The following is a 144,179-nucleotide window of genomic DNA, read 5'->3' on the forward strand; positions in this document are numbered from 1 at the left end:
TATCGGAGGAAATCAGAGCACCCAGAGGAAACCCACGCAGACACAGGGAGAATATGCAAACTCCACACAGACAGTGACCCAAGCCGGGAATTGAACCTGGGGCCCTGGTGCTGTGAGGTAGCAGTGCTAGCCACTGTGCCACTGTGCTAACCCCACAGTATCTTTTTGTTGAAGGAAAAACGTGGAAGAGGGTATGTCTGGGGTGCATGGGGTCCTTGGTTATGCAGAAAGCTTTACTGAGGCAGAGGAAAGTGTTGGCTTAGGTGCAAGAGCACTCAAATTCTTTGGATCACTTCGCTGGCCTGATTAGTCATACAATGCAAGCACAGATTTGGATAGGCGTAGGGAGTGTATGAATGAAGGAAATGTGAACATTTCATATTGGAGAAACTTGAAGGGAATTGGATAATTACAGGGAAGTTTCGAAACAGTGAGACAACAACTCCTGCAGCCGGACACCTCCACATGATCATCTCACGCAGCATCCTTCCAACTCAGCAACCATCAAACGGTGGTGGGAGCACTGCACTTCACTAATAATTAGCAGACTCCGAACTTCCTTTCCTTCAGATTTAACTGTTGGTCCTTAACTCTCCCCTCTTATTGCCTTCAACAAAGACTGTCAGTGGGTTGCAATGCCTTTTCAGTCTTTCAAAGGCTTTAAGACATTGTGTCTCCCTTTTTTGCCACTTCTCTGTAATTATCAGATTCTCTTTAAGTATCACAGAGTGGGTGTGAGGGTAGACTGAGCCGACAGGACACATCCTTCATACAGGCAGGTCTGCCTGGCATTCTTTCACTGGTCTCCATCTTCCAACTGGAAACAGCTCACACATAATGGCATTTGCACTGGGGACTCATTGGCAGTTTTCTAGCCCAAAGGCACAAAAATTAACTGTCGCACCCTCACCAGTGCACTGTTAATTGTACCACACTCACGAGTGTCCTGGTTGAAATTAAATGGTCAGAAACATGTAGCGTGTATGACCTATTGAGTCAGCAGTTTAATCTCGGGGTTCAGGTCACATTGCAAAACACTCCAGCTTCACTCTCACAGGTTATGGTATAATCTAAACTTTGTCCTTGCTGAAATTACACTGTAATAACTCCCTTCCAGCCATTGGTACTGCTATTTTTAACACAACTAAGTGTTTCAGATGACAGCTTTTTAACTGGTAAACAAAAGCTGTGCAAAACAGAAATCAAAAAATAAAGTCATGCATTCTCATGAACGTTATTCAGAGCCTTGCTCGGTTCTCAAATTCCCAGATATTTTTGATAGAGGGAAATGATGTGAGCTTTAGTATTTGGGTCCTAATAATTTTCTGGCAAGTGAAGTTTTAAACACTGGCTGCGGGGTTACTGGAAGTCAGTGCAGGAACTGACAGAAGCCATTACACTGCAGCTACCACTCACTGAAACAGCTCTTACAAAAGTGGCAAATAGCAGCAGCCTCCCACCCATTGACTCTGTCTACACTTCCAGCCGCATTGGAAAAGCAGCCAGCATAATCGAGGATCCCACGCACCCCGGACATACTCTCTTCCAGCTTCTTCTGTCGGCAAAACATACAGAAGTCTGAGGTCATGTACCAACTGACTGAAGAAGGGCTTCTGCCCTGCTGCCATCAGGCTTTTGAATGGACCTACCTAGCACTAGGCTGATCTTCCTCTACATCCTAGCTATGATTACAACACTATATTCTGCACTTCCTCCTTTCCTTCTCTATGAATGGTATGCTTTATATAGCGTGCAAGAAATAATACTTTTCGCTGTATACCAACACATGTTACAATAATAAATCAAATCTATTGTTTAAAGTTTATTTATTAGTATCACAAGTAGGCTTACATCAACACAGCAATGAAGTTACTGTGAAGATTCTCTAGCCGCCACATTCTAGCCGCCACATTCAGACACACTGAGGGAGAATTTAGCATGGCCAATGTGCCTAACCAGCATGTCTTTCGGAATTTGGGAGGAAAACTGAGCACCTGGAGGAAACCCATGCAGACATGGGGAGAATGTGCAGAATCTGCACAGACAGTGACCCAAGCTGGGGATCAAACCTGGGTCCCAGGCACTGTGAGACAGCAGTGCTAACCACTGTGCCACCATGTGACTAGGTCTATGGTCCATTCATCCTCCAAATTTTGTAAACTTTGATATGGTTGACCACACGATCCTCTTCCTTATCTCTGTAATCTCCTCCAGCCTGACAATTTCCCAGGAATGCTAAATCCTGCAATCTGGATTCATATCCCTCCATCTGACCATTGGTAATCGTGGCTTCAGCTATTTAGGCCCCAAACTCCGAGATTCCTTTCCTGAACCTCAGTCTCTCTCATTCTCTCCTTTGTGAACAGATTTAAAACTTTGCCTTAGCTTTTAATCATCTGTCCCACCCTCTCCTCTCTAGACTGATATTAATCTTTTGTCTGATTCCACTACTGTGGAGCATTTTCGGATGTTTTCCAATGTTATGTAAATGTAAAGGGTTGTTGTAGGAAGTGACTGAGGGTCATTTCTTCACACTACAGAGATTTCGGAATATGGGGTAGGTTTTCTTGGGTTTTCTGTTGACTTGGGTCAATAGGTTTTTACTAGTTGGTGTTTTGTGTCCGTCAGTATGATTTACTGTGAAATGCATTCAAAATTAGCATAGGTGGGAAAACATTGCTGAGTGGGTTACCTCCTCCATGATCACTGTGGGACAGAGTACAATAAGGAGACAGAGAATCTGGTGAAATGGTGCAATGACCATAATCTCCCTCAATGTCAGTAAAATGAAAGAAATAGTCACTGACTTCAGAAAAAGTAGTGGAGGACAAATCCCTATCTACATCAAAGTTTCTACGTGTTCAGATCACCAACAATCGATTCTGGTCCCTCCACACTTGATGCTATATTTAAGAAAGCCCACCTGTGCCTCTACTTTCTCAGGAGGCTAAGGAAATTTGTCATGTCCACAACGACTTTCACCAATTTTTACAGTTGCACCATAGAAAGCATTCTTTCCAGATGCATCACAGGTTGGTATGGCTCTTCCCCTGACCAAGACCACAAGAAACTACAAAGAGTTGTGAATGTAGCCCAGTTAACCATGCAAACTAGCCTCCCATCCATTGACTCCATTTACACTTCCCACTGTCTCGGAAAAGCAGCCAGCATAATCAAGGGTTCCATGCACCTTGGATATATTGCCTTCCACCTTCTTCTGTCGGGAAAATGATACAAAAATCTGAGGTCACGAGCCAACCAACTCAAGAACAGCTTCTTTCCTGCTGCCATCAAACTTTTGAATGGACCTAGCACATATTAAGCTGATTTTGCTCCTTACCTTATTGCTGATTGAAACATTCCATTCTGCAGCCTATTCTTTCTGTGACAATAATAAATCAATCAATCAGTTCAAGTAAAGGTAATTTGAGCTCAATTGGTGATGAGAGGACTTGACAGGGTGAATGCTAAAAGGATGTCTCCCTTTCGGGGAGAGACGAGAACCAGGGCGCACAAATAACGGGTCTCTCAACAATGGTGGCAATAAGGAGAATTCCTTTCCATCAGAGGGTTGTGCATCTGAACTCGTTTCTCATGTGTGGTGGAGGCATTGAATATATTTAAGATGGAGTTAGATAGATGTTCAATTGATAAGGGAGTCAAAGAATGTAGAAAATAGGAAGGAAAGTGGAGTTGAGGCCATAGTTAGATCAGCCATGATCTTTTTGAATGGTAGAGCAGGTTCGAGGGCCAAATGGCCTACTCCTGCTTCTAATTTGTATATTCGTATATGTGTGTTCATTTTTCAAAAATGAAGGCTGGGTAAATGAAAACCCTGGAAAGACTTCTTTTATTCTCTTTTTTTTCTCAGATTTGTCTCCTCCTTGCCTGAAGATCTTGATTCAAAAGCACAGGAGGCTACATTCATATGAAAATTCTTATTCCCCATCTCCCCCTTCCCCCAGACTGATAGAAACTATAGCATCCACCCAATCAGTATCAACCAACTCAGACTGGATATCTAACCATGAACATTCCTGACCCATATGGCTCTGAACCACACCTAGTTGGGCATTACAAGATTTAGATTGTTGAATCTGAGTTCTGTTCTTACTGCAACAACTTTAAGGCCCCAAGTTTACTATAATTTAGCATAATTACTAACAAACTCACTCAGAAAAGCCGTAATAATGGGTGGTTTGGGAAATAGAAATGTTAAATTGCTGCAGTAACAGGAAACACTTATGAAGCTGGGGTTGAATCCAATTTTGCAGAAAGGAGCCTTATTCTACACCTAAGCTGTACTATAGCTGACTTGGGAGTATTTGATGAGGTGGTGCTGTGGGAACATTACTCTTTTTATAATATGTTGATGGGAATCATTTTACCAATAAGTGTAAAGGGATCACATTTATGCTTCTAACCTGTGCTGCTTCTCACAAGTATCCAATCTGTGGCTTACAAGTCCTTGGCAATCCTGTGAGGCTGACACAACACACTTACCTTCGCTGTTTTATTTTCTTGTTTCTTTGGTTTAAACTTCATGAACCTTGATGTTCAGAGAGTGTTGGTGCCTCATTTTTGGCAGCTGGGATGCCTTGTAGCTAATTTGATGGTTTTCAGTGGAACTGTCTGGAAGCATCTTGCTGACACGAAAACAGATTAAAACATGTGATCGCATCATGTGATCTTTTACAAGTTCAAAGCTCTTTTCCAAATAAGGTGGGTGGTTACATTGATTTTTAAAATTAAGTTGTGGGATATGGGCATCGCTGGCTGGCCAGCATTTATTGCCCATCCCTAGTTGCCCTTGTTGAGAACCAACCACATTGCTGTGGCTCTGGAGTCACATGTAAGCCAGACCAGGTAAGGATAGCAGATTTCCTTCCCTCAAAGGCATTAGTGAACCAGATGGGTTTTTACAATAATTGACGATGGTTTCATGGTCATCAGTAGATTCTTAATTCCAGACTTCTTTTATTGAATTCAAATTCCACCATCTGTCGTGGCGGGATTTAAAACCAGGTTTCAGGAACATTAGCTGAGTTTCTGCATTAATAGTCTAGTGATAATATCACCATCATTTCCCCAATATAGATCTGTTATTGTGGGGCTAACACCTTGGCAGCTTGAGGTAACCTGTGACTTGTGTTTGAATAGCCCATTCAATTTGATAATACCCTTTTGGATTAGTTTCAGTAAAGGAAATCAAAGAACAAAGAACAAGGAACAAAGAACAACCCAGCACGGGAAACAGGCCCTTCGGCCCAACGAGCCCGCGCCGCCGCATCACCCTACACCTATTCTACCCTGCATGTCTACGAATGGAACCCTACTCAGTCAGATTCAGGGAAGAAATAGTGTCAATTTGGTAAAAACCGATTAGCCTAAGAGCACATCTTTGGGGTGTGGGAGGAAACCAGAGCGCCCGGAGGAAACCCACGCAACCACAGGGAGAATGCACAAACTCCCACAGACACAGGCCCAAATCCATGTATCTGCACAGCCAGCAGTGCTAGTCACTGAGCTGTTGCGGCGCCCGTCTACCGGTCCAGGATCAAGCACACACACCGACATGAAGTACTAGGCCACTCCTGGAACTTCCAAGAGCAGCCCACGCACGACCCGCCGTGTGCATGCCCCTCGCTTGACACGAGGTGGACCTCCACCTGTGGAATAAAGACAAAAATATTAATCTTACAGCCTGCCCTTCCGGTGTCGATTCAAGATTAATTTGTAATGTTCTTTTTCTTCCCACTAGAGATAGGGGAGTGGTTTCAATCCACAAGTAGTCAGACAAGTGATCCTCAGGCAGTCACATTTTGCAGCCTTTTGGGTTCAGTTTTAAAATTTAAAAATTAATTGGAGGTTCAGAGTATGTCAGGCCTTAACAAGATGCATGCACAACCTAGCATAGTGGCTTTCTGGGGCTTAATCAGACCACCTCCCTCTCCTCCCCCCACCAACCAAAGCACATACTGAGACTCTGGAATTCTCTCCCAAAACCCCCCTGCCCCTTTCCAGATAGTATAGGTCAGTGTTAATCATGAAAGAAATAAATAAATGGTCACAGAAACCCAAACTGTGATAGATTTCATTGTATAAATGTGTTTCTCCCATAGTCTGAAAGATGTTGCTGGTTCGGTGCATTAGCTGTGCTAAATTCTCCCTCAGTGCTTCCAGAGTGTGGCGACTAGGGGATTTTCACAGTAGCTTCATTATAGTGTTAATGTAAGCTTACTTGTGACACTAATAAATAAACTTTAAACTTGATTGTTGTAAAAACCCAACTGATGCACTATCTTCGAAATCATGGAAACCCTACAGTGCAGAAGGAGGCCATTCGGTCCATCGAGTCTGCACTGACAACAATCCCACCTAGGCCCTATTCCTGGAACCCCGCATATTTAACCCACTAATCCCTCTAACCTACACAGCCCAGGACACTAAGGGGCAATTTAGCATGACTCTTGCACCTAACCCGCACATCTTTGAACTGTGGGAAGAAAATGGAGCACCCGGAGGAAACCCACGCAAACACGGGGAGAATGTGCAAGCTCCGCACAGAAAGTCACCGAATATCCTTTAGGGAGGGAAATCTGCCATTCGCACTGGTCTGATCTATTTCAGACCAACAGCAAGGTGGTTGACTCTGAAATGAACTAGCAAGCCACTCAGTTTGAGGGTAGTTGGGAGTGGGCAACAAATGCTGGCTATGCCAGCGATGCCCACATCCCATGAAAGAACCTTAAAAAGGAATTGGAATTATTACTTTCAAAATCACTTGCCTGAGCATTTTAAGTAATTAAATAGGATGCAATCTCCCTCAAAAGAAAACATTGGATTAAAAGATCCTGAGATTGCATGTAATGAAAACAGAATTTGATTCATGATGCAGGAGCTCTAATTATTTTTAATTAAATCAACCCTCACGTAAAGTATATATTATCTCAATAACAGAGCAGACAGAAACAACACGGGGGGGCGGTGGGGAGGGGGGATGATTCATGGAGATTCACCCCCCCCCCACCAAAAAACAAAAAAGGTAGAACAAAAAGGTCACTACAGTGAGGAATGAGTAACACAGAAAGTGAACAAAAGTTGCAAGCAGTGGAAACCTTCCCCCCTCTCGCTCCACCCCGAGTGAGAACAGCTCCCACTTTGACGCATAGGGCTGCTGCCTGAGGCAGTGTATCCAAGTCAGTGAGATAATTGGATACACAGAGAGGCACGTGTCCTCTAATCTGTGATATCAGGCTCTTGACAGCTCCAGCTCTTTCCACCTTTCCCAACTCTTGAAGGAGAACTACCGAGCAAGAAGGGGGACAGAACAGAACAGACAGACAGACAGGAGGATGCGACCCTACACCCCGAAGTTTTACGTTACCCTTCTCATCACTTATTCTTTCGCCCTGGGATCAAGTGGTAAGGAGCAGCCAGACTTTGCAAACTTCAACAGAGAATTCCCTTTTTCTCTTAAAAAAGAGATTATTTCTGTTGCTTGCTTCCTGCTTTCGATAACTTCAGATCTCTGCACGGTTCTTTTCTAGAATTAACTCCCCGGAATGTTCTTTGTCATAGAAAATATTTTACCAGCATTTTCTTCCCCCCCCCACCCTTTATATTTCCACGTATTATTTATTCATCCTATTGAGATGAGATCATTTCTTTAAACTGGTGGAATAACTAAGAAGCTGTTTGAAAAAAAACTCAGCACCTCTGCCAGTTCTGTCTTTTTAAAAAATATTTTGCTATACAGTTATTTCACAAGGAGTTGTGTTCAGTTCCAGGGAGATGTAAATAAACAAGTGGCTCGCTGCAGTGAATTGATCTGATCCCCCGCACCCCCCCGTTGCTAATTCGGATTTACAGGCTATAAAAAGTTAGGGTAAGCCACATGTCAACTGGGAAAGACGATTCCATTCTAGCTCAGCTCAAGTGTTTTCTTTCTGCCGTTTGCTTTGGGGGGGCTTAGGGATGAATCAGGGATTTCTGACTAACACGAACATATGGAATGATTCACTTCCTGGGAAATTATTGCCAGGTCCACTGATTTTTATGTGACTGAAAGAGAGCAAGTCTTGTTTTTGCTTGGAGGGATTTGGGAAATTTTTCCGATGCTTTGAGGGTCACATCGCATTTTTTTTATTATTATTTTCAAATTGAGAAAGCAAATAGCCTTGCCCACTATACACAAAGGGAATTGCTATTTCCGAAAGTGAGGACTCTTGGTTTACAGTGACTGAGTATAAATCACATTCTGTTTCACGTCTGTATGTGTGTTTGCGTGTGTGAATGTGGAACCTTCACTTGGTGTTATAGGGATTGCACTCTGCGAACTGGTGGTCTTGACTCTGTAGCTAAACTGAGCTTCTTGGGTTTAACTGTATTAAGTATTTGAATGGAAAGTGTGAGGGCAGCACGATGGTTAGCACTGCTTCCTCATGGTAAAAAGTCTGACAACACCAGGTTTCAGTCCAACCGATTTATTTGATAGTAAACTCACTAAAAGCTAGTGAGTTTACTAGCCTGAAACCTGGTGTTGTCAGACTTTTTACTGTGTCTACCCCAGTCCAACGCCGGCATATCCACATCATGACTTCCTCATGGTGCCAGGGACCTGGATTCAGTTCCTGGCTTGGGTGACTGTCTGCGAGGAGTCTGCATGTTCTCCCCGTGTCTGTGTGGGTTTCCTTCCACAGTCCAAAAGATGTGCTGATTAGATGCATTGGCCACACTAAAATTCTCCCTCAGTGTACCCGAAGAGTCGCTGGAGTTTTCACAGTAATTTCATTGCAGTGTTAATGTAAGCCTACTTGTGACACTAATAAATAAACTTAAAGATATGCCTGCACAATATACAAGATGAAGGATGACTGAAGGATAGAATTTCTACAATGACTGCTAAAGTATATCTTAATTAAGTGTCATTGGTCCACATAGAACCCCTGCAGTGCAAAAGGAGGCCATTTGGCCCATCAGGTTTGCACTGACCACAATCCCACCCAGACCCTATCCCCATAACCCCATGTATTTACCCTAGCTAGTCCCCCTGACACCGAGGGGCAACTTAGCATGGCCAGTCCACCCAACCTGCACATCTTTGGACTGTGGGAGCACCCAGAGGAAACCCACACAGACATGGGGAGAATGTGCAAACTCCACATAGACAGTGGTCCAAGCTGGAAATTAAACTCGGGTCCCTGGTGCTGTGAGGCAGCAGTGCTGACCACTGTGCCACCCAATTGTTCACTAAAAGTGAAGAGAGGGTGCAAATATTTTCAAAATTAACATTCAACCCAATAGAAATAATGTTGGACGTTTTTATAGCATCTTTCACAACCTCTGGCTGTCCTGAAATACAATGAAATTGTTTAGAAGTGAAATGATTATTGCAATGTAGGAATCATAGCAGCCAATATGCTCACAGCAAGCTCCCACAAACAGCTATGTGATAATGATTGGATATTCTGAGTTAGTGATGTTGATTGAGGGATAAGTATTGGCCAGGACGTTGGGCAGAACTCCCTAGGTCTTCGACATAGTGCCTTGGATCTTTTAGGTTCATCTGAGAGGGCAGACAGGGTCTTGATTTAATGTCTCAACTGAAAGAAGACTCCTCTTGTGGAGCACACCCTCAGCCCTGCATTTGAGTGTTAGCCTCAGTTGTGTTCAGTGAGTCTTGGAATTTCTATTTCAAAGGTAAGAATGTTACTGAGTTATTGCTGACACGGTTCTACGGTAATGAAATCAACAAAGGTTTCTTCTGTCCATTCTAAAGTAACAACGTTTGGAAAGTGGCAGCATGTGAATGTCAACTAGGACAATGTGTTTCCATACAGTATCTTTATTGAAGCAAAACACCCTAAGTGTTTCACAGGGGAAAAGGGATGGGGATGTGCTGCAGAGCTGGTTGCCAGACAGGAGTTGGTTAAACAGTTCCTTCTGGTGAACAAATGGCATCATGGCCCAGATTTTCTATGTCTCCAGACCACCAGATACGGGATGCCCTGACCCATAAGTTTCACATTGAGACCCCTCGGAAATCCCAACGCACTGACTCCATGGTAACAAGGCAACTGACCTATCCCTAATTTCCGCCCTCCCAACCTCACCTGACTAGCTCCCATCTGACAAGCCCTCCTGACCCGACTAACCCTTGACTCACTTACCCACCTGCAACCCTAGCCACCTATCACCCTACTCATTTATCAACTTTCTTCACCTACCTACCATTAACATTCCTAAATTTGAGAAACGTGTGGCGGTCTCCCACCCTGTAGGCCCCCGTCGATTGTTTGGCCCTAACCCAGCCACCCTGGGGCTTCAATGGCCCCCGGTCCACCAGGTGAGGCCATCATGTCAAGTGTGAAGCTCGATCAGCGAGGGGATAAATATAAGTGACCAGACAATAGTGTCTGGGACTCACTAATGACATGTACATGTCATTAATATTGATTTCACCAGCAAAGGAGGGCTGGTAAGATAGGGGGAGATGAGAAACTGGCCGCGAATCTGATCTTATCATCTTGATTCACCAAACGGATGGGACAAGGTCGTAAGATCACACCATATAAAAGTAAATGACTTTAACAAGTTAAATTTGAGCCCCTTATATGTAACTTCGTAGCTGTTCCCTTCCAAAACTTTTGTTTTGGGTCTTTCTTCTGAACTGTAGGACACAGTCAGAATTCAGCATTTTTCATTATCACATCTTTCCCTTTGATTGTCATCTTTGAGATATTAATTTAATACAGCTGTGTGTAAGTGTGAACAGTAAGGATAATATAACACCAAGATCTTCAAAAACAATTTAATGAGAGAAGCTGTTTGGCTACAATGCTGTTGCCAGGGTGTGTGTTTCTTGCCTCTCTCAGAACTATCACCCTCCCCACCCCAAGCTATAATATAATTAGCACAAAAACAAAGACAACAGAATCTACCGCCTCAGTGACGCTCCAGCTCCCATGACGGATGCTGGTTCCTACTCTCTTGATGTCTGGAATTGGGAAAACCAGCCCAGTTGCTCTGGCAACCCCTCTTCTCCTCTGTGCTAGTTAAGAAAACAATTATAGTGTGTGTTCATGGGTCATTTCATAATGCATTGCACAACAGCCTGATGATGGGTTTGTGCCATTCCATGATGTATGGTGTAGCATGCAATCCAGAAAAATCAGACTGCCTTTCAGTTATGCTGTACTAATAGGATAGTGGGTGATGATCAGTTTGCTTCAGAATACACCATGGTATCGTACTGCATTTCCTGACAAAATGGATGTTACCCAAACTCTTAGCTGCTTGAGCACCAACTGTGCAGTTGACATTGGGCGACACGGTGGCATAGTGGTTAGCACTGTTGCCTCACAGCACCAAGGATCCAGGTTCAATTCCAGCCTTGGGTGACTGTGTGAAGTTTTCACATTCTCCCCGTGTCTGCATGTGTTTCCTCCGGGTGCTCTGGTTTCCTCCCATAGCTACCAAGTTACATATAAATATAAACAAGGGGCTCAAATTCAACTTGCTCAAAACACATTTACTTACATAGCATTAAAAATCAGGCCCCTTGAGGATTCTGCCTTACAAAGATGTGCGAGTTAGGTTGATTGGCTTTCTATATTGCCCCAGATGTTGGGGGGATTAGCAGGATAAATACATGGGGTTATGGGGATAGGGCCTGGGTAGGATTGCTGTTGGTGCAGCATTGATGGACTGAGTAGCCTCCTTCTGCATTGCAGGGATTCTATGATTAATGTGACTTGAGATTTGTGTTCTCTCTTTTAAAGGAGAAATTGGTAAAACTACTAGCTGGAGGACAAAACCAAAAACTTGCATTTGGATAATAAATTATCAGGTCTTACAGAACTGTGTAAATGTGCTTACAGTGAATATTTTTGAAATGCAGTCAACATGAAATAGGTTGGCAGATGCAAAGGTCATTTTGCACACTGCAACTAACAGCAACAATGAATGAATGGTTAGTTTGTTTGGTTATTTTGCATAGTCAAGGGGAGGAATGTTGGCTAAGACGCTAGAGAACATCCTCTTCAGAAAATCCCTATGGTGCCATTTGGCCCATTGAGTCTGCACTGACTCTCCAACAGCATGTCTTACCTGGTCCACTCTTAGCCCTGTAACCCCATGCATTTACCCTACAAATCCTCCTAACCTATGCATCTTTGGAGATTAAGGGGCAGTTTAGCATTGACAAGTTTTAAAGTTTTTAGTTTATTTATTAGTGTCACAAGTAGGCTTACATTCATACTGCAATGAAGTTACTTTAAAAGTCCCCCAATCACCATGCTCTGGTGCCTGTTCAGGTACACTGAGGGAGAAATTAGCATGGCCAATGCACCCTAACCAGCATATCTTTTGGACTGTGGGAGGAAACCGGAGCACCCGGAGGAAACCCACACAGACAGGGGGAGAAATTGCAAATTCCAGATAGACAGTGACCGGAGGCCGGAATTGAACCTGGGTCCATGGTGCTGTGAGGCAGCAGTGCTAATCACTGCACCGTGTCGCCCCCCTCTTTTTCACATACTGTTGCCTGGGATCTTGGATGTCCACCAGAATGAACAGAGCCACAGTTTAACCTCTCACTCAAGGGATGGCAGTTCTAGTAGCTCCTCAATGATAGTAATGTGCAATGAGTATTTAGGCGAGGTCATGAATTCCTGTCCTGGAGTGGTGATGGACAAATCATGCAATCCCAGGAGGCCACTTGGCCCATCAAGTTTGCACCAACCACAATCCCACCCAAGCCCTATTCCCATAACTGTCATATTTACCTCGCTAATTCCCCTGACACTAGGGTTAATTTAGCATGGTCAATCAACCTAACCCACACATCTTTGGACTGTAGTTAATGGAATTTTTGGAATGTAGTTAAAAACCCAGAGATAAACATTTCGTGAGTCAAACCTTTTGTCACTTCCAATTTATAAAGTTCACATGGAATGCTTCATGCTGGTGAAGAGCTGGATATGAAAGATTAGCTCATATTATGGGTTGTATAGACTTGCTGAACCTTAGAGGCATTCTCTTTATACAATCATGACCGAAGACTGTCAAAGACAGATGCAGCCTCAGATGCAAGAATTTATTTGGTCACCAGCTAGTTATAATGTCGCATTATCAGCTCTGGACGACAACAGGAGAACTGACATTCTAACCAGTTTATCACTTGGCTCAACTCCCAACTCAGTGTTATTGCAAGAAGCAAAACAAATTAGCATTTTGATTGGAGCTATTTTTCATGTTTCCTTCTCTGTACAGGAGAATGTGTTTTTAGTGACTAGATGGCATCTATCATTTCACGGAAAATAATATTCTGTCTCACGCTGATTTGCAGTTTTCAGAAAGTGAAACCATTGTTGGGTTGGCTGTCAGTCTGTGGTACACCTCTTAGAAAGTCTACTAATAATAATTGGCAACTGAGGGCTGAGTCATGAGTCAAGCTGCTAGAAATCCAAAATGAAATGCTGAAAACGCCCAACTGTTTGGCCACAATCTGAATGAGAAGAAGGAGGTTAGTGTTCTGGGCGATATACTTTATCAAAAATAGAGCATCAGCCTTCTTAAAGGGTGACACGGGGATGCAGTGGTTAGCGCTGATACCTCACAGTGCCAGGGACCCGGATTCAATTCCACCCTTGGGTGACTGTGTGGAGTTTGCACGTTCTCCCCATGTCTACTTGTGTTTCCTCCGGGTACTCTGGTTTCCGCTCACACTCCAAAGATGTGCAGGTTAGGTGCATTGGCCATGTTAAATTTCCCCTTAGTATCAGGGGCATTTGCAAGGTAAATGCGTGGGGTATGGGGTAGTGCCTAGTGGGATCATTGTTCTTGTATGCTCGTTGAGCTGAATAGCCTTCTTCTGCACTGTAGGGATTCTATGATTCTTTTGTTATTATGGCTGTTTGTGTGAGCCAAGACAGTAGTAGACTATTTCAGGAGGCATTTCAGCTAAAGCTCGCCATGTCCTTACCAAACACTTCTAGGCAGAAACTATGACCCCCAAGTGATATGATACAGATGGTATTTCTGTAGATGCGCTCAACTGCAAAAAGGAAGAAAAACATAATCAATAATATGGCCATATTTAAACACATTAATTCTGTAGCTAACGATGGTTTTGGCCAACATGAAAATAACATTTTTGAACAACATCCTTTTGCTGATGCTCAGGAATGTATAATAATCACATTATGTACTTAAAGGAAAAGCAACAAATTACAAGGATGATGTTTCCAAGATATTATCTGGAGTCCAATCTGTACCATAATTACATGAACAGCTTGCTAAAAATGAATTAAACTTTAGAAAATTGCATGGATAAAAATATATGGTGGTGAGTAAATTGATGCAATGTGTTCCTAGCTGTATTTTTGGCTTAATTGCTCTGCAATCCACTTTTCCAGCAAAATCTACAAAAAGAAGACTTGGCTAATCCCTCTCTCTAATTTTCCTCTTCCTAACCCTTTTCCTCTTCCTTTTCCTGATGGTGTTCACAGAGTCTGATTCCAACTGGCCTATGAAAGCTCTGCCACAAACCACTCGAGTCTAGTTTTGCCTTCAGCCAATATTCAGGTGTGCTCTTTGCATCTAGGGTCAGTAATCATCAAACAGGAGAACATGTTCCCTGAATGATGTCACAACAGTTGGGTATAAAATTGTACAGAGCCTACATGGACTTTACAATCAGTGTGCCCAACCAACCAAGATGGAAGAGCCATCAACAAAGGTAATGGAATATTGAAACACGTAGATGTATCAAAAGAAACTGTTAACAAATTGTATAGCGCTCGAGTCAGGCTACACTTGAGTGGCCTGTCTCGCTCTGGTGAATGAAACACAAGATTGAAACATTGCTGTCGAGACAAAGGAGAACCATTTCTGATAACTGGGGATGCGATTTTTACCACCCGTTCACGCCACGCTCCCACTGCAGCGAGCATGGAGAATTTGGTGACAAGCCAAATCCCCATTCACTACAGCGGATGGGAAAATCCTGCTAGCAAGGGAGGTCTTGCTGCGGCTGTATAGGGCATTGGTGAGGCCGCAGCTGGAGTACTGTGTGCAGTTTTGGTCGCTGTACTTACGCAAGGATATTTTGGCCTTGGAGGGAGTGCAGAGGAGGTTTACTAGGCTGATACCGGAGTTGAGGGGGTTGAGCTATGAGGAGAGGCTGAATAAACTAGGCTTGTACTCGTTAGAGTTTAGAAGAATGAGGGGAGATCTCATTGAGACGTATAAGATGATGAATGGGATGGATAGGATAGAGGTGGAGAGACTCTTCCCACTCAGAAAGGATAGTAGGACTAGGGGGCACAGCCTCAAGATAAAGGGGGGGCGGTTTAGAACAGAGTTGAGGAGGAACTTCTTCACTCAAAGGGTGGTGAATCTCTGGAATTCTCTGCCCGTTGAAGTGGTGGAGGCTACCTCGCTAAATATTTTTAAGACGCGGGTGGATGGGTTTTTGATAAGCGAGGGGATTAAGGGTTATGGGGAGAGGGCAGGAATGTGGAACTGAGACACGACAGATCAGCCATGATCTTATTGAATGGCGGGGCAGGCTCGAAGGGCTGGATGGCCTACTCCTGCTCCTATTTCTTATGTTCTTATGTTCTTATGAACATTTGGAAACTTATGGCCTGAATTATATGAGACAAGACTAGAAAAAAAATCATAGTCAAAAGAGAGCATTTAAAGAATTGGTCTTCAAGGTTATGTAAAATTATAAGTGTTATGGAAAGACTCTGGAAAAATTCCAAAATTAAGACAAGGGGGCCACGGATTCACATGATTAGTGAAGTGCAAAGTTAGGACTAATATCAGGAAGCTTTTCTTCCCAGAGGGAGCAGTTAATACAAGGAAATGCTTGTGGATGCAAAACCATTGGAATAAGTGGGGGATTTTAGGATTATCCTGGATGAAAGAATTAAGGTAACTGACTGGTCTTCCTCCACTCTAATCACTTGATCCTACAAATGCTATTGATTTTTTTCTTTTTCCAGGGTCAGTGAGATCAATTGCAGCACTGTGATTCCCTGTAAGAAGTCTCACAATGTCAGGTTAAAGTCCAACACGTTTATTTGGTATCACAAGCTTTCGAGCACTGCTCCTTCATCACGCGAATGGCCACTCACTTGATGAAGGTGCAGCTCTCGGAAAGCTTGTGATATCAGATAAACCTGTTGGACTTTAATCTGGTGTCGTGGGGCTTCTTACTGTGCCCACCTCAATCCAACGCTGGCATTACCACATCATGTGTATTCCCTATAACCGTCTGACCTCCCTAAATGCACTGCCTTACACTTCTCTATGTTAAAATCCATCTGTCACTTTACTGTCCAGTCCACCAATCTATATATTATTTTGGAGATTATAGCTATTTGCAGTATCCACTGCTTGGCCAATCTTTGTGTCATCTGCAAGTTTCCTGATCACTGTACCCACTGTGTTCATGTGCAGATTGTTTATATGTAACACAAACAGCATTCTCCCACCATTGAGCCCTGTGGAACACCACTTGAAACAACTTTTCATTTGCAAGGATATCCATTGACCATTACGCTTGGCTTTCTATTACTCAGCCAACATTTTATCCAATTTGCCACATTAGCCTGTACACTCTGGTTCCTCTTGATCCCATGGGCTTTTACATTTTTGACCAAAGTGCCATGTAGGATCTTGTCAAACACCTTGCTAAAATCCACATACACAACATTCACTGCAATACCTTCATCAACTCTGCTTGACATTTCCACAAAGAATTCAATCAAATCTGTAAGGCAAGACCTTCTTTTAACAGCTCCATGCTGACCATTCCTGACTTTCTATATAACAGTTAATCCTACCTCTCAGGATTGATTCTACTGATTTGCTCACCACCGATGTAAGATTAACTGGCCTACAATTGTTCGGCATTTCCTTTGATCTGTTTGTAAACCTTGCAGTTACGTTTGCATTTCTCCAGTCTCCTGGTACCTCCCCTTTATCGAGTGGGGATTGGAAAATAATCCTCAAAGCATATGCTATGTCCTCCCTGGCCTCCTTTAACAGCCTTGGAAACAGTCCGTCTGGCCTTGGCAACTGATCAATTTTCAAGGGTTCCAACCTTTCAAGTGCTTCCTGTCTCTTTGTGACTATCCCGTCCAATGTCTCAGTGTTCCATATCTACATCATCCTTTTTCCTTTGTAAACAGGGATACAAGACAGTCATTTAAAACCAATCCCACATCCTCTGCATCTACACACAAGTTTCCCCCTTCACTTCTGATAGGTCCAATTTTTTTCCTTAACTGATGTTTTACCATTAACATATTGGTAAAACACATTTGGATTTTCTTGCCTTGATTATATTGAGTGGCAGAACTGTCTTGGCCGACTGTATAGTATTGTTCTGCTTCTATTTTTTATGTTTATGTCCTTAGAACTGGGACTCTGCTGAACTACATCAATCAAAGTCTAGTCTTTTTTTGGTGCTCAGTTTATTTTTGTACACCTATGCAAACTTTATGCAAACATCTTTCTGTGTTGCTATTCTACTATAATGTGTGAAAAACATTGGAATTGTACTGATTGTCCCCGTTCTGTTCTTGAATGAGCTGTGAAGGTGTTAACTTTGCTTGTGACTCTTTCATGAATAGTTGGAAATCCTGTGTACTCCGCTTCCTCCAGTTTCTCCTCATATTTTCTTCTTTGTTCATTAATTCGACACATTTATTTGGAAGCATATTGCTTGTAAGTGAAAACACGGTGGAACAGTGGTTGACACTGCTGCCTCACAGTGGCCTCGGATCACTATCTGTGTGGAGTTTGCACATTCTCCCCATGTCTGCGTGGGTTTCCTCCGGGTGCTTCAGTTTCCTCCCACAGTCCAAAGATGTGTGGGTTAGATGGATTGGCCATGCTAAATTTTTGCAAACATGTTGAGGTGGAGAGATTCTTCCTGCTCAGAAAGGACAACAGGACTAGAGGGCACAGCCTCAAGATAAGGGGGGGGCAGTTTAGGACGGAGTTGAGGAGGAACTTCTTCACTCAAAGGGTGGTGAATATCTGGAATTCTCTGCCCGTTGAAGTGGTGGGGGCTACTTCGCTAAATATATTTAAGACACGGGTAGATAGGTTTTTGATAGACAAAGGGATTAAGGGTTATGGGGAGAAAGCGGGAAAGTGGAACTGAGCCACTTCAGATCAGCCATGATCTTATTGAATGGCGGGGCAGGCTCGAAGGGCTAGATGGCCTACTCCTGCTCCTACTTCTTATGTTCTTAAATTGCCGCTTAGTGTCAGGGGGAACTAGCTGGGATAAATGTATCATGTAATAAGGATAGGGCCTGGGCAAGATTGTGATTGGTGCAGACTCAAAGGGCCGAAAGGCCTCCTTCTCCACTGTAGGATTCTATGAAACCTATGCTGAGGGAAAAATATATGTATTTGTGTCTAGTGCCATGAGAGGCATGTAAGTGTTGGGAACAATCTTTAAGATAGCAGTTCAGGCACTGCCAGCAAACCATTGGGTTAATCTTTGTATAAAATCAAGAGTTGCCACCATGGCACACAGTTGCTGTTTTCCCAACTGGCTGTCGCTTGATACTGAATGTATTGGTGTTTGGAACAAGTCCACCGACCAGCACATTCTGTGTCAATGTTTTACTTCAACCTCTCTGTTTTCAGTGATCTGATCTTCAGAGTACTGAACTAGCAAAAGTTATTTTGGGACTGCCCAACAAGCAGTTCCAGACCATGCAATAATACAAGGAAGGTAAGCTGCCAATGCTGCTTGGGAAGAAATTTGATGGTAACTCCAGAAGACAAATCTTCAGACCACACACATACCCACAACCCATCCGTCTTTACAGAATGCATAGTACCTACATTGTTATCTGCCTTCCTCAACTGTTGAGGATTTTGGTGCATCTTGGATGAATCCGAAAGAGGAAACCTCGAGGGAGAGTTGTTGTGAGTCTTGCATTTATTTCATCCCAGATATTGTGGGGAGAAGTGGAAATACCATGACCTGGAAGTTCACTCCAAGACACTCACTGCCCTGACTTAGGAATATATCGCTGTTCCTTTACTGTCTTTGGGTCAAAATTTTGGAATTCCCTTCCACTGTGGGTGTACCTACACCCCATGGACTGTAGCAGTTCAAGGATGCAGCCTGCCATCACCTTCTTCAAGGGCAATTTGAGATTGGCAATAAAGTTAAGTTTATTTATTAGTGTCACAAGTAGGCTTAGATTAATGCAACAATGAAGTTACTGTGAAAATCCCCTAGTTGCCACATTCCGGCACCTGTTTGGGTACATTGAGGGAGAATTTAACATGGCCAATGCACCTAACCAGGACACCCTTTGGACTATGGGAGGAAACCGGAGCACCCGGAGGAAACACATGCAGACACAAGGCGAATGTGCAGACTCCACATAGACAGTGACCCAAGGCTGGAATCGAACCCGAGACCCTGGCGCCGTGAGGCAGCAGTGCTAACCACTGTGCCACCCTGCTGCCCCTGCTGGCCATGCTAGCAACACCCATATCCTTTGAATGAATAAAAAAAGAGGTATGGATAGCTTCCGAAAAAATGATAGCCACTTCTATGTTACTGCAGAGACTTCAATTTCTTAAAGATAGAAGTTGATGTTGATTTGAACAAAATATGACAATTCATGCAATTTACAGAAGGAAAAAAAATTGCTGGATCAAAATTCTGGAACTTTCTACCTAACAACACCCTCGGTGCACCTTCACTAAACAGAGCGAAATGACTCGAGAATTAAGACGCTCGCCACCCTCTCAAGGGGTGGACAATAAATGTTGGCCATGCCAGTGATGCCCACATCATCACGAATGAATATCTAAATTTAAAAAAATCTCTCGTCATCTTGGATTTAATCTCCAGGCTCTCTAATTCTTTGCAGACCTACATCATACTGCTTTGGAGGAACTGAGCAAGCATGTGGGTAATCGACACCACATTGACTGCAGCAGTTCAAAGCGGCAGCTCACCGCCACCTTCTTAAGGGATGGGCAGTTGTTGCTGGCATGGCTAGCGAAGCCCACATGCTTGGAATGAATTTAACAAAAGACTGAGTCAGTGTCTTGGTATTTTTGCAAACATGTTGTTTCAGACCCAAGCCACTCTTCTTAGTGATGTTTCCAGGGAGTGTGCTGATGTGGTCTGCCTTACCTGAGAAATAAAGATAAAGGGGAGAAACTAGTCACGGGTCATCGAGAATTTCCAAAGATGCTGCCCTGTTAAGCGAACATAACAATGTGCATCAAATACAGTGAATTTTTTCAGCGCCAGATACCATAATAACTTTCAATTTCAAGGACTTTGGAGAATTATTTTGGAGTCCAGGACTGAAAGAATTCACTGTACTTTTGTGTTTTAAAAACTGAAATAAAAGGATGCACTGTTAGTGAAAAAAAAGTTAAACCAAAGTTTTTGTTCCATATGTCACAGGATTTAATTTGAACTTTGTCCAGAGAGTTCACTTATGTTGGGGCAGAATAAGCAACAAATGAATGGACTGGAATCCACAGGCAGATGACCTACAAACATAACAGTTGGAAGCAGGATTTGGCCATTTGCCCTCTTGAACCTGCTGCACATTCAATAAGATAAAGGCTGATCTGATTGCGACCTCAACTCCACATATACCCCAGTAATCTTTCACTCCACCCCACCTCCCCCCTTGCTTGTCAAGAATCTATCTACCTCTGCCTTAAAAATATGCATAAACTCTGCTTTCGCCACCTTTTTAAGGAAAAGAGTTCCAAAGAATCACAATCCCTGAGAGAAAAATTTCTTCTAATCTCTGTCTTAAATGGGCAACCACTTCTCCCACAAGAGTAAAAAGTCTCACAACACCAGGTTAAAGTCCAACTGGTTTATTGCAATCACGAGTTTTCAAAGCGCTGATGAAGGAGCAGCATTCCAAAAGTTCATGATACCAAATAAACCAGTTAGACTTTAACTTGGTATTGTGAGACTTCTTGCTGTGCCCACCCAAGTCCAACACCAACATCTCCTCATCATGCCCACAAGAAGAATCATCCTTTCTGCATCTACTCTGTCAGGACCCTTCAGGACCTTGCATATTTCAATCAAGTCACCTCTTACTCTTCTAAACTCCATGAATTCCAACCAAGCTTGCCAAACGTTTCCTCCTGCCTGCCCATTCGTGTCTGGTAAACCTTATCCGAACTGCTTCCAATGCATTTGCATTCCTCATTTAAAAAAAGACCAGTACTCTACATAGTATACCAAGTGTGGATTCACCATTGCTCTGTATAAATGAAGCATAATCACCCTACTTTTATTAATAATGTTCTATTAGCTTTCTTCACTTGTTTTATCTGTATACTAATCTTTCGAAATTCACACACTATGACTCCCAGGTTCTTCTGCATCTCAAGAGTTCTACAATCTTTAATTATCTGGATAATATGATTTTCTTGTTCTTCCTGCCAAAATAGACAATTTCACATTTTCCCACATTATACTCCATTTGTCGGATCATTGCCCACAAATTTAATCTATATCCCTTTGTAGCCTCCTCGTGTCCCTTCACAACTTACATTCTTACCTATCTTTGACATCATGGGCAAATTTAGCAACTATAACTTGGGTCCCTTCATCCAAATCATTTATATAAATTGCAAAAAGTTGAGCCCCCTGTTACATCTTGCCAACCAGAAAATTACCCATTTATGCTGACTCTTTCTTTTCTCTTTACCAACCAATCTTAAGAACATAAGAACATAAGAAATAGGAGCAGGAGTAGGCCATCTAGCCCTTCGAGCCTGCCCCGCCATTCAATAAGATCATGGCTGATCTGAAGTGGCTCAGTTCCACTTTCCCGCTTTCTCCCCATAACCCTTAATCCCCTTGCCTATCAAAAACCAAAAACCGTGTCTTAAACATATAATCTTCCGGCTATGCCATTATATTACCTCCTCTATCATTTGCTTTTTTATTTTCCACAGTAACATTTGACGTGGCATCTTATCAAATGCCTTCTGGAATTTGGGTACAGTACATCCACTGTTTCCCTTTAATCTATTGCATGTTACTTTTTCAAAGGACATTGATAAATAAATAACAGTGTAGGTATGATGTATTCTGTCATTGTGACAGGAGAATAACAACTTGCTCCAAAGATTTGCCTTTTGGAACAACCATCCGACACCTTCCTGGGGTTTGCCAGGCAGTTTTTTTGGGTTAAATTTCAATGTCCTTTGTCAGTTTTTGGGCTGGGCCCTCATTTCCAGCTACTCTATTGTAAGATCAAGTTACTGTAGATGGTGAGGTTCCACAATATGCAACACCTTATCTTGATCTTTGAAACTATAACAGGATTATAATAGCACACTATCCCTCCCTCCCTCGATGTGAACCTTTTCTCCCCATTATGTACTTATAATGTCATTGCCACATTATATGTTTGTGAAGCTTATTGGGAGATGGACAATACACTTTCAAAAAACAAGGTGGAATAACTCCATAAAATACACTGCTGGGAATCACATGACTTCGTTTGGGGTTACTGGACAGACCAAGATGGACATGTCTGAATATATCCCTGGGAAGTTACTTAAAGTACACATGGCCTTCCAAGGAGCCGATTGACTACCCCTTACCATTTCAGTGGAAGAGGTTTTAAATTATGATGGTTGCTAGATTTGCAGGCCCAGAAGGGGCAACATTTTGGAGGCTAGTCAGAATTGGAATGTTGAAGAGATAGCAAACAACCTCCGTTATATGGCTAGTTACATAGCTGCATGGGCAATGGAAATCATAACTAATAGTATCATATGTCAGAAACTGGCTTGTGATAAATTCCTAATTAATCCACAGGGACAAGCCAGGAGACCCCATCTGCAAAATTAGAGAGAAACCAACTTTTACCGGCCACAAGGGAGGAACCTGTTCCTAAAGTCATGATAGGCAGAGAATTTGGGGCTGTTTGTTTTACCTGCCAGAGTTTAGTTCTTCACTACAGAGGCTGAACCAACTTTGACCGAAAACTCAGAGGCCTGCTGTTGTTTGGGGCAAACTCATTGCCAGAAACCACCCATCCTTGTTTTTCTTCAGAGAATCAAGAGGGGATCTTTCAGGTCTGAAACACTTCAACTACTATCTCGAGGATGATTAGAAGTGATCTTTTTTTAACCCATTGACTAATTTGAGTGCATGCTGCTGCTTTAGAAATCATCGTTTCTTGTTTATCTAAGCGTATGTGAGAAGTGAGCTGTTGTGATTAAGTTTTAGGTGTTGTGAGAAATAAATGCTTGTCCTTTCTTTCGATTTAAGTTGACTTCCAACTTGAAGTCAAAGCACTCAAGAGGTTCATAGAATCCTACAGTGCAGAAGGAGGCCATTCGACCCATTGAGTTTGCACCGACCACAATCCCACTCAGGCCCTATCCCCATAACTCCATGCACTTACCTTAGCTAGTCCTCCTGACACGAAAGGGCAATTTAGCATGAACAATCCACCTTTTTGGAAGGTGGGAGGAAAACCAGAGTACCTGGAGGAAACCCATGCAGACACTGGGAGAATGTGCAGACTCCACACAGACAGTCACCTCAGGCTGGAATTGAACCTGGGTCCCTGGTGCTATGAGGCAGCAGTGCCAACCACTTTGCCACCGTGCCGCCTATTAAAATATTCCTTTAAATACATCTTGTTGTGCAGTCAGCTGAGAGATGGGAAAAGGGTCAGGTTATCCCATATTATCTCTCCCCATATGTAACAATAGTCCTTTGAACAGCTACTGTATTTTTATGTAGAAAAATAATTGCAGCACATTGACCTCCTGCAGAAGTACTTAGTTTAATTCCCCTTGATGGAACCACAGATGTGAATCATCGCTTTCTGCTCAGTAGGCTTGCTCCAAATCCTACTTACACACGCCCAGTGGAATGCCCTGGGGCATGACAAGAACCTCATGCTGCATGAAAATTGGCTTCAGCGGTGTTGCAGTTTTACAGTCCTGGAAATGTAATCAGCGTTTCTGCTTTTTGATTTGTCTTTGCCAATAAATTTATAAACCATTTCACAGACCCACTCCAGCTATGCAAGGTGCAATTGCATTGAGATCCACTTCTTACAAAGTGTTCCAAGGGGCAGTTGTTCATCTGACTTTTTCATTTTGATATTTTATGCATTTGAAAACAAACTGGAGATGCATTAACTGTTACTTTTGTGCTGTGGTGGATTCTTTTTTACATAGCTTAAACTTTCATAATCTCCAGTGGCTCAGTGAGTATCTCACGGTGTGAATATGAGACATGGGGTGAATTTTACTATCCCGTCCACCTTGGGAATTGGGGGGAAGTGGACCATGGAAAGGTCTGTTGTCCTCAGACGTGATTTTTCTGGTTTTGGGGTGACTGTGGCAGGAAATTCCTGTCCATGGAGCCAGATTTTCGCTATCTCCAGTTGGTAAATTTCCCAAATGGCAGACCCACCTTGTTTCAAAGGAGAATTGGTTGGATCCAGTTCTCACTCTGGGGACAGGATGGAGTCGGGTCTGCTGACCCTGGAAGTAAATCCTGGATGGCCACAGGGCGGGTGGCCACCAAGGTGGTCTGGTCAGAAAGCCCATCTCAGTTCTCTGGAACTTTGTCTCAGTTGTTTTAGGAGCTGTTACAGCATCTAGCCTTTACCCCTCATTCTCCCTCACTGTCACTGCCTATCCCTATGGCTGCTACATGCCAACTCAAGTTCAATCACCCACTCCCCATGCTCACTCATACCCCCATGCCATTTACATAGTCACTCACCCAGTATCTACCATGAACAGACCTCAGGAGCAATTTGGAGGTGAGAAAAAAAAACTTCTAACAATTTAATATAGCTCTCATCAGACACACTTAACTCCCATTCAAAGCTTTTAAATATCCTCAAGTAGTTCATCTCTTATAAAAACAAACTTCTACTCAGACCCACAATGATAGCTAATACTTTAATAGCCTCTTAAACTCTGTACTCCGGACCCCTTGTGAGCTGATTATAGTTCTTGAAACTCAGCCAAGCAATCATAATGATCTAATAACAGCTCCTGGGGAAATATCACAAAGAATCCTATTGAAAGTGCATGAACAAATAGTAATTTTCTCTAACCTACCCCAGATGACCTATTAATTAAAAAAGGTTCCTGCTGAGAGATTCTCACTGACAGCTTTGATTTTTTTTCATGTTTAAAAAGCTAGAATTTAAAAGACATGTTGATACTTAAAAAGACCTCATCCAGCCTTCACGAGTCAACTGCGTACATTCATGACACTTGGGGTTGACCCCCTTGCAGCAGCTGAAATGAGATTTGTTTGCACTTTCCACTAAGTTTAAATAACTCTGCTGAGTTCATGGTTTGCTTGTGTGGGAATCATGCCCATCCTCTTCCTCCACTTGCAAATTGGGATTTGTTGGATTTGGGGTGGTGGCAAGACTTCCAGAACTGGTTCTTAAATGTTTGTGGAGACTTCCTGTCTCCATGAAAATCTGGTCCATATAGCAAAACTGCCCACTGTGATCTGAGCTAACTGATCTGAGCACTGGGATCACTTCTCTGGACCGAGCAATGGTCAATGAAGTATCACATTGCTCCTCACTGTCCAGTGACCTCTGCTGGAGACTGTTCATGTGTAGATGTTGGGTGAAGGGAAATATGGAGCTCAAGTCTCAGGTTTTGTGTGGGTTAAGAACTTGTCGCTTCTCATTATTTAGGCTTACACATGGAGAAGAGCCACTCGCGCTGAGATCAATTGGTACATTCCAGACGCAATGACTGACCTTTCTCCTGTCATGGTCAACTCTAAGGTGTTTCCTTTCATTTGCCATGATCATTTATATATGTGTGTGTGTGTGTGTGTGTGTGTCCTTGCTTTTTGAGTTAGTAAATCAATTTTAAGTTATCCAGGAATGAGCCTTTTGAAAAAAAATGTTGGTTTTACACATAGTTGCCTTGGAGGTTACTAAATGAACAATATCTCACTGACTCTTTCACTCACTCGCTCACACACACCAGAACTAGGTTCAGATGATGATAAAAACAGTACTTACAAAAATGTAATGGATCTCAGTCTCTGTTTCCACGCAGGCCTATTATTTAATAGATGCATTTTTGGCTTTGAAATTGCAGAGTTACAAAAGCAAAGAATGGTACAGCGCTGGAACAGGTCCCTCAGCCCACCAAATCTACTCCAATCACGTTGTCCTATCTAGATCAACTGCCTGTAGCCCTCTATTCCCCACCTGTTCATGACACTACCCAGATAAGTCTTAAATGTCACTAACATGTTGGTTTCCTCAGGTAAGCTTGAAGAGGGAACCATCGGAGTCAAGGGGTGGAATTTTCCAGCTCTTCCTACTGGCAGTATTTTCCAGTCCTGCCTAAGGCAACCCCTCTAGTGGCCAGTGTCCCGATGGCAGGAGGAGTGAATCACACAAAACACTATAGACATCGGCAGGACTGGAAGATCAAAGCGCTGTCCAGTGGTGAACAGTCCCTGCTGCTGCAAAACATATCTCATGGGTACCAGAAAGTCCCCCCAAGATTCTTTATTTCCCTTTTGAGGAACTGCGATGTTTTCTTAGCCTGGTTCATTACAGCAGTTCGATGGCTGTGCTTGTTAGTCCCTCTGTCTCTATGTGATGGTTTGTGTTGAATTCCTGTCTCTGAAAAGTAGGTTTCAGCTTGAGTTACATCTTTAGCAAGGAGCCAAAATGACCTCTGTATCATGTGACATGCACAAAGGCTACGTCATGTACCAAAAAAGGCGCTGTGTTGATTTTAATTCATCGTTTGGATTCTTGCTCCAATCAGCCGTTTCTTTTAAGTGCTTCGTTCTTGCCAAGTTGAATTTGCATTCTTACAATGAGTGGTGATGGAGCTCTGGTGTGATAAATATTGTCTGGAATTTTCTGCCTGTTCACACTAGCGGGATCTTCCAGTCCCGTTGATGGTGCGTCCATGCTGTGGGTTTCCCTGTAGCAAAGAGTGCACTCAACGGGAAACCCCATTGACAATGGTGGGACCAGAAGATCCTGCTGCCGGCCAATGGCACACTGCCCCCGCTGCTGTGATACAGATGGCGGAGTCATGGAAAATTCTGCCCATTGAGTAAATATCAAACTAATAATCTTTATCCTCAACAGTCGGATCCACAACCTGTCTGGTAGCTTGGAGCTGTTTTGACATTCAGACTTTTGAAAATCAGTTCAAGGTTTATAAATCCATCTTTCAAAATTAAGAACACTGTTGTGACACTTCTCTTTTTAAGATTGTTTTGTGTCTGTGACTAGATGTGACACTTGATGTTAGACAGCTGGGGTGGAGCTTGTCCATAGAGGTGAGAAACGGGACAGGACCCAGATCACTCCCGAGTGGGAAACTGATTAAGGACAATATTTTCACATGGGTGAGCCCTTAATTGACACGGAGACAGGCTCCACGTTCGACTCAGCATGGCAGGTGAACTCTCAAAGCTGAAGGGTAAATCCAGCTTCAGAGAAGTACCTGGCTGCAGTAACATAGTAACTGAGAGTGCGCGTCAATGAGAAGGTGCCTTCATAGCTGGTCTTTAATGACAAAATACAAATAAAAACAGCCAGGCAAACATCATGATAGTAAGGGAAGAGGGGGGGAAATAGAGGTCGAGCAACTCTGTTGTAACCCCCACAAGGTCCATGGAGAACCATTGATTGATCTCCCTGTGGGAGTACGAGTTCCCGTGGTAACAGGTGATGGCCTGGCCAGCTGGACTCGTTACTTGAGCCTTTTGTAAGGCAGGCCCAAGACTGGCATTTGCATCTCCACCACTAGACACTGGAAATGTAAGTCAGCAACTTGGATTTGTATTACCCGGTAGTTCCTGTCCTGTCAAGTTACCCAAATAGGTCCAATATAAAAGGTTTTGAGTGCTGACTGAAAATAATCCTATGAGATTCAGTGGGCAGCAACTCAATCAAGTTCAAAGCTATTACTGTGTTTTGAGAGAGCGGCCAAAAACATTGTATAAAAAGGAACTGTGTAAAACTGGAATTTGTTTTCAAAGGAAAGTTACGCCAATGAGCCAGTTATAATTACTCAATTGCTATAATCGACAAAGTGAGTGAGTCAGCTTTATTTACCTTCGAGAAAGCTGGGATGGGTGCACGTTCCCTCCAATTAACATGGTCATGAAAATGCTGACACTTCTGTCATTACTACGTTTGTTAAACTGTTGGTGAAATGATTTTTAGACCTGTGCAGTCTTTGAGCTGGGCCCATTGACATAGAGCAGCAATTTATTCTGGAAGAGCTCTCCAGTCAGACACTGAAACCAGCAAAGTGTGAGAATAAAGCTCGAGTTTATATAATTACCTGAGTTTATATAAGTATACTTCTCTTAAATGCCCCATGTACAGTTAATTAGTATGAGGTGCAGGTCACCAAGAAATGGGCCAGGATTTTACAGTCTTCCCCATGCCTGGGTGCAAGAGGGTTAATGTTAATCATAGAATAGAATTCCACAGTGCAGGAGGCCACTCGGCCCATCTGCACATCAAAATCCCACCCAGACTCTATCCCCATAACCCCAAGCATTTACCCTAGCTGGTCTCCCTGACACTAAGGGGCAATTTAGCATGGCTAATCCACGTATCTATGGACTGTGGGAGGAAACCGGTGCACCTGGAGGAAACCCACACAGACACGGGGAGAATGTGCAAACTCCCCACAGACATTCCCCGATGCCGGGAATCGAACACGGATCCCTGGCGCTGTGAGGCAGCAATGCTAACCATTGTGCCACTGTGCCACCCCTAGTATCCTCGAAAGACTGGATGGAGTTGTATGTCTCAAGTATGATATCCTGATCTATGAATCCACTCACATACACCATGACACAGGGTGCAAGCTGTGCTCCGTTGCCGACAGGACGCAGAACTTGCACTCAACAACAAGTGCAAATTCTTGCAACCGACTTCTAAGTCCTTGGGAGTATTGTGGAGTTATCTGGTGTGGGAGCTAATCAACAGAAGACAAAACCAATGAAGAAATTTCAAGCTCCTTGGAACCTTACCTGTGCTTCTGAGATTCATGGATAAGGTGAACCAAGTTGGAAAGTTCCTGCCTAACCTAACTATTGTCAGTGAGCCTCTGTTAGTTGTTCGTACAAGACAATACATGGTACTGGGAGGAAGTACAACACAGGTCTTTTGAGGGAATCAAAGAGATGCTAATATCACTGATGCTTTGGTGTAGTATGACCCAGATCCAGAGTTACCCACTAACATTGCTGCAGATGCATCCTCTACAGGATTGGGAGCTGTAGTTTTTCAAAGACCGATGGATGGAAAGCCTAGGCCAGTTTACTATGCATCCCATTCACTGACCAGGCATATGTAGAAATAAAGAAAGAAGCATTAGCTGTTACATGGGCTTTTGAGATTATGGGCGGAATTTTCTGGCCGTTCCCGTCAGTGGGATCTTTCACTCCCGCTGATGACAGCTCCCTACTACAGGTTCCCCGGGGCAGAGGCTGCGAACATCAGGAAACTCCATTGACAGCAGCGGAACTGGATGATTCACCAATGGCGGGCTGACTCTACTATCACAAAAACGCGGGGAGGGGGAATCCCACCCTTTAGTCTTGGCTGCTATTTCAAGATATAGACCACAAACCATGAGTGAAACTGTAAAGAGTTGGCAAACCTGCCTCCATGAATACAACAATTCAGACTGAGGATGAAGAGACTTGATGCAAAGGCAGGATATATTCTGGGAAAGCAGCAGAAAACTGTGGATATTTAGTCCTGCATCCCGGTAACCAGTACTGAACAAGGTGACGTAGCCCTTGTCGAAGAGGTAGAAATCTTTGCATTGGCAGTCCAAAGATGCCCGGGTTAGGTTGATTGACAATGCTAAATTGCCCATAATGTCCCGAGATGTATAGGTCAGAGGGATCAGCGGGGTAAATGTGTGGGGTTGTGGGATAGGGCCTGGGTGAGATTGTTGTCAACACAGACTTGATGGGCCAAATGGCCTCCTTCTGCACTGTAGGGTTTCTATTATTCTATGAAAACAACTACAACTCTTCCAGCAGCAACTCAGCAGCTAAATGAAATCAGAGAGGGACAGAAATCTGATGAAGAATGTGTTCAGTAAGAGAATACTGCATCAAAGGATGGCCAGCGACATGCTGTACAATCCCATTCACAGATAGTACTGTCAACTGAGAGGATACCTCAGTGTAGTTGGTGATTTACTCACCTATGACAAGAGAGTGGTCATTCTGAGACTTGATATAGCAATTGCACTGAGTACATTTGGGAATCAGAATGTCAAGCTAGAGCAAGATATTCTGTTTGATGGCCAGGTCTCTCAAAGTCATTGAAAAGAGATGGTAACAAACTGCATACCTAATGCTCTTCATCATTAGGAGACAAGGGAACACTGATGTCATCATCTTTTCCATTGTAACCATGGTAACATCTTTGGGTTAACTCCTGTGAATACAGTGATAAAATGTTCTTGATCGTAGTAGATTATTACTCCAGATAGGTAGAAGTCAGCAACTGGAGGAGCACATTTCTGAAACAGTGATTGCATCACTGAAGGAGATAGTTGCAACACAGAATTCCAGAGCTGGTAATCCCAGATAATGGGCCATAATGGGGTGGCACAGTGGTCAGCACTGCTGCCTCACAGTGCCAGGGACCTGGGTTCGTTTCCTGACTTGGGTCACTGTGTGGAGTCTGCACGTTCTCTCTATGTCTGCGTGGATTTCCTCCAGGTGCTCCAATTTCTTCCCACAGTTGGGAAGACATGCTGGTTAGGTATATTGGCCATGCCAAATCCCTCAGTGTAACCCAAAGGTGCTGGAGTGTGGCAACTAGAGAATTTTCACAGTAACTTCTTTGCAGTGTTAATGTAAGCCTGTGACTTATAAACCTTAAAAAAAAGTTTTTTAAAAATTTGCCAGTTCACAACATCATATGGATTTATCAATGCTACTGGTTCACCAGGGTACCCTCCAGCAAATGATGCAGCTAAAAGAGAAATATGCACAGTGAAAGCATTGCTGGCGTTGAACAATGACGTCCAATTTGCACTGCTGGGTTTTCGTTCAACTCCACTTAAACGGTCTAGCACCGTGTGAACTCTTCATGGGAACAAGACTGAGAACTCAACTCCCTACTCTCACACAGACAATCGTGTTGCATAGTGATGACTTTGACAATGTCAGAGAGAAAGAAAAGCTTCGTTCCAGCCAGATGTGGAACTATGAGAAACGTCACAAGGTACGCAAGTTGCCACATCTCCAAACAGGAGAGCCAGTTTGCCTCCGCGACCAGGCTTGCTATGGACAAGTGATTGAACAAACACCACAGCCACAGTTCTACCTTATCCAAACAGAGCACGTTAACGTGAGATGGAGCAGAGGTGCGCTCATTGCCATGTAGAAGCAACCTCTACCCTGTGGAAACAATTACCTAACTGGCCAGATTCTGTATTCATCCATCAATCTAGCTGACAGCTTTACTGGTGAATCTAATTTCCCTCTCCTGCCTGAAGGACCACCTGCAGGATTCAAACACCCAATCACCTCCAAGATAGAAGAGGACCCATTACCATAGACCCATGAAACTGCCACAATAGTTGTCAATGTAAGAGGAATTGAAGAAAGAAGAGAAGAAAACAAGTCTAAGGACTCCAACACAGCACAGTATGAAGTCATGGTTTTATCTTCACAATATAGAAATGTGAATCAGAGACTTGGGGCAGGAGAGAGGTGGGGAGATGTAGTGTAGTGCATTATATTGAGTGGTTAATAGGTTATTTCTAATTGTTTAATATGTTAATCATGCACTGTGTACATTATCACAGGAAGTGATGCTAAATCACATAATTTTGTCTCGCGCATAGCCTCATGGGAGATGTGAGAAAAAAATTAAGGTGTGTTCCAATAAAGCAGCTGTTTCACACAGTTCTAGAGACACTCAGTCTTTTGAATTATTCCAACAGTGTACAAGAATATTGCAGTCTGAACACATTAGAGAAAAAATGTCCCCATTGGTGGCACACTGGTTAGCACTGCTGCCTCACAGCACCAGGGGCCTGGGTTTGATTCCAAGCTTGGGTCACTATCCGTACGGAGTTTGCACGTTCTCCCTGTGTCTGCCTGGGTTTCCTCCAGGTGCTCCAGTTTCCTCCCACAGTCCGTTAGATGTGCAGGTTTAAGTGCATTGACCATGCTAAATTCTCCCTCAGTGTACCTGAACAGGTGCCGGAGTGTGGCGACCAGGGGATTTTCACAGTAACTTCATTGCAGTGTTAATGTAAGCCCACTTGTGACACTAATTAATAAACTTTTAAAATTCAAGAACCCGAGACAGACTTCAAGCAATTGGCAAAAGAATCATAGGTGACATGAGGGAAAATGGTTACGATCTGGAATGCACTTCCTGGTGGAGACAGATTCAATCACTCGAGATTTTAAAATGGAATTGGATAAGCACATGAAGGGGAAAATACAACTGCAGGGCTACAAGGAATGGGAGTAGCTAAATTATTCTTGCAGAGAGCCTGCCTGGGCTCAACAGGCTGAATGGACTCCTCCCTTCTCCAGTGGTGGAATGACATTGTGATTCTTTGAACTGAAGTTTTGATAGCCAAAAGCTAACAGGAAGAAAGGAGGGAGAATCCCACCATTTTTGGGACGCCAGGAAGGAATGCATTTGAATAGAATTAACTATAATTGCAAACTTTACAAGATCGTAAGAATGCTTCCTCAGTTTGAATAGCAATGGGTCTTCAAATAAATGATCTGACCTTGCCCCCGTTGTGCAATTACTTGCAGTGGAAATATGTTGCATATAAATGAAATTGCACCGGAACATAAATTGCACGTCTCCCAGCCATAAACACTAAAACATTCCCAATCTCCGTGAATGAATAGGTGGGGGAATGAACACCTGGAAACTTACCCAGCCCCAGGGAATGATTAACAAATTTGCATCGTGGGTTGACAAATTGCAATTGTTGAGCCCCACGGCTTTGAGTGGACTCTCCTACACTGGTTGGATATCACGGTCAAGACCTGTTCCTGTGGCCACCAACACCTTACTCTATTGAGGCAGAAATACAATCAGGGCAATGAGGATATATCTGCAAGTTAGCCTGTTATTTATTGATGATGTGCCTCATTCAGGACAGGAAGTAAATGATTCAGCTTGTCAATCCTGATGTTCAGGTCACAGAATTCTACTGCGTTTAAGCAATTTAATAGGCTTGAGAAGGATTTCTTTTATTATTATGACAGCAGCTCCCTGAGGGATAAAACAAGTCACTCTTAACTCTTGCATCTTTAAAATTCATTCTATATCCTGAGACTAAACAGACAGTTCCCAGATTGAATTTGGCTATGAATGCCTTTGAAGTAACATTTTCCATCACCACGGAGCCTGCCCTCGACCCCAGGTGGTGAAAGATGTTCCATCTCAGCTACAGGTAGCTGAAGCCACCTGTTTGCACTTGTACTTCAGACATCTGCAGACTCCGTAACAACGCTAAAAACCGCATCAAAGAGGAAAACCCCTTTGCAACATTCCCTTTATTTTGCGTTGGGGCTTTCTGTGGTCTGGCTGGTTAGGGTGATTTATTTTGTCTTATGTGAGTGACCATTCTTCAGTCTCTGTATCTTTTTATTTTCTCTTGTTTTGACAGCATAATTTAGACATCAGTTTGCAGACAGAGGTTCTCATCCCAGACCCTACCGACCTTGTATGGTCAGCCAATCTCTTCAGTCTTTCAATTTTTATTCACTTAGGGGACATGGGCATCGTTGGCTGGTCAGCATTTATTACCCATCCCTAATTGCCCTCCATTTGAGAGTCAACCACATTGCTGTGGATCTGAAGTCATACGTAGGCCTGTCCAGGTAATGATGGCAGATTCTCTTTTTTTTTGATGGTTTTTTAATGACAATTGACAAAGCTTCATGGTAATCATTAGACTTTTTTTTATTGAATTCAGATTTCACCATCTGTAGTGGTGGGATTTGAACTAGGTCCCTGGATCTTGCCCAGGGTTCCTGCATTATTAGTCCAGTGACAATATGCCACTGCCTCCCTTATCTCAGTACATCTACCTGGTGACCCAGGGCTGATTAGCACTGTAGCTTAGGCATTGGTATTTGTCAGTAACTGTGGGGTTATTACCATGCTTGATTGGCAGATGACCTTCACCCTAGACAGGATGGCATGGTGGCACAGTGGTTAACATTGCTGCCTCACAGTGCCATGGACCCGAGTTTGATTCCTGGCTTGGGTCAATGTCTATGTGGAGTTTGCATGATCTCCCCATGTCTGCGTGGGTTTCCTCTGGGTGCTCTGGTTTTTTCCCACAGTCCAAAGATGTGAGGGTTTAAGTGGATTGGCCATGCCATATTGTCCCATAGTGTCAGGGGGATTAGTTAGGGTAAATGTTTGGGGTTATAGGGCTAGGACCAAGATGGGATTGTGATCGGTGCAGACTCGATGGCTGAATGGCCTCTTTCTGCACTGTAGGGATTCTATGATTTAGTGATATGACTTTATTCTTTCATGGGATGTGAGCATCGCTGGTAATGCCAGCATTTGTTGCCCATCCCTAATTGCCCTTGAACTGAGTGCATTGCTGGGCCATTTCAGAGTCAACCGTGTTGCTATGTGTGGAGTCACATGTAAGCCAGACCAAGCAAGGACGGCAGATTTCCTTTCCTAAGGTGAACTAGGTGGGTTTTTACAACAGCTGATGATTGTTTCATGGTCATCTTTACTGAAACTACCTTTCAATTCCAGACTTAATTAATGAAATTTAAATAAAATTAAAATTGATATTATGGGTAACGAAACCAGCAAAAATCTGGTGCTGATGAATTTTGCTTTCCATTAAAATCAATAAATTAATTTTGATGTAACTGAATATTGTAGCCTGTATTTTACAAAGCACCTTTAATGCAATAAAGCACACCTAGGTATTTCACAGGAGCATTGTCAGTTGTTGATGCCTATCCTTACTGATGGTGCTCTGTGGGTTAGGAAGTTGAGGATCCAGCCTGCTTTGACATCAATCCCACCTAGACCCTATCTCCGCAACCCCATGTATTTAGCTCAATAATCCCCCTGATATTAAGGGGCAATTTAGTATGGCCAATTCACCTACCTGCACACCTGTGGATTTGGGAGGAAATCAGAGGAAGCCAATGCAGACACACATTAAAATCCACTTTCATTCCATCAATGAGAGTTAAATGATTTATCAAGAAGTGGTGTTTATGAGTTAGATCTGAAACTTTAGTGGTATCTTTTGAGATGTTTGTAATTTGAAATGTATCCATGCAAGAACTGGAGGTTATATTTGCGTGGGGTGTGTTCTCCAGTTTGGGATAATACATCTAGTAGTGGCACTTAAGATTTATGTTGGCACTCCAGCATATTTGGCACACAATGTTTTAGGCTCTTCTTTGGTGTAGTGCCATGGGATCTTTTGTCAGGGCCTTGATTTTAATATCTCAACCAAAAGACAACATCTCGATCAGTGATCCTCAGTGCTGCACTTGAGTGTAAGTCGTAGTTTTTATAATCAAGTCATGTTGTTGGACCTTAGAATGCAGCATCTTGTGTCGCAGAGGTGGGAATGCTCCTGACTGATCTGTAGCTGAAATCAGCTAATTGCGACAATGGAGGGTCATTGGCGGTTGCTCATTGTGGCTTCATTGTGGAGGCAGCTGCAGGGCTGAGATTTCTCATGTGTGAATACATCATTTATTACGAGCTTAGCACATCAGAGGTGTTACTTGTTAAAGTACGAACTACTCAAATACCTAGCATACTTCACACATTAAAATCCACTTTTATTCCATCAACTGGATGTTTGCGAGACTATCCTTGACTTACTCATCAGAGAATGAACAGCAGTAAAACCCTCGGCGGTCTTGTTATTGTTAAATGTGAAAGGTTTGGAGTCAAATTTGGCAGTAAAACTGTATGATGAAAGTGCATTGTAAGGGTTATTGGTGCATTTGAACAATTTATAAATAATTCTTTATACGTTTAAACCAATTTAAAAATCATGGATGGTGCCATATTTACAAAGAATAGGTTAATAATTTGTCATTCCTGTAAATCTTCATCTTGCTCAGAACCAAGGTATGGAATGAGAGGCTTAATGTTAACTCCTCTTTGAAGTATGGCTATGTGGCACTCCTGACCTTCCAGAACACGCAAGTTGCAATATGGTGGAGGCCATTTGGTCCATTGGGTGGAATTTTAAGTGTCCAGCTAGCAAAGAAATGGGAAGTTGCAGATCAATTTTTTTGGGTGAATCTTTACTCCCAGTGCTATGCATTTAATGCATGAAAAAATGGGTTAGATGTTTCTAGCTACTAGAGGCAGTAGGCGGGGCTAACTCACCAGCTAGCTTGTTCAACTAGCAGAGGGAGCTATTGCGCATGTGCAGACTTCTGTGGTTGCATATGCGCAATTGCAACAGAAGAGGCCTGACAGAGAGAGAGAGAAAGCGAAATCTGTTAGGCTTCTGCTATTGTAGCCAGCCTCAACCCAGCACATTCATGGGGAGCAGGTATTTTCCTTGTTGGAGAGAGCCTCTCCTGGCAAGGCCACTAAGGCAAGTGAACCCAGACAGTTGAGTCCCAGGTTTGCTAAACACATGTAAATCACAATTTGAATAAATTTTAAATAAATTATCTAGCCTCTTGCCAAAAATTGGAGAGAGCCTGACCGCTCTGGAAATCCAGTTCCGGTAAGATTGCAAGAGCCGAGGATTGCTCTTGATTTTACCGGCTCATTCTGCCTATCGATGGGCAGCACAAGCCAGTAAAATCACAGCCATTGTATTTATCTTAGCTTGACTTTGGAGCTATCCAATACCAATTTCAATGATTTTTTTTCCTATGTTCTCCTCCCTCATCTCCCTTTTAAGTATTATAATTGACTTGGTTTCAAAAGCCATTTGAAATTGTTCTCTTAATCCTTTTCTTAAAATAATTCTTCTGCCCTTCCCCCCCACCCCCTTCTTGTACTGATCCCAAGTTATTCTGTGGCAACTGATATTGCATGTGTAAAGTAGTATGCAAGATAGATATTCTGAATTGTTATTAATTTGGTTTATTAGTTCAGTTATGTTAGGGACCAGATCAGAAACTGCAAAGGTTTATGATGAAGTTAGCTTAGACCCCAACTTTTTTTGATTTTGGCATTAGGGCAAGCATAAGATGTTTTGCTCCAAGTATAATTCGATTGACTCACTGGGAAGCTTTTATTAAACAAACTTTATTTAACAACACAGTTAAAATATTACAGATTTTGCATAACCTTTACAAACTGAAATACTTAAACATGACAAGGTATAATTCTTTTCAGCTAACTATCTCCATAGTTCCAACGCAAGCAATATCCCCACAGACATATATTCCTCTTCGGAATCAGCACAAAAAAAGAGCTCACATGGATACTAGATTTCCAGCCTTTTGCTCTATACAGATATAAAAAGCCACCTGAATTCTGACTCCCCTACAGCAGCATCCAGAGAAAGGGATTTATTTTCTAACAGGTCCCAGTCTCTAAATACAGAGAGAAAGAGAGAGACACAGAGAAAGCTACAGATCTCAAGCAGTAACTGACTTGATTTCTCAGTGTGAGCCTATTCCTGCCGACCCACATGATCTTTCCTGCCAACCAAGCAAAACAAGCCCTACTCTGAAAAAAACCCAGGGGAAAACACTTAAATAACAGATCAGCATTAGCTCAAATTAAAACAAACAATTTAACAATTAACATCAATTAAGCTGCTGCAGTAACAACAGAGCTGTTGGTTATAGACAAAGCAGCACCAGTTAATAGAACTGCCTGCTAAAACAAATCCTGCATTAGAAACATGATACCAGTACATTTCTTAAAGGCACAGTAGTGTCACAGTTAGTAGCAATAGAACAGATTCTTTGATTACTTCAATGAGCTTCAATAATCCAAAAGGATTTTTTTGGTTCTTTACTCTCTTATACTCTTAGATTGTGAAGAATCTCATTAGCAATTGCTACTTGAATGCTATGGAAAACATGTTGGAAAGTGAAGGGCTTCCTAATACTATAGTGTGGACCATGATGGTCAGGGTTATCCGAGAAGCTTAAAAGTTCCTTTTTAAGAGGAAACATATTTACTCTCCACTTGGGTGGATTAATTTGGGGAAGCGACATTTACAATCCTTGTTTCCTTTTCCAGAATTAATCGAATTTGTGAACTTTCAGGTCTTGCCTTCTAGCTGAATCAGATTGTGTGATCTGTCCTCGGGTTCCTCCACGTCCCTGGAAAGTTCTGTGGTTGGTTTACAATAGATAACTGGAAGCTTTCCCAGTGCAGTGGACAGAATGAGGTTGTAAAACTGGGATAGTGGCCAGGCAAAGTTCAGAAATGCCATTGTTGACATGTCCAGCTCTGCATAGTACCCACCAATGAAGCATGAACCAAGAGGAAATGACCCAAAAAGGACTGTTTCTAGAAGCGCATGAATCTCTCGCAACATGCACTGTGTTCATTCCCTTGTATAGGGTTTTAAACTAGAAGGTCAAAGATGCCCCAAGTGGGAGTTTAATGGTTCATTTCTACCCAAAGGCTTCTCTGTCCTACTTTTGGCTGTTGTTGCTTTGGAAACTTGCAGCAATTGCCAGGAGCGAGAAGCTGTACCCAATGAAAATAAAGCTGAGCTTGACACCTCGACTGCGCTGAGGTGAACCATTTGATTTTGAGTGAGACCTGAGGCTTGTGCGGATATTTAAAAGCAATATGTTTACTGCCTGGTATTAAGATAATAGAAAATGTGGCCAATGCTGAATACTGATGTTTTGAAATCACTAAACTAACAATAAATGGCAGCTTTGCTTTTATGCTATTGCTATTTACTTTAATAAAAGCCCACCAGCATCATACGATAAGAAATTTGACTTCAGATAAATCAAATATGATTCATTCAAAATGTGTTATGCTTTTGATGTTAATTTAGAGGAGAATCAATTAATAGTTTTGCCATTAAGTTTGGCTCTCACTTTCAACCATTAGTGAACTGGGAGAATCTGTTACATCCATTTTCAGTAATTGTTTCAGAATTTAACAAAAAGAAAGGGCAGCATGGTGGCACAGTGGTTAGCACTATTGCTTCATAATGCCTGAAACCTGGGTTCAATTCCTGGCTTGGGTCACTGCCTGTGTGGAGTTTGCCGTTTCTCTCCATGTCTGCGTGGGTTTCCTCCGGATGCTCTGATTTCCTACCACAGTCCAAAGATGTGCAGGTTAGGTGGATTGGCCGTGCTAAATTCTCCCTCAGTGTACCCAAGTGGAGTGTGGTGACTAGGGGATATTCACAGTAACTTTATTGCAGTGTTAATGTAAGCCGACTTGTGACTAACAAATAAACTTTACAACTTTAGATAGATTGATGTAGATCATGAAGTTTATTCAACTCATCTTACCTCATCTGTTCAGAATGTTTACAGTAACCCCATCACTGTGCACAACCAGCCTTTATTTCACATTTTTCTCCTTGAATACCCTACCCAGAGCACACAGTGTCCTAACATGGGGAGGTGATGACCCAGTGGCATATTCGGTAGTCTATTAACCCAGAAACTCAGCTAATGTTCCAAGAACGTGGGTTCGAATCCCAATGGTGGAATTTGAATTCAATAAAAAATATCTGGAATTAAGAATCTACTGATGACCATGAAACCATTGTCAATTGTTGAAAAAACCCATCATGTTCACTGATGTCCTCTAGGGAAGGAAATCTGCCATCCTTACCCAGCCTGACCCACATTGACTCCAGAGCCACAGTAATGTGATTGACTCTCAACTGCCCTCCAAGGGCAAGGAGGGATGGGCAATCAATGCTGGCCAGCCCATGACACCCCATGTCCCACAAATGAATAAATAAAAATCCTTCACATTTTGTGCTTAAAAATTGCACAAGCTATGGGGAAAATCCCAGGTCATTGGTTCTGGGCCTCTTTCCCAATGATCCATATTTTTAATGGGGGTGGTTTGTTAGTTCTTCTTGTCTTCCTGGTATTCCAATGGGACAACATGGTAAGAGTTCCCTTCCCCTGCTCCCCAAAACAGAAAACCTGTCAATTCTATCTCTTTGGATTCTAATATTAAGCATTCATGCATGGCACAGGAGTACGAGACATACAAAGGTTTAGATGCAGTCCACATGCTGATTGTTTGTTGTTTCCATTAGGAAACTGGAAAACAAGGATTTTTAAAAAAAAAATCATTGGCCTACCACCCAGAAGTGAAGCAAGGTGCCACCCTGACATTCTTAATATCCGTGGGCGGAAGCTATATATGGGATGAGCCATTCTGCTTTATTTAAGTGACTCCAATCCTGAGACTTGGGATGGGAATGTGGGACCATTCAAAGTCACAGTACAGTGCTCTGCCAAGAATTTGAGGGTTGATGAGAATTTCCAGATGTAGGAAACAGAAAAGATGAACAACTCTATTTCTCTGTTCCAGAATGAAACTAATAGAATTTTAGCTATTAGGCTAATAAACCTTCCTCTTTTTGACAGGGACTAACTCATTGTTACATCCCTTCACCATTACCCAACAACTGAAATAAAGATGGCACTGAAGCGAGGCGACTTCTTGTGAGCTGTCTACAGCATACCCCCTAATTGCATATTTTATTCCTGTTCTGCGATTCTGAAGCTATCTTTTACTTCCCCCAACTCGCAATTGCATCACCAAGCACAAAATTCTCCGGCCTCCCAGCCGAGCGCTTCCTGCTGGCGGGAGGTGGCGCATATGTTTGCTAGCGACAGGATTCTGTGGTCCCGCTGCTGTCAGTGGAATTCCCATTGATATCACGCCACATTGATGGGAAATCCGCAGACGGGGTTGCACTGCTTGTGGGACCGGAGAATCCCGCAGGCGTGAACGGCCAGTGAATTCCAGCCTATATCCTGCACCCTATCCTTTACCCTTTTCCCCTATGTAGTTCATGAGGGGTATGTTTCGCCTGTACAGCACACAAGAAACAGTACCTTTCACTGTATCCCAGTACGTGTGACAATAAATCAAATCAATTCAGTTTCCCTTCAGATACACACAGACGTCTGGTTGCATCCTGTGTCAATGGCCTTTATTAATATCTCTTTTGGTAGAGTGGTAGAGTACCTAAATTCCTTACTCCTAACTTTTTTAAAACATTGTGTCCCCTGGTATTTGAATACTTGACCATCAAGGATAATTTCAGCAATTCCTTTTAGAATCTTGGAAAACCTCAATTACAGCAATTTGTAGCATGCTCCTTTCCACAAAAAATAAACCTAGCTTCTGTTAATCTATCATCAGGGCTGATACTTCTGCTATCTTTTTAGTTAATCTTTTTGATTTGATTTATTATTGTCACATGTATTAGCATACAGTGATATATACAGTGAAAAGTATTGTTTCTTGCACAGACAAAGCATACCGTTCATAGAGAAGGAAAGGAGAGAGTGCAAAATGTAGTGTTACAGGCGTAACTAGGCTGTAGAGAAAGATCATGTAGGTCCATTCAACAGTCTGATGGCAGCAGGGAAGAAGCTGTTCTTGAGTCAATTGGCATGTGACCTCAGACGTTTGTACCTTTCCCTCGACGGATGTAGAAGAGAGAATGTCCGGGGAGCATAGGCTCCTTAATTATGCCAGCTACTTTGCCAAGACAGCAGGAAGTATAGAGAGAGTCAATGGATGAGAGGCTGGTTTGCGTGATGGATTGGGCTACATTCACAATGCTTTGTAGTTTCTTGTGGTCTTGGGCAGAACAGGAGCCATGCCAAGCTGTGATACAACTAGAAGAAAGAATGCTTTCTATGGTGCATCTGTAAAGGTTGATGAGAATTGTAGCTGACATGTCAAATTTCCTTAGTTTTCTGAGGAAGTAGAAATCAAAAAGGTGGACTTTCTTAACTGTAGTGTCGACATGGAGGGACCAGGACAGGTTGTTGGTGACCTGGACACCTAAAAATCTGAAGCTCTTGACCATTTCTACTTTGTCCCCATTGACGTAGACAGGGGTCCATTCTCCACTATGCTTCCTGAAATCAATGACAATCTCTTTCGTTTTGTTGACATTGAGGGAGAGATTATTGTCGCCGCACCAGTCCACCAGATTATCTCTTTTGTATTGCCGGAATGACATTTAATATTCACCATGGTTAGATACCAGAACTGTGAGTGATGAATTCTGACCAGCATGGCATAGGCTCTTTTTTTTAATTCAGATTCTAAGCTTCTAAACTGACAGCGTCCTTTGCTTCTGTAAAAACAAGGGAAAAGTAATATTCCCAATTTGTGTCAGATTTATGGGATGAATTGTTTTAACATGAGCCCAATTAATGGAAGCTGATCTTTCTTCCACAGTGCCATCTCTCATCAATTCACCGCAGAGGTGAATTCATACATTCTTTCAAAAGGTAGTTCATGGAATAAATGTTCAGTTTCAGCTTTTGATCTATTGGAGATAAGAAAAGAAATTGCAGGCATGTGGCTTATTGGCTCTGTGGGATCCAAGATAAATTGGGATTAAATACATGTTCTGGCTGGGTTTATTTAGGAGCCTAACTTGAAGTGAACACGCAATTATAATTGGATAATTAAAATCATATATTCTTTGCAAATTCCTGCTTGGGCAGGAATTTGCCTTTCTGCTGTGAAGGGGATTAAATAATGAAAGGCTCAGACCAAATGTTTTATCCCCGAAGAGCAGTCTATAAAACAGTGCTTGTTAGACAGAGAATTAAAGTACAGAACTAAAGATCACAAGTAGAGATTCACAATTTGGTGAAAAAGTTATTTTTCCCAGGAAAAGTGAATGCACAGCATTCTGGAGAAAGAAGTAACTTTAAAAGGGGAGTGATATTCGATGGCAAAAGGGGGGTGAACAACAATGAACAAAAAACAGTACAGCACAGGAATAGACTCTTCAGCCTTCCAAGCCTGCGCTGATCATGTTGTCCTATCTAGGCCAACTGCCTGTATCCCTCTATTCCCGGCCTGTTCATACGTCTATCCAGATAAGTCTTAACTGTTGCTAATGTGTCTGCCTCAACCACCCAACTTGGCAGCGCATTCCAGGCCTCCACCACTCTCTGTGTAAAAAAAAAACTTACCCCACACATCTCTGCTGAACCTTTCCCCTCCCTTATCTTGAACTTGTGCCCCCTTTGTAATTGTCATTTCTGCCCTGGGAAAAGCTTCCAACTGTTCGCCCTATCTAAACCCGTCATACTTTTATAAACTTCTATCAGGTCGCCCCTCAGCCTCCGTCGTTCCAAGGGGAACAATCCCAGTTTATTCAATCTCTCCTCATAGTTAATATCCTCCATACCAGGCAATATCCTGGTAAATCTTTTCTGTACTCTCTCCAAAGCTTGCAAATGGTCCTGGTAGTGTGGTGACCAGAATTAGACACAGTATTCCAAATGTGGCCGAACCAACGTTCTATATAATCGTTAACGTAATTTGCCAACTTTTATACTCGATGCCCCGGCTGATGAAGGCAAGCATGCCATGCATTGAGAATTAATAATGGCACAGAGATGTTTCAGGGGAACTTGTGAAAAGGATTTAGGGCATTTTCCATTTTGGCACGTATTGGGAAATTTCAAAACCCCAGCTGTTACTTTTCTGCCCAGCAAATGAATGGGATGGGAAATCATCACTGAAGTTGTAGAGCTTCTGATTAAGGAAACAAATCTCCTCATCAGCATTTGGGAATTAAGAAGTGGAGGTCGGACTCAATTCATGAAGTGCATTTGTTAATATGTTAATATTGAGGAGGAAATTCAACAATTTAAGAAGATGCATATCATAGAATCAGGTCCCAGCATTATGAGGCACTGCTGCCTCACAGCTCCAGGGACCCAGGGTTCGATTCCCGGCTAGGGACACTGTTTGTGTGGAGTTTGCACATTCTCCCTGTGTCTGCGTGGGTTTCCTCTGGGTGCTCCGGTTTCCTCTCGCAGCCCAAAGATGTGCAGGTTAGGTGCATTGGTCATGCTAAATTGCCCCTTGGAGTCATGGGATGTGAAGGTTAGAGGGATTAGTGGGGTAAATGTATGTCAGGGTTATGGGGGTAGGGCCTGAGATAAGGTTGTTGTTGATGCAGACTCGATGGGCTGAATGGCCTCCTTCTGCACTGTAGGGATTCTATGATTCTAATCCCTACAGAAGGAGGCCATTTGACCCATTACAGTTGCACCGACTCTCTGAAAGATCATTTTGCCCAGGCTCACTCTCGCCCTATCTCTGTAACCCCTCACATTTACCTTGGCTAATCCATCTAACCTACACCTTTTTGAACACCAAGCAGCAATTTAGCATGGCCCATCCCCCTAACCTGAGCATCTTTAGACTGTGGGAAGAAACAGGAGCGCCCAGAGAAAGCCTGCATGAAGACGCTGAGAACGTACAAACTCCATAAGACAGTCACCCAAGGCCGGAATTGAACCTGGGTCCCAGCATTGTGAGGCAACAGTGCTAACCACTGTGCCACCCCCCTATCTCCTGTGGCAAGTGCTAACCATTGAGCCACCCCCATATCTCTGGTGGCATTGCTTAGGTTACTTTGCTTTAACTTTACTGACAGACTTGCAAATCCTCTGGATGTTAGTAAGGTAGAATTTAGACAGTAATGATAAATGGTTTGTACTTTTTATCATTACTGCCTTATTCCTCCCTTATTAACATAGCCGTAACAGTCAGTTAGGTTTATGTGTTATGATTGATTTTCTTCTTAAAGGCATTGGCCAAGCTGAACTCAAACTAATTCAATTGGACAAAGCTGATGTGTTGCCAAATGAATTAGACAATTGAATTTCTTCTAAACGTGTTCATGCAATGGTGATAAATTATAGTTGGCTGTGTTGGGGGGAGAGGTTGGGGCAGGGGGGGAGTCTTGAATACCGTTTAGGAACATGGTGATATGGACTAATCTCATAGGAACCACAGGATCTTGTAAGACACAGCAGAAGATGCTAATTGTGGCTCGGATGGTGCAGTCTGCGGCTTTTGTCGCTTCTTGTTCTACACTAGGGAAAAGTTCCACATTGCTTCTCGGCATCAGTGTAAAAACAGTAACTGATCTGTGCCAATTTTGTGGTTCAGTGAATGAGAGACATTACGGTATGTTTTGATAGCTTGAGACTGATTGCAGGCAAGATAATGTGCATGACATGCTGGAATAATCTGTTCAAGTGCAGTATGTTGTCGGTTAATGAGACTCCTTTCTTTACTTCTTTTTCTGCTTCGTACCGTGAAGGCACTGGCGAGGGTAATGTGGGGGTGGTTTCCTCTTCTCGTAATTAGGAAGGTTTGTGAAGGGGAATAACAGAAAATTCAAGCTGTCGCAACTTTCTGAACTGGGATTTCGATCTCCCTTTCCAGGCAGCATGTGATATGCACAAATGGCAGTGGAAAGACAAAAGCCCCAGTCACAAGTGGATTACCCTCCAGTTGACCCCCCTCCCCACCACTTACACCACTCGCTAAGGCCTGGTTAAGGCCTGGAGATCCTTCAATGGATGCTGGGGGCTTGGAATTGTCTGCTTTCTCTCCAGTGAGCTCCAAACTTAACTATTGAAAGGGCCTTCAATGGGAGTCTCAAATCCAACCGCAATCGCCCCTTTTAAGCTTGATGCCCCTTCAGATGCTGTACTGAGGTTCTCTGTTGCAGCACAGCTAACTTCCTCAGTTGAATTCCCTTTGGTGAGAGGAAGACAGCTGTGAATGAGCCTTGACCTTGGATGGATAAAGAAGGATAAGGAGGGGATGGAGTGGGACAAGGGGAGGAGATCCTGCACTGCTGGAACTCATCTCTGACGAAGAGGATTCCCAGCCCTCCACCTTCCCAATCCATGGACACCAGCATTTTAGACCACGGCCCAAAGTTGAGCCTTTTGGGAATAAACCTGACCATTTATTGGTGCTGCTGGAGAATTTCACAAAGAACTTGAGGGAGGAAGTGTGGCTGTCTGGTTTGAGACTTATTATTGTATCCATTTGAAGGGATAGAAAAGAATCATTTGGAACATGAACTAGCCACATTGATGTTCATGCTCAGACTCCTGCACTGCACAATCATCATGTAAAACATTACAGTGGGTGTGTTAAAGTTTAACATTTCTTCATTATTGTCCACAACCTTTACAACCATGCCCAGGCTCAATCAAAAATTGCACCTTCCAGTAGGAAGTCACTGGGTGACAGCCAGGAACAGGCCCTTCGGCCCTCCAAGCCTGACCGACTGAACTAAAACCCTCTACCCTTCGGGGGACCATATCCCTCTATTCCCATCCTATTTATGTATTTGTCAAGAAAAGAAAATTCAAATACAGACCAGGGAGGGAATCAGTTTCCCTCCTGTTCTGTCTAACCCAATAACTACAGAGTGTCCGTACCTCTGGACCAATGGAGAATGTGCTTAGGAGCACCTGCTAGGTGGAAATAGGGGGCGATAGTAGTCGCCAAACTAGTAATCCTAATAATTTTCTGAGGACACGGATTGAAATCATGTATGGCAGCTGGTGGAATTTAAATTCAGCTAATAAAAAAAAAATGGCACGGTAGTTAGCACTACTTCCTCACAGCTCCAGGGACCCAGGTTCGATTACCAGCTTGGGTGACTGTGTGGAGTCTGCTCATTCCGTGTCTGTGTGTGTTTCCTTCGGGTGCTCCAGTTTCTTCCCACAGTCCAAAGCTGTGCAGGTTACATGGATTGGCCATGCTATATTACCCCTTAGTGTCAGGAAAACGAGCTAGGGTTAATACATGCAGTTATGGGGATAGGGCCTGGGTGGGATTGTGGTTGGTGTAGACGTGATGGGGTGGCCTCCTTCTGCACTGTAGGACTCTATGAAAATCTGGAATTGAAAGCTGGTCTTGGGATTGTCATAAAAACCTATCTGGTTCATAATGTCCTTTGGGGAAGGAAATCTGCCATCCTTACCTGGTCTGGCCTGAGGGAAACTGGTTCCCTCCCTGATTTGTGAACAGAACTCCCACTTATCTGATTGAGGAGCAGCGCTCCGAAAGCTAGTGGCTTTTACTACTAAATAAACCTGTTGGACTTTAACCTGGCATTGTGAGACTTCTTACTGGCTTATCTACAGCAATATGGTTGTCTCTCAATTACGTTCCAAAACGGCCTTGCAAGACAGTTAGGGATGGCATTAAGTGCTGGCCTTGCGTGACACTCCCAGCCTATACCAGTGTTTAGTATGTTTGTCAATCCAAAGACCCAATGTTTTGTTCAGTAGTTTAAATGTTTCTTAACAGATGAGCCAAACAGGAAAGCGGAGGAGACTATAAAAACATACACTTCCAAACTACAAATAAGTAGACTGAGTTTCAGAGTCTCAGCAGCTCTGTGACATGTTTAGATAAGAGTTCACATCATTCTGTGTCGGGAGTCCAAGTCTACACGTAGAATCACAAGTGGGCTTTATTTACACTGTGTGACCTCGAAGAAATGGAAATGCTTGAGTGAACGCTAAAATGAATAATTTAAACATTAGATGTGTACTTAGTGCTCCTCTTGTACTTTCTTCAGGGGATTTACTCCATTAGAAACATTGGCCCTGAAAATCAGCAGGCTGTAACCCTGATGGTCAGCCACTTTTCAGTGTGGATCACCAGTGGAATTACTGGGGCTATTGCAGAGCATTTAACACGTCTGGCTTATCTTGGCTGCAGTGTGTGTGTGTGTGTGTTGCACTGCAATAACTTGTCAAGGCTCCTTCAGCAGTACCCCTCAAACTCTCAACTTCTACCACCTGTAAGGACAAGGGCAGCGGGGTATGAGAACATCACCACCTCCAATCCCTCTTCCAAAAATCACCTATCACCTAATTGTAAATGCACTGCTGTTTGGTGCTGGCAAAAAATCCTGCATTTCCCTCCCTAACAGCCCAGTGGGTTTGCCTACACCACAAGGGTCTGCAATGGTTTGCAGAAGTGGCTCACCACTACCTTCTCAAGGGCAATTAAGGGTTATAAAGGCTAGTCACACCAAAGTTACTTACATTCCATGTACCTGTGTCGCTATGGGCACATCACTGGTACCTATTGCTACTGGGGAAAACCATTGCCATTCCTCACTGGGGATGCTGACTTTCAATACTGACCCAGGTCCTATGTGAGTCAAAGAAGAAGGAACCTTTTCAGCAGTTTCGGCAATGAAAGGGTCACATTCCCAACTCTCTGGAGTTTGCTTCCAAAGCCAACTAAGCATGAATTAATATCACAGCAATTACAAGGTTCCAGTGCAATGGGGCTCATGCCATTTTCCAGTCAGTTTTATTAGAGTATTGTTAAAAATATTGCAAGATTCCACAGAAATTAGGGGCCAATTTGTTCAACAAATGAAAAAAGAAATCAAAAATGCATGCGCAAATTTCCCACTTCGAGCCCTTAGTGCCACTTAATCTCCATCAACCAGAATGTTCAGATTGTGTCCGTTGTCACTGTTGACCGCATTAGCTGACACAAGCTGTACACATGTTAAAGGTGAAAAGTGGGACGCATCATTAAAAATCAATAGAAATATATTGCATAAAATGTATAGAAACATATATGTAAGTGCACATATTGTATATGCAAACATTATTATGGGGAAGTATTATCTCTAGACTATTCATTCAGAAACTCAGCTAAAGTTCTGGGAACCCAGATTTGATTCCCACCAGGGCAGAGAGTGAAATTTGAATTCAATTTCTGGAATTAAGAATCTACTGATGGCCATGAAATCATTGCCGATTGTTGGAAAAACCCATCTGGTTCACTAATGTCTTTTGGGGTAGGAAATCTTTTGTTCTTACTTGGTCTGGCCTACATGTGATTCCAGAGCCACAGCAATGTGGTTGACGCTCAACTGCACTTGGGCAACTCTGGGTGGGCAATAAATGCTGGCCAGCCAGCGACGCCCATGTCCCATGAATGAATAAAACGAAATATTTGTGTATATAGTGCTGTTCATATTACAGATGGTTAGGAAAGATTTGCATAAACATCAAACTGAAAGAAAAAGAATGTTCCGGGATTGTTGTGAAGTGTTAACTAAAAATCATTCACACTGCTGTGAAGTATATCCCTGTTGTGGGAAATTTGAAGATGGCCAATTGTATCTTAATGTATACAATTCAAAACTCGCAAGGCACATATCTCTGTGCAAAGATATAACAAAATTTATTTTACAAATAAAACATAGAACAAACAAATGTATAGCCAACCGGAGACTTCAGAAGGAGTAAATAGCTCTGGGAATAGAACAACAAAATTTCTCTGAAAGATCTGATGTACATAGTCACATACAGATCAATAATCAATAATCCTGCCTTTCATTAGCTTAAAATCAATTTCATTTACCAGTCATTTATCAATACAAATCTCTGTCAAGTACCTCAGCCATATGATACTTGATAGCATGGTGATATCTTATTTGTCCTACTAATCCAGATGTCACCTCCCTTCTTGGCTCTAACTATTTCCTTGTTACCTGATAACGGTAGGCGCTACTGTAAGGTCAAAGTCGACGTTCCCACTGGCTCACTGCCAAGTTGAATAGATATGTGTTCCTGTATCCAGGGGCATATCTATCCTTGTGTCTGGGCAATGAATGCACCTATTAATTAATATTGCAACATATATTCCTTTATAAGAATCTTCCTGATATGACTAGCCAGTTCCCACACCTCTGGGTTTTAAACTATTGACATTTACCACCATGCCTTTTGGTAACATTGCTTGGCTAAAATGAACAATACATTTAAAATATCAGTATAGAAATCATAGAAACCCTACAGTACAGAAAGCATATATGTTTTGAAATCGTAACTACTTGTTTTGATTCTCTTACTTCATTAGCGTATGTGTAAAACTGTTCGTGTTAGCTTGTCTTAAGAATCATTTAACTTATTACTGATCTCCTGTCCTGCAATCTGCCTATCAATCTTATTAACTGCTTAGGAATCTCCTTCCATCCCTGATTGGCATGACCAGAAATCTGTATCGCAATTAAACTGAAGCAAAAGCGTTTGGATAGATTTGCTGCTGCAAATTTCCCCAACCTCAACTTCTGTGGTGTTTCCCAGCCTCGCTCCTCTCTCACTCCACCACCATCAGCCACTATGCACCTGGAATTCTTGCTTTGAACCCTGCCACCTCAAAACAAAATCTCCCGACATTTGTCCCCATCTTCAGCCATGCCTTCATTTGCCTCCACTTGCACCCTTCTGTAACCTCCTCCCATCCTGCAGGATAACTGCGCTAAAATAAAAGCAAAATACTGCGGATGCTGGAAATCGAAAATAAAAACAGAAAATTGTGGATGAACTCAGCTGGTCTGGCAGCATCTGTCGAGAGAAACAAAGTTAATCGGGGGTGATTTTTTTTTCAATCCACGTCAGAGAAAAAGGCGATGCAGGTTGTAAATTCAGAGAGAATTGGAAAACACATTCTCTGAGAGCTTTCGTTCCCTGAATTTTCCCCACCGCTTGCCGCTAACGTTGCAGAATTCAAGCCTACAAAAGGCGAGAATATCATTTTAATGTTTTTGCATAGATTTTAATATAATTATCAGCCCCCGCCCTCATCATATTTCCCCCATCACCGTATTTTCAAACCATCACGTCGGTAAGGTTCACGTGTCCACTCAGACATGAATCTGCCATAGGGGTACCTCCTGGGCTGCCAGGTTGAGTATGCTCCCCCACACCCCCCACTCCCCACCCCCCAGAAGAGAGGGATATGTCTGTGCCCTGCCTGCTGGCTACTGCCCCTGAACATAGGTTGACAGGGCCAGGTTGGCACAATGGTTAAGATGGAAGGGGTAGTTCACTGTCTAAAGTTGTTAGACTCAGTGTTGAGTCCAGAAGGTTGCAATGTCCCTAATCAGAAGAAGAGGTGTTGTCCTTCCAGTTTTCACTGGGCTTCACTGGAGCATTGCAATAGGGAGAGGATAGACATATGGGCAACAAGGATACTGAGTTGATTTGGTGAGCACCTGGAAGGTTACATTCCTCCAATTCTGGCCTTTTGAGTATCACCAATTTCAGTTGTTCCACTGGTGGCCATGCCTTCAGTTTCCAATGCCTTAAGATTTGTAACTCCTTCCCAAAAACCCTCCACCTCTATTTCCTAGGGTTGCCAATGTTCTAGAATTATGCTGTGCGCAATCCTGGTAGAAAAGCATAGGGAGATTTAAAAAAAGGTTTAAAAATCTTTTCTTTGAACATTTCTCTTTACTGAGCATAAACAATAGTGAAAATTGGAGGCGGGGGTTGGCTGACAGTGAATTGAATACTGAGTCTTTTTGCTTTCCATAGGAAGGCAGTATTGTCACAAGGATGGATGTGTTTGTAAATAAATGACTAAGTCATGAGATGAAACTTCCAGGAATAAATTTATTCCATAATTGGCTCTTTAAGTGGTTTGGTTTGTTTCGTAATGTTCCTGTAAAGTGGCTTATAACATTTTATTACATGAAAGGCACCACATAAATACTTGTATTATTGGTATTTCAGTTTAATGTTTATTCAAACCAAATAGAAGCATTGGGAAATCTGGTATAGGATTTGCACGTATGTTTTTGTTCAGGTGGCACAATGGTTAGCACTGCTGCCTGATAACGCCAGGGAGCAGGGTTCCATTCCCGCCTTGGGTCACTGTTTGTATGAAGTCTGCACATTCTCCCCATGTTTGCATGGGTTTCCTCCCACAGTCCAAAAGATGTGCTGGCTAGGTGTACTGGCAATGCTAAGTTCTCCCTTGATGCACCTGAACAGGCGCCGGAGAGTGGCAACGGGGGCATTTTCACAGTAACTTCACTGCAGTGTTACTGTAAGCCTACTTAGGGTGGCACGGTGGCACAGTGGTTATCACTGCTGCCTCACAGTACCAGGGAGCTGGGTTTGATTTCTGGCTGGGTCGCTGTCTGTGTGGAGTCTGCACATTCTCCCCGTGTCTGTGTGGGTTTCCTCCCGCAGTCGAAAAGACATGTTATTAGGTGTATTGCTAGTGCTAAATTCTCCCTCAATGTACCCGAACAGACACCAGAATGTGGCAACTGTGGGATTTTCACAGTAGCTTCATTGTAGTGTTAATGTCAGCCTACTTGTGACACTCATAACTAAACTTTAAACTGAATTTATCTTTACTGGATCTCGGGTACATTCCCCTTTAACAGCTATTTGGATGTTGACTAAAAACAGTGGGGTTCCTTTTCCTCCAGGTCCTGACAGCAAAACTGGTCTAATGGGGTGAGACATTTCCCTATGCCAGGCTGATTTCCTTGGGTTTAGAACATAGAACAAAGAACAGTACAAAACAGTACAGGCCCTTCGGCCCTCAATGTTGTGCCGACCTATGTCCAATCCCAAGATCAAGCTATCCCATTCCCTATAATTCTGGAGTGCTCCATGTGCCTATCCAATAACCGCTTGAAAGTTCCTAAAGTGTCCAACTCCACTATCACAGCAGGCAGTCTATTCCACACCCCGACCACTCTCTGAGTGAAGAATCTGCCTCGGACATCCCTCCTATATCTCCCACTGTGAACCTTATAGTTATGCCCCCTACTAACAGCTACATCCATTCGAGGAAATAGTCTCTGCACGTCCACTCTATCAATCCCTCTCATCATCTTATAAACCTCTATTAAGTCACCTCTCATCCTCCTCTGCTCCAAAGAGAAAAGCTCCAGTTCCCTCAACCTTTCCTCATACCCTCCAAACTAGGCAGCTTCCTGGTAAATCTCCTCTGCATTCTCTCCAATGCTTCCACATCCTTCTTATAGTGAGGTGACCAGAACTGCACACAATATTCCAAATGTCGTCTCACCAAGGCCTGCAGCATAACTTCACGACTCTGAAACTCAAATCCCCTGTTAATAAACGCTAATACACTATAAGCCTTCTTCACAGCTTTATCCACTTGAGTGGCGACCTTCAGAGATCTGTGGATATGAACCTCCCCATTCCTCAGAACCCTGCATTGACCCTGTAATCTGCATTCAAGTTTGTCCTATCAAAATGAATCACCTCGCACTAATCAGGGTTATCTCCGTCTGCCGCTTTTCTGCCTAGCTCTGCATCCTATCAATGTCTCCTTGCAACCTACAAGAGCCGTCCACTACTCCACTAATCTTGGTGTCATCAGCAAATTTACTAACCCACCCTTCAGCCTCCTCTTGCAAGTCATTGATAAAAATCACAAATAGCAGAGGACCCAGCACTGACCCCTGTGGTGCACTGTTGGTAACTGGCCACCAGTTTGAAAATTTTCCCTCCACTACCACCCTCTGTCTTCTATGAGATAGCCAGTTACTTATCCAATCAACCAAATTTAGGAACATTATAAGTAGGCTTCCATCATCGGGGATCAGATCTCAGAGAGAGAGGGGAAATCGGGTGGGCGGGCTTATTTTTAACAAAAACAGAAAATGCTAGAAAAGTTCAAGCATATGTTTAACCTTTTATTTGGAGGTTGGCTAATTCCTTTCAAATCATGCTTTTTTAAATCCCCCCTCCCTTCAACAATTGTATACATCAAGAAAGAATGGTGTTCTTGGTGTCCAGCAATGATCAGAAACCCGGTTGTTTAAGCTAATGCCATGATTTCGATCCCATTATCATTATACAATCACAGACCACTATAGCACAAAGGAAGGCCATTTAGCCCATTGTGCCTTTTGAAAGAGCTAGATAATTAGCCCTTGCACCCTCCTTCTTTGCACTCACCATAGTTGGGCAGCCATGTGGAGGTCTTCTGTCATTATTTCTAGTGGGAAATCTCAGAAATGGTCGTGAGCAGTGAGGAATTGATGGAATGTCTTTCCTTTCCTTCTTCATCCTCTGTGTGCTGGAGTTACGCATTGGTGTATCTCCAGAAGAAAAGCTCTCCTGGTACATATCACGTACCATTTTTCATCAGTCAGATGGCACGCTCCACATGCCATCTCCCAGACAGCAAATTCCAGCTGGTTATAGGGCAAAACAATCTTAAAGACAACATAAAAAACTCAGTCCCTCAATGCTTCAGTGATACTTGCTGATATTTTCCATCTGAAAAGCTGCCTAATCAATTAACAATTAAACCTGAGTGACTCAAGCCTCTTAACAACAATTGTCCTTGTGGCTTTAAAAGGGCAAAGCCATAAAATAATGCATTTGTGTACTGCGTAGTGTAACATTCCTATGAGTATAAGTAATATGCCATCTACATCAGCTTTTCACTCAGCCTTAGGGGAAGTGTAAAGGTATTGTCACTGCACTGGTAATCCAGAGACCTGGGGACAAGAGTCTGAATTGCCCCATGGCATATGGTGACATTTGAACCCAGTAAAATCCGAAATTAAAATCATAGAACCATTGAATCTGTGCAGAAGAGGCCATTCAGCCCATTGAATCTGCACTGACTCTCTAACGGAGTATCTGTTACTCTGTAACAGAGTATAGAACAAGGCCTATCCTTGTTCTATCCATGTAATGCCACTCCTTTCTAATGGCTAATTTATCTAGCCTAAAGGGCAATTTAACATAGACAATCCACCTTACCTGCACATCTTTGGACATATTGATGACCATTAATCGATTGTTGTTAAAACCCATCTGGTTCACTAATGTGAACATTAGTCCTTTAGGGGTACAAGATACAAAGGCTTGAGGCCACGTACCAACCGATTCAAGAACAGCTTCTTCCCTGCTGCTGTCAGACTTTTGAATGGACCTACCTCGCATTAAGTTAATTTTTCTCTACACCTTAGCTATGACTGTAACACTATATTCTGCACTCCCTCATTTCCTTCTCTATGAATGGTATGCTTTGTCTGTATAGTGTGCAAGAAACAATACTTTTCACTGTATGTTAATACATGTGACAATAATAAATCAAATCAAAACAAATCTGCTGCCCTTACCCAGTCTGGCAGACATGTGATTCCAGACCCACAGCAATGTGGTTGACTCTGAAATAGCCTAGCAGCCACTCAGTTCGAGGACAGTTAGAATCATAGAATCCCTACAGTGCAGATGAAGGTCATTTGTCCCATCGAGTCTGCACGAACTACAATCCCACCCAGGTCTGCCCCCATCACACCACGTACCTAACCTCTCAGTCCCCCTGACTCTAGGGGCAATTTAGCATGGCCTGTCCACCTAACCTGCACAACTGTGGGAGGAAACTGGAGCACCCAGAGGAAACCCACACAGACACAGGGAGAACGTGCAAACTCCACACAGACAGTTGGGGATGGGCAACAAATGCTGGTCCAGCCCAGCCAGCAACTCTGACATCCAATGAATAAAAATGAGTATAGTCTTAAAGATTCCTTTATCTCCTATCTTTGAAAGATAATTGAAAGAAGGTTATTCAACCAAATATCTTTTGCCCTTTCTGACAGTCTCCCACCATAACCCTGGTGGGAATGCAGTGAAAGGGCAGCAAACTAGATCATGACCCTCGTGTCCTAGGTGTTGATGATGGCTGGTGATTCAGTTTACGGTGGCTGAAGCCTCCACTCACCCCAAAGGACGGTTGGGGCTGGGACAGGGACTTGAAGACCTGGGTGTTCCCACATCCTTGGTGACCAGTAGGTTCAGAGGAAGGAGGCATATGTGGCCCATATGAAAAGTCAGTTGTGCGACCCACCATGAGCAAGCCAGAACTGAGGCCTGAATACTTTAAGAGAAAGGCAGCAAATTTGTTCAGTTATTACAGCGGACACTGCAAGAAGTAATATTTATTTTTTAGCTGACACCTCTCCCCTCGGGTTGCTGGCATCTTCACTGTGTTGGGTATCAATGCAACCTGGCGATGATGGGCAAATAAAAGGACTACCCCACCCAAAATCTTTAGCAGGCTGAATAGCTCAGATCCTCGGTGTTCACAATCCTGGTGTAACTGCCCATGCATTTCGGAGCCATTAATGCTTCTTGCTGCTCCACAGGTCATCCTTGCCTGCCTGATCCTTGCCAGAATGGAGGAACCTGTCTGGCTGGAGTCTCTTCGGATCCCTATTACTGCATCTGCATGGACGGATTCACCGGAAAAAACTGCACAGAGGTAGAGCAAGGTAAGAACCCCAGGGGATGATCTTGGCTGGCATGACTGATGCTGAGGCTTGAGCTGGTTATTCTCCCACCTTGTGTATCTGTCTCATGGCTGCCACCTAGTCTTTTTTGATTTATTAGCTCAAGACTTTCACACTTCTGTGACTTCACACAGAAGTAAAGGGCGACATGGTAGCACAGTGGTTAGCACTGCTGTTTCACAGCTCCAGAGACTTGTGTTCGATTCCTGGCTCGGGTCACTGTCTGTGTGGAGTTTGCACATTCTCCTCCTGTCTGTGTGGGCTTCCTTCAGGTGCTCCGGTTTCCTCCCACAATCCAAAGGTGTGCAGGTTAGGTTGATTGGCTGTGTTAAAATTGCCCTTAGTGCCCTGAGATGTGTAGGTTAGAGGAATTAGTGGGTAAATATGTAGGGATATGGAGGTAGGGCCTGGGTGGGATTGTAGTTGGTGCAGACTCGATGGGCCGAATGGCCTCTTTTTGTACTGTATAGTTCCTATGATTTTAAAGCAAGTAAGATTGGATTGAAATTAAAGAAATAATTGAAGACAAATAAAATGTCAAATGCACTAACCTAAGATCACTGCTCACTGTCCACAATGTGGCTCCATGCCTAATAGCTTCTGCTCGAGTGGAATTTATTGCAGAAGAATTCAACTGCTATCAGTAGGTCATTGATTACTGAGGCTACGCAGCTGTTTATTGGGGATCTCTGACAGTAAAACCATCTGTTGATCCTTTCAAATTTGGGTCCAATAAACTGCTGATGTGCTGCAATTAAGACAGGAGAGAAAAAGAGATTTTCATTTAATAGTGTCTCTCACAACCACTTGATGTCCCTAAGCACTTTACACTCAATGAAATGCTCCGTGAAGTGTCAGCACCGTAGAGGAACTTGCAATGCTGTTGGACAGTCACAGATTACTAAGAATATCATTCCAAGGCGCTGGCCGTCCCTGTCACAATTGTACACAATGTCAGGTTATATCTAAGCCTGCTAGCAATGTATTTTTAGCCGTGGTGTGAATGAACAAAAAAGATGGTTAAAACAAAATACTTGCATCTTTCTAGCACCTTTTTACAACTTCAGGAGATGCTAAAGTGCTTTACAGTTAATGAAACACTTTAAAAGTGTAGTCACTGTTAAAATTGTCACACCGCATTTGCGCATAGCAAGATCTCACATGATAATGACCAGATCATCTGTTGATTAGATTTTGGCTGTGAGATAAGCATTAGTCAAAATCTGGGGAGAACTTCCTGGCTCACCCTTCAAAATAGTGCCAACAGATTCCATCGAATCCCGACAGTGCAGAAGGAGGCCATTTGGTCCATCGACAACACCGACAACAATCCCGCCTAGGCCCTATCCCCGTAACCCCATGCTTTTGCCCCACTAATTCCTCTAACCTACACATCCTGAGATACTAAGGTGCAATTTAGCATGGCCAATGCACCTAACCCGCACATCTTTGGACTGTGGGAGGAAACCAGATCACCCGAAGGAAACCCACACAGACAAAGGGAGAACGTGCAAACCCCACTCAGACAGTGACCCATGCCGCGTATTGAACCCAGATCCCTGGGGCTGTGGGGCAACAGTGGTAACCACTGTGCCACCCAGAGAGGATTGAGAACCAGTTCTAGTGAGAGGAGTTTCTTAAAATCGGAATAATTTTACTGTCTCGCTTTTGAGTCAGGGCCACGCTGAGCCCAAATTCTCAACTTGCAGCAATTCATTCTTTTGTCTTCTTTGCAAGTCTGCCTTCACTCTAGATTGACAATCCTAAGGTGTGCTGAAATAAGGGTGGCCTGTTTAACCGCAGAAAAGAAAGTTTTTAGGAGGAACTTCTTCACCTACAATGTGGCAGAAGTCGTAAAAACGTTAGACTCATGCAAGAATTAGCTTGATCTTTTTGGTTTGATATTTTGGCACAGTGGTTAGCACTGCTGCCTTACAGCGCTAGAGATCTGGGTTCGATACCCACCTTGGATCACTGTCTATGCAGAGGCTGCACATTCTCGCCATGCCTGCATGGGTTTCCTCCGGATGTTCCAGTTTCCTTCCACAGTCCGAAAGACCTGCTGGTTAAGTGCATTGGCTGTGCTAAATTCTCCCTCAATGTACTCGAACAGGGGCCAGATTGTGGCGACTAGGGGATTTTCACAGTAACTTCCTTGCAGTGTTAATGTAAGGCTACTTATGAATAATAAATAAACTTATTCTGGGGGGAGGGGTGAGTTAAAATTGGCCCAAGAAACCTCTTATTTATATCTTTCTATGGCCTGGGGTAAGAACTTTGCAGTGTTCAGTCACAAATATATACATAATTCAACTCCGATGGATTAGCTTTACATCAAAAGGATCTATTTTGCTTATGTAACTAAGTCCTCCCCTCACTTCACAGTTCTATTCATGAAGTTGTTAATTCAGTGCCTGGACTAACAGAACTCGGGGCTATAATTTATTCAAACAATCTGGAACTAAACAATGTGGCTAAGTGACCTCCTGCTGTGTTGTAAAATACGATGATCTTTGCAAGAAAGATTTAACACTTCTATAGTGTTTGAACTGTGCCTGGGATATTCCAAATTGCTCCGCAACGGAAAAATTGAAGATACTTAAAATGTTACTCGGGTCACTCAGCAAATGTCACAAGTAGTGAATGGCCAGTTAATCTGTGTTGTGATATGAGGTGAGGGAGGAATGTTGGTCAGGACACCAGGAGAACACTTCACTCTTCCATCGTGCTCTGGAAGCATTGTAGCTTTGTGGACATCTGCACAGGGGAACAGAACTACATAAGGTATAGGAGCAGAATTAGGCCATTTGGCCCATCCTGTCTGCCCCACCATTCAATCATGGCTGATATGATTCTCATTCCCTTTCTCCTGCCTTCTTCCCGTAATCCTTGATCCCCTGATTGATCAAGATCCTATCTATCTCTGTGTCTTAAAGACATTGAATGACCGGGCCTCCACAGCCCTCTGTGGCATTGAGTTCCACAGATTCACCACTCTCTGGCTGAAGGAATTCCTCCTCATCTCAGTTTTAAAGCAACACCCCTTCACTCTGACATTGTGCTCTTGAGTTCTAGTCTCTCCTGCTAGTGGAAACATCCTCTTCACGTCCACTCTGTCTGGGCTTCTCAGTGTTCTGTAAGTTTCATTTGGGTCCCCCCTCAACCTTCTAAACTCCATCGACTGTAAACCCAGACTCCTCACCCGCTCCTCATATGACAAACCCTTCATTTCTGGTGTCACTCTTGTGAGCCTGCTCTGGACACCTCCAAGGCCAGCACATCCTTCCTTGGGTATGGGGCCCAAAACTGTTCACAGTACTCCAAATAGGCTCTTACCAGAGCCTTATACAGCCTCAGCAGTACATCCCTGCTCTTCTATTCTGGCTTTCTAGAAAGTATTGGAGCATTGACCAAGATGAATCATATAACCCCTACAGTGCAGAAGAGGCCTTTTGGCCCATCGAATCTGCACCAACCCTTTGAAACAGCACCCTACCTTGGCCCAATCCCTTGCCCTATGCCCGTGACCCTTGTGCATTGATCATGACCAATCCATCTAACCTTCACATTTTTGGATCTACCTTTCATTGAGTTAGCACTTTTCTTTTAAGTTAAACAGTTCCCACATTTTGAGCCTCCATTTCTATCTGTGAGCAAGCCTTAAGGAGCCTGAAGTACTGGAGTGGGGACTCTTATCTTGTGGGAGTTCCTTTGGGCACTGCCATTTTGTTATTTATCTTCAAGTTAGCTCTACCCAGGAAGTTCCTTGACATCACTTCCTGTGGTACACAAATTATGCAACCATGTTTCTTCTCCCTCCCTCTCAGCATACCATTTTATTTTAATAAAATTTATTGATGCAATCAAAACAGGAAGTGGTGCAGAGAAACATACCTGGTACACGCTGGAAGACATAAGGTATAACGATGTCACTAGACACAGCAGACCCTCAGGTAAGCTGCCTGTGATTTCTGACAACAGAAACAATGCTGTTGGACAGAAATGCAAAGCTTGACCATGCTTCAGGTCACAGATCTTCACTAGTCTTGTGCGGGGTTCAAAGCCATTCTCAAACTCTCGCAGAAGGTGCCAAACCCCCTTTTTCTTTTCTCTAAATTAAGTGTTTGGCAATTGTAGTCGCTGCTTTGTGCGTGCGTGCACACTGACCGCTTGGGCTGCTGCACTGACTTTCCATTCTTCGGCCTGTTTGAATGCTAGCTGCCAGTGTGGCGATGATGGGAATTGCTAGGCACATTCCTCAAACTGGCAGGCTGACTCTGATACCTGCTTCCTCGCTCTCCGACACTCTAAAATATGCATCCCAGTGAGACCTTTCAACTACGGAGCTGACTAGTTGAAAGTGAGCTTTGTGCTTCGTGTGCCTGCAGTGCGTGAGTGCGGAGCCGTCCAGGGTGAGGCAGAAAGCTGCGCGTACACCAATAGCTGCCTATGAAACCCGAGGGCCCTTCCTCCAGCTTAGAACCTGCATCATTCCATTTGACAATCATCTGCCGACACCGGCAGATCCTTGTAATCCCATTGCTGCTGTCTTTAAGTTACTGCTTTTGTTGAGAGATCAGAACTGCACTTGAAATATGTCACGATTGTTTGGTAATTAGCCCAAAAGGAAATGTCCTTGCCCGGCAGTTCCCCCCAAATTCTGACTCTTTTGTCCCTCCCCTGCTGAAGGGCGGCACAGTGGTTAGCACTGCTCCCTCACAGTGCCAGGGACCTGGGTCCGATTTCCCAGTTTGGGTTACTGTCTGTGCAGAGTCTGCACCTTCTCCCCGTGTCTGTGTGGGTTTCCTCCGGTTGCTCTGGTTTCCTCCCACAGAACAAAGGTATGCACGTAAGGTGGATTGGCCCAAGGTGTGTAGGTTAGGGGAATTAACAGGATAACTATGTGGGGTTACGAGCATAGGGCAGGGGGAGGTGGGGGGAGGTGTGGGCCTGCATCAGATGCTCTGCTAGAGAGTCCATGAAGACTTGATGGGCTGAATGATCTCCTGAGCTGTCGGGATTCTATTAAAAAAACCTCCACAGAATCTAATCTAAGTGAACATTTCTCAGATGTGATCCTATCAATTGGCCACCTGTCCACATGAGTCAAAGCGACTTGTGTTTTTATTTATTGTCCCTACACATTTCTCAGTTGGAATCACAGAATGGGAGAAGGATAATAAGGGCTTCTCTCCCCCTTCTGACCTGCCCCGATACTAAATGAGTGAAATTCCCATGGGTTCCTCACTGTGAGGCCTCAGACCATTTTAACTCATTGGCCTCCTGCCCAAAACCAGCAGGCAAGTGGCAACAGGAAGGACCCTGAATTTGGGGTGAATGACGGCCACATTCTGCCTCTGGCGTCTGTCTCCCTCTGTTCTCGCGAGTGGTAAGGCCTGGGCTTCCTCTGCCCACAATTCATCCTCCAGATCAAAAAAAGTTAGATTTCTTACCTCAAGACATTGTGCAAATCATGCATTTTTGGCTTAAAAGTAAGGAAACAGATGCGACATTTCTATATTTATCAAACCCTGATTTGCTTTCATTGGGAGATCGCTGTGTCTGGATGTTAAAATTGCTGGGGATGCACTGACACAGTGGAAACCGATTGGCTGCCCTCTTAACCCTTTGTCTGCACAGTTCCTGCTGGGCAGGTAGTATTAAAACCATCACCATTTCCCATCACCAAGCCAGCTCCAGTTTGTTGCCTTATCTCAGGTGGATCTAGCAACCTTCCCCAGTTTGTAGGGGTCGAGATCTCACTGGATGCTGTGTTGAATCAAAGTACTGAAGGAGTAAGTATGTTGGCTGGGAAATTTCTCAGAGGGGTTCATTCTTTGACAGTGCTCCTGTACAACGCCAACTTGTTGCTTTACTAACAAGCAATCAGATTCAGGAAAAATTGCAAATATTTAAAGTAAACTAATCACAAACAAAGTTAACAAGGCGGTGGCAAAGTGGTTAGCCCCGCTGCTTCACTGCAGATCTGTGCGGAGGCTGCACATTCTTCCTGTGTCTGCGTGGGTTTCCTCCAGATGCTCCAGTTTCCTCCCACAGTCCAAAAGGTGTACTGGTTAGATGCATTGGCCATGCTAAGTTCTGCCTCGGTTTACCTGAACAGGTATTGGAGTGTGGCGACTAGCAGATTTTCACAGTCTTAATGTAAGCTTGCTTGTGACTAATAAATAAACTTAACTGCAATAATAAAACCACTGTATTGCAGCACGCTAGCACAGTGGTTAGCACTGCTGCCTCAAAGCTCCAGGGACTCGGGTTTGTTTCCTGGCTGGGGTGATTGTGTGGAGTCAGCTCATTCTCCCTGTGTCTGCATGGGTTTCCTTCGGGTACTCTGGTTTCCTTCCACACTCCGAAAGATGTGTTGGTTAGGTGCATTGGTCATGTTAAATTCTCCCTCATTTTGCCCGAACAGGGGCTAGGGTGTGGTGACTGGGAGCTGTTCACAGTAACTTCATTGCAGTGTTAATGTAAGCCTACTTGTGACACTAATAAATAAACATCGCTGAAACAACACAGAGCAGATTAAACCTTTTGAGCACCAAAAGTCTTTTTGAACTTGCACAGTTATTAATTGTTAAAAATGGGTTTTCTTTTTCATATTTATGCAATAATGTCGCAGTTCTGAAGAAATTGCAGCAGCTCTGAAAAATGTACCAGCTGTTATTTAGAAATTTGGCAGAAATGCCAACCTTTGTATTCTATATACTCCCCTCTAAATGCCCCTTCTTGCCACCTCACCAGAATAAACAATAAGGACAACAACAGCATGCATTTATATAGTGCCTTTTGCCGAGTTAAGCATCCCCCCCATCCCCACTCCCACCATGCTTCACATCACTAGCAAGCAAAATCTGAGATGTTGGAACATGTGATGGTCAAAGAGTAGATTTTAAAAAGCACCTCATAGGGGAAGAAATGAGAAGTGGAGAGGTTTAAGGAGAAATTTCCAGAGCTGATGTTATAATCTAAAGATGAGATCTGATCGATGCGGTTGAATTGAGGGGCTTTGATGGGGCAAGTCGGGAAAACTCTTTCTGCTGTTTTGGTGAATCAGTAACTAGAAGGCAGAGGAGGAACAAGGGGAGAGGATTTCAAAGAGGGTTGTTGGGCCGTGTCTGACTAATGTTGGCAATGGAAATGGAATCTATAATAGCTTCAAAAAGGGAAGAGGATCAATATTTTAAGATGCAAAATTTAAAAGGAATGGGAGAAAGGGGCGGGAGAGTGGGACAATGATTATTTGTAACTTCCAGAGGTGGGATTGAAGATTTTGATCCCAGCCTTTTCCTAAATTCGTTGTCCAAGTTTCCGAGTGTTAAGGTTCAGGCTGGGTAGCTTTCATTGTGTGGAAGACAGCCGACAATTACTCCACTGATAAAGATGTCAACTAGTTAATGGCTTGAATCCTATAACAAAATTCTTGTGGCCTAGATTCTAAACTCTTGGATGTAGCAGCCAACTGACTGGATGGTTAACTCTAGGCTGCCAATTTATGTGAACCTTTCTTCACACGATTATTTCTTTGTCCCATTGCAGGTCCTTGTCACCCCAACCCCTGTCAAAATGGTGGCCTGTGCGAATTGGTATCACGTCGAGGAGATGTCTTCAGTGAATATACCTGCAAATGCCCAGCTGGATTCCAGGGCATTCATTGTCAAACAAGTAAGTGAAAATGATTTTATTTGGGAGTGATTGCCTGTGAAGAATCTGTGGATATCACTGCTGTTAAACTGTGGGTGTTGGTGAATGGGCAATATGGTGACACAGTAGTTAGCAGTGCTGCCTCACAGCGCCAAGGTCCCAGGTTCAATTCTGACCTTGGGTCACTATCTGTGTGGAGTTTGCACATTCTTGCCATATCTGTGTAGTCTGGTTTCCTCCCACAGTCCAAAGATGTGCAGGTTAGGTTGATTGGCCATGCTGAATTGACCCGATGTTTGGGGCATTAGCAGGGTAAATACATGGGTTGTGGAAATAGGGCCTGGGTGGGATTGTGGTCAGTACAGACTTGATGGGCCGAATTGCCTCCTTTTATACTATAGGATTATATGATTCTATAAATCAAGTGTGTTGGCGCCTGAGGTTCACACTGTGGCGGAATAACAGACCCTGAATTGAATAGTACCTCCCTCAATTCCTCATTAAATTCGCAAATATATTAATTGAAATTCAACTAAGTGATCTTGGATTTCAGATGTTGGTTGTAAAATACTGAGCTCTGTTGGTCTTGATTTTCTTTGAACCCATCTGTTAAATTAGTATTCTACAAAATTTTACTTTTGAAGAAGTCTACTCTTAACTTCAGTTGTGAGGATGGATTGGAGAGGTTGGGACTGTTCTCACAGAATCATCATAGAATTACTACAGTGCAGAAGGAGGCCATTCGGCCCACCAAGTCTTCATTGGCTCTCTAACAGAGCATCCCATTCTTGCCCTATCCTGGAATCCCCACATATTTACCCTGCTAATCCCCTTAACTGACACATCTTTGGACTCTAAGGGGCAATTTAGCATGATGTGGAGATGCCGGCGTTGAACTGGGGTAAACACAGTAAGAAGTCTCACAGCAACAGGTTAAAATCCAACAGGTTTATTTGGTAGCAAATGCCAGGTGGCATTTGCTACCAAATAAACCTGTTGGACTCAATTTAGCATGGCTAAACCTGCACCTGCACCTGCAACTAACCTGCACCTTGTTGGACCTTGGATGGAAACCGGAGCACCCGGGGGAAACTCATACAGACACTGGGAGAACGTGCAAACTCCATGCAGACAATTCCTTGGAGAGAATAAGACTAAGAGGAGATTTTATAGATAGGCTCAAAATCATGAAAGGGCTGGAGAGAGTAGATAATAAGAAACATAGAAACGAAAAGCAGGAATAGGCCATTTGCCCTTCGACCAATCTCCGCCATTCATCTTGATCATTGAATTCAATATTCTGATCACCTCTTCCTCCCATATCCTTCGATCCTTTTCGCCCCAAGAGCAACATCTAATTTCTTCTTGAAATCGGACAATATTTCGGCCCCAATTACATTCTTGTGGTAGTGAATTCCACACATTCACCACCCTCTGGGTGAAGAAATTTCTCCTCACCTCAGTTCTAAAAGGTTTACCCCTTATCCCCAAACTGTGAGCCCTAGATCTGGACTCAGCCACCATTGTGAACATTCTTTCTGAATCTACCCTGTCTAACCCTATGAGAATTTTATAAGTTTCTAATGAGATTCCCTTTTACCCTTTTAAACTCCAGTGAATATAATCCTAACCGACTTAGCCTCTCCTCATGTGGAAGGCTGCCATCCCAGAAATCAGTCCGGTAAACCTTCGCTGTACTCCCTCTATAGCAAGGACAGCTCCCACATGTGAAAGAATCGAGAACAAAAGGGCACAAATTTAAAGTGATATGTAAAAGAAGCAAATGTGTCACATAGTGAATGGTTGGGGGCTGGAATGCACTGGTTGGAAGTGTGGTGGAGTCAAGTTTGGTTGAGGTGACCAAGAGAGCATTTGATGATTATTGGAATAGAACCCCCTACAAGTGTATAGGGAAAAGGCACTTAAGGTATTCTGCTCATTTGGAGATATGATGGGCTGAATGGCATCTTTCTGCACTGTAGCAATTCTGCGATCCTGTGAATTGTTATGTGTTTGCTATGTAAGAGATTGAGGTGCTGAATTGATCGTATAGGACTGAAAGTATATCTCAGACTCATGTTCATGTCTAGTGATTGTTCATGATCCTTGAAAGTTTTCCTTATAATCCCTGTTATTATTGAATCATGAGAATCCTTACAATGCAGAAAGAGGCTATTCAGCCATCGAGCCTGCACCGACAACAATCTCACCCCAGCCTCTATGCCTGTAGCCCACATATTAACCCTGCTAATCCCCTGACACCTGAGGGGCAATTTAGCACAGCCAATCTAACCTGCTCATCTTTGGACTGTGGAAGGAAACCGGAACACCTGGAGGAAACCTACGCAGACACAGGGAGAACATGCAGACTCCATATAGACTGTGACCCGAGGCCAGAATCGAACCCAGGTCCCTAGCACTGTGAGATAGCAGTGCTAATCGCTCTGCCAACGTGCCATTATTCTTAATAATATTTCTATAATGTGGGCTCAGAGAGAATCATGGACCACTTATTTGGTTTTAAGGGAAAGAAATTGTGCATCCTACGCTTTAAATTTTGATTTTGAGAACCATGCATTATCTTTGTAAATCTAAAAAACTGTTCTTGATGCTAAAGCCTGTTAGACTCGAACCCGGGACTAGGTTAGAGTGTCTCCTGACAGCCCCCATGATAGCCTGCAAGAAATCTACCAGTAAGAAGCTGTTATCTGTTGGCAGTTGGATCTCATCCCAGAATAGTTTCAGAAGAACCAGACAGCTGACTCATTTCAAAAGAACTTAAAGGGAGATTGTTCTCAAGCTGCTATTTCTGAAATTTCCAGTCATGTTACAAGTTTCTCATGGTCAGACCAGTGCTGACAACTTCCGTGTGCACGCTGGCAGTACCTGGTTTTATCGCTCCACTATCGCCATTAAAATTATAGGGTGGAATTTACCAGCCCTCTTTGCTGGTGGAATCTTCTGGTCCAACCCATGGTGTCCCTGCGTGGCAGGTTCACCAAGGCAGGATGCAGGAACCACGCAAAAACGTTCTTGACATTGGCGAGACTGGAAGTTGTATCACCAGCCGGAAAACACGCCGGGGGGGTCAGAAAATCACACCCATAATTTAGCTATTTGTTCAGGGGGTGTAGGTGTTGCTGGCTGGGCCAGTGTTTATTGCCCTTCCCTGAGGGCCTTTAAGAGTCAACCACATTGCTGTGGATCACATACAGGCCAGACACAGGTAAGGACAGCAACTTTCCTTCCCTAAAGGGACCAGATAGGTTTTTGTAACAGTCAACAATGGCTTTGTGGTCATCATTAGATTTTTAATTCCAGATTTTTATTGAATTCAAATTTCACCAGCTGCTGTGTTGGCATTCGAACCCAGGTCCCTAGAGCATTATCCTGAGTCTCTGAATTACTAGTCCAACGACAATACCAGTCGGCCATTGCCTCCCCCACAGAAGGTCCAACCTATTTGTCCAGGATTTAGGAGGTGCTGTCAAAGAAGCCTTGGCGAGTTGCTGCCATAAATTCTGTAGACAGTATACCCAGTGGCGGTGGCATGTGGGTGGTGGAAGGAATGAATATTTATGGCAGTCAGAAGTGCTATATAATTGTAAGTTGTCTTAATTTATGTATAGTCGTAAAGCGTATAGAAACTTGTAATGTCTGGTTCAGTCGCTCGGACTGTATTGAATTACAGCACTCCCTGCGTACTGAATTGGAGAGTTGGCCGAAATTTGTACTCAAGGGTTGAATTTTACTGGCCCAAAGTGACAGGACAGGAGTGTGGGGGCTGGGGTGGTGGGTGATGTTATGGGGTGGAAAGGGGAGGGCTAAAGTAGTGGGGACCTGCATTTGGATATCTCCCTTTCACTGTCCTGTCACTAGAGAAGTTCTCCAATTATCAGCCCTACTGCCAGCAAATGCAGGTTTTGGATTCCCCTCTCCAGCCTGCCATTGGCATTCCGAAGCCCCCAGTAAAACTTATCCAAGTCTCTGAAGTGTGACTTGAATATCGAGCCCTCTCGATTCAAAGAGGAGAGTGCATCCAACTGAACTGCAACCACAGACATTGTCCAGTTGGGGGTTTTGTGTGAGAGTTGCTCTGTAGCCTCCAGAATTTCCGCTTCACTACATAAATCTTACTGCCGGTGAAATCAAATTCATACTTAATGCACACTTCCCCCCACTAAGGAGCAGGCAGAGGATACTTTGATTTGGCTACTGCAGCAAAGGCTCTTTGCCAACTCAACCACAAGAATTTGGATTAATTGAGTCAATTCACTCTAGTTGGTGGACAGTTGGAAACACGTGAGGGGAAAAGAGCTGATCTTTGACCTCTTCACATCAGGAAGTGATTTGATTTGATTTATTATGGTCATGTGTTGGAATACAGTGAAAAGTATTGTTTCTTGCTCTTTATAAAGACCAAACATATCGCTCATAGAGTACATAGGAAAGGAAAGGATAGGGTGCAGAATATAGTGTTGCAGCCACAGGTAGGGTGTAGAGAAAGATCAGCTTCATAGATGATTGGTCCATTCAAAAGTCTGATGACAGCAGGGAAGAAGCCGTTTTGTGTCTGTTGGTACATATTTTTCCACTTTCATATCCCTTACAGCATTGTAGTGTACACAGGAACTGGGTCATGTGGTGAACGCAGGAAAAATAACTTGTGTAACCTCAGGGATGTAGCTTGAAATCCAGCCTGATTTTTGGGATAAAAGACTTTTCTGTCAATTGTAAATGTCTGATTTAAAATGGGTTTCGGACCCTTTCAATCCAGGTGCTATTGGGTGTCGGACCATAACACAAAGCCACTTTTCAATTGTTGCTTAATTGACAATCTCGCTGAGGCTACAGAATTGTCAATGTGTAAGAGATGAGAAAATGTAGTCTTTACACAGCAGGGGGCACTCTGGAATTTGGGGTTGGGGTGAATTGTCAGGGAAATGTAGAGAGAGTTTCAGAGTGTGTCTTCCTTCCTGCCATAACAAACCTAGCAGCGCTAGGTGTCTGACCTGTGCTGTCCCAGGTCTAAGGGTGTTTGATGGATATAGTTTTGCAGGAGCATGACTTCATGTTAAAACTGTGCTGAAGATGATAAGAGATAGGAGCAGGAGTAGACCATTTGGCTCATCAAACCTGCCTTGGCAAGGTTGATCTGAATTTGGCCTTAATTCCACTCTCCTGCCTATCCTCATAGTAATCAAAAAGGTGTGCTCTGGATTCAGACAATTGAAAGATGGAATTGGTCAACAAAATTAGCGCAAAATGGGCTGATAACAAATTGGCAAGCTGTTTCACGCCAACAGGAATTGTGTAAACTGGGCAAGTGAGTAATGTCGCCTTAGGGAAGACCATGCATGGAATTCTCCATTGAGGAGACTAAGTTAAGGTGAGAGGAAAAGATACAAAAAGGTCCAGAGGGGCAATTTTTTCACAAAGAGGGTGGTGAGTGCCTGGAACAAGCTGCCAGAGATAGTAGTAGAGGTGGGTACAATTTTTGACTTTTAAAAAGCATTTGGACAGTTACATGAGTAAGATGGGTATGAGGGGATATGGGCCAAATATGGGCAGTTGGGCCTAGCTTAGTGGTTAAAAAAAGGGCGGGATGGACAAGTTGGGACGAAGGGCCTGTTTCCATGCTGTAGACCTCTGACTCTAAGTGTGATGTCAGGAGGTCTGGTGTAGCCTGCCTCGCTGGCTAGAATGGTGGGATCCCGCGCCAGATTCCGCGCTTCGAATCTTATGAATTGTGTGCCATATTAATTATGTATTGGACGAGTTCCTCTCCGTGTCACCTGCTGGGCCAGCCGTCAGTTGATTCATTCGTCCCCTGTACAGCTGGTGGGTTTGAAGGTCCCGGCACCATATTTAAACAGCAGTCCAGCACACTCCTATCACTCTCCCCAGCCCACATGTCCTCAGGAGACCCTCCAACATGTCAGGAAGCCAGAAGCAAAGGGCAAGAAGCCTCAAGAAGAAAGCAGGACCTGGTTTCACTGCCCAAGGCCCTTGAGGACCTTATTCGAGCAGGCTGGGCCAGCAGGCATATGCTCAACCCCAGGGAAAGCTCAAAGAAGGACAGCAACCTCATCTCTGGCTTAGGAGCCTGTTGCCTAGGCCAGCACAGTTGGCACCTGCCCACAGAGTGTCACACAGTGCAGGAAGAGGATGAATGATTTTATCTGCTCCACCAGGGTAAGCCCTCTCTTAACTCCCCCCAACTATCAAACTGTCAGCATGACATCATGTTCCCAAATAGCTACTTTCTTCGTGGATCTTACACGTTCAGTCATGGGAGATACATACCAACACTTACTCTCTCATCAAGACTTTCACAACATCACCATTCCACCTGTCTTGTGGCTGATGCTCCATTCTCTGTCCTTTCTGGATAGGCACAGTAAGTAGTCTCACAACACCAGGTTAAAACCCAACAGGTTTATTTAGTAGCATGAGCTTTCGGAGTGCTGCTCCTTCTTCAGATGAGCGCCTCCAGTCCAACGCCGGCAACTCCACATCATGGCCTTCTGGATAAGGTGGTAGCGGAACACCAGGCAGAGCTTCCGGAGTCTCTGAGCCAGTTGGAACACATGATGGAGGAACCTGTCCGTGTCCTGACATATCCTGGCTCCAACATGCGCATGCCTGAGGTCACCATGGGAACCACCATGAAGACCTTGGTCCAGCAGGCGATGCCAGATTTGCACTTGGCCATATACGTTCTGGTGGGCACCATCAAGATGTAGGCCACATGGAGACAAGGCATCTTGATCTCCCTCCAGGTGCCAGATCTTTGTCATCAGTCAGGCCAAGATCCTGGGAGGATGAATATCAGCTGGCTACTCCAATGGTGTGCAACCATTAAAAGTCTTGCTAAGGGCTGTACTTATGCTTGTATGTACACAACTCCAGCATTGCAGCTGCTGAGGGGATAGGGCCTGGGTGGGATTGAGGTTGGTGCAGACTTGATGGGCCAAATGGCCTCCTTCTGCACCGTAGGATTCTATGTTTCTATGAAGCTGGATCTTCCGGGCTCAGGCCACCAGAGGACATCCACCAAGTTCATCATAGGCATCAGGACGTGGGAGTCAACAGGCTGCTTCTGTCCCTGCTGTGGATGTTGGGACTGCGCCATGACTTAGTGGTATGGTTAGGAAAGTTAAAGTTTTAGTATCACCTTAGGGTGACAGATGCTCTATCACTGTAATTAAATCGCATTTCCTGAAAACCATTCCATGATAAATGTTATAGTCAGATGAAAGTGTTTTGGTTTGGAATTTTGCAATCCTGTTATTCTGAAGTTCAGCCTTCTTCACACTCAGAGTGTACCCTTTTAAAATTAACCTTTAAGTGATGTCAACTTCAATGTCATTTGTTACTGGACCCTTGTATTTTGTCAGGGAGATGCGTAACCTTTACTCGGAGTGTATGATGTGTGAGTTTGCAATCCTTAGTCCTCAAGAGATAGTAATAAGAACATAAGAACATAAGAAATAGGAGCAGGAGTAGGCCATCTAGCCCTTCGAGCCTGCCCCACCATTCAATAAGATCATGGCTGATCTGAAGTGGCTCAGTTCCACTTTCCCGCTTTCTCCCCATAACCCTTAATTCCCTTGCCTACCAAAAACCTATCTACCCACGTCTTAAATATATTTAGCAAGGTAGCCTCCACCACTTCAATGGGCAGAGAATTCCAGAGATTCACCACCCTTTGAGTGAAGAAGTTCCTCCTCAACTCTGTTCTAAACTGCCCCCCCCCTTATCTTGAGGCTGTGCTCTCTAGTCCTACTGTCCTTTCTGAGTGGGAAGAACCTCTCCACCTCTACCCTATCCATCCCTTTCATCATCTTATACGTCTCAATAAGATCCCCCCTCATTCTTCTAAACTCCAATGAGTACAAGCCCAGTCTATTCAGCCTCTCTTCATAGCTCAACCCCCTCAACTCCAGTATCAGCCTAGTGAACCTCCTCTGTGCTCCCTCCAAGGCCAAAATATCCTTGCGCAAGTGCGGCGACCAAAACTGCACACAGTACTCCAGCTGCGGCCTCACCAGTGCCCTGTACAGTTACAGCAAGACCTCCCCACTTTTATATTCAATCCCCCTCGCTATGAAGGCCAGCATCCCATTCGCCTTCCTGACCACCTGCTGTACCTGTAGGCTGGGTTTTTGCGACTCATGCACAAGGACCCCCAGGTCCCTCTGCACCGTCGCCTGCTGCAGCTTTTCGCCCTGTAAGTAGTAGTCCTTCCTACTATTATTCCTGCCAAAGTGGATAACCTCACACTTGCCAACACTGTATTCCATCTGCCAGGTCCTCGCCCACTCACTCAGCCTATCTCAAAACATAGTGCCACAGTCTCAGGATAAGAGAGCAATCATTAGGGACTGGATGAGGAGAAATTAGTTCACTTGAGAGTTGTGAATCTTTGAAATTTTCTGCCCCAGAAGCTTGTGCTTGCTCCATCATTGACTGCATTTAAAGCTGGGATAAACAGGATGTGGGGAATAGGCAATAAAGCGGAGCTGAAGTCCAAGATCTAGGCCATGATCACAATGAACAGTAGATCAGACGCAATTGGCCAAATGATCTACTCCAGCTCCTTGCATTCAGGTGTCCGTACAACAAATGGCTGATGATGGCTCATCAGATATGGGACCCTGTGCATCTGGGCTTCCTAACTGCCAGAGTCTCAAACCATGACTTGCAACTTAGAATGAGAGTTCTCTGTGTTGGTCCACATTCCCGTTACAATACTGTTTGTGTCCTTAAATGGCATAGGAAACATCTAGCCTTGACTCACATCGCTGTTCTTCCTTGTGGGACTTAAGTTGATAAGAATGAGCATTTTAGCAGGACACCAAAGATCACAGCTGAGGTCTAATCCCAATGAGCTGTGACTTCTAAGGCCCAAGTATAAATACAAATCCTGTCCTCTTAGCGATGTTTCTGCTACTCCTGCAGAAGTCAGGAAATAAAAACATAAGATCATCAGATCTAAGAGCAAGAGTAGGCCATCTGGCTCCTTGAGCTTGCTCCATCATTCAATAACATCATGGCTGATTTTTTTGTGGACTCAGTTCCACTTACCTGCCTGCTCACCATAACCCTTAATTCCTTTACTGTTCAAAAATTTATCTATCCTTGCCTTAAAAACATTTAATGAGACAGCCTCAACTGGGCAGGAAATTCCACAGATTCACAACCCTTTGTGTGAAGAAGTTCTTCCTCAACTCAGTCTTAAATCTGCTTCCCCTTATTTTGAGGCTATGCCCCCTAATTCTAGTTTTACCCACCAGTGGAAAAAACTTCCCTACTTCTATCTTATCTATTCCCTTCATAATCTTATATGTTTCTATCAGATCTCCCCTCATTCTTCTGAATTCCAATGAGTATAGCCCCAGTCTACTCAGTCTCTCCTCATAAGCCCACTCTCTCAACTCCGGGATCAACCTAGTGAATCTCCTCTGCACCCCCTCCAGTGCCAGTATATCCTTTCTCAAGTAAGGAGACCAAAACTGTACACAGTACTCCAGGTGTGGCCTCATCAGCACCTTATACAGCTGCAACATAAGCCTGCTGTTTTTAAACTCTATCCCTCTAGCAATAAAGGAAAAATTTCCATTTGTCTTCTTAATTACCTGCTGCACCTGCAAACCAACTCCTTGAGATTCCTGCACAAGGACACCCAGGTCCCTCTGCGCTGCAGCATGCTGCAATTTTTTACCATTTAAATAATAGTCCATTTTGCTGTTATTCCTACCTAAATGGATGACCTCACATTTACCAGCATTGTACTCCATCTGCCAGACCCTGGCCCACTCACTTAGACTATCTATATCCCTTTACAGACTTTCAGCATCCTCGGCACACTTTGTTCTGCCACCTATCTCAGTGTCATCTACAAATTTTGATACACTACACTTGATTCCCCAACTCCAAATCATCTATGTAAATCGTAAACAATTGGAGTCCCAACACTGATCCCTGAGGCACATAACTAGTCACTGATCACCAACCAGAAAAACACCCATTTATTCCACTCTTTGCTTTCTGGCTTGGAGGGCAAGAGTTGACCACTGTCAAGTGTTGAAGACTGGCACATTCCTAGTTCCAGGATTAAGTGCTGAGGGAAGCACTAAACCTTTGGGCAGCTGTCGCTAAGACTTAATTGGGAAAGAGCAGGAGCTCTTCATCACTCACTTAATGAAAGAGCAGCACTCTGAAAGTTTGTGATTCCAAAGAAACCTGTTGAAAGGTAATTGAGAGTGTGAATGGGTGGAGGGAACAGTGCATTCGAGATGAATGGCAATTTTAATAAAAGGTACGTTTTGTTTCACAGTTATTTTGGAATTAAGAACCCAACAGGTTTACTTGAAGTGAAAGTCAGTCCTGCTATGTTCTATTACCAATACATACTGACTCAGCTTGCTGTGACCCAGCAGAGTCAGAACCATCAGGTTAAATACACTTAAGCCCTGTGTGCCTAGACCTGTCCTGACACAGCCATTCCTGGTATGGTCAGTTTAGTAACACTAGACATGGTAAATTGGTCAAAGTGTAACCAATCCCAAGATCCCTGATATGACTGGTGTCCGGTCAAAAATAGACTTACATTTTATACTCTATCATTTAATAGTTGGACAGGTCCCAGCTGGTGAAAAATGAGAGATTGTTTGAAATGGATTTGGGGGTGGCACAGTGGTTAGCACTGTTGCCTCACAGTGCTGGGGACCCGGGTTCGATTCTGGCCTTGGGAGTTTTGTGTGATGTTTGTATATTTTTCCGTGTCGGCATGGGTTTCCTCCGGGTGATCCGGTTTCCTCCCACAGTCCAAAGGTGTGCAGGTGAAGCGGATTGGCCAGGGTAAATTGCCCTTTAGTGTCCAAATATGTGTAGGTTAGATGGATTAGCTGTGGTAAATGAGCAGGATTACGGGGAGAAGGGTGGAGGTGAGGGCCTGGGTAAGATGCTCTTTCGAAGAATTGGCGCAGACTGGATGGGCCAAATGGCCTCCTTCTGCACAGTAGGGATTCTATGGATGTGTAAATGTGCCCTTCCGTGGTAGATGACCAGGAGAAATGTTTCAAGTATTTCATAAAAATATAGTAAAATTGTAAATAATAAAACTTAAAGCCGGAAATTCCCGCCTGACTGTCAATGGTGTTTCACATTCTCCGCAACCTGCCCGCCAGAATTCCAGTGGCGGGCACAATGGGAGAATTCCGGCCATAATGTTGGACTTGCACATCAACATCCGAATAAAGGCAGTTTACCATCTGGGGTGGGGATTGGAACTGGAACTATTTCAGATGAAAGGCGTAAAGGCCCAAGGCCTAAAGCCACCTTTGATTGTTTCAGGTGCTGATTGACCTCCGCCATTCTCTGTTGTTTTGATTGTTCCTTTTTCAGGTCTGTTTGTTGTCTTTGGGCTATGAAATCTGTTCCCTTTTTCCCCTCCGTGCCTTTCTGTGAACTGCCCAAGGGCTTGTTTCTGCTGAAGAGAGGAGAGGTGTTTACCAAACACAGGATTCTGGATTTAAGAAGATTAACATGTTCTCAATATACAGAGGCTTTGAAAAGGATTTCCCAGCAACTTGGCAAGACATTAGAACACCTGGTCAGTGGAGAGGAGATTAAAATCTTAGCAAGGTTCTGTCTGTGAAGATTCAGCATTTGCATTCTGCTTCCTCCCATCTCATTGTTACTCCCACTCAGACATTTTTCTGACATCTCTACTCAACACATACACACCCCATTCATTTTAAATCCAATATCACTTCACTTAATTTGTGGATAACAGTTGTTTCTGCAAAATTATCAAGTTTCACAGAATCCCTACAGTGCAGGAAGAGGCCACTCAGTTCATCGAGTCTGCCCTGACCACAATCCCATCCAGGCTCCATTTTCACATATGCTAATCCCCCTGACACCAGGGTTAATTTAGCATGGCCAATCAACCTAACCTGCACATCTTTGGACTGTGAGAGGAAACAGGAGCACCTGCAGAAAACTCACGCAGGGGAGGTGATGGCTGAGTAGTATTATCGCTAGACTATTAACCCAGAAACTCAGCTAATGTTCTGGGGACCGGGTTCAAATCCCGCCACAACAGATGGTGGAATTTGAATTCAATTACAAATGTCTGGAATTAAGAATGATGTGGGTATGCCGGCGTTGGACTGGCGTAAACACAGTAAAAAGTCTGACAACACCAGGTTTTAGTCCAACCTAGGTTGGACTAAAATCTGGAATTAAGAAGCTACTGATGACCGTGAAACCATTGTCGATTGTCGGAAAAACCTCTTTGGTTCACTAATGCCCTTTAGGGAAGGAGCCACAGTAATGTGGTTAATGCCCAGCTGTCCTCCAAGGGCAACTAGGAATGGGCAATAAATGCTGGCCAGCCAGTAATGTCCACGTCCCACACACTAATGAATGAATAGACACGGGGAAAATGTACAAACTCCACACAGTGACCCGAGGCCGGAATTGAACCCGGGTCACTGGCGCTGTGAGGCAGCAGTGCGAACCACTATGCCACTGTACCACCCATGTGAATCAAGTATCAGCAAAGTCATTCGTTTCCGTGTTCCACAGAATTCCAAAGAGTGCCCGAATTCCACGAGGGGACTCTGATCTATTTTACACTTTTTTCCTAAAGTTCAGTGACCCCTAGGTGTAGTGCTGAGGAAAACCCTCTCACTGAGCAAAGATCTGAGAGGCAGAGACATTCCTTTACTCCAAGGGTGATGAATCTTAGGAATTCCTTATCCCTGAGGGCTGTGGAGGCTTCATTGTTGGATCAATTTAAGGGTGAGAAAGACAGTTTTAATGTTCCTCAGGAAGTTACGGGCTGTATGGAACAAGTGAGCCAGTAGAGGTGAGAGAAGATCAGCCATGATTATGTTGAATGTTGGGGCAGTGTTGTCTGCTCCTGCTCCAATTTATCATGTCCTTATGGCCAGAATTTTGCACTTGTCATGCACGCATGAATAGTGTCCCCTTAGTGTTCAAAGATGTCTGGGTTAGGTGTATTAGCCGTGGTAAAAGCACGGGATAGGGCAGAGGGGAGAGCCTGGGTGGGTTTTCTTCAAGTCATAGAGGTTTACAGCATGGAAATAGGCCCTTTGCACCCGGATACGATATGCACTTCCACCCACAGTTCCAGCTGGCTGTCAATTAATTGGCCGCAGCGTGAAATATATGCTGAGAAAGGCTGACTGTAAAGAGGGAGGTGTCAGAAAGAGGGCAGGTGCCACATTAGTGAGGGTACAGGTGGGCATTTCCAACGAGCTCCCTGAAGGCTGGCAGCTGCTGTGGAGCTGCCTCAGGGAGACGCAGTATTGTTTCAAAGAAATTTGCACAAAAAAGTGCCACAATACCTCTCTAACGCAAATTCAAGCTACAAACAGCGTAACGCATCACACCCTCGGACATCTTCTTTTAGTTTATTTCATCCCAGACATTTTATCCCACTCTGTATCGAGTATGAAATGCAAATGTGATGGCTGCCTGGCTGATTGGCTCATCTGCCAATGTGCATGGGCCATGTAAACACGACATTCTGCACCTTCTTTCCTTCTCTATGAGCAGTATGCTTTCCTTTTATAGCATACAAGGAACAATACCTTTCACTGTGTATCAATACATATGGCAATAATCAAATCAAAAAAATCTTAATAATTACCTCCTTGATGGCTTTAATTGTGGGTGGAAGCCTTCCGACTTCTATGCACGCATGTCGATGGGCATATGACACCGGGTCACATGCCTGCTCATTCCACATAAAATTCTGGCCTGTGTTTTTAACTGGGGCATCAGCAGAACCTAACTTACTAAAACCTGCGTCTCACAGCTTACTGCCAGAAGAAGGTGGAACTTGCCAGCACAAGTGTAATGAGGTAAGCAGCATAGATGCATTTAAGTGGAAGTTAGATTAGTGCTTGAGGAAGAAAGGAATGGACGGTTATACTGACAGGATAAGATGAAGCAGGGTGGGGGAAGCTCCATAGGACTGGCAATAGGTTAGTCGGGCTGAATGGTCTTCATTTGCACTATAAATTCTACGTATTACTGGGAAGCTACGACTAAAATAAATAAATTTTGATTTGATTCATTATTGTCACTTGTATTGGTATACAGTGAAAAATATTATTTCTTGCACACTATACAGACAAAGCATACTGCACCTGCGCAAGGATATTTTGGCCCTGGAGGGAGTGCAGAGGAGGTTTACTAGGCTGATACCGGAGTTGAGGGGATTGAGCTATGAGGAGAGGCTGAATAAACTAGGCTTGTACTCGTTAGAGTTTAGAAGAATGAGGGGAGATCTCATTGAGACGTATAAGATGATGAATGGGATGGATAGGATAGAGGTGGAGAGACTCTTCCCGCTCAAAAAAGACAGTAGGACTAGGGGGCACAGCCTCAAGATAAAGGGGAGGCGGTTTAGAACGGAGTTGAGGAGGAACTTCTTCACTCAAAGGGTGGTGAATCTCTGGAATTCTCTGCCCGTTGAAGTGGTGGAGGCTGCCTCGCTAAATATTTTTAAGAAGCGGGTTGATGGGTTCTTGATAAGAGAGGGGATTAAGGGTTATGGGGAGAGGGCGGGAAAGTGGAACTGAGCCACAACAGATCAGCCATGATCTTATTGAATGGCGGGGCAGGCTCGAAGGGCTAGATGGCCTACTCCTGCTCCTATTTCTTATGTTCTTATGTTCTTATGTTCATACCATTCACAGAGAAGGAAAGGAGAGAGTGCAGAATGTAGTGTTACAGTCATAGCTAGGGTGTAGAGAAAAATTAAATTAATGTGAGGTAGGTCCATTCAAAACTCTGTAGGAACAAGGAAGAAGTTGTTCTTGAGTTGGCTGGTACATGACCTCAGACTTTTGTATCACTTTCCCGAAGGAAGAAGGTGGAAGAGAGAATGTCCGGGATGTGTGGGGTCCTTAATTATGCTGGCTGCTTTTCCAGGACAGTGGGAATTGTAGACGGTGTTGATGGATGAGAGACTGATTTGAGTGATGGACTGGGTTTTGTTCACTTCCCTTTGTAGTTTCTTGTGGCCTTGGACAGGACAGGAGCCACACCGAGCTGTGATATAGTCAGAAAGAATGTTTTCTATGATGCATCTGTAAAAGTTGGTGAGAGTCGTGGCTGACATGCCAAATTTCCGTAGTCTTCTGAGAAAGCAGAGGCGTTGGTGGGCTTTCTTAACTATAGCGTTGGCATGGGGGGATCAAATCAGGTTGTTAAAAAAACTTGCGTGGGGTCCTTAGTTATGCTGGCTGCTTTTCCGAGACAGTGGGAAGTGTGGACAGAGTCAATGGGTAGCAGGCTGGTTTGAGTGATGGACAGGGTTTCATTCACGACCCTTTGTCGTTTCTCGTGAAATTCTTGTGGCATTCGTGAATATTTGGGTGATTTTTATTCCTCTCCTCTCTCTATCAACACAAAAGACCAATGAAAGATTCGCATTTATATATACCTTTCATAACCTTAGGACATCCACAATGCTTTACAATCATTGAAGGATTTTTGCAGTGCAGCCACTGTTGAAATGTAGAAGTTGTAGCAGTTTATGTTACGCACAGCAAGGCCTCACAAACGGCAACATGATCTTCTTCTTGAATTCTGTGCCCAAAGGCAGGCCTGACTCAAAGCGTCGCGATCTCCAGCATGGATAGGATGAAGAGGTATCAAACCCCATGCTATTGGCACCCCAGCCCCTCCAGCCAATTGGCTCCCTCAAGGAGTCCAGGTTGCTGTGGCAACAAACACTTAGTGAAAAGTCTGAAAACACCAGGTTTTAGTCCAACCTATTTATTTGATAATATACTCACAAGCTTTCGGGTTAGTCCCTTCGTCAGGTGAATGGAGAGTTCTGGCCTCAGACAGAGCATATAAAGCACAGACAGTTTAGAGATTACTGATTAGAATGTGAATCCTTACACCTAACCTGCTGTTCAAGACCTGAAGTGGCTGATAATGTGAGTGGAAGGAGCACTGATCACAGTTTAAAGAGATGTGTATTGTCTCCAGACAGTACAGTAAGTGAGGTTTTGCAAACCCAGGCAAGTCACGGGGGTTACAGATAGTGCGACATGAACCCAAGATCCCTGTTGAGACCGTCCTCATGTGTGCGGAACTTGGCTATCAGTCTCTGTTCAGCGACTCTGCGCTGTCGTGTATCGTGAAGGCCGCCTTGGAGAATGCTTACCCGAAGGTCAGAGGCTGAATGCCCGTGACCACTGAAGTGTTCGCCAACAGGAAGGGAACAGTCTTGCCTGGTGACTGACGAGCGATGTTCATTCATCCGTTGTCGTAGCGTCTGCATGGTCTCCCCAATGTACCATGCTTCGGGACATCCTTTCTTGCAACGTATCAGGTAGACAATGTTGGCCGAGTTGCAAGAGTATTTACCATGTACCTGGTGGATGGTATTCTCACGTGTGACGATGGTATCCATGTCGATGATCCGGCATGTCTTGCAGAGGTTGCTGTGGCAGGGTTGTGTGGTATTGTGGTCACTGTTCTCCTGAAGGCTGGGCAGTTTGCTGCGAACAATGGTCTGTTTGAGGTTGTGTGGTTGTCTGAAAGCAAGAAGTGGGGGTGTGGGGATAGCCCTGGCGAGATGTTCGTCTTCATCAATGATATGTTGAAGACTCCGGAGAAGATGTCATAGCTTCTCCGCTCCGGGGAAGTACTGGACGACGAAGGGTACTCTGTCCACTGTGTCCAGTGTTTGCCTTCTGAGGAGATCGGTGCGGTTTTTCGCTGTGGCGCATCGGAACTGCCGATCTATGAGTCGAGCACCATGTCCTGTTCTTATGAGGGCATCTTTCAGGGTCTGGAGGTGTCTGTCACGATCCTCCTCATCTGAGCAAATCCTGTGTATACGGAGGGCTTGTCCATAGGGAATGGCTTCTTTAACATGTTTAGGGTGGAAACTGGAGAAGTGGAGCATTGTGAGATTGTCTGTGGGCTTGCGGTACAGTGAGGTGCTGAGGTGACCGTCCTTAATGGAGATGCGTGTGTCCAAGAATGCAACTGATTCTGGGGAATAGTCCATGGTGAGTCTGATGGTGGGGTGGAATTTGTTGATATCATCATATAGTTGTTTCAGTGATTGTTCACCATGAGGCCAAAGGAAGAAAATGTCATCGATGTATCTAGTGTATAGCATCGGTTGAAGATTCTGTGCAGTGAAGAAGTCTTGTTCGAACCTGTGCATGAAGATGTTGGCATATTGAGGTGCAAATTTGGTCCCCATGGCTGTTCCATGTGTCTGGATGAAAAACTGGTTGTTGAAGGTGAAGACATTGTGGTCCAGGATAAAGCGGATGAGTTGTAAAATTGCATCTGGAAACTGGCAGTTGTCAGCATTGAGTACTGAGGCAGTCGCAGCAATGCCATCGTTGTGGGGGATGTTGGTGTAGAGCGCTGAGACATCCATTGTGACGAGGAGTGTCCCTGGTTCAACTGCTCCGTGTGTGCTGAGTTTCAGTAGGAAGTCCGTAGTGTCGCGACAAAAGCTGGGGGTTCTTTGTACAATGGGTTTCAGGATGCCCTCGACGTAGCCGGAGAGGTTCTCACACAGAGTTCCATTGCCCGATACGATGGGACGGCCAGGTGTGTTTGCCTTGTGTATCTTTGGGAGGCAGTAGAGATCTCCAATGCGGGGAGTACGTGGAATGAGAGCGCGGAGGGTGCTCTGAAGGTCCAGATCAAAGGTCTTGATCAGATTGTTGAGTTGACGAGTGTGTTCTTTGGTCGGATCTGTGGGTAATTGTCTGTAGTGTTCCTCATTGTTTAGTTGTCGGTACACTTCTTTACAGTAATCCGTTCTGTTCAGTATGACGATGGCCCCTCCTTTGTCTGCTGGTTTGATGACAATGTTGCGGTTTGTCTTGAGAGCGTGGATGGTGTTGCGTTGTGCTTGGGTGATGTTTGGGGCTGTCTTGTGAGTGCGGCTGATGAATCTGGTGTTAACGCACCTCCTGATGGTTTGGGCATACAAGTCCAGTCGAGGGCAGCGGCCTTCCGGAGGAGTCCAATTGGATTCCTTCCTCTTAGGCTGTTGCACTGCGGATCTCTCTGTCGGCTGTTCTGGTTCATCGACTGTCTCATTGTGTTCGTTGCTGGCTTCTTGGGGTTTGTGGAAAAACTCCCGCAGCCTCATTCGCCTGATGAATTCCTCTGTGTCTGCTGTGAGACTGATGGGGTCCATTTTGGTGGTGGGGCAGAAATTGAGCCCTCGGCTGAGAACTTCGATTTCATCTGGTTGAAGTGTGTAGTCCGACAAGTTGACAATAGACCTCCCTGCGGTAGTGCTGTTTTCTACTGTGGTGCCGGGGGAGGCTTGGTTGTTGCTGGCGGCGATGCCGAGTTTCTCAAGTTTCCTATTCTTGGTGTGCATGTAGGTGGTGTAGTTTCTTTGTCTCATCTGCTTGGCAGAGTTTCGCAGTTGGTCTGCATCCTGAGCACAAGTTGAGAAAATGTATTCCATTTTAGTTTCCAGGGTGCGGCGTTTGTTGTAAAGCTGGTGTATGAGGTGTTTGAGAAGTGTGAGAGAGGTGCCACCAGGTACATGGTAAATACTCTTGCAACTCGGCCAACATTGTCTACCTGATACGTTGCAAGAAAGGATGTCCCGAAGCATGGTACATTGGGGAGACCATGCAGACGCTACGACAACAGATGAATGAACATCGCTCGTCAGTCACCAGGCAAGACTGTTCCCTTCCTGTTGGCGAACACTTCAGTGGTCACGGGCATTCAGCCTCTGACCTTCGGGTAAGCATTCTCCAAGGCGGCCTTCACGACACACGACAGCGCAGAGTCGCTGAACAGAGACTGATAGCCAAGTTCCGCACACATGAGGACGGTCTCAACAGGGATCTTGGGTTCATGTCGCACTATCTGTAACCCCCGTGACTTGCCTGGGTTTGCAAAACCTCACTTACTGTACTGTCTGGAGACAATACACATCTCTTTAAACTGTGATCAGTGCTCCTTCCACTCACATTATCAGCCACTTCAGGTCTTGAACAGCAGGTTAGGTGTAAGGATTCACATTCTAATCAGTAATCTCTAAACTGTCTGTGCTTTATATGCTCTGTCTGAGGCCAGAACTCTCCATTCACCTGACGAAGGGACTAACCCGAAAGCTTGTGAGTATATTATCAAATAAATAGGTTGGACTAAAACCTGGTGTTGTCAGACTTTTCACTGTGTTTACGCCAGTCCAACGCCGGCATACCCACATCATGGCAACAAACACTTACACATGCAGATTGTAGCCTGAAGCTATGGATATTGATGGCAGGGGCTCCCATTTCTTTCCATCACATGGAACCATTAACAAAATAGCAAATAATAATGAATGTGATGGCCCTCATTTAGAGGTGAGCTGAATCCCTTTGTTGCTCCTCAGATCTGATAGTTCTTTCAAGAGAGATTCTTTGATGAGTTGGCCTTTGTTCTTTTCAAATGAAACTGCAGAAGAATTGGTTATGCTTTCGAATCCACAGATCTGTTATAGTACTGACTATCCCCTTCTCTCCCTGCCCTGGAGAGAAACACAATCTCTGTAACCAATCAGAGATTATCTGCAATTAATGCCTCCAGGGTACAAATTTCTTCCTTTCAAGTAGTGAGGAACAGAAGAAGGAGATATTTACAGTAGCTGAAATACCCAATTTATATGATTCATTGTGCTCAGTGAGAGATGGCCTCCATCTCTGAAACAGGTGGCGGAGCTAAATAGTCACTTGTTTCTTCTGCAAGCAGTCTGAATTATTGGCCTACCTGCAAAATCTGGTAACATTTTCCCTTGATTTTGTCAACACCAGTGGAAGATTCAAAAGCAGAGGGTTACAGGGTTAGGGGTCTGTTTTGGATGTTCTGTTGGAGAGTCAGTGTAGACTTAATGGGCTGAATGGCCTGCTTCAGCACTCTAGGGTTCCAATGATTCTATGATCTTCCAGGGCTGACCTGTGAGTAGCTGTCTACAGTGGAGGCCTCTGCTGGCTTCAAAAGTGTGTCTCAGTAGTTTTTATAGAATCACTGCAGTGCAGAAGGAGGCCATTTGGCTCATCGAGTCTGCACTGATTCTCTGAAAGAGATTCTTACCCAGGTCCACACTACCACCATATACCTGTAACCCCACTTATTTACTCCACTACTTCACGATTCTTTGAACTGTGGGAGGAAACCCACACAAACATGGGGAGAACATGCAAACTCCACACAGGCAGTCATCCAATGCTGGAATTGGACCTGAGTTCTTGTTGCTATGAGGCAGCAGTGTTGATCACTGTGCCAAAGTGTATGACTATTTTGTTCTTTGTCCAGTTGTCTTGTCAGGCATTGGGAGAGTAAGTAGGTATAGGCAGTAAGTAGTTTCTTGTATAATATAAAGTGGAACCATTTTTTTCTCCAAACTTATCATTTGAAAGGAGCGTGGCAACTGAATATGAACTTGTGGGCTAGTTCTTTGGATGCTGTCTTTGGTCCCTGAATCCACCATTTTTTTATTACTGGGTCTAGCTTAACCGCAGAGACATTATGAATGGGCTGTAAGTATCCCATGACAATTGGAATACAATAACTTTTCAGCTGCATGTTAACACAAATGAGTTGGTTACAACAATTAAGAAAGAAAGTTCCACATCATTTGTACAGTGCCCTCTTAGTTTTCAAAGATGTGTAGGTTAGGTGGATTAGCCATGGTAAAAGCATGGGGTTACCAGAATAGGGTGGAGGGGAGGGACCAGGTGGGATGCTCTTTTCGAGAGTTGGTGCAGAGTCGGTGGTCCGGATGTAGGAATTCTATGGTATAGCACTTTCCATGACCACCATACATCTCAAAATGACTTACAACTAATGAACTGATTTTGAAGTGTAGTCACTGCTGTAATGCAGGAAATGTTTGTGCCTCTACAGAGGTAACAATGTAGACAGCTGCATGTAAGTGGTTCAGTCACTCACCTCAATAAAGCAGCTGAATAGGCCAATGGAACCTGGCAACAGGTGATCACACATTCCAGAAATGTCTTCCCTCATGTGCAAGACCTTTGTAATTGGACTCTTGTGCATTAAATGCCTTTTAAGTCTAGGGAAGATGCTGCTAATGTTTTAATTCTACATATTACTTATCACAGATCAATGGAGCGTGTTAGGGAGGGGGATGACTGAAAAAGAGATTTCCGTTTATTACAAGGTACAACGGGGCATGGATACCAATGCAGTCTTGTTTTAACAGGCCTGTACAAGAAAATGAATCCTTGTATTTGATGATTAAAATAGGCATCACTCAGACATTTCAACCTTTAAGTAATTTAATAAGAATGAGAACTAATGTTTTGAGAATGATCAGATCAAAATTAATATAACAGATTCCTGCAGGATCCTTAGTGTTTTGTAAGTCTAATGGCCTCTGAAGATATTACAGTAATTGTAAAATACATTCATCTTTTTTAGGGAATTTAGGAAATTCAGGAATAAGTAGTTTATGTAATCTACTACTGATCCCTCAGATTGAGATTAAGCTTTTTGCTGAAGTGGTATTCTGGAATACTAACCTGGATATTTGCAGCATCCATCACTATGTGTGGCCCCAGGCCAGACTTGAGGCTCTATTTATACCTGGGCTTCTGTTCACACCCTGCCTGGCTGTAGGATGTTGCTGAGCTACTCTCAAGATAAAATCATCAAGCAAACACAATTAGGAAGAAGGATTATCCCACTTCCCATAAAAACGCCCCAATAAAACAGCTAAAACAATGCAGAGAACAGCAACAAAGTTCATCCTGATGGTCAGAAGACTTCGAGGAAAGACTCAGGAGGAACTTAGATTCTTCAGCTTTGAAAATAGGCAATCTCTGAAATAGCATTTTATAAAAGATATTAGATACTAATTGGAGTAGAAAAAACTTAATCCAAAGAACTATTCCATGGTAAACCATGAGTGCAGGACAAATGGGACATACATACAAACTATGGACTCTTCAGCTTTGAAAATAGGCATCTGTGACAGGATCTTATAAAGGAAATTAATTACTAATTGGAATAGAAAAATGGGACATACATACAAACTAGTGACAATCAGGATTGATTTTAGGAAATCTTTCACAGTAACTTCATTGCAGTCTTAACATAAACCTACTTGTGACCCTAATAAATAAACTTTTTAAACTTCTGCACACACTGAGTGACCAATATCTGAAATGATCTCTGAGTAAGAGAGAGGGGACAAAAATTGAAGGGGCATTTGCATTTTGCTTTGAGGTATCTTAAGCATGGATTAGATGGGAGAAAAAAGATTCCCTTATGTATATAGAAGAACTTTACTCCCAATTGGACTGTATTAAATTGGTCTGTAGTTTATTTCCTGTGGAGTGGTTTCACTTGGCATTAGGTCACAGTGACATGACCTGAAGTTTATTGTGCAAGGGAGCACAGGGAAAAGACTGCTCCATCGCTCAGTGGGTGCAACACCGAGAGTGGCCATGGAACAAGACAGCAGTTGTGGTTGTGGCTCTTGGTAATCTATAACATTTGTCTACAGCGTGAGACTGCATTATAACCATTAGTAATCACAGGGATGGAAAGTAAACTACCCCTTCTCAAGTTTTCCCTTTTGTTTTCTTGCCTTGTCCCTCTCTAAAGATAGCATGAATTCACCAAACCCAACTATTCCTAGACTGAGTGGTATTTGCACAGGGTTTAAATTGTTCCATGGTTTAGTACATAGAAATGTTCATGCCAAAATACTGCTTTGCAGGTGCAGTTGTGATTGGCGGTACATTAAGGCAAACTTGTTCTTATTAACAAAACTGTAGAAGATTGTGTAATAATTATGGGGCATTGGGCAGCACTGGCGAGGCCAGTACTTATTGAACATTCCTAATTGCCCAAGTGTTCGGTGCTTTGCTAGACCACTTCAAGGGGCAGTTAAGTCAGCTATGTTTGTGTGGGCCCGGAATCATAAATAGACCAGATTGAGGAAGAACAGCAAAGTTTCCTTTCCCTAAAGGACCTGTTAACCAGAGTTAATCCTAATGCCAAAGATGTGCAGGCCAGATGGATTGGCTATGATAAATTGGCCCAGGAAGACCAGCGGAGTAAATACATGGGGTGATAGGGACAGGGCCTGAGTGAGATTGTTGTTGGTGCAGACTCAATGGGCTGAATGGCCTCCTTCTGCATTGTAGGGATCCTCTGATTCCATGAGACACATTTTTATGACAATCCAACAACTTCATGGTCACTATTACTGGTACCAGCTTTCTATTCCTGTAAACTGTATTCAAATCCTCAAATTGCGATGGTTGAACCCATTTTTTTAGATCCACAACACAACCTACCATAACCTAGCATTATTATAAGAAATAGGACTTGGATTAGGCTATTTGGCCCTTGCTGCATCATTCAACAAGATCATTGCTGAAGTTCTACATCAAGCCCACCTTTCTATACCATGCTATCCCTTGTTTCCATCTGCGAGAGATGATGGCAATGCAGCCATAGACCTTTGATGAAGTTGGGTGAAATTGGATTCCTTTTAATGGCTGAACTAACCAGATCTGGGGAGGCAAAGCCTGTCACATGTGTCACACATGAAGTTGTCCCTTAATGATGGTGCGGGATGCTGCCCACACTCTGTTACCATTTGTCAAGATTGATGTTAAGGGCTTTCATGTTTTGACATTGTCCTTGAGATAGACTTTGGGGGTCTTGCTGATCTCTTGGCATTGGCTATCTCCCCATAATGATAGAAACGCTCAAGAGCTTCAAGTTTTTCCAATAACCTATCCTAGTCCTCCCATGCTGACACTTTTTAAGTTTAAGTTTATTTATTCATCACATGTAGGTTTACATTCATACTGCAAGTTACTGTGAAAATCCCCTAGCCACCACACACTGGCACCTGATTGGGTACACTGAGGAGAATTTACATGGCCAATCCACCTAACCTGCACGTCTTTGGACTGTGGGAAGAAACTGGAGCGCCAGGAGGAAACCCATACAGACACGAGGAGAATGTGCAGACTCCGCACAGTTACCAAGTCTGAAATCGAACTCGGGTCGCTGTTGCTGTGAGGCAGCAGTGCTAACCACTGTGCCACTGTACCACTCCTATAGTTAAGAAAGCCCATCAACGCCGCTATTTTCTCTGAAGGCTAAGAAAATTTGTTATATCTGCTACGACACTCATCAGCTTTTACAGATACACCACAGAAAGCATTCTTTCTGGTTGTTTCACAGCTTGGTATGGTTCCTGCTCTGCCCAAGTCCGCAAGAAACTACAAACTCAAACCAGCCTCCCATCCACTGACACTGCCTACACTTCCCATTGCCTTGGAAAAGCAGCCAGCATAATTAGGGACTCCACACACCCTGGACATACTCTCTTCCACCTTCTTCCATTGGGAAAAAGATAAAAAAGTCTGAGGACACGAACCAACCGACTCAAGAACAGCTTCTTTCCTGTAGCCATCAGACTTTTGGATGGACTTACCATGCATTAAGTTGATCTTTCTCCACACCCTAGACATGACTGGAACATTATATTGTGCATTGTCTCGTTTCCTTCTCTATGAACAGTATGCTTTGTTTGTAAAACGTGCAAAAAACAATGCTTTTCACTGTATACTAACACGTGACAATAATAAATCAAATCAAACCAAATATCCTTGGGATTGTGGCCCTTTTCATCCTGAGCACAAGACTAAACCAGCAAAGCCTTTATCCAATATCCCTTAATTCTCTCAGTACCCCAAAATCAATCAACCTCGATCTGGAATATGGTCAATGATTGAGCATTCACAGCTCTCTGGGGCAGAGAATTCCAAGAGTGAAGAAATTTCTCCTCATCTCAGTCATAAGTGGCCGACCTTTATTCACGTTATCAACAGCAGAACAACAAGGTCCTGCATCTAGATGGTATCTTTAGCACAAAAATAATCACACTGCCTGTGCAGAGGGGAAAGGAAGGTGGGAAATTTATTACGACCAAAAGCTTGGTCGAAATGTTGGGTTTAAAGAAGGCTTAAACATTTCAAGAGGAAAATAGAGAGGGACTTAGGGAGGGCATTCCAGATAGTGGGGGTGATCCTCTAAATGCCCGGTCACCAATGCAGTGGCAAGGGAAGAGTGAACTGGTGGAAGGTCACAGTTTGCAATGTTTTTGGTAAGGAACATAATATTAACATATACTCCCATCTTTTTTTTCCAGATATCAATGACTGTTCTTCTGAGCCGTGTAATAATGGAGGACAATGTGTGGATCTGGATGCAGATTTCTCATGTGATTGCCCATCTCCGTATGTGGGGAAAAGCTGCCAGCTCAGTGAGTAATTGTGCTCTTCACCAGCCCCTCACCCGCTTGTTGAGTTGGCCACTGGGTAGGTTTGTGGATTTGGCACTTGTCTTCTCATCTCTGGGACCTGGGTTCAAATTGTCACCAAACAGTGTGATGTACAGTCTCTCTAAACACTGACTATAGCGAATAGGACTAGGTGAATTAGGGGACGCATGGATCACAAAATCAGAACACAGGGACAGTGGTAATAAAGAAAGAGATTATTAGTGTTTATTGTAAGAGAAATGTACTGAGGTTATTATGCTTTAGTTGTTCTGGCATTGGTGAGACCACATCTGGATTATTATGTACAGTATTAGTCTCCTTATTTAAGGAAATATGTAAGTGCATTTAGAAGCTATTCAGAGAAGGTTTACCTGACTAATACTACCTGGAATGGGTGGGTTGTCAAAAGAGGAATGGTTGGAGAGTTACGCCTGTATCCTATGCAGTTTGGTATCACGAGCTTTCGGAGCTATGCTCCTTCATCCACTCATCTGATGAAGGAGCAGCACTCTGAAAGCTTGTGATTCCAAAATAAGCAGGCTGGACTTTAACCTGCTGTTGTGAGACTTCTTGCTGTGGCCACCCCAGTCCAACATCAGCATCTCCGTGTCACCACTGGAGCTTGGAAGAATAAGAGGTGACTTGATCTCTTGAGGTATATTGACAGGGTGGATGTGGAGAGGGTGATTCCTCTTGTCGGAGAATCTAGAACCTAAGGATCACTGTTTTAAACATAAGGGATCACTCATTTAGGACAGAGATGAGGAGAAATCTTTTTTCTGAGGGTTGAGAGCCTCTGGAACTCTTCCTCAAAAGACAATGGAAGCAGAGCCTTTTAATATTTCTAAGGCTGAACTAGATAAATGCTTGGTTAACAATGGGTGAAAGAATATCAAGATTAGACAGGAATGTGGAGTTGAGGTTACAATCAGCCATGGTCTTATTGAATAGCAGGGCAGACTAGAGGGGCTGAGTGGCCTCCTGTTTCTAATTTGTATTTTCGTATGAATCCTTAAGCAACTCAGAAAGAGGACACAAAGGGATCTTTTCTGGTACAGTACTAAGATGACTAAGCAGTGGCAGAATGAGGCTGTTCAGCCCATCGAGTCAGCACCTACTCTCTGACAGAGTATCTTTCGCAGGCCCTCCCCTTTGCCCTAACCCTGTAACTCCATACACGGCTAATCCACTCAACCTACACATCTTGGGATACCAAGGGGCAATTTTTATTTTGATCAATCCATCTAACTTGCAAATCTTTGGGAGGAAACCCAGAGGAAAGCCACACAGACGTGGGGAGAACTCCATGTGCAAACTGCACAGAAACAGTCACCCAAGGCCAGAATTGAACCTGGGTCCCTGGCACTAATGCTTTGAGGCAGCAGTGCTAACCACTGTGCCACCGTGCCATTTCAGTGCTGATTTGAGAACTTAATATTCAGATAAGTATTACAAAGTCAAGTACAGGAAGTCACACGGGCCCAGAAACTCATGCTTCCAGCAAAATATATGAATCTCTCCCCTGACTCCACCCTCCCTTCCACCATTTATTCTCTATTAGTTAAAGTTAATTTATTAGTCACAAGTAAGCTTACATTAACACTGCAATGAAGTTGCTGTGAAAAATCCCCTAGCCGCCACACTCTGGCACCTGTTCAGGTACACTGAGGAAGAATTTAGCACCGCCAATACACCTAAACAGTATGCCTCTGGGAGGAAACCAGAGCACCCGGAGGAAACGCACGCAGACACAGGGAGAACATGCAGACACCGCACAGACAGTGGCCCAAGCCAGGAATCGAACCCCTGTCCCTGGCACTATGAGGCACCAGTGCTAACCACTGTGCCACCGTGCCGCCATTAGGGGGTCATTGTTGCCTCAGAGTACGGGGAGTTTTACACTGTATCTGACTTTCACTGTTCTTGACCTGGATACAATTCATGGTACCTAAGGTTTAATTCATTGCTTCTGACACTTCCAACTTGGTGCACCAAGACGATCCTGTTCCTGATTACTGCCGAGTGATTCGGACTGAAACATCTTATGGCCAGAGGTCAGCTGAGGGCAGGGCCAACTATGAGGCCCTCTGTTGTCAATCAGCCAGCAGCCACTCAACAGCTTATCTCTCAACATGACAAATTGGCTGGGGTTCTGGAGGGTGGGTTTTTTGATTTGATTTATATTGTTTGTCATATATATTAAATACACAGTGAAAAGTTTTGTTTCTTGCGTGTTGTACAGACAAAGCCTACTGTTCATAGAGAAGGAAAGGAGAGAGTGCAGAATGCAGTGTTGCAGTCATAGCTACGGTGTAGAGAAAGATCAACTTAATAAGGCAGGTCTATTCAAAAGTCAAATGGCCACACGGAAGAAGCTGTTTTTAAGTTGGTTGGTACATGTCCTCAGACTTTTGTATCTTTTTCCCGTCGGAATAAGATGGAAAAAAGTACGTCTTGGTTATGTTGACTGTTTTTCTGAGGCAGCAGGAAGTGTAGACAGAGTCAGTGGGTGGGAGGCTGGTTTGCGTGATGGACTGGACTTCATTCATAACCTTTTGTAGTTCCTTGCAGTCTTGGACAGAGCAGGTGCCAAACCAAGCTGTGATACATCCAGAAATAATGCTTTCTGTGGTGCATCTGTAAAAGTTGGTGAGAGTCATGACATTCATGCCAAATTTCCTTAGCATCCTGAGAAGATAGAGGCATTGGTGGGGCTTTCTTAACTATAGTGTCGACGTGGGGGGGTCCAGGACAGGTTAGTGATCTGGGCACCTAGAAATTTGAAGCTCTCGGCCATTTCCACTTCATCCCCGTTGATGTAGACAGGGGCATGTCCTCCACATGTTGGCACTGGTAGAAATATACCCCAACTTCAGAAGAGATGGAGAGACATTTTGGATAAGCAATAAAAAGCCAGTGGAAAAGCACACAAAGTCCCTTTTACCTAGCTTTGCTTTGAGCAGCCTGTAGTATGAATTCAATGAATCAGCCACCTTCCGCTAATTTATTGTGGAATTAGCTCACACACACACACACACACACACACACACACACACACACACACACACACACACACACACACACACACACACACACAATGTAAATAGCTGCAGCTGTCTCACCTGCACATTTCCATTCTGAATAAGTCTGATGAGGAAGGAATCTGTTCTGCCAGTGAGGGTGGGTTTACTGAGATAATGGGTTGTTAACTTTGCAAGCGATTGGAATGTAGAGCAGCTAGACTGAAAAACTCACAAGCATTGTGTGGTTAGCTTTGCCCTTTAGCACATACTCTTGTGTTAGCACTGGCTTTGTTTATCCCTTTCTGTCTGGAAATTCAGGTAACAAGTCTGCTCTTTTTTTGCAAGAGAAGGGCTGACATTGGGTGAGCCTACCTCTCTCAGTGAGGTAGCAAGCCACATAGACCATGAACATCCCAGGGTGGATGTTGCATTGAAATCCAGATTCATAGCATTTATGCTACTTAATCTTAATTTGTTCCAGAGCCTCGAACATCCTGCTCTGCCCCAGTCTCTGTTTTCACCTCTAATCTGCTTGCTTTCCAAATCCAGGTTGGAGACATGTGATCAGCCCTGCTTCCTCTGCCAAACTCTTCAAACTTGTTGGCATAACACATCATGATCTTTGGCCCACTCGCTTAGGGTTTGTCAATAATTTTAAGATTTTGATTTATTATTGTCACATATGTTAGTATACAGTGAAAAGTATTATTTCTTGAATGCTAGACAATGAAAGCATACTGTTCATAGAGAAGGAAACAAGTGGTTAATATAGTGTTACAGTCATAGCTGGGTGTAGAGAAAGATCAACTTAGTGCAAGATAGGTCCATTCAAAAGTCTGATGACAGCAGGGAAGAAGCTGTTCTTCAGTCAGTTGGTGCATGATCTCAGATTTTTGTATCTTTTTCCTAATAGAAGAAGGTGGAAGAGAATATGTTCCGGGGTCCTTAATTATGCTGCTTGCTTTGCCCAGGCAGCAGGAAGTGTAGACAGAGTCAATGATGGGAGGCTGGTTTGCATGGTGGATTGGGCTACATTCACAAATTTTGTAGATTCTTGTGGTTTTGGGCAGAGCAGGAACCATACCAAGCTTTGATACAAACAGAAAGAATGCTTTCTATGATACATCTGTAAAAGTGAGAGTTGTGACTGACATGCAAAATTTCCTTAGGTTTCTGAGAAAGTAGAGGCATTGGTGGGCTTTCTGAACTGTAGTGTTGGCATGGGGGGACCAGGGCAGTTAGTTGGTGATCCAGACACCTAAAAAGTTGAAGCTTTCGATCATTTCTACTCCATCCCCGTTGATGTAGACAGGGACGTGTTCTCCACTACTCTTCCTGAAGTTGAAGACTCACTCCTGTTTATTTACTGGTTTCTCTTTAACCTCCTTGCTACAGCCTGTGCAAGTCCATTAGGGATGGAGGGAAGAGCAATAGATGACCACCAGATCACCGCCTCCTCATTACACATTGGATTTCTGGGCCTGAAACGCTGGCGCCCAGAGTTGGCACGACTCAACAACAAGGGAATTGTGAATGCTTGGAGTATGGCAACCTTTGACCTTAATCCCTGGTTTCAGGTACTGAGTCAAAAAATACTTTCAAAGCTTATCTTTCTTCGTTCAATGGGAAATTAGTGTCACTGGCAAGGCCAGCTTTGTTGCCCATCCTCAGTTGCCCTTGAACTTTGGATTGCTGGACCATTTCAGAGGGTAGTTAAGAATCGACCATATTGCCATGGTCTGAAGTCACATGTAGGCCAGACCGAGTAAGGATGGCAGATTTCCTTCCCAAAAATATATTAGTGAATCAGATGGGTTTTTGCAATAACTTTGATTGAAGTGTACAAGGTTATGACAAATTCGGTAAGGTAGATGAAGAAAAGCTGTTCCCATTAGCCGATGCTTCAAGGACTTTAAGGAGACTGTGAATGTGTTTGGGAGGAGGTTTCTCAGAGATTTTAGTTACGAAATTAGGTTGGAGAATTTGTGATTGTTCTGGGAGCAATGGGAGTGTACAAGATTTCGGCAGGTTTGGACAAGGTACATAGAAGAAAGTTGTTCCCAATAGATGCTCACACAAGAACGAGGAGACACAAGTTTAACATTTTAGAAAAACAATTGTTCTGCAATAATGACGTGAAACTTGCTTCCCACAAATTGGAAGCAGAGATGATCAAAAAATAAACTGAGTAGGCACCTAAGGAAAATAAACTTTCCAGGTTAAGGGGATGGAACAGGGGCATGACAATGACTAGATTGCTCTAATAGAGAGTTGCTATGGACTTGATGAGCTGAAGGGCTCCTGTTCCAGGTATGGAGTCTAAAGCTGATTGGGAACGCAACTCCAACTGGAAGATCCTTGTACCGGAAGGTATGCTTAGTTGGATTTCCTCTGATCATTAATGGGAAACTTAGATGAAGTTGTTCATTGTCTGTATCTACAAATATTACTGAAGGCTAACTAACTAAGACAATAAGCTATAAGATAAGGGCAAGGCATCACAGGAGGCAACAAGGGTTGGACATGGCCCGAAAAATAATGACAGAGCATGAAGAAAAGGGGACAAGTCCTTGCTGTCTGTCCGACCCCAAAAACCTAACTATGTACAGTACAAAACAGGTTTAGCACGAATCTCTACATGGTGTTATGGTCTTATAATGATTCAAGTCCTTGAGCTTATTTGTTGTAAAAGATGCAAGGCACCAATCATAAGGGACTGGATCAACACATTGTGGGTTCATTTATTAAGACTGTGCATGAGGTCAGTTATTCAAATGTAGAGAGTTTGAAGACATCAGATCTGTATGTGTGAGCTCCTGTATGCTCCCTGCCTACCCACCGATGCTACGATCGTCCCCTTCTCTCTGGTTGTCCCCCACCCTCCCATCCCCAGGATCCACAGGATTTATCTTTTCAAAAGCCTTCAAAACACCCTGACTTAGTCCCAGTCAGGGTGTTGCAGTACTGCATTTGGCCACTGCAGCACTGTGCCATTAGATAGCCACTTAAAGGTCTTAATAGATGTGTCCAGCAAAATCTGGAAATGCAGACATTGAACAGCCTCATCTAAGTTTTCCAAAGATGTGGTTGACTTTCAGCTTCCCTTGAGCAACTAGGGATGGACAAGAAATGCTGGCCAGCCAGCGACGCCCACGTCCCACGAATTAATAAAAAAAGGTCAAGTTAAAATATAATCATGTGTTTTGAAGGAAGATGCTTCTTTGTTCTAGTGAAAAGTTTACATTTTTGGTTTTGCAGGTGAATTTGCTTAAAAGGATGAGAATTACTGGGATCATCACACAGGGTGCACTGGCAATGGGGGCTCCAGAATATATCAAATTGTTTAAAATTGCCTACAGTTTTGATGGTGTAAACTTCATAACCTTCAAAAGCAGCAAGAGTGATAAGGAAAAGGTAAAGTATAAATGATAGAAATCTCTGTTGATGAAACGTTCTCACACAATAGAATCCCTACAGTAAAGAAGGACGTCATTTGGCCTATTGAGTCTGCACTGACTGTCTGACAGAATATCTTACTCACGCCCATCACACTGCTCTATTCACTTGACACCATGCATTTACCAATGTCTACTATTTAACCTACATGTCTTGGGAAACTATGGGGCAATTTAGTGTCGCCAATTGATTTAACCTGCACATGTTTGGACTGCGGGAGGAAAGCAGAGCACCTGGAGGAAACCTGTGCAGACAGGGGAGAGTGTGCAAACTCCACACAGTCATGCAATGCCAGAATTGAGCCTGGGTCTCTGGCACTGTGAGGCAACAATGCCAACCACTGTGCCGTGTATGTTGAATAGTTAAAGAGGATATAGAAGGTCAGTTTATAATTCATATCAGTGTCATGGGAATAGAATGGTGAAACCTCCTAGTTGCTACTCAATGACTGCTTAGAGACTGGATCTCAAGTGGAATTGTAATATTGTCCCTAGTTGTAATGTCAGTCAGTGCTCATTGTCCAAGCTAACATCAAAGAAATGGCCACTCAGGTGCGATAATACAAGGCAACCATTGCATATGGGTTTCTACCTCAGTGAAGGGAAGAGGAGAAAAGAAATTTGGCGGAGAAGTAACACCACAAACCTCCCTCCGGCACTCAGATGTTTAGTTTAGTTTATTAGTGACACTAGTAGGCTTACATTAACACTGCAATGAAGTTACTGTGAAAATGCCCTCGTTGCCACACTCCGGTGCCTGTTTGGGTACATTGGGGGAGAATTTAGCACGGCCAATGCATCTAACCAGCACGCCTTTCAGACTGTGGGAGGAAACTGGAGCACCCGGAGGAAACCCAGTCAGACAGGGGGACAGTGTGCAGATGCCACACAGACAGTGACCAAGCTGGGAATCGAACCCGTGCCCCCGGTGCTGTGAGGCAGAAGTGCTAACCACTGTACCACCTTGCCGTCTTTCCAGACTACCAAAAGTTTGTATTTTTCACAATTTTGTAATTTACCACTGCCATTTTCAAAGCCTTTTTTTTTCTTTTTGTTCACAGTTATTCAGTGGAAACCGCAACAATAACGAGCAGAAGAAGAATCTGATTGATCCACCTATCATTGCTCAGTACATCCGCCTTATTCCTATGGTGTGTCAGCGGGCTTGCACACTGCGCATGGAGTTGATTGGCTGTGAATTGAACGGTAAATCCTAGATCAAGAACAGTTGGGGTCGGATGAAAATCCGAGACTTGACCCTGGGTTGGGAGAAGAACGGGAGGGGAGGTTTATCTCATGCCAAAACCCATTGTGGAAGTTGGGTAATGAAAAATATCCCACTATTACTCAGGTATTGTGCATCAGTGCAGGAAATAGTTTTAATGAGTAAGTGCCCGAGGCATTTTACTATGTTGAAGATACTATAGACATCCAAGCTGTTGTAATTGTTTAGATGGAAGGGAATAGACATTACTGTATTCCCATTCTGTGTGTCAGTCCAGAAGGTGGTGTGTACAGAAGGGAATGAAGTACATGGCTAGCAAAACATTGTTGGTTAGAATTACATTTTGTTTCTCATTGTGGTATAGTCAGATTGCTGTTTAGCTTGATGTTATTGACTTAAAGAACAAGATCATAAACTGCTCAACCCTGAACTCCATTTAATTCCCTGAGGAAAGGATCTCTTGTTGCTCAGGGTGATCATGTACAATTCCAGAATATTCTGTTTTTAATATTCATTCAGGGACATGGGCGTCGCTGGCTGACCAGCAATTACTGCCCATCCCTAGTTGCCCTTGAGAAGGTGGTGGTGAGCTGCCTTCTTGAATCGCTGCAGTCCATGTTCTGTGGGTTGACCCACAATGCCGTTAGGGAGGGAATTCCAGGGTTTTGACTCAGCAAGTGTGAAAGAACGGCGATATATTTCCACGTCAAGATGGTGAGTGAGGGGTACTTGCAGGTGGTGGTGTTCGCATTTATCTGCTGCCTTTGTCCTTCTAGCTGGAAGTGGTCGCAGGTTTGGAAGATGCTGTCTAAGGACCTTTGGTGAATTGCTGCAGTGCATCTTGTAGATAGCACACACTGCTGCTACTAAGCGTCGGTGGTGGAGGGATTGAGTGTTTGTAGATATGGTGCCAATCAAACAAGCTGCTTTGCCCATAGATGGTGTCAAACTTCTTGAGTGTTGTATCCACTTGCCAAGGACACCCTCTCGTCCATATACCCAGGAATACAATTAAGGGCCTTAGTGACGTACTTGATCACGGGTCCATCCTTATTTTTATGATGTCCAACTACATTCCAGCTAGATATTTACCCTATTTTTTCAAGGAATCCCCCATATGAGTCAGTTTGACTCAGGTATCTGAAGGTGCGATGAGATGGTAGTACTTTTGTGTCAGGGTTGAGAGCACTGTAGGTTCAACCTTTACATTCGGACTTATAGGATAAGTGAACAGTCCATCGTGATATATGAAGTATGTTATAATCTCAGTGGTTTTGAAATAACATCAGTCCAGTGTTGTGCAAGTTAGGCTGATTGGCCACACTAAATTTCCCCTTAGGATAAATATATGGGGTTATGAGCATAGGGCCTGGGTGTGATTGTTGTCAGTGTAGACTCGATGGGGCGAATGGCCTCCGTCTGCACTATAGGGAGTCTATGATTCTACGCTCCTGTTCTCTCAGTGTCCAGGGCAACTTTATTCCCTCAACCAATGCTGTACAATAAAATCCAAATCGAAGGCCAGTGCTGGTGAGGTAGGGCGCTGTGCTTTCTGACGTAACAAAAGTTAGCACATTTCAAAATAATGACGTCGAATAAGATGTTACCTCATCACAAGTATTAATGTTATTCATTTGTTCTTTCCAGTTGCTAAGAGTCTGCTGAGTGATGGTAAGGTTGGGATATCCCATTACTGATGGTAGTGATATATGTGGGGAGGCAGAGGAAATCTGCCAATTTGTTTGTGCACCATCACTAACTTCTGTGTTGCCAGTGAGTGTTAGATTACTAATAGGAAACAGCTCATTTCACATGAGGTACTTGGAGTAACTGTCAGACAAACATAAGTAAAAATAGCATTTTAGAATCAGCTTTAGCAAGCTAGTACTGCGAGCCTTGTCCTTCTCAGTACATCTTGTACTGTTTAGTCTTCTCTTCCGCATAGCAATATTTTAATCTTTTTTCTGTGGGGTTCCTCATCCATCTGTGAAATGCTCAGGCACTACGGCCAAGAGGCCATTCTTCAAGTGTAATTCTGTCTAGTAAAATAACCAGGCTTCTCAAAAGTGGGGGCAATATGTTAGTAGAGGTCTCTTGCTCATCCGATGGTTCTCATCAGCACACTATCCCCCAGTTGCTAAAGAGTTTGCAATCAATGAATTGTGGTCAGAAACTTGGAGTCACTTGTTGTGCCCACTGCTGGTCCACGGAGGAGCCAAACTTATCAGTTTATAACTTTATTTGTTCCCCATTCTCTACGTTGTCCTTTGTGTCTATTCAACATTCTCTAACCAACAAAGAAAAACCATTGTTAAACCTATTCAAATACTGTTTTCTAAACAGTAGAGGAGGAACTCCATCGTGTCCAGGCTTGATGTGCCCTTTTGACCTTGTGCTTTCTTTGCTCTAAGAACATAAGAAATAGGAGCAGGAGTAGGCCATCTAGCCCTTCGAGCCTGCCCTGCCATTCAATAAGATCATGGCTGATCTGAAGTGGACCAGTTTCACTTTCCCGCTTTCTCCCCATAACCCTTAATTCCCCTGTCTATCAGAAATCTATCCACCCGTGACTTAAATATATTTAGCGAGGTAGCCTCCACCACTTCAACGGGCAGAGAATTCCAGAGATTCACCACCCTTTGAGTGAAGAAGTTTCTCCTCAACTCTGATCTAAATGCCCCCCCTTATCTTGAGGCTGTGCCTCGAGATAAGTTCCACTCTCCGTGAGTGGAACTCATCGCTTGTGTCTTACAGTCAAAACTAAGATCAGGCACTCATTCTGTATGGACACTTCAAATCAAAACTTATCTCCTGCTATTTTGCAGGTCATTTGATCATTATCAAGAACCCTGGTCCTTTTACTTCCAAAAGAAATTTCCCAGAGCGATCCCAGAAATGACAAAGTCCCGGAATTTCACAGGATTAAAAAGTTGACTTGTTCAATGAGTGTAGGACGGTGGAACCAACCACAAACAGAAATGGCACTGTGGTTAGCATTGTTGCCTCACAGCACCAGGGTCCCAGGTTCAATTCCTGCCTTGGGTCACTGTCTGTGTGGAGCTTGCACTTTCTCCCCGTGTCTGTGTGGGCTTCCTGCATGTGCTCCCGTTTCCTCCCACACATTAAAGATGTGCGGGTTAGGTTGATTGGCCATGCTAAATCGACTCTAGTGTTGGGGTATTAGCAGGGTAAATGTGTGGGGTTGTGGAAATAGGCCCTGGGTGGGGCTGTGGTTGGTACAGACCTGATGGGCCAAACGGCCTCCTTCTACACTGTAGGGATTCTAAGATACACGTGAAGAATGGCCACTTGCTGAGATATCGGGGCGAAGAGCTTCAAGTGAACATGAGAGGATGGTATGTTTATATTTGGAGGCACTAGGCACTACCCACTCTGTCATAAAAATTTGTGTGTTTACAGTTTACTTAAACACAACAGGTTGCTCGGAGCCTCTCGGGATGAAGTCAAGGTTTATTAGAAACAATCAGATTACTGCCTCGAGTACGTACAAAATGTGGGGGATTGACGCTTTCACCTGGGCGCCTTGCTTAGCTCGTTTGGACAAACAAGGGAAAACCAATGCCTGGACTGCTGAGCTCAGCAACAAGTCACAGTGGCTTCAGGTATCAGTCCTAAACCTTCTTAACTAAATTAATGTGATTGTATCTACTTTGTCATTGTTTGGTAAACTGGGGACTGGATGGTGCAAGGCTTGGGCAGATGGTCTGTCTCCCTCTGATGGAACATTCCAGCATTATTGCAACCTAATTTTTAGAATCTTGAGCTGAGCTTGTTGAATATAGATCCAGAAAAAAATGTCTTCATGCAAAGGTGGGTGGGTGGCATGGTGACACAGTGGTTAGCACTGCTGCCTCACAGTACCAGAGACCCAGGTTCGATTCCCAGCTTGGGTCACTGTCTGTGCGGAGCTTACACATACTCCCCGTGTCTTCATGGGTTTCCTCCCAGATGCTCCACTTTCTTCCCACAGACTAAAGATGTTTAGGTGGATTGGCCACGCTAAATTATCCCTTGGTATCAGACGGACTAGGAAGTGTAAATGCATGGGGTTATGGGAATGGGGCCTGGTGCTGACTTGATGGGCCAAATGGCCTCCTTCTGCACTTTGGGATTCTATGAAATGCACTGTCTCTGAAGGTTGTGAATGTAAAGTCACTTGATTGCCAGAATTTTATGCTCCTCTCCCAGCACATTCTGAGGTGGTGGAGGCGGAATATAAAACTTTATAGAAAGGATTCCCTCCATTATCTCACGTACCTGATGATTTTATTTCAGGTTGGGTACGGCCTTGGAGGGAAACCTGCCCTTGGCCAAACTAAAGCTTTAAGTGCCTAATTAATGGCCATGTAAGGGTCTTTTCTTCCCCTGGCTTCAATTTGTACAATGATGGATCCTGGGGAAACCCAAAATTTAACATTTACTAGTCCATCAGACAAACCAGCCTTCCATCCGTTGACTCTGTCTACACTTCCCACTGGTTCAGGAAAGTAGCCAGCAGAATCGAGGACCCCATGCAGCCCGGATATTCTCTCTTCACCTTCTTCGTCGGGAAAAAAATACAGAAGTTTACGTATACCAACAAACTCAAGAATGGTTTCTTCTCTGCTGCCACCGCACATTAAACTGATCTTTCTCTTCACTCTACCTTTAACTGCTGCATTATATTTTGCACCCCATCCTTTCCCTTTTTCTCTTTCCCCTACATACTCTATGAATGGTATGTTTTGCCTGTATAGCATGGAAGAAACATGACTTTTCACTGTATCCCAATGTACGTGTCAATAATAAATCAGATATTGGCAGGAGGTGAATGAGGCAGATCTCCAAGACAAGACTTCCTCCCGGTGATGGTCTGCCAATCAATGCCCACTGGGGTGTGAAATGGCATCAGGTCTGCTGGAATTTTCTGGAAAATTCTGGTCAATGTCTTTAAAATGTGGAGATTGATGCTACCTGGCCAACTAAGGGAGTAAAGTCCTGAGCGGAGAAGTTAGAGAATTGGGATGAAGAAGGTGGGCCTGCCATGGTGTACCACAGCAATGGGACACGCTCGAACAATTGAAAGGCTTCCCCTTTGTCCAGTGTGCCGATTATAATCTGGTTTCCTGCCAGATGTACTGGAAATAAAGGGAAATGAATCTCAGTGAGCGTGAACTTCAAATGCACGTGGTTATAGAAACACCAGTCCATCATCTGTGACCAACATTTAAAAGCTTATCACGTTATTAACATAACTAAACCATAGACACCTGAATATGTGTGGAAAGTTCTAATTCCAGGTCCTGTTGGGATCATGTGAGTATAATCTATGGAAGGAATGGATTTGTGTTGATTAATATAGATAATAATTTTGAATTATTTTAATTGAGTTTTTCTATAACAACCCTTGGAAATGGGGATGCCATTGAGATGTTTGCCCCAAGCTGTATCTAATTGGCACATTGTGAATGTTCATTCCCCTTGAGGTGGACAAGGACAGATTTGACTGATAGGTTCCCTCGCCCATGACTAGGTGAGGCCACCAGGACTCAATGCCTAGACTCATGCAGGAGGAATAACAACTTAGGTGAGTTACGAGAGGGTTTTCCCTACAGTTAGGAGCAACTACCAACTTCAGAAGCAGCAAAGAACTGGCATTCAGACTGGAGGGAAAGATGAAGGCTGGAATTTTACTGGCACGCTTGCCCGATTCCATGGGCGGACGAGGCTCGGAGAATGGCATTCTCCATTGGCCTTGGGGGGGATCGTACATGCCTCGGATGGATGTGCTGGTAAAATTCCGCCCGAAATGTCCTCTTAAAATCCACAACTTTGCAAGTTGTGCACAGTCTGTCCGCAGGATTCAGCTCCACCGGGCTAATATCCTTTCATTGCTTTTCTCACTTTGACTCATTTTTTATGACATCTACCTGTTGTCTCTAGATTGACCTCTTGATTCCTAAGAGAGTCACTGGCATCATCACCCAAGGAGCAAAAGATTTTGGCGTAGCTCAATATGTGGAATCCTTTAAAATTGCTTATAGCATTGATGGACAGTCGTGGTCTGTTTACCAAGACGACATCACGAAGACAGACAAGGTAAGCAACATGGTGTGTGCTATGCTCTTGTACTGTTGTGTGCTAAGAGGGCTGAAAGATTCAAGAGAATGTCAAAGGCTGTTAGTGGGGAAGATCTTAGTATTGATAGTTCACTTATTGGCAATTCCACCTTTTGGAGAGTAGTTTGTGGGTTAAAGGCCCCCTCCAGCTTTTGAACACCATGGGTGGGATTTCACAGCCTCGCTCGACCCAAGATTGAAAAATCCCGCCCGAGGTCAATGGATCTTCCCACTGTCCACCCCTCACCCGCTCTGGCGGTGCGGTGAAGGTCCAGCGCTTATCTGAATTACCAGCCTGGTACTGTACCAAAGAATTGGCAGAGGGACTGTTCTCCTGGTGAGGTTCGATTTGCCTACTTCAGTGGTGCAGGTGGAAGTTAGAATAAAAATAAAGTAGAAAATTGAGGTCACCTCAGAGACTGCCCTGGAGTCCTGGCCAACATTCTGTCCTCGGCCGAACATTTTGTAAAACAAATGGTGGGATCTTGCTGTGTGCATAATGGCTACTGTGTTCCCCTATGTCACAGTTCCTGCACTCCAGCACCATCAGAATTACTTTGGGACATTTCTGAGAGATGAGTTCCAGATAAGTCTTTTTCCAGCTAAGATTGAATCAGCCCCTTCAGAGGTGGTTGACCAAAGGTTTGTGTAAGCGTGCTAGTTAAGAATTTGGTACAGGAACTCTTTGTCTGAAAATTGTTCAGGTTTGACTTGGCCATTTCGAGCACCTGGGGGGAAATTGTCCTTCAGCTGATCTTGAGCCAGTGAATGTCAGAAAATTTCAGGCTGTGTGGCTAACATCTACTTCTCTACCCTGAGAATGAGTTCCCTTGCAACAACCCCTCCCCGCCCATCCCCCTGTCCTGGCTCCCCTCCCCCCCTCCCCGACTCTAGAAGACACACCTTCCCAACCCATGGAGTGGGAGGTCCCATAGAATCCCCACAGTGCAGAAGGAGGCCATTCAGCTCATCGACTCTGCACCAACAACAATCCCACCCAGGCTCTATTTGCGTAACCCCACATATTTACCTGCTAATCCCTCGAACCTATGCATCCCATGACACTATAAGGGGGGATTTAACACGGCCAATGCACCTAACTCGCACACCTTTGGAGTATGGGAGGAAACCGGAGCACCCGAAGGAAACCCACACAGTCATGGGGAGAATGTGCAAACCCCACACAGACATTGTCCCAAGTCAGGAATCGAACCCAGATCCCTGGAGCTGTGAGACAGGAGCATTACCCACTGTGCCAACGTGGCACCATGGCGGTGTTAGGGTAGAGGGGCTGGAAGCCATCAGGTTTGTCTCTCCTCAGCACTAGTTTCTGCTGCTTTCTGGGACTACGTGAAAGGTGGTGATGGAAAGTTGCTGCTGCAAGTTCCTTTAGCTCTCATGGTGGAATGAGAAGCCTTGTAGTGGGCGTCACTCGCCAATGACCTTGAACCCGGCTCAAGCCCTCGGTAAGAGTCTCCCTTTTGAGGTGCATCCGCTTGAAGGTTCCTCACCACACTTTGCCACTGCAATTTATATTAAGTTAGCTAGGGTGATCTGGGATCCATTGAAATTGATCTCAACCAATTGGACGAAGGAGGGAATATAATAGATTTCCCACTCCTGTTGGCACACCAGTGACCCCTGCTGGAAAGTGTTTGTATGAACAATCTTAATAGGCTTTGGTTCTTCAGAATTTAATAGTTGACCAGAACACACTAAGATCACACTTGAGGGATGGTTAGTCAAATGATGCTCTTTATGGAGTGATACCCCAGCTTTGGAGGTGAAAGGCGTTGGGGGCGAGATAGGGGAGGTGGGGTCGGGGGAGTGGAGTATATCTGGGAATCAAACGAGTGGCACAGTGGTTAGCACTGCTGCCTCACAGCGCCAGGGACCCGGGTTCAATTCCCGGCTTGGGTCATTGTCTGTGTGGAGTTTGCACATTCTCCATGTGTTTGTGTGGGTTTCCTCCGGGTGCTCCGGTTTCCTCCCACAGTCCGAAAGACGTGCTGGTTAGGTGCATTGACCCGAACAGGCGCCAGACTGTGGCGGCTAAGGGAATTTCACAGTAACTTCATTGCAGAGTTAACGTAAGCTTTACTTGTGACTAATAAACTTTAAATCAGTATACACAATAAAATTTTCTTTGTTTCTTGAAACCATTATTGCAGGTTTTCCAGGGAAACTATGACAACTACAGCCACAAGAGAAATGTATTTGATCCCCCGTTCTATGCACAGCTTGTCCGGATCTTGCCTCAGACCTGGCACGAGAGGATCACACTCCGTGTGGAGCTCCTTGGATGCCAGGAATAGACACTTGCTTCTTGCATGCAATAGGGGAACATTCAATATGTCTTGCGCGCTGATCTGCATTACTGCATTGTACCTGTTTATACACACTGGAATCGCCAGCTTCACGTTATGATAACTTCTCATCAACAGAGACCAACTGACCACGTTTTAAATCAACAGAACCATAATGTTTGTAGCATGTCTTCCCTTGACCTGTGGCCCTGAACGATTTGCTATTCCCCCTTTACTAGTCCCCATGTGTGTCTGGACCTCCATTCTCAGCTGGCTGCGCGATATTGATGTAAATTCCTGCTGTTTCCTTTCCTTTCTCTTGCTGACTGGAGAAGCAAGGAGCATTACTGGGAAGCAGGGTCATCTCAGTTTCCACACAGTAAACGAAAGAACCCTAATAAAAACCAAACCCCGTTGGCAGTCCAATTCCTGTGGGGAAGTGTCTGACTTCCATTCACTAATTGAGGGGGGCAGTGTGATTGAAGATAAGAGTTCAGCCTGTGGGAAATCTCAGGCACTGCTTGGCCCAGTGTCCCTGACAATTCTTTAAGCCATTGGAGTTGTGACAAAAAATGAGTTTGTGACTCTAATTATCCGATGAATTAATAGACAAAAAACCTCTGCTGCCATCTTAACCTGATCATTCTCCAATAAGACAGGGGAAGTTCACTATACCACATCACTCATGGGATATTAAACTATATTTGTTTTTAGATATTGATTATAGAGTGGAATTTCTAATGGAACTTTTGACTTATTTGGGGTAATTTTAACTTTTTTATGACCATGCCAAACTTTTCATGTCAGATCAGTCGCCCATTGTACATCTCTCCTGCTTCTCATTTTCATTTTGTATTCCATTTTCAAAAGAAATCAGGAGAAATGTGGAAACAGCTGCTGATTGGATATGGCCCAAGTCATGGGCGGCACAGTGGTTAGGATTGCTGCCTCGCAGCGCCAGGGACCCGGGTTCAATTCCGGCCTCAGGTCACTGTCTGTTTGGAGTTTACACTTTCTCCCCATGTCTGTGTGGGTTTCCTCCGGGTGCTCCGGTTTCCTCCCACAGTCCAAAAGATGTGCAGGTTAGGTTGATTGGCTGTGTTAAGTTGCCCCTTAAGTGTCAGGGGAATTAGCAGAGAAAATGCATGGGGTTATGGGGATAGGGCCAGTATGGGCTTGATGGGCTGACTGGCCTCCTTCTACATATTAAGGATTCTATTTCTATTTTAAGTGAAAATTAATGCCATTAACCCCTCAGTGAAGGCCACTTGGTTTTAGTAATCACTGTTGCATTGGCATTCAGTTTATGTGCAGGACACTGGGCTAAGTAAGTGGATCCCTTTTACTGTACAGGGAATGGCTCAATGATTGCGATCAATGCAATGCCTGCGTAAGAAACTGTACATCTTAAAGGAAGCTGCCTCTCCGGTGTAGCAATGATCAAAACTGCCTTGGATCAGACAGTACTGAACATTTAGGGAAAGGCACCTAATTGCAATGGATATTAAGTGACATCCTGAGACAAAACAGGAACAAATGCCTCGCGTACAGCAGAGCAAAATCTGGAATGTTGTTAAGGTCAAGTGTCAGTTCAGTGTTTCAGGATTGTAAGATTAATAGGTTTCTGTTAGGCAAGGGTATTAGGGCAACATATCCAAGGCGGTTGGGTGTGGTCAAGATCAGCTATGATCGAATTGAATGGCAGAATAGTCCAAGGAACTGATTGGCCTCCTCCTGTTCCTGAATTCTGAAACAGAGAGCGATAGGGGTTGGCAAGTTTCAGCCTTCCATCTCTGGCTCTCACATAAAGTCAGAACAAAGAGCAGGAAATGCCAAGCAAGTTTGCAGCTGTCGTAATTTACAAAGGCATCACCTTCAACTAAATTAAAAAGCAGGATTAATGAAGAGGCCACTTTCTAATTATACACCATTTTAATTAATGCAAAGAAATAAGACACCTTTTACAGAAGACTCCTGGAGGTAACTTTTTTTTGCTCAATTGGAGCTGCAACTTGTCTGCTTGTTTGCAGATTTCCCTTCAGGTCATGCATGTACACTTGTTACTCAATAGCCAGTGTGTTGCTCAACTTTGCTCTGACAGGGAACCGGAGAATTTAGGGGAAGCCAGAACACTTGTGTCTGAAAACAGCCAGTGTGCAACAGCGGAAGAATTTCTGAATAAGTTGTGCATTATTAATGATGTGAATGCTATCCATTCAGAAATTGATGTAAAATGATACAACAGACTTTTAACATACGAAGACTTGTACACATGTCTGTGGGCAAACCCTAGTTAAACAAGGTGCAGTTCTTACAGGTGACCTTTAGGTATTTATTGACTTACTTATTAACTTGGGTCACTAGTTTCTACACCTTTTAAATATCAATTTGATGTTGGTTGGCTGTAGGTTAGTTTGCTCGTTGAGAATTTTTAATTTGTTCATTGATTGGCAAGGTGTTTAATAGTTTCCACCGAACTTTCCATTTCATAATCTCTATTCTGTATTGTCAAGTGCATATCAAACATTAGGAACGTACAGTTCAGTTTGTAGAGTAGTGAGATACTGGGCCACTGGGAATATAGTGAGTATCTATCCCAACACTCCATGGGATGATGCTGTTCTCAGCTGGAACCGAGGGAGTGCTGTCTGCAAAGTGCAGAAAGTCAAGGCAGAATAGCAAAGGTGTGAGGAGAGTTGAACTTCTGGACGTCTTTTTCTTGATTATCTTTGGGGAATATAGGATTATTTCTCAGGAAAATACATGGATAGATGGAATGACAGGATTGATTGTACATTGTGAGAAAGCTCAAATTATTGAGGTGAGGCTGCACTTTGGCAGATAGTACTTGGATTGTAGAAGATGATTACATGGGAGGTGTAGAACCCACAGTAAAGTAATCTATACAAGGGGAGGAGTGGGATTGATGGGCCAAATGGCCTTTTTCAAGTTTTTATTTTCTTGCATTCTAAATTAGTATATGTGGATGATGGGGACAGTGCAGGATCAGTGACAAAGATGGGATCAGGCACTTGGCAAAACAAATGCATCATGAACAACTGAATGTGCGAATACTTCAGCAAGAGAACTTTGGATGACATTTGCAACAGCTTGTGACTTCAGGTCAAAGTTTTTGCAAGACTGAAGTTGGATTTTAAATGAAGCTGTTGTATGATACAGCACAGGGGGAAGCCACTCAGCCCACCTTGTCCATGCTGGCACTTTGAAAGAGCTAGCCAATGAGCTAGCCTGCGCTTATGGTCTTTCCCTGTGACCCTGCAAGCTCTTCCTTTTCAACTGCACTTCCAACCCCAATGCTTGTGTATTCTGGTGAAGTTACTGAATGGGGTTTTAGGAGTAAGGCAAGGTTTCTTTCTATGCCTGCATTCCTTGGCCTTGCTGATTGTAAATAGTAGAGGACTAGTCCATCCAGAAAATGAAGCTTTGTTTCAGCTAACCACCAAAATAATCCAACGAAACCCGATGAAGCTGAATTTATTAATCAAATGCAGCACGCTTGACTGCTATATTCTGTGCCTACGGAATGGGGTCTACAAAGGCTTCGAGGCCTTTCAATTGAGGACATCCTTATTTGGATTAACCCTTTTTCTGCTGAACATCAGACAATTTGCATGACTTATCTTCTGAAGTACTGTAGTTTATAGAACATGACAAACACTCCTCCATGTACCGTAACCTCTGATTTAGGTAAGAAATAATCCTGATGGATTTTTTTAAATATTGATGCAAACAATTAAAAGGATTAAGACAATGTTCTCTGGCTGTCTGTGTTTTTGTTCTGAAACTCTACATGGCACCATTAATGTTGATTCCTCTGATAGAACCACACTTTTAGGTTTTCCTTCAGAAGTGCCCCGTGTAAAGGCTGTTGATCCCGTGGAGCATATTCATAGAATCAAAGATGGGCCATTTGGCCCATCGAGTCAGCACCGACCACAATCCTACCCAGGCCCTATTCCCGTAACCCCACATATTTATCCTGCTAATCCCCCTGACACTAGGGTCAATTTAGCATGGCCAATCCACCTGACCCGCACATCTTTGGACTGCGGGAGGAAACCGGAGCACCCGGAGGAAACCCACACAAACACGGGGAGAATGTGAAAACTCCACGCAGTCACCTGAGGCCAGAATTGAACCTTGGTCCCAGGCGCTGTGAGGCAGCAGTGCTAACCATTGTGCTGCCCCGAAATATTGTGCACACAATCTTCAACTGTCAGCAGAGGTAGTTTAAACAATAAAACCTTTATGGTGCCTGACTTCAGGGCGTCCCAGCTAGTGCTTTACGACTAATGAAGTTCTTTGTGGGACTGCATGTCAGAAAGAATGCAAGTTCTTCAAGATAAATGAGCAAATAATTTGTTCACCTTCCTCCCCGCCTCCCCTCCAATCTCTCCCAACCTCCAACAAACGAGCCGCGGGGGCAAGGAATGTTTCCACTCCTGTTGTGTTTGCCCAACATCAGAAGTCTGGCCTTGCTTGAGGTTGTTGTTAAACACTAACTCATTCACATGCACACGGTTCACAGCAAGTTTCATTATAACAGCAGGAGCCGTTCAGCTGGGATCTAAGGTAAATCCGTCAATATCTAGGCTCATTAGCTGTGGGGGTGAGGTGGGGGGGAAACACTTGAAAACTCATGCACCTAAAGAGACCTGCCTCATTGACAAAGCAAAATGAAGCCTCTTTTGTAGGAGGAATGTAGTTTGTTTTAGGAGAGATTGGGTCAAATATCCCACAGTTCAGTGGATGTTTTAAATATGCCAGGAAAACATCAAATACCTCTAATTTCAGATCTCTAATTCAGCATGGAATAGACATAAAACAGTTCCTGGTGCTTACACAAACCAGTGCCTTTTTAAATATATTGTCAAGTAAAAGTGGCCAAATGCGACTGTGTTTGATCTTGTCCTTGAACATTAGGTTGATTCATTCCACTGTCCACACCACATGAAGACTGCTTTCAGTTTTGAATTATCCCGTCTGATGGATTCACTCCAATCTCTGATCAGAACTGGATTGGCAGAAAGCTTCAAACGGCAGAGCAGATCTTGTGGCCAGTCACAAACATTAAAAAGAATTAAGGAGTTGGATTAAGAAGATAAGCATGAAACCTAAAGCAAAAATCAGACACTGAAAACTATTCAGTGCGTGGTAAATAAAAATGAGATTGGGCTGCCCAATGAGTGAGAACATTGTAACTTCACTGGAACTAGGTCTAGGGTGAAGGATGGAGTCAGAGGGAAACCATAAGACATAGGAGCAGAATTAGGCCATTCGGCCCATCGAGTCTGCTCCGCCATTCAATCATGGCTGATATTTTTCTCATCCCCATTCTCCTGCCTTTTCCCCATAACCCCTGATCCCCTTAACACTCCATCGCTGAACGGTCGCTCCTGAAGTTTCCCATTGCCGCTTGCTCAATAAACATGGTCTCTCTACAAATCTCCCATCTCCTGAGATCAAGGTGGCACAGTGGTTAGCACTGCTGCCTCACAGCGCCAGGGACCCAGGTTCAATTTTGTCCTTGGGTGACGGCCTGTGAGGAGTCTGTATGTTCTTCCTGTGTCTGCATGGGTTCCCTCTGGCTGCTCCAGTTTCCTCCCGCAGTCCAAGGATGTGCAGGTTAGGTTGATTGGCCATGTTAAATTGCCCTTTAGTGTTAGGGAGATCAGCAGGGTAAATACATGGTGTTATGGGGATAGGGCCGGGGTGGGATTGTTGTTGGCATAGGCTCGATAGGATGAATGGCCTCTTTATGCACTGCAGGGATTCTATTCTATTCTAAGGCAAAGTTAGAACTCAGCTTCAAATGAACACAAATTGATGTCAGACGTTTTCTCACTTAAAGTTTTAAAATTTATTTATTGGAGTTAGGATTTTTGTTGTGGGATATGGCAAAATGGCACACTGGCAGTGTATTCTGATGGTTGGAATTAAGGTAATGGACACTTCCACAAAACAGAGCAAAGGAGGATTTTGAAAAGTGGGATATGTTTAGGTTAGGTCCTTCCAATGTGAAGATATTTTGCTGGTTAGGTGCATTAGCCATGTTAAATTCTCCCTCAGTGTATCCGAACAGGCGCTGGGGATGTGGCGACTGGGGGATTTTCACAGTAACGTCATTGCAGTGTTAATGTAAGCCTACTTGTGACCAATAAATAAACTTCAAACTGTGCCTGATTATTTCTGTATCTGGCTGGATTTCGAATACAACTTGAGAACAAGGATGATACAGCAAGGTAACAGTCACCTATACGAATAGCATTGGTGAATAACAGAGCTTACACTACACAGTGTAAAATGAACTCACATGGTGTGAAATTGATCCACGCTCAGCTAACATCTCATCCTGTGGTTGGGTCTGTCACAGTTAAACTGTGGGTGAAATCTTCTGCCTTCCTACATGGTGAGGTTGGTGGCTGATGGGGGGGGGGGGGGGGGGGGGGAAGGGGGGAAGGGGGGAAGGGGCATTTAATCAAACAGAGGGTGGCACCTTCCCCTCCTCCATCCTGGGTGGGAGAGGGGATTCACAATATTGAAATGGTGGCGCGGGCTCGTTGGGCTGAAGGGCCTGTTTCACGGGCTGTGTTGTTCTTTGTTCTGATTGAATGCATTGCAGGAAGGTCCATGAATAAACTTCCCAAATTGCCAGTTGAGGCCTTTAAGTCAGAAATTAATGCCAATTTAAGTATCTCATCTCACCACCATTGGTCTTAATGGAGGGGCAGATGGGGGGCTTGTCATGTGAGGAGCCACCAGGGGTTGGTCACTGCGAGCAGCCCCGCTGACATCCCCCCCATTCCCCTCCCCTCCGATATCCCTATCACCATCACTCCCCTGGCCTGGGATCTGGTAATGATCCTATGCCTTGGGTTGGTGTCAAACCAGCAGCAGCCTGTCTGACCACCGGCCTGTCATGTGTGGTGTGAATGGTGTGGTGAGTCTTCCAAAAAGAGAACATAGGCCTCTCACCCACTGTCCAGCTGGTTACCGAGACCCCCCATCACCTTCACAATATTCTGGTCTCTAGGATTCATATCAGTGCACAGGTGATGTCAGCTGTGTGTGGATTAATCACACATCACGTGAGCTCATCTTAATTGTGTGTGGGCATATCGCTCACCATAGAGGCAATCTTGCACATTGTGAGATTAAACTCTCACCGTCTGTGGGTTAATATCTCACTGTGTGTGGGTTAATATGTCACTGTGTGTAGGTTAATCTCTCACCATGTGTAGGTTAATCTCTCACCATGTGTAGGTTAATCTCTCATCATGTGTGGGCTAATCTGTCACTGTGTGTGGGTTAATCTCTCACTGTGTGTGGGCTAATATCTCACTGTGTGTAGGTTAATATCTCACTGTGTGTAGGTTAATCTCTCACTGTATGTGGGTTACTATCTCACTGTGTGTGGGCTAATATCACACCGTGTGTGGGCTAATATCTCACCGTATGCGGGCTAATATCTCACTGTGTGCAGGCTAATATCTCACTGTGTGGGTCCATCCACTATAGTTTTGATGTTACAAATGCAGAACAAATCTTAAAACATTTCCATATGGTTGATTTCATCTATGTTTCTCAAGAAAAAAGTGGTGTGCACTCACACTCACTCACATGCACATATAAGCGCTTTCACACACATGCGTTACATACGCGGATAGAGGCATATATAAACACAGACACACACACAGATATTGTTTCTCAGTCTGTTACCGAGGGGCTCAGGTGCCTATCCCAACATCTCAAGGGAAACATGTTTGTTTTCAATGTCAGCAGTGTGAATACTGAGCCACTACTGCACTGACCAAAGTCCTGATCACATTCACAGATACTCCCAACCAGGGCCAACCATCAGCCCCAACTGCATCACTGAGGCTACACTAATAGAAAGCAACTTGAAATAGATGGGAGGGAATTGACAAAGACTTGTCCTGGAATCTCATCCAAGTTAAATAGTGCAGAATAAAATGAGCCATCAAATAACAACAGTCCCTTTAAGCTGTCACTGGTTTTAGGTACATAGTAATGTTTTCTCTGTACTGTCCCCATCAAACACTCCCAGGGAATGTGTGACATGAATGGGATACAGGGTAAAGTTCCCCTTACATCATCTCATCAAACACTTTGTAGGTCAGATGAAAACATGGGTTAGACATAGAGGAAATACTTCTGTGCTGTCCCATCAAATCCCAGCTCAGATAAAGCATGGCTTAGATGTAGAATAAATCACTGTCTACACTGTCCCATCAAACACTCCTCAGGACAGGTGCAGTTGTTAGATACAGAGTAAATTTCCATCCACACTGTCGCATCAAACACTCCCCAATTCACATAAAGCACAAATTAGATACAGAGTGAAGTTCCACCTATACTGTCGCATCAAACACTCCCCAGTTCAGAGAAAGCACAAGTTAGATACAGAGTCAAGTTCCATCTACACTGTCCATCAAACATTCCCCAGGGCAGGTGCAGGTAGTTAGACACAGTAAAGTTCTGTCTGCACTTTCCCATCATGTACTTTGAGATCAAGTACAGCATAAATTAAATGCAGGCAGCCTGGCTTAGCCTTTAGTCTAACTCAGTCTATTACTCTTTATGTATCTTCACTGACAGAGCTTACCCTGATCAATTCCCTCGCTAATATAGAAAAAAATACACTCCAACCCATTTTTGATGGCTCTTACCTACATGTTGCCATAGAAGCTCTAATTTACAAATATGAGACAGAAAATGTTGAGAAAGTGGGTGAGCCCAGAACCCCTGGCTGAGAGACCTGTTTGGTCCAATATTCCTGAGCTGTTCTGAACAAAACTTTGTTCTTTGGAGGGTCAGACGGGAAGCTGAAAGTACTTGTACCTAAAATTCATCACTTAAAGTAACAGGTAATGTAATGGCTTCCAGATTATAATTGAAATAAATAGACAAGAAATAGCAGGATATAAGTTTTAAGTTTATTTATTAGTGTCACAAATAGGCTTACATTAACTCTCCAACGAAGTTACTGTGAAAATCCCCGAGTCGCCACACTCCGACACCTGGATGCACAGAGGGAGAAATTCGCATGGCCAATGCACTTAACCTCACGTCTTTCGGACTGTGAGAGGAAACCAGAGTATTCAGGAGGGAACCCACACAGATAAAGGAAGAATGTACAGGCTCCGCACAGATAGCGATGGATCTCAAACAATGACAAGACAGAGTAAAGGAATGAGATAGAGAATCTGGTCAACTGGTGTGATGACAATAATCTCACCGTCAATGTCAACAAAATGAAAGAAATTGGCATCGACTTTGGGAAGTGCAGTGGAGAACATATCCCTGTTTACATCAATGGGGATGGAGTACAAATGGTCAAATGCTTCATGTTTTTAGGTGTCCAGATCACCAACAATGTGTCCAGTGCCCCCACCCGCCCACTGTGCTGACACTATAGTTAAGAAAGCCCACCAATGCCCCTACTTTCTCAGAAGACTAAGGAAATTTGGCACGTCCTCTATGATTCTCTCCAACTTCTACAGATGCACTGCAGAAAGCATTCTTTCTGGTTGTATCACAGCATGGTATGGGCTCCTGCTCTGCCCAAGACCACAAGAAACTATAAAAGGTCACGAATGTAGCCCAGTCCATCACGCAAACCAGCCTCCCATCCATTGACTCTGTCTACACTTCCCGCTGCCTCGGCAAAGCAGTCAGCATAATTAAAGACCCCATGCACTCCTGACACACTGTCTTCCACCTTCTTCCATCAGGAAAAATATCCAAAAGTCTGAGGTCATGTATCAACCAACTCAAGAACAGCTTCTTCCCTGTTGCCATCAGAGTTTTGGATGGACTTACCTTGCATTAAGTTGATCTTTTTCTATACCTTAGCTATGACTGTAATACTAATAATTCAGCACTCTCTCAGTTCCTTCTCTATGAATGGTATGCTTTGTCTGTATAGTGTGCAAGAAACAATACTTTTCACTGTATACTAATACATCTGACAATAATAAATCAATCCAAACCCCCAAGCCAGGAATCGAACCCAGGTCCCTAGTACTGTGAGGCAGCAGTGCTAACCACTGTGCCACAGTGTCATCCATCCATCAACAAACCTCACACAATTCTTTATATCCCCAGATTGATCCTCAGTCTGTTCTGACTTTACTGCTTTCAGTCAGTGAATTACAAGTTGTAAAATGTCTCAAAGAGACCATTCCCTGTAGGTTTTTGATAAGAGAGGGGATTAAGGGTTATGGGGAGAGGGCGGGAATGTGGAACTGAGCCACGACAGATCAGCCATGATCTTATTGAATGGCAGGGCAGGCTCGAAGGGCTAGATGGCCTACTCCTGCTCCTATTTCTTATGTTCTTATGTTATGTTCTAAGTCTCACAACACCAGGCAAAGTCCAACAGGTTTACTCGGTAGCACTGCTCCTTCATCAGGTGAGTGGGATTTCAATTCACAAACAGGGTATATAAAGACACAAACTCAATTTACAAAATAATGATAGGAATGAGAGACTTTGCAGGTGATCAAGTCTTAAAGGTACAGACAATGTGAGTGGAGGAAGGGTTAAGCACAGGTTAAAGAGATATGTATTGTCTCCAGCCAGGACAGTTAGTGAGATTTTGCAAGCCCAGGCAAGTTGAGGCGTTACAAATAGTTGACATGAACCCAAGGTCCCAGTTGAGGTCGTCCTCGTGTGTGTGGAACTTGGCCATCAGTTTCTGCTCAGCGACTCTGCATTGTTGTGTATCGTAAAGGCCGCCTTGGAGAACACTTACCCAAAGTCAGAGGCCGAATGCCCATGACCGCTGAAGTGTTCCCCAATGGGAAGACCTACAACAGGGATCACATTTGCACCTCAATATGCCAACATCTTCATGCACAGGTTCGAACAAGACTTCTACACTGCACAGGACCTTCACCCGATGCTATACACTAAATATATCGATGACATTTTCTTCCTTTGGACTCATGGTGAACAATCACTGAAAGAACGATATGATGACATCAACAAGTTCCATCCCATCATCAGACTCACCATGGACTACTCTTCAGAATCGGTTGCATTCTTGGACACACGCATCTCCATTAAGGATGGTCACCTCAGCACTTCACTGTACCACAGACCCAAGGATAACCTCACTCAATGCTCCACCTTTCCAGCTTCCACCTAAACACGTTAAAGAAGCCATCCCATACGGACAAGCCCTCCCTATACTCAGTATCTGCTCAGATGAGGAGGATCGCAACAGACACCTCCTGACACTGAAAGGTGATCTCATAAGAACTGGATATGGTGCTCAACTCATCGGTCGACAGTTCTGACGTGCCACAGCGAAAAACTGCACCGACCTCCTCAGAAGAAAAATACGTGATACGGCTGACAGAGTATCCTTTGCTGTCCAGTACTTCCCTGAAGTGGAGAAGCTATGACATCTTCTCTGGAGCCTTCAACATGTCATTGATGAGGACGAACATCTCCAAACCCCCACTTCTTGCCTTCAAACAACCACACAACCTCAAACAGACCATTGTCTGCGGCAAATTACCCAGCCTCCAGGAGAACAGTGACCACAGCACCACACAACCCTGCCACAGCAGCCTCTGCATGACGTGCTGGATCATCGACACGGATGTCATCATCTCACACGAGAACACCATCCACCAGGTAGACGGTGTTGTAAAAATCAGTCTGTTTTAACCCTTATACGGTGGACAAATAACTTTGAGTAGACGTCTTATTCGTACAAACAATATTTATTTAAACCCACACAATCAATAATCACCCACCCGACCAACAATAAGTTATCTTACAGAAAATACTAGAATTCAAGTACAATACAAGACCTCGACTTAACTTTGCGTGACTGACAAGTCCCCAAACAGATATTGGCCTTTATCTCTGCACTGGTCTGGGTAGTTGTCTGCGTAGTCTGGTCCTTTAGTCTGGTGTGGTCCCCTGGCTCTGATCTTCTTTCTTTCCTCCCTTCTCAGGTGTGGTGGCTCTCCGTCGTTGTAGCTTGTCCATGGGGTCAGAGAGAGAGAGAGAAGAGATTCCTGGTTGTGCAGCACCCTTTATGCCCCGTTTGGTTTCACGCCCCTTTTTGGCCATTGCCAATCAATCGATCAGGACTTGATCACCCTGATCGATAAGAGTCCAATCAGGTGCTACAACACCGATCCCTGGGTGTGTCCCCAGTGGCCATGTCTGTAGGTGTTAGAGGCACATAGGTCACATACCTTCCCCCTAAATAAGGATTCATGGTGCCTTTACGTCTGGCACACAACCCAGTGTGTTCAGAAAGTCTCTTTCATCCGGGAGATGGCCCATATCCTGTGTATTCGCTCATCAGGGTTGCAGCCTGTTTGTCTGTCTTTAAACTGCAGCCTGTTGGTTTAGTTTCTTGCCCAGTTGTCCCAGAGTGCTTTACAACAGGCCATCTAAAATGGCGCTTTTGGCTACAATGGTACATACACTTGCAACTTGGCCAACGTTGTCTACCTGATACGCTGAAGGAAAGGATGTCCTGAGGCATGGTACATTGGGAGACCATGCAGATACTAAGACAACGGATGAATGAACACTGCTCGACAATCACCAGGCAAGAGTGTTCTCTTCCTGTTGGGGACCACTTCAGCAGTCATGGGCATTCGGCCTCTGATCTTTGGGCATTCTCCAAGGCGGCTTTCACAACACACGACAACGCAGAGTCGCTGAGCAGAGACTGATAGCTAACTTCCGCATGCGTGAGGACAGCCTCAACTGAGATCTTGGGTTCATGTCACACTATCTGTAATCCCTACGAGTTGCCTATGCTTGCAAAATCTCACTAATTGTCTTGGCTGGAGACAATATGCATCTCTCTAACCTGCGCTTAACCCTCTCTCCGCTCATTGTCTGCACCTTTAAGACTTGATTACCTGTAAAGATTCGCATTGCAACCATTATTTTGTAAATTGAGTTTGTGTCTTTATATGCTCTGTTTGTGAACTGGAGTCCCACCCACCTGATGAAGAGGCAGCGCTGTGAAAGCCAGTGGCTTGTGCTACCAAATAAACCTGTTGGACTTTAACCTGGTGTAGTGAGATTTCTTACTATGTTTACCCCAATCCAATCCCAGCATCTCCACATCATGAATAGTGAAGAACAGCCTGTTAAAATCAGTGTGAGGCTGACTGTAATGTAAAGCTTTCGTCTTTATGGCACATCATCTACAACAACACAGCTGAGGAGCAAATATTAACTTGTGACGCAATTTTGATTTGGGGTCAAGAAGAAATCAGAAAATAGGTTTAACTCCAAACTGTTTTGAAATAATTATGTAGATCTGTGTCCCCGACATTTGGGACCCAGATGTTGCTCCTGTTCAAACACTGGAGTGAAGAAAGGCTTCTCTGATTATTTGGTCCAATTTGAGAAAAGAATCCTTGAATCTTGGATACTGATCAGGAGCGGAAATCTGACCTGCTTCCCCCCATCCCCCACCCCCCCGCAACCCCAGCCTGAGGCACGAAGGTCATTTGTAGCAACCCTACCCCCACGCACTTCAGCTGAGAACAGTTAACTGGGCACGGACTTGGGATCAGAAGCTGAGGGTTTTTGCTTGAATTGTGGAGTTCCAGACCATATCGGACTCAAGTTAAAGAACAGGCAGGTTCCAATCAACTGAATTGTGGATCTTCCAAAATTTGAGTGCTATTGGCTGGGCGTAGGTGCCTTTCGATTGGGTGGATTGCTGGGGGTTAGAGATGGGGTAGAGATAGAGAATGTTGCAGCCCATTCAGAATTTCTGGGTTAACTATATGTTTGCTATAGTCTTGAGCTGCGGATCATGTTGTTAGAGGCTCCAGTAAGAAAGAGTCCTCCTGCTCTTACTGTCTGATGTGTCACAATCACCAGGCAAGAGTGTTGATTGGGAACACTTCAGCGGTCACGGGCATTCGGCCTCTGATCTTCAGGTGAGCGTTCTCCAAGGCGGCCTTCAAAACGCACAACGCAGAGTCAATGAGCAGAGACTGATAGCCAAGTTCCGTACACATGAGGACGGCTTCAACCAGGGTCTTGGGTTCATGTCACACTATCTGTAACCCCCACACGATTTGCCTGGTCTTGCAAGATCTCACTAACTGTCCTGGCTGGAGACAATACACATCTCTTCAACCTGTGCTTAACCCTCTCTCCACTTGTCTGTACCTTTCAGACTTGATTACCTATAAAGAGTCGCATTCCAACCATTATTTTGTAAATTGAGTTTGTGTCTTTATATGCTCTGTTTGTGAACCAAAATCCCTCTCACCTGATGAAGGGGTAGCGCTCCGAAACCTAGTGGCTTGTGCTAACAGATAAACCTGTTGGACTTTTCCCTGATGTTGTGAGGCTTCTTACTTACTGCCTGCCCATTGGTTAATATTGGAAAGATTGCTACTCAACCCATTTGGCCACACTATGAGCATGCCTCCCCTGGGCCGTCAGTGGGACTCAAACACAGTGCTTCTGGTTCAAACATAGAGATGATACCCAGTGCCCCACTGGTTAAGAAATTAAAAACTGAGCCAGGACGATTAACAATGCTGCAGGATGGGCAAGAGGTGGGATTATCTGTTTTGTGTACCCGGCGTCCCTGTTTGAGGATATGAGCCAGCAGGCTGAATGGCCTCATTGTGCACTTGATTCCTGTTGCGAGTCCGATTTGGAGCCTGGGGATCCCGTGTGGGACTGAAGGTGGAGATGGCAGTGGTGATAGGGGCAGGGCAGGGGGGTAGTTACTGATTGAGACTGTGTGTGGAGATGGGGGCGTCACTGTTTTTGGGACTGCGTTTGGGGGTCTACGAGGCATTTCACGGGACGGTGCACTTTGGCAGAGTGGGGCACACATGGGAAGTGGCATTTTGTTAAAGTGAGAGCATCTAAAGTAAAATTTATCTATTAGTAGGCTTACATTAACACTGCAATGAAGTTACTGTGAAAATCCCTTAGTCACCACACTCCGGCACCTGTTTGGGTACACTGAGGGAGAATTTAGCATGGCCAACACACCTCACTTGCATTTCTTTTGAACTGTGGGAGGAAACCTGAACACCCGGAGGGAACCCAAGCAGACACGAGGAGAACATGCAAACTCCTCACAGACAGTGACCCAAGCCAAGAATCGAACCCAGGTCCCTAGTGCTGTGAGGCAGCAGTGCTAACCACTGTGCCACCCTTCGTGGGGAATTGCAATTGGAAAACACACATCGACCATAAACAATGAAGGTGTAGGATTGCCCAGAGGGGATGCTACAATAAATGAAGAGTTTATAAATAGAGAAAAAAAAACAAAATCATTTAACAGCTATGTATTTATTGATGTCAAACATATTCTGGGGAAAGATCTGTAATAGAAAGTAGCTTGGCTTCTCTTAAAGTACACCAAACCTTAGCTTCTAGTTTGATTCTGATTTTGGGAAGGCAGGTAGTGTTTTGATGGATTGGAGGTGCTAAGGATTCCACACTGAAAGGCGTAAATGCCAAAATACTAAGGCTGTGGTCGTGCAGACCAGCCCCCTACAGAGGGCAAGGCAGACATGCTTCAGGAGGAGATCTTTTAACAAACAGATTGGGTAATGGCAAGGGCGTGATGGTCTCTGTCCGGCTGAGTGAATAGGGGCTGTTTCAAGGACAGAGCGTCACTCAACTGGCTGCTGACGTTACCTTTCTTCCCCCTAGTTTTTTTTTCCCCTCTATAAAGTACAGTTATTAAGTGCCACAGATTCACAACAGGCTGTGAGATACAAAGGGACTGCAGCAATTGGCAACAGAAAAAAGGTGAACTTTATTTTGCAGGAGACAACTTGAAGCACAAAGAGGGGAAAATAAACCCAAAACTTGTTCATCTGTGTAAGTAACAAATATTTTCTCAATTTTAAAGAGACAGATTTATGCAATTTCAATCCAGTTTTATTTTCAGACCCTGTAGTTAACTCGCGAACATGTACATTCCGCATAGAAATTAGGTTGCCAGCTTTATTTCAAAGTCTTCAAAAAAAACGAACATTTTTTTTGGGGGGAGAGTGAAATGACCCTTTCGTTGGGAAGTTGTGAAAAATTTTAAGGGGGAAAGGCATGAAAGATATTTTGGTGTGTGGAAAAGTGAAATATTAAACAAGGAACCAGTCATTTACCTGTTTTCGAAACAAAGTGTAACCTAATTGTTATAACATGTTAAGGAATGGGAGAATTAAAATGTGTTCCTTTACCTGGATTTAAATAAGCTAAACGTCCAGAAAAAGTGGAATATTGAATTGTTTGATACATTAGAATGCTTATTAATTAGGCAAATAATGATATTCTTAAATAACTTTTCTGGCAACCGCGACGAACACAATGTGCAAACTTTTCAGCCTGTTTAATTTTGACTTTCACAGATTTCTCCCATAGATTTAATTTAAAAAGTCCTTGCTATGGGGAGAATTTTCGAAAGTTGGCCAGGTTAGACTAAAACGCAAAAGATGACAGATGAAGGAAGAACGCTCTTGTTGATGGTTATTTTGCGGCGCGGTTTAGGTTTGTGCGGAAGTAAAGTTCTGAAGTTTTTTGAAACTTCGAAAGAATTCCCAAACTTTCTTGGCTGAAGTATTTTTCCCCCCTTCCCCTTCTCTGGGTGAAGGGAATGGCTGTCTGCACCGCCCTCTGCTGGCAGCGCCGCTATTCTGCGGCTGGGAGGGTGGCGAGAGAGCCGCAGACCTGAATGAATGGGGCAGTGGCAATAGAAACACAACCATACAAGACACATCGGATTGGTAGTGCTGTTATGAAAAAAAAACTCTTCCACATGCACTCAAAAGATGCAAATTTGGCAAAGTTTTTGATTTGATTTATTATCGTCACATGTATTAGTATATAGTGAAGGGTTACTTGCGCACCATACAGACAAAGAATATCGTTCACAGAGTACATAGGGGAGAAGGAAAGGAAAGGGTCCAGAATGTAATGTGGAAATTGGAAATTTCTCCCCCTTGTGATATATTTGCTTGGTTCGATAACAATGGGCAGCTTAGTGGCACAGTGGTTAGCACTGTCACCTCAGAGTGCCAGGGACCCAGGTTCAATTTCCGGCTCGGGTCACTGTCTGTGTGGAGTTTGCACGTTCTCCCCGTGTCTGCGTGGGTTTCCTCTGGGTGCTCCGGTTTCCTCCCACAGTCCAAAGATGTGCAGGTTAGGTGGATTGGACATGCTAAATTGCCCCTTAGTGTTAGGGGGACTAGCTAGGGTACATATGTGGGGTCACGGGAATAGGGCCTGGGTGGGATTGTGGTCAGTGCAGACCTGAATGGCCTTCTCCAGCAATATAGGGTTCTATGAGATTGAAGCCCTTTCCCAGCTCGAATGTATAAAATCTTAATGTCCTCATTGAGAATCAGTTATCATAGTGTGAACTTTCCTTTAAAATGTTCAATTAAGAAATTGTTGAGGCTAAGTGGGGCAGCGTGGTGGCACAGTGGTTAGCACTGCTGCCTCACAGAGACCCGGGTTCAAATCCAGCCTCGGGTGACTGTCTGTGCGGAGTCTGCACATTCTTCCTGTGTCTGCATGGGTTTCCTCCTGGTCTCCGATTTCCTCCCACATTCCAAAGATGTGCGGGTTAGGGGGATTGGCCATGCTAAATAGTCCCTTAGTGTCCAAAGATGTACAGGTTAGAGACATTAGTGGGGTAAATATGTGGGATTACGGGTGATCCGACTGGGTGAGACCCTCTGTTGAAGAATTGGAGCAGACCCGAAACAGCCTCCTTCTGCACTGTAGGTATTCTGTGATTCTATGAAAGTTTAGAATTGCAGCAAATATTTTCACTGGAGCGCAACATCTGGTAGTAATACAAATTGAAACAGTTAGTATTAGATAATGATCCTATAAAGTAATTTTCCCCTGCTTTGGAACAAGGTGCAGAAATATAAACAATAATAGTGCTAAAAAAGTGCCATGTTTATTGAAACAATCTAACTTACCACATAAACAAACTATTATATGAAACTATTTCTATCTCTTGTGTAAGTTAACACCAATTTTAAAATGCTTTAATGCTGGGGAGGTGGGGGGTGTTATTGCTTTAATCTGAAACCTGTAAGATTGGCCTATTTTGGTACTGACTGTTATAGCCGGGGATCGAGATGCCTTCTGTTGCTTCTGAGATTCCCTCTGGGATTTAGATTGGAGAGTTTTGCAATCAGATGATGGCTTCAGGGCCCCGAGTACTTAACCCGGTCTGGGATTCCAGTGAAGTACTGAGGGAGTGCTGCACTGCCGGAGGTGATGTGACTTTAAACTACCTCTGCTCGAGGGTGGCTTTTGTAAAGGGGGTAGTGAGTTCTCCTAACAGCCTCGTCAACGTTCCTCCTTCAACCAATACTACAAAAAAACAGATTAATTTGCTGTTCATTTATTTGCTCTGTTCTGTTGGCTCTGGCTGGATGTGCTTCTCTATGTAGGGTGGTGGTTAGCACTGCTGCCTCACAGTGCCAGGGACCTGGGTTCACTTCCGGCCTTGGGTCACCATCTGTGTGGAGTCTGCGTGTTCTCCCCGTGTCTGCGTTGGTTTCCTCCGGGTGCTCCGGTTTCCTCCCACTCTCCAAAGATATGCCAGTTAGTTGATTGGCCATGCTAAATACCCCCTTAGTGTCAGGGGGACTAATGAGGTCAATACATGGGGTTATGAGTCTAAGTGGGATTATGGTCTCGATGGGCTGAATGACCTCCTTCTGCACTGTATGATTCAATGAAAAGTGATTCATCAGTAGTGAAGCGCTGATATCATTTCAGCCCATTAAATCCATGCTAGCTCTCTATAGAGGAATCCAATCAGTCCCACTCGCCCTTTGCCTGCAAGCTTCCTCCCCTCAAGAACCCATCCCTTTTCATTTTGAAATCATTCATTGCCTCTACTTCCACTACCAGTGAGTTCCTGGTCACTGTAAGGCCATAAGAAATAGCAACAGGAATAGGCCATTCAGCCCATTTAATAAGAGCATGGCTGGTTGGACACTCACTAAGTCCTGCATTATCTCTGTGACCCTTGATTCCCCAAATGATCGCATCCTTGAAAATGTCCAAGGACTCGCCTCCGCAGCTTCCTGGGATAAAGAATTCCAACGGTTCACCGTCCTTTGAGGGAAAGAACTTTTCCTGAAATCTGCCTTAAGTGAGAACTCCCTTATTCTGTGACCACACCCTCTGGTCCTGAGTGGAAATATCCCTCCCAACATTTATCCTGTCTCTCCCCCTGGAGAATCTTGTATGTTCCAACCATCTCACCTCTCATTCTCCTGAACTGCAAGGAGTACAGACCCAAACTATTAAATCATAGAATCCTACAGTGCAGAAGGAGGCCATTTGGCCCATCAAATCTGCACCAACCACAATCCCACCCAGGCCCGAACCCCATGCATTTACCCTAGCTAGTCCCCTTGACACTAAGGGACAATTTAGCATGGCCAATCCACCTAACCCACACAGACAGTGACCCAAGCTGGGAATTGAACCCAGGTCCCTGGTGCCATGAGGCAGCAGTGCTAACCCTGTACCACCATGCGTATGGTAGCCCCTTCCTACTTGAGATTATCCTAGTAAACTTCTTTTGTACTGCCTCCACTGTTAATATATCACTTGAGGCACCAAATATTCAAGTTTGCTGACGGCACCACCGTAGTGACTCGAATCTCAAACAATGATGAGACAGAGTACAGGAATGAGCTAGAGAATCTGGTGAACTGGTGCGGCCGCAATAATCTCTCTATCAATGTCAACCAAATGAAGGAGATTGTCATTGACTTCAGGAAGCATAAAGGAGAACATGCCCCTGTCTACATCAACAGGGGCGAAGTAGAAATGGTCGAGAGCTTCAAGCTATTAGGTTTCCAGATCACCATCAACCTGTCCTGGATCCCCCCCCTCCCGCCAGCCCCCCGCCCCATGTTGACACTATAGTTAAGAAACCACCAATGCCCCTTCTTTCTCAGAAGACTTAGGAAATTTGGCACTTGAACTACGACTCTGACCATCTTTTACGGATGCACCATAGAAAGCATTCTTTCTGATTGTATCACAGCTTGGTATGGGCTCCTGCTCTGCCCAAGACCACAAGAAACTACAAAATGTTGTGAATGTAGCCCAATCCATCACGCAAACCAGCCTCCCATCCATTGATTCTGTCTACATTGCTTTAGCAAAGCAGCCAACATAATTATGGACCCCACGTACCCCAGACATTCTCTCTTCCACTTTCTTCTGTCGGGAAAAAGATACAAAAGTCACGTACCAACCGACTCAAGAACAGCTTCTTCCCTGCTGCCATCAGACTTTTGAATGGACTTACCTTGCATTAAGTTGATCTTTCTCTACATCCTAGCTATGACTGTAACTCTACATTCTGCACACTCCCCTTACCTTCTCTATGAACAGTGTGCTTTGTATGGCATGCAAGAAACAATACTTTTCACTGTATACTAATATATACGACAATAATAAATCAAATCAAATCAAAATATTCCTTCTTCACATCCTACCCATTGCAGCTGAAACTTTACCTAAACATGTCACAAACTCATACACCTTAATCAGATCACCCCTTAATTTTCTTTATCCACAGAAAACAAATCAAAGCTTCTCTGACCCAAACTCTCACAGATAATAGCCTGTGCTCCCTCACCCAACTCCCACACCTTACTCACAGGACTTTGATTTGATTTATTATTGTCACATGTATTGAGATACAGTGAAAAGTATTGTTTCTTGTGCACAATACAGGCAAAATATAGCATTCATAGAGTACATAAGAGAGAAAGAAAGGAGAGGGTGCAGAATGTAGTGTCACAGTCATAGCTAGGGTGTTGCAAAAGCAGCATGGTGGCACAGTGGTTAGCACTGCTGTCTCACAGCATCAGGGATCTGGGTTCAATTCCCTGCTTGGGTCACTGTCTGTGTGGAGTTTCACATTCTCTCTGTGTTTGTGTGGGTTTCCTCCCACAGTCCAAAGATGTGCAGGTTAGATTGATTGGCCATGTTAAATTGGCTCTTAGTGTCAGGGTAAATACATGGAATTGCAGAGATAGGGTCTGGGGGGATTGTTGTCAGCACAGGCTCGATGGGCCAAATGGCCTCCTTCTACACTGCAGGGATTCTATGACTCGATGAAAGATCAGTCTAATGTAAGGAAGGTCCATTCAACAGTCTGATGGCTGCAGGGAAGAAGCTGTTCTTGGTACGTGACCTCAGGCTTTTGTATCTTTTTCCCAATGGAAGAAGGTGGAAGAGAGAATGTCCAGGATTATGTTGGCTGCTTTTCCAAGACAGCGGGAAGTGTAGACAGAGTCAGTAGATGGGAGGCTGGTTTGCACAATGTTTCATGCATTTTGAGGATTCAACTCACGTCCCAACAATGTGGGGTCCACCCAAAGTGCAGCACTGAAAATGAGAACCTTTCAAACATGTAACCATTGCCAAGGCTGCTGACTTGCAGTTATCGGGGTAAATGGATGGATTCAGATAATATAATTGACAAAACAACAATCAAAACCATGCAATGAGGATGCAATTTCATTTATTGAGTGACCGTGAGCCAGGAACAGCACGTCTGGCACCATCATACGCAACACAAGAGTCTGAATGAGTACGTTTCAGGGTGGGTTATACTGCCTCACTCGTTCTGAAACCGTAAAATCCCACCTGAGGTCAGTGGACATTTCCATGATCTGCCCCTCACCTGCTCCAATTCCCATGGCGGGTGAGTGGTGATATTCTGGCCTTGATATCAGCGGGGCGAAATGTATATAGATTGGCAGATAGTCATCAAACCCAAGCAATAGACATTCAGGTGAGAGTTCAGAATTACACATCTTTGTCTCTAAGGGCGTGTCTCTAATTGTCGATTGTTGGAAAAACCCATCTGGTTCACTAACGTTCTTTAGGGAAGGAAATCTGCCGTCCTTACCTGGTCTGGCCTACGTGTGACTTCAGAGCAATGTGGTTGACTCTCAACTGTCCTCTAAACAAGAGCAGCTAGGGATGGGCAATAAATGCTGGCCAACCAGTGACGCCCATGTCCCACGAATGAATAAAAAAAATTGGGAATGGGGCTGACTGGATTGTTCCACCTGATGGGCTGAATGGCCTCCTCCTGTGCCACTCTGACTGTACGCAAGAACGTCAGTGGGTTAACAACATTCCACTCTGGGGCCAGAATATGACGTCGCTCGAAGTGTGTGAGATTTTGTGAGAAGCTTTCGGCAATTATCCCCTTGGCATTGCAGCATGGTGCAATATTTTGGTGGGCGTGTGTGAGTTGGAAATGTGCCAACAATCAACTCATCGTATTGACGGGTTGGAGGAGAACAATTTGAACCTGGCCTCGCCCGTGTGTGATGGTGTGGCATGGACGCTTACCCTGGAGTTTTAACATTGATTCTTCCCAGGTCATAGAAACATAGAAAATAGGAGCTGGTGTAGGCCATTCAGCCCTTTGAGCCTGCTCCACCATTCATTCTAATCATGGCTGCTCGTCAATATCCTGATCCCACCTATTCCCCCTGATCCCAATAGAAACATCGACAGCTCCCTGACTCAGCTCCGCAGTGACTGTTCCCCCTGAGGGAGTACGTTAGAAATGCCACACCCTCCATGTTCTTGGCGTTTGCCCTTTTCCCCACCCTCCCTGGCAGCACTCAGCCTTTCACAGAGCCCGTTTCACACGGCACGGCCGTTATTCAGCCGGTCAGCATGAGATGCGCTCCGGGATGGCTCGCGGGCGGGGAACGTGTCTCACGACTGCTTCCAGCGCCAGTGAGTGCCCGAGTCAGGCCCAGGAGCGGGCTAACAGGAAGCATCGGTTCACAAAAGCGGCAAAGCGTCTTTGCTCGGTCTACAGGGCATCAGCTCACGCTGTGGAACAGGCACGAGGTGTTGGCTTTGTGTCAGTGGCAGCAGCAACCCTGTCCCCTCGAGACCCTCAGCCCAAACTCCAGCCTGACCCTTCAGTGAGGCCGCTCTGCACAGGAGGAGCTGTCATCTTTTGGATGAGAGATTAAGCCAAGATTGACTGAGCCCCTTGTCCCTCTCTTGTCAGGAGATTGGCTGTTGTTTTGCGATTTCCAGCATTTTCTGTTCTTTTTTCTGATTCCAGCATTTTGCTTTTATTTGAGTTTCCTATGTAGGTCTCTGCTGCCACCTGCTGTTAGAATGTAAACATGACACTTACAGCATTAATTGCTGAACAGTCACAGATTCATAGAACTCCTCCAGTGCAGAAGAGGCCATTCGGCCCATCGAGTCTGCACTGACTCCCTGACAGAGTATTAAACCCAGGCTACCCCTCCACCATCCTAACTCTCTAACCCCACACCTTTACCATGGTCAATCCATTTAACCTACACATCTTTGGACACAAAGCGGAAATTTAGCATGGCCAATCCACCTTAACCTACACACCCTTGGACTGTAGGAGGAAACCGGAGCACCCAGAGGAAACCCATGCAGACATGGGGAGAACATGCAGACACCACACAGACAGTCACCCAAGGCCAGAATTGAATCCGGATCCCTGGCACTGCGAGGCAGCAGTGCGAACCATTGTGCCACCGTGCCACCCTTAAGGTTGAGACTGAGGACTTGATTTAAAATCTAAAGTGTTAACTTCTTATTGAAGTAGTTTTGACCAGAATTTCATGCCAAGAGCTGTAGATTAGTGAGATAATTATGTGGTTGGGACCTGAGTAAGTTGCTGTGTCGGAGAGTCAGTGCAGGCTCGATGGGCTGAATGGCCTCTCATGTCACCAATGCCACTGAAACACGAACCTTTAAAAATAAAAACCTCACGTCTATTCAGCTTTTAATGGAGATGGTATCCCTGTTGCAATCTGGACGATTTATTGGATCCGGAAGCTTCACACTGGAAAGAGTGAGCAGCAAGCAAGGAAGGCCACAACTGAAGTCCGAGACCAGTCCGACAAGCAGGGTGTCCCCTCCACCCACATGTATCCCACTCCAGTCAGAATCCTTGTTATTTGCTTACGGCTGCGCAGGCCAGAGAGGCACTGACTTACTGAGATGCTGTAGAACCCTCACGGTACAGAGAGAGGCCATTCAGCCCATCGCGTCTGCACTGGCCAAAAGGAGAAACAAAAAACTAGTTGCTCATTTCAATCACACTTCCCAGCAATGGGTCTGTAGCTTCACAGGTTCCAGCACTTCAGATACCGATCCCGGAAGTGAGTTGAACATTTCGGCCTCAAACACAATTTAGTGAATTCCAAACCCCTGCCAACTCTCTGGGTGAAAAAGGTTTGTCCTCATGTCCTGGCTAATCCTTATCCCAATCACCTTAAATCTATGCCCTCCAGTAATTGACCCCTCAATTTGGGGAAAACAAGATCTTTCTGTCTGCGCCTCTCATAATTTGTTTAGTTATTTATTTATTAGTGTCACAAGTAGGCTTATATTAACACTACAATGAAGTTACTGTGAAAATCCCCAAGCCACCACACTCTGGCATCTGTTCGGGTACACTGAGGGAGAATTTAACATGGCCAATGCACCCATCTTTCAGGTTGTGGGAGCATCCGGAGGAAACCCACACAGACACAGGGAGAATGTGCAAACTCCACACAGACAGTGTGGAATTCAGCCTGGGTGCCTGGCGCTGTGAGACAGCAGTGCTAACCACTGTGTTACAGTTCCGCCCCACCTTATACTTCAATTAAGTTACCACGCAACCATCTCTGTTCTAAGGAAGACAGCTTTAGCCTATCCAATCTCTCCTCCTAGCTGCAATTTTTAAGCCCTGGCAACATTCTTGTAAATCTCCCCTAAACTCTGTCCAGAGCAAATATGTCCTTCCTATAATGTGGTGACTGGAACTGTACACAAAACTCCAGCAGTGGCCTGATCAGCATTTTGCAGAGTTCCATCATTACATCCCTGCTTCTGTATTCAGCCGTTAAAGGAAAACACTCCATATGTTTTCTCGACCATCTTGCATCAAACTGCACTAAGGGGCCACCATACTTAACTGGACAGTGAGCATACAGCAGCCAACTCAGACTCTGCCACAGGGACCTCTGCTGTGCCAACCTCATTCCAGCAGGTAAGGAAGGGTTCTGGACTCCCACTTAGGCCTGATGTCAGTTCCAAAACCCATCGTAACGTCCAGCCCCTAGTGTTAGCTCAGTGGCTACTTCCCTGCTTGTAGTGTTGATCCTGACAGAACTGAAAACCCAACGCCCAGGGGCTGGGCTGGGTTCAACCACGATGCCTTCTGCAGTTCAATAGCTTGTTTATATCTGGGCTTGCCTATGGGCCTTTTATCAGTGACTAGATTGAGGTATGTGGGGGGTACAGGCAGGGTGAGCAGGGACAGCTGTTCCCCTTGGTTGAGGCGTCAAGTCACGAGGGGCTGAGGGGCAGGAGATTCAGAGGGGATTTGAGAAAAGCCTTTTTAGTCAGAGGTCGTGGTGGGAATCTGGAATGAGCTTCTGGGAAGGTAATGGAATCACTACAACCTTTAAAAAATACTTGGATGACCACCTGAGATATCACAACGTTCAAGAGTATGGGACAAGTGCAGGAAAATGGGATTATGTCTCTAGTGGTAGTTAGTGTTGGAGCAGACTCTGAAGGGCCCTTTCTGTACTGTACAACTGTCAATAGGTTTTCTATTTTTAGTACAAATTTCTAGAATTTTTACTCAAGGTTTTGGATTCAGAAATCTGAAAACTGCAGCATAGTGGCTCAATAAAGTTTTAAAAGTTTATTTATTAGTCACAAGTAAGGCTTACATTTAACACTGCAATGAAGTTACTGTGGAATTCCCGTAATCGCCACACTCCGGCACCTGTTTGGGTCAGTGCACCTAACCAGCACGTCTTTCAGAATGTGGGGGGAAAAAGGAGAAAAACCACGCAAACACGGGGAGAACGTGCAAACTGCACGCAGACAGTGAGCCAAGCTGGGAATTGAATCCAGGTCTCTGGTGTGGTTTGGTGGCTGTCTGTGCAGAGTCTGCACATTCTCCCCGTTTCTGCATGGGTTTCCTCCCACAGCCCGAAAGACGTGCTGGTTAGGTGCATTGGCCGTGCTAAATTCTCCCTCAGTGTACCCAAACAGGCGCCGGAGTGCGGTGACTGGGGGATTTTCACACTATAAACATTGCAGTGTTAATGTAAGCCTACTTGTGACGAACAAATAAACAAAAATAAACCTTGTAAGTGCCTCTGGAAGTTATTTCCTGAGCCTGGATCCAAACTGCTGTCATTCCAGATTTTGCCCACTGGGTGGAGCAAACGAGGCCATTCCCAGTTGCTGCACACCAGCGCCACTCAGTGGCTGGGACTGGTTACTGCTGCGACCCAGGACTGCCATCAAGCGGCAAGTGCTGGTCAGTGCAGCAGTAGAATGATTATTCTCCTTGTCAAATTTTGGAGCAGGTTTTTTCTGTATTGTTACTGGTGCTATTTGCAGATTTTTATTGTAAGTAGGAGGAAAGTTGCATTTTTCTCTCAATAGATCTGAAAAAATCGGGCACAAAATATAAATACTTCAGTTTTGATTCAATCTCATTCATAATTTACCTGGATGTTAAAAGTTAAAGTTAAAACTGGAGCGGCGCAGTGATTGGCACTGCTGCCTCACAGCGCCAGGGACACAGGTTCAATTCTGGGCTTGGGTCATTGTCTGTGTGGAGTTTTCACATTCTCCCTGTGTCTGCGTGGGTTTCCTCCTGGGTGCTCCAGTTTCCTCCCAGACTGAAAGATGTGTTGGTTAGGTACGTTGACCAGAATGTGATGACTAGGGGAATCTCACAGTAACTTCATTGCAGTGTTAATGTAAGCCTTACTTGTGACACTAATAAATAAACTTTTCCTTGGTCTTAGCTTCCCCTCATGATTTGCAGGCTTCGAGCCTGATTTTCACCTCGCCTGAACACTAATTTCCTGTTTCAAACAGCACTGAACCTTTTTTTTTGCCTTTTGTAGGCTTGTGGGCTTTCAGTAGGGATTTCCAGTCATGAAGTTTGCTCTGCTTGTGATGTTCCTGCAGCTGACTTGCCAGTCCCTGGGTCTGCCACAGAATGGTGCTTTCTACATCAATGGCAATGGTAACGGAAATGGAAATGGTGAATGTAAGTACTGCCATGAATACCATCGCATCCTTAAAGTATCGCCCATCTCATCCCGGTATTTGTTGCAGCGTTCTGTCGGTGAACTTGGTCTTCTGAAGATATCCCAGATATTCACCAGATATTCCTCACTCCCAAGACCAGCAAAGTACCTCCTGTCCCCATTTCTTTCTCCTGCTTTCTTGTTCTGCTCTTCTTAAACAAGATTGGTTTCATTTCTAGTTGTAAGCACTAATAAAAATAGATTGAGTGCACAATCGCTTTGAAACCACCGCCTCGACCATAAAGAAAGATTTGCGTTTATATAGCGCCTTGCATGACCTCTGAACATCCTGAAGCAGTTCATAGCCAATGAATACCTTCGAAGTGTACTCATTGTTGCCATGTAGGGACCACGGCGGCCAATTTATGCACAGAAAGCCCCCAGAAACTTCAGTGTTACAGTGGTTAGCACTACTGCCTCAAAGTGCCAGGGACCCGGGTTCAATCCCTGTCTCGGGTCACTGCCTATGTGGAGTTTGCATGTTCTCCCCGTGTCTGCATGGGTTTCCTCTGCGTGCTCTGGTGTCCTCCCACTGTCTGAAAGATGTGTCAGTTAGGGTGCATTGGCCGTGCTGAATTCTCCCCCAGTGTCCCGAAACAGGCGCCAGAGTGTGGCGACTAGGGAATTTTCACAGTAACTTCATTACAGTGTTAATGTAGGCCCTACACGTGACACTAATAAATAAGTAAATATCATGACCCAGGTAGTCTGAATTTTGTGATGTGGATTAAAGGATAAATAACATTCAAAGACCACAAGAGGAAATGCTGGAAAATCTCAGCAGGTCTGGCAGCATCTGTAAGGAGACAAAAGAGCTGATGTTTCAAATCCAGGTGACCCTTTATCACAGCTCTTTTCTCTCCTTACAGATGCTACCAGACCCGCTGAGACTTTCCAGCATTTTCTCTGTTGGTTTTAGATTCCAGGATCCGCAGTAATTTGCATTTATCCAGACGCAAAGACTAACTTTAATATTTGTGCAAGCCAGCATGAGGAAGCGTGGACTGAGCAAGGCCATTCAGCCCCTTAAACACATTATTTTCACACTCCATCAGAGACTGCTCCACCTTGTGATATCCCCGTTCTACTTACCTAACTAACTGTACCTTATTCCTCTGCAGCTAATTGGGCTCCCATGATGCTAGCAGCCAGGGAAGTGTCTTGGATTTCCTTTCCTTCTCTCCTGAAGATGTTGACCCATTGCCGGTGCAGACATGATGGGCCAAATGGCCTCGTGCAGTGTCGTACAGTTCCGTGTTTCTGAGGGGACTCATTCCAAAGGCACTTGACCTCTAACCAGAGCAGCATTTAAATGGCTTCTTTTTCAGCTGTGGGCCTCGACATTGAGAGTTAGGAAGGGGTTGACCTGTGCAACTGAACCAAGCTCTGATTCTGCGCTCATCAGAGTTGTGTCCAGATGCAGTAATGCAGGCTGATCTCCCCTCCCCAGCCCCCGCCTCCCCTCCCTTGCCCCAGAGACACTAACAACTCATCATTGACTGGGGAACAAACATTAGCATCTTCCAGGCCTCTGTGTCTCAGTGACCCATCAGGAAAGACCTGTTAGTCTCCATATTGTAAAAGGGAATCAGAGAAGCCCTATAGTGCAGAAAGAGGCCATTTGGCCCATTGAGCCTGCATCTATAACAATCCCAAACATGCCCTATCTCTAGGTATTTACCCTGCTAATCCCTCTGACACTAAGAGGCAATTAATTATCAACAAGGATTTCAACACCTCTAGAGCCCCAACAGGGAGCCAAAGAGCCGATCTATCTAATCGGCATATCTTTGGACTGTGGGAGGAAACCGGAGCACCCAGAGGAAATCCACGCAGACCTGGGGAGAATGTGCAAACTCCACACAGACAGCGACCCAAGCCGGGAATCCAACCCAGGTCCCCGGCACCGTGAGGCAGCAGTGCTAACCACTGTGCCACTGATCGGTGAAATGTGAGCAACGAGTAGTTTGTGTTCTTGTTTTTTGCTTCCCCCAGATTATAACAGCGTCAAGCTCCACATCGAGACCCAAAAGGACAGGCTCTTTGCGTATCGAGGGGAGAACGTGACCCTGACCTGCCACTACCATTACGAGCCGGCGGTCAACACCACGCGAAAGGTCAGAGTTAAATGGTCCAAACTCAACATGGATTTCTCCAAGGAGAGCGACGTGATTGTGGCAATTGGATTGCGCCATCGCAGTTTCGGGGAGTTCCGGGGGCGGGTTTACCTGCAGCAGAATGATGAGCGGGAGGCGTCGCTGGTCATCACTGACGTCAGGCTGGAGGATTATGGGAAATACAAGTGTGAAGTGATTGACGGGTTGGAGGACGAAAGCAGCATTGTTGAACTGGAGTTACGAGGTAATCCCACCTTGAGCCTTTTCACAATCAGTTCAAACCTCAGCACGGCTGAAGTGCGTGTACAGGAGCTGGATTTTTGTCAACAGTGGGAACCCTGGTTGATTTTCTAATGTCCTTCATTACAGGAAGGAGCTTTAATCAATTGTAGCAGCTGCAATTGATGCCCTAGCCAAGTTCAGCTAAGCCAGTACAGGCCAAAGATTGGCTTTCCCGGTCTCAATAGTCACAGAATCATAGGTATAGCACGAAAAGAGGCCATTTGGCCCAATCCATCCATACCGACCAGGTTTCCTAAGCTGGACTAGTCCCATTTTCCTGCATTTGGCCCATATCCCTCTAACCTTTCCCATCCATGTACCTGTCCAAATGTCTTTTAAATGTTGGAATTGTAGCTGACCCTATCACCTCCTCTGGCAGCTCATTCCATACACGCATCACCCTCTGTGTGGACAATGTTGCCCCTCAGGTCCCTTTTTAAACCTTTCCTCTCTCACCTTATATCTATGCCCACTAGTTTTTGACTCCCCTACCCTGGGGGAAAAGACCTTGGCTATTCATCTTGCCTATGCCCCTCATGCTTTTATAAGCCTTTATAAGGTCACCCCTCATCCTCCCATGCCCCAGGGAACAGAGTCCCAGCCTATCCAGCCTCTCCTTACAATTCAAACCTTCCACTCCTGGTTAACGTTTTTGCAAAATTTTTTTTGCACCTTTTCCAGTTTAAAAACATCCCTCCTATAGCAAGGCAACCAGAATTGTACGCAGTTGGGCGGTACAGTAGCACAGTGGTTAGCACTGCTGCTTCACAGCTTCAGGGTCCTAGGTTCGATTCCTGGCGTGGGTCACTGTCTGTGTGGAGTTTGCACACTCTCCTCATGTCTGCATGGGTTTCCTCTGGATACTCCGGTTTCCTCCCACAGTCCAAAGATGTGCGGGTTAGGCTGAATGGCTATGCTAAGAAATTGCCCGTTAGTGTCCAGGGATGCGTAGGTTAGAGAGATTAGTGGGGATATGGGAGTGGGGCCTGGGTGGGATTGTGTTCGGTGCAGACTCGATGGGCTGAAGGGCCTCTTTCTGCACTGTAGGGTTCTATAATTCTACACCAAACATGGCCTTGCCAATGTCTTGTACAGTTGTAACATAACTGTCTAACTTCTGTATTCAATGTTCTAAATGATAGAACACAGTAAGTAGTCCCTCAACACCAGGTTAAAGTTTAACAGCTTTATTTGGTAGTATGAGCTTTTGGAGCGTTACCCCTGAAGGAGCAGCGCTCTGAAGCTCACGCTATCAAATAAAACTGTTGAACTTCAGCCTGGTGTTGTGAGACCCTTACTGTGCTACCCCAGTCCAATGCTGGCAACTCCACATCCTGACTGATAGAAGGCAAGTTTGCCAAATGCCCTCTTCACCATCCTGACTACCTGGTCCAGATTGAATCCTGAATGGTGCCTTGCCACCTGGGCTAGGTTAATTGGTTAATTGGCCGTGCTAAATTGCCCCTTAGTGTCAAGGGGATTAGCAAGGTGAATACTTGGGGTTACGGAGAGGGGGCTTGTTATGAGTGCAGGCTCCATGGGTTGATTGGTTTCCTTCTGCACTGTAGAGATTCTATGGTTCTAAACCCAATCATTGCTTTCTGAGCACCTATTTCTTGATGAGACTTAACAGTTGCTCATGCCTTGTCTTTCAGGCGTGGTCTTCCCTTACCAGCCACACCATGGCCGGTACCAGTTGAATTTCCATGATGCCAAGCAAGCCTGCGAGGAGCAGGATGCCATGATCGCCTCCTTTGAGCAGCTCTTCCAGGCCTGGGAGGACGGGTTAGACTGGTGCAATGCCGGCTGGCTGATGGATGGATCCGTCCAGTACCCCATCACCGTGCCGCGAGGGCCCTGCGGTGGCAAGGACAACTCGGCGGGCGTCCGGAACTACGGGCAACGGCATAAAAACCTGCACCGATTCGACGTGTTTTGCTTTGCCTCAACTCTGAAAGGTATGGACGGCGGGGAGTTCACCATATGGTGGGGAGATACGACGCTTCAAGTCGGCTGGGAGGGCACAGCGTGGTGGAAGAGTAGGAATTTGCACCCATGTTTCTGTACACAGTGGATAGGCAGTGTGCCCACATGAGATTGGCATGGAGAAGAGGCCTTTTGGAAGAAAAGAAGGGGGAATTAGAGACGGAGGGTGGAATTTTCCCGTCCTTTCCCGGGAAGTGTTGTGGGTGAGATACAGACCACGCAAAGGTCCATTGACCTTGGGATTTTCCGACATTGGGATGAGTGTGGCTGGAAAATCCTGCCTAGAGTTTCTCCTTCTCCTCTCTATGCTTGTGCACCTTCTGTTGATATTAGTTTTGATTTGATTTATTATTGTCACATGTATTGGGGTACAGTGAAAAGTATTGTTTCTTGTGTGCTATACAGACAAAGCATACTGTTCATAGAGAGGGAAAGGAGAGGGTGCAGAATGTAGTGTTGCAGTCATAGCTAGGGTGTAGAGAAAGATCAGCTTAATATAAGATAGGTCCATTCGAAAGTTATGGTGTTGCCATGGTGATCATGAACCAATGGTTTCTCAAGTTACAAAAATAACTGAAGTTGACATTGTTAAAAAGCTACAAGCAAAGTTAGACAGTTTTAACCGAAATCCATTTCTCTATCCGAGGGCTAGAAGCAGTTCCATTGTGTTTAATTGATTCTTTCAGAAAAGGTACAGTTTGCTGAATGAAGAAGACATAACACAGTTAGTTATTAACATTAGGATATTTGACTGCATCAATCTAAGAGTCACTAGATATCAGGAGCCTTGGTTGGTCTTCTCTCCGTTATTACCCATAAGCATTGAAAGCATTGTGACATTCCCTCGGCACAGAGTGGAACCATTGAAGACTTCCTGGTCTGAAAACCTCAGCAATCACTAAGCCATGAGGAAGGTTCACAAGTGATGTATGATAATGGCACCTCTTGTTGATGTTAAACGGAAATGTGTCCTATCTTTGACACTCTCGCTTCTGAATCAGCAAGTTGGGGGTTCAAATCCCACTCAAAGAACAGGACATATGAACATATAAAGTCAGTGCAGAAGTAGGCCATGTAGCCCCTCAAGCCATTTGATAAGATCATGGCTGATCCGTTTGTGTTTCAAGTTCTACATTCCTATCAAACCCCAATAAGCCCTTCCCTGACTAGAATCTATTTACCTCTGTCTTAAAAATATTTAATAATCCCACCTCCACTGCCTTCTGAAGCACAGAGTTCCAAAGCCGCACAACCCTCTGAGGGAAACTTGGAGGACTTGGGATGACACGGAAGTGCGATATAGACAGAGTGCAGCACCCTCTTAGGTGATGTCTTTTGAATAAGGTGTTAAACCTCCCGCATGCTAAGGTAGATTGAAAGATCCTGCCATTCCATTTTTGAAGAAATCCCTCCTGGATGTCTTTGTCAATATTTATCCTTCAAGCAACATCACTAAAAATACAGGCACAGGGGAGTTGATGGCCTAGTAATATTATCACTAGACTATTAATCCAGAAACTCGGCTAATAGTCTGGGGACCTGGGTGTGATTCCTGGCTTGTGTCACTGTCTGTGTGGAGTTTATACGTTCTTCCCATATCTGCGTGGGTTTCATCTGGGTGCTCTGGTTTCCTTCCGCAGTCCAAAGATATGCGGGTATGGTGTGTTGGCCATGCTAAATTGCCCCTTTAGGGGAAACTAGCCAGGGTAAATGCATGGGGTTATGGGAATAGGGCCTGGGTGGGATTGTGGTTCGTGCAGACTTGATGGGCAAAATAGCCTCCTTCTGCACTGTAGGAGTCTATGATTCAATGAATCCCACCATGGCAGATGTTGGAATTTTAATTCAATAAAAAAATCTGAGATTTAGAATCTACTGATGGCCATGAAATCATTGTCGATTGTCAGAAAAGCCATTTGGTTCGCTAATGTCCTTCAGGGAAGGAAATCTGCCATCCTTACCTGGTCTGGCCTCCATGTGACTCCAGAGCCACAGCAACTGCCTTCTAAGAGCAACTATGGACAATACTTGCTGGCCAACCAGAGATGCCCATGTCCCACAAATCAATTGAAAAAAATCTGGATCTTGCTGTGCTCAATTAACTACATTGACTGATCACACTTTAGAAAAGTACTCCATTGATTGTAAAGTGCTGAGATGTCTTGAGCTGATTAGTGTGACTCTTTTTTAGTTAGGCCAACTCTTGACGGGTTGAAGGATGTTGAGATTCCTGTTGGAGCTTGGAGTACACTTGCACCATTTTGCTTTGTTATTTATTCTGAAGCAGACTGGGCGGTTCCCGTACCGATGCCAATCTCTTTGCCCACGCCCCTGTGTCTTGTCTTCTAGGTAAATTGTACTTTTTACGCCATCCAATGAAGTTCAACTTTGATGAAGCGGTGAAGGCTTGTCGTGATGATGGTGGTGCGATCGCCAAAGTGGGCCAGCTCTACGCCGCCTGGAAGTTCCTCAAGTTTGACCGCTGCGAAGCTGGCTGGGTTGCCGACGGCAGCATTCGCTACCCCATTGCCTTCCCACGGCCCAAGTGCGGCCCACCAGAGCCTGGGGTTCGCTCTTTTGGCTTTCCCAGGAAGGAGAATGGAAGGTTTGGGGTCTATTGCTTCAAAATGAGCTAAGGACCAAAGGTGTGGCTGTGTTGATCACAGGGGTATCTACATTTCAGTCGCCCTCATTGTGTAAGGAGCCAATACTCATCTTTCAAGGTGAAATCAGATTATTTAAGAAAATACAATCTTCCTGTTTCGATCCTATTTGGAAAATCTTTCTTAATTTGCATTAATTAGAAATTGTCCATTTGCATCTATCTCTTTGATTTTCATCATATATTTGCTTACATTCACTCCAGGGGGAATTCCATTCAATGGGAATGATAAATCCAGATTATACGAATTCACTTCCGGGAAACAAACATTTCCTACGATACTGTGAGACTCCATATTTTGCATTCAGAATTGCTGTTTCAATGACTGACTCTTCCCTTCACCTCTAGTTCCGTGAAGAGTCTGGAACATTCTAAGCAGTGACCCCAGTCATGGCAACCAAGAATCCAAACAATTCTTTTAGAAAGAATGGCCTTAGGCGTGGGATATTGTGTTGTATTTTTGGGCACCAGTCTGGCACATGGTTGCCCAGCACAGGGCAGTGAGTTTAGGATGTATCAAATGTCCCCAAGATATGATCTCTCAATGGTGATCTATTATCCTATCTGTATCACATTGCCCGTATTGGGGAACTGAACTCAGTTCAAGCATTAACACTTCACCAATTTCCAGAATAATTATAATCCAATGTACAGTTCTATAACATATTGGCAAATCATCATGAAAAACTGCCACAGACGCAAGTAGATCTGGTCCTTGTGCATCTAAGTTAAGCTAAATACAGAAAACAGATGGCAACTTAAATCCACCATGTTATGTGAAATGATTTTCCAAATTGACTTTCTTGTGTATTTTGGATTCATAGTTGGTAAAACTAGATGGGTTTATGATGCCAGAGCTAAAAATCAATGATAGGATGATATATGGATCACATCCAATGCAAAGTTCTCTTTATTAAAGTAGTTAGAGGCACAGAGAGGCAATTTTCCCATACGGCCCACCATGGGAATTGTACTGGCGTGGGACGAATGATGGAAAGGCCTATTGAACTCGGACAGAATTTTCCAGTTTTGGAGCAAGCGCAGCTGGAAAATACTGCCTAGAGGGTGGAAGTTTACATCAATGAGATTTTACTGTCCTGCCACAGTTTATGGCCTCGCCCCCACCCCAGCGGTGCTATAAAACCACCGCCCAGAGAACAAATTGAAGTCTCTTCACCCTATTAGGATTGCCAATCCTCCAGGATTGGCCTGGAATCTCCAAGGATTGAAGATTCTCCAAGAAATTGCTGTGTAGAACCCTGGAGAATCATTGGCACGATAAACTAAGATCGCTTGTTTCTTTGAAGATTTTGTTTTACCAGAAATATTGAAAGTGAGGAAAAAGGCTATTTGGCTGTCAGTCAATCATCCAATTGGATAATGAGCCTTTCTGCTTGCCAATTGGCAGGGAAGGCAGTGTACCACAAGATGGACCTACTGGCAGATTAATGATTGGAGCATAAGGGAAAGTCATGTGATGAAACTGCCAGGGGTGGACCTAATCACAGTTGGCAATCCCATATCGCATTGAGATAACAAGGATCAGACTCAGATGGTCCCCTTCTTCACCCAGCCCCATATCGTCCTGCCCTCCATTGGGGAAAACAGCTCTCTTCTAGTTCAACAAGGATGAGTAATCACATATTCCAAAATCAAACGACACACTAGTAGAGTGGTTAGCATTGCTGCCTCACAGCGCCAGGGACCCGGGTTCAATTGGCCTCGGGTGACTGTCTGTGTTTGTACATTGTCCCCGTGTCTGCATGGGTTTCCTCCAGGTGCTCTGGTTTCCTCCCACAGTCCAAAGATGTGCAGGTTTGGTTGATTGGCCCATGCTAAATTGCTCCTTCGCATCAGGGAGTTAGTAGGGTAAATAAGTGGGATTATGGGGGCAAGGCCTGTGTGTGGTAGAGAGTGTTTACCCCTGATCACATGTACATTGATCTGTCCTGTCCAGTCCATCTGTAACCTTCAGTTGAGTCTACTACAGGCTTATTGGGATGACCTTGGTTTCAACCCCTCTGCTCCCACACCCCGCCTCCAACCCCTCCCCACCCTCATCTCAGCTTCTGAACAATCTTGGGTTCCTGGAACATGTTTCCATCAGTTATTCCCTGCTGTAATTTTTTACTTACTGTCTGAAAAGAAAATATCTGATTTCACCTTTAGAGTGTGAGTACTTTGAACTACCGAGAACCAAATTGTTGCATTTTGCTTGTTTCCCTGGGAAGCAAAGGAAGGTTTCTTAATGATTGGAACCGATGTTCAGAGTGTTTGCAGCAGATGCCTGCAGCAACTTGCCATATTGGGAGGGGGTGGTTGGGGTTTGGGGGGGTGGTGGGAGGTGGGGCATACTGGAGACGGCGGGGGGAGGGGGAGTGAAGGAATTACAAAATCTTTGCATTTTTCAAAGTTTTATGTATATTTTATAATGTTTTTATTGCTTTCAACTGGACATTATTATCATTTGTATCTGTTCCGAAACCATAGCCCCTCATGATGACATATTGCTGTCATCTCAGTTTCATATTGCTGTGGATTCTCACATTCACCCACTTTCCAGAGACGAACCAAAGTTGCCGTTTCCTCTTCCTCCCCAGTTCCTGGCCCAAAGTTGCCAAGACCAATGATATTGCCGCTATTCAGCAGAAAGTGGGGAGTTCTGCTTTCTCAGCACAAATGGGGAGGAGGCAGTTTTGTAAACATGTTTTTTCTACACCTACCATACCTGAATGACGTTATGCACAGACTGGATGATGTACATATGTATAAAAAAAAGGTTTGAAAATGCTTTCCATCCAAAAACATAAACCCTCCTTATGGTATCTGCTCAATTCAGAATGTTTATCCTAAACCAAATATTCATTAAAAGACTTCTTTAAAAATTCATTCATGGGACATGGGTGTCACTGGCTGGCCAGCATTTATTGCCAATCCTTAGCTATGGCTCTGGAGTCACATGTAGGCCAGGCCAGGTAAAGATGGCAGATTTCCTTTCTCAAAAGGACGTTAGTGAACTAGATGGCTTTTTCTGACAATTGAGAATGGTTTCACGGCTATCAGTAGATTCTTAATTCCAGATATTTTTTGTTGAATTTAAATACCACCATCTGTTGTTGTGGGATTTGAACTGGGGTTCCCAGAATATTAGCTGAGTTTCTGAGTTAATTGTCAAGTAATAATATCACCAGGCCATCACCTCTTCCTATGGGCTGTGCTCAAATAGGGGCTATAATGGGCAGTAAAGGGCCAGTGTTTGAGAATGCACATTGGAGTGCCAGAGTGTAGCATATATTAATGTGCTATTCTGATGACATGCGACTCAACATTTTTGCTGATTCGGGAAGTAAATGAACAACCAGACATACTAAACCAACAAGGGTTGGGCCATTGAGTGGGATTTAATTAATCCTTTTAATGCCACGACCAGAAATCACATCGACAATTCTGACATGCTTAAACCGTATGGTGCTTGTGTCTTATCCTTCAACTTATGGGAAGAAAGTAGTTACTTTTTGCTGGTGGTGGGGTTGAAAGTAAATCAATTTGGACAGTCCCAACCCAGTTCCCTACGGGTAAGGTTCAGAATTGTAAGCTGCCAATCATTAAACACAAATTGGCTCAAAATTGAGTACTCAGCGAGGGGAGGTGGTGGCTTGATGGTTTTGTTATTAGACTAGAATCCAGTAGATTGTCTCGGAACTTGGGTTCAAAACCCCACCATGGCAGGTGGTGAAGTTTGAATTCAGTAAAAATCTGGAATTATAAGTCCAATGATGACCATGAAACCATTGTTGTAAAAATCTATCTAGTTCACTAATGCCCTTCAGGGAAAGAAATCTGCCACCCTTAGTCTGTCTGGTCTACATGTGACTCCAGACCCATAGCAATGTGGTTGACTCTCAAATGCCCTCTGAAATAGAGGGCAATGAAGGCTGGGCCCAGCCAGTGACACCCACATCCCATAAAATGAATAACAAAAAAAATCTCATTCAGGAAAATCACATGAATAACTGATGTGGGAAACGGACTTTTTCACAATTGCGTTGCTGAAATTGCCCCGACGGTGAGGATTTCACAAATATTCCATTGTTGTGACAGAGTCTGATGTCAAACACCTCATCCCTGCAATATCCAGGAGCTGAAATGGTTATATATATATCATATCAGGAGATTTTTACTGGTGCTGTGTTTATCTCCAATTGAGTTTCGCTCGGGAGCAATAGATCAATGGGCAGACCATTGAGGTCCTCTGTAGCTTTAGCATTGAGATGTGCATGAGGGTCATGTGTACTCGAAGGTGACCATCTCTTGCCATCCTGTGGGGTTTGCCTGGCAGAAGCGTTGTACTGGCATGTTGAATGAGTTGAGAACCAATAATCTATACTGGGGTTCTACCTGGTACTCAGTGGCTTAGACCTTCAGGAAAGACACCTAAACAGCTGCTTACAGACTGTCAGATGCTCTTTTGACATTTGTTACTTTGACTTATTTAACGAACCTTTTGTTCCAAAAGGTGACATTGGGGTGGCCATTAGCTGTCGCTTGTTACTATAGAGGCACCACCTCTA

General features: G+C 44.3%; 2 protein-coding genes across 5 annotated transcripts; both read left to right on the forward strand.

The window, feature by feature from the left end:
- The first annotated feature begins 7,237 nt into the window (after positions 1 to 7,237).
- On the forward strand, positions 7,238 to 109,130 carry LOC145359683 (EGF-like repeat and discoidin I-like domain-containing protein 3). 4 transcript variants are annotated; one of them, XM_080214427.1, is made up of 11 exons: positions 7,238 to 7,425; positions 56,050 to 56,175; positions 60,066 to 60,146; positions 63,748 to 63,873; positions 89,099 to 89,212; positions 93,649 to 93,830; positions 95,512 to 95,667; positions 96,770 to 96,914; positions 100,354 to 100,556; positions 102,877 to 103,032; positions 105,224 to 109,130. In XM_080214427.1, exons 1-11 carry the CDS (start codon positions 7,356 to 7,358, stop codon positions 105,365 to 105,367), a joined length of 1,503 nt encoding a protein of 500 aa, XP_080070553.1. In that variant the 5' UTR covers positions 7,238 to 7,355; the 3' UTR covers positions 105,368 to 109,130. The 4 variants fall into 4 exon arrangements, with proteins under 4 accessions (XP_080070553.1, XP_080070554.1, XP_080070555.1 ...); XM_080214428.1 differs by having other exon boundaries at positions 100,372 to 100,556; XM_080214429.1 differs by lacking the exon at positions 60,066 to 60,146 and having other exon boundaries at positions 7,240 to 7,425.
- Positions 109,131 to 121,171: 12,041 nt separating this feature from the next.
- On the forward strand, positions 121,172 to 139,629 carry LOC145359486 (hyaluronan and proteoglycan link protein 3-like). Its single transcript, XM_080214090.1, has 5 exons — positions 121,172 to 121,255; positions 132,376 to 132,521; positions 134,557 to 134,922; positions 136,616 to 136,918; positions 139,296 to 139,629. The coding sequence occupies exons 2-5, from the start codon at positions 132,407 to 132,409 to the stop codon at positions 139,580 to 139,582; spliced, it is 1,071 nt and encodes a 356-aa protein (XP_080070216.1). The 5' UTR covers positions 121,172 to 121,255; positions 132,376 to 132,406; the 3' UTR covers positions 139,583 to 139,629.
- Positions 139,630 to 144,179: the final 4,550 nt, after the last annotated feature.

Source organism: Carcharhinus amblyrhynchos, chromosome 28 (assembly GCF_965287045.1).
Source record: "Carcharhinus amblyrhynchos chromosome 28, sCarAmb.v2.hapA, whole genome shotgun sequence".
NCBI lineage: Eukaryota > Metazoa > Chordata > Chondrichthyes > Carcharhiniformes > Carcharhinidae > Carcharhinus > Carcharhinus amblyrhynchos.

Bases quoted from the DNA above. Each gene is read 5' to 3' on its own strand.
- LOC145359486 (XM_080214090.1), top strand. From the start codon at position 132,407: ATGAAGTTTGCTCTGCTTGTGATGTTCCTGCAGCTGACTTGCCAGTCC. The intron at 132,522-134,556 runs GTAAGTACTGCC...TGCTTCCCCCAG, and splicing joins CGGAAATGGAAATGGTGAAT to ATTATAACAGCGTCAAGCTC. The intron at 134,923-136,615 runs GTAATCCCACCT...CTTGTCTTTCAG, and splicing joins TGTTGAACTGGAGTTACGAG to GCGTGGTCTTCCCTTACCAG.
- LOC145359683 (XM_080214427.1), top strand. From the start codon at position 7,356: ATGCGACCCTACACCCCGAAGTTTTACGTTACCCTTCTCATCACTTAT. The intron at 100,557-102,876 runs GTATCAGTCCTA...TGTTGTCTCTAG, and splicing joins ACAAGTCACAGTGGCTTCAG to ATTGACCTCTTGATTCCTAA. The intron at 103,033-105,223 runs GTAAGCAACATG...CCATTATTGCAG, and splicing joins ACATCACGAAGACAGACAAG to GTTTTCCAGGGAAACTATGA.